The sequence below is a fragment of the Leptidea sinapis genome, chromosome 8 (genome assembly GCF_905404315.1).
Source record: "Leptidea sinapis chromosome 8, ilLepSina1.1, whole genome shotgun sequence".
NCBI lineage: Eukaryota > Metazoa > Arthropoda > Insecta > Lepidoptera > Pieridae > Leptidea > Leptidea sinapis.
In genome coordinates, this window is record NC_066272.1 from 9,143,439 (window position 1) to 9,287,617 (window position 144,179).

The 144,179-nt window shown below is 34.0% G+C and overlaps 2 protein-coding genes across 3 annotated transcripts; one reads left to right on the forward strand and one right to left on the reverse strand.

Moving 5' to 3' along the window:
• Positions 1-4,816: 4,816 nt before the first annotated feature.
• Positions 4,817-45,987, forward strand: LOC126965613 (tachykinin-like peptides receptor 86C). Its single transcript, XM_050809281.1, has 10 exons — positions 4,817-5,200; positions 16,185-16,327; positions 18,740-18,953; positions 25,998-26,132; positions 27,865-27,942; positions 30,807-30,954; positions 34,227-34,423; positions 35,949-36,052; positions 40,992-41,084; positions 45,590-45,987. The coding sequence occupies exons 1-9, from the start codon at positions 5,061-5,063 to the stop codon at positions 41,036-41,038; spliced, it is 1,206 nt and encodes a 401-aa protein (XP_050665238.1). The 5' UTR covers positions 4,817-5,060; the 3' UTR covers positions 41,039-41,084; positions 45,590-45,987.
• Positions 45,988-49,515: 3,528 nt separating this feature from the next.
• Positions 49,516-119,471, reverse strand: LOC126965609 (peroxidase). 2 transcript variants are annotated; one of them, XM_050809272.1, is made up of 14 exons: positions 119,324-119,471; positions 79,339-79,513; positions 73,312-73,359; positions 70,215-70,405; positions 67,631-67,807; positions 66,939-67,135; positions 63,472-63,670; positions 60,881-61,078; positions 59,366-59,516; positions 58,116-58,292; positions 55,837-55,987; positions 54,449-54,647; positions 53,925-54,033; positions 49,516-52,547 (listed from the first exon to the last, which is right to left on the reverse strand). In XM_050809272.1, exons 1-14 carry the CDS (start codon positions 119,331-119,333, stop codon positions 52,469-52,471), a joined length of 2,061 nt encoding a protein of 686 aa, XP_050665229.1. In that variant the 5' UTR covers positions 119,334-119,471; the 3' UTR covers positions 49,516-52,468. The 2 variants fall into 2 exon arrangements, with proteins under 2 accessions (XP_050665229.1, XP_050665230.1); XM_050809273.1 differs by lacking the exon at positions 119,324-119,471 and adding an exon at positions 96,121-96,138.
• Positions 119,472-144,179: the final 24,708 nt, after the last annotated feature.

Here is a 144,179-nt window from a genome sequence, read left to right on the forward strand (position 1 = left end):
TGGCCTAAAGAAGCAGTAATCATTAAAATGATTTATTCTTCGTGCTATTCTACGTTTTAAAAGAACAATTTTGTAAAAATCTTGCAAAGATGGCTTTGACAATTAAATATTAAATAATGAATGCGGCTTTATGGGTTTGACCCTTTGCCTGTTCTAATAATCGACGAAAACACCAAAAATAAAAAGATAACGAATGACGCAAACGTCAGAAAATTTAAGAAACCAATTTCACCCTGTTACTTTTCTGTTCCAGTGATGCGCGCGCATCTTAAAATTTCTCTCATTCGCCTTAAGAAGTATAACTTTTAAAAACTTGTACGAGTACATTTTTTTTTAATAATCAACATCACAACTAGAAATGGCAACATTAACTTGTGGAAAATGGCCTGTTTAGTAATAGCGTAAACGTTTATAGCGATCTGTGTAATAAAACGACTGTTATTCGTCTTTATAACGTTGCTTACTATAAATGTAAATACTGTCAGAAAATTAATTATTTATTGCTATAATTAAGGAGTTAATATTTTTATTTCAATTTCTACACCTAACTGAATAAGTAGTACGTATTTTTAAACTACTGCTAATATAAACCTGATATTATAATTATTATACAAAGTTAAAAAATAATTGTACAAATGATTTAAGTTTTATTTAGTGTTAATTCTGCCAATATTTGTTTTTAAACAATTCGACACGTGTTTCGCCTCTACACGAGGCATCCTCAGGACGTGTTGTCTCGCCAAAATCTGGCACGAGACTGCTTGCAGAGTTTGGCGAGACAACACGTCCTGAGGATGCCACGTGCGCAGATTTTGTGCGAGACAACACGTCCTGAGGATGCCTCGTGTAAAGGCGAAACTAGTGTCGAATTGTTTAAAAACAAATATTGGCGGAATTAACACTAAAGAAAACTTAAATCATTTGTATAATTAAGGATTTCCGCAAAGTAACGCCTACTTCAATAAATTTTCAAAAATAATTGTATTAAGCGGAGCAATTTGTGTTTCATCTACATACATACATATTATGTCCTGAAAGCATCGGTTCAATAGATACAACCGTTGACTCTCACAACGGAGACCCCGGTTCGATCCTCGCCCGCCACTTACCAATGTGATTTCGGTGTTCGATTTAATATGTACATTTATTCGATGCTCTACATGGTCGGCACCATTCCATAAAAAAACTTGGCATGAGATACCAAGGTAACATAAACGAGAAACACTAATTACCGCAATAGTGCCGGTAAAAGTAAAGAAAAAGGGAAAAACATAAATATGCATAGATAAAATAAATGGTGCATCCTTAAATTTTCCATAGTTGTAATTCTATAATAATAATACAATAAATAACTTGATTATACTGTCAGCTGATTACACTATTAATTTATAAATACCGGAAAATCTACAACTTGAAACCATTTGTCAATTTTTCGTCAGTAACGGCAAAGATAACCCTTAAAATGGCGGTAGTGGTAGTGGTAAAAAGGTGGTATCAGCTATATTTCATAATTGAAAACACCATTTTAAGGTTCAAAATTTTAAACAATTAAAAATATTCCATATCCGTTGATAGTAGAATAAATAATCATAGTGTTTAGTATTGTTGTAAGAAGGTTAAATTGTAGATTAAATTTATAAGTGATATATTTAACTTTGATAAAACTGATATTAAAGAAAACATATTCGAGGTTGTTCAGCATTAGATTTTAAGTTATTCATTTAAAAGTGTTCATATGTGTTCATATGGTTAGCATATTGCCTGAATTATTGTATAGTAAGATAGTCTTGGCTTATCTATGAGATTATTATACTTCCTAACATTTCCTCACATTATTTTTGTTTCAAGCCAAAAAAACCTATTCCTTTGTTTTGTATTTGATCTAGTTAAATGTTTGATAGCCTGCCAGGGACTGTGGAATCTTTGAACAATATAAAATAATGGTACATATAAAGTTAACGAGCTTGAGGGCTACCCGTTGGTTGCTGATTACCACCCCTCAAAGAAGTTACGGTCTCACAGGAATATAGCGCTTTAAATTCTGAGGTACGTAGCCATGTCATAATGAAATTGAAGAATTTCATTTCATTACATTTACTATTATATATCGACGACCCCTATAGCCCAGTGATGCCTGCTGTCCTAGAGGTCCCGGTAGGTGCAATCATTTATATGATGAATATGAAAGTGTGTTTCCGAGTCATATGATATGTTTATGGATGTTTAAGTAAGTATATTTATTGTATTAAATATATAGTTGTCTTGTACCCATAGCACAGGCTATACCTAGTTTGGGGCAAGATAATTTGTGTATAAGTGTGTTAATATTATTATTATTATTACTAGCTGACCCAACAAAACGTTCTATTCCTATACAAATCAATAAAAAAATTTTTGGGCAATAAACAATAGATGTTGGCCGATTCACAAACCTACCACTTATGCACACAAAATACCATTCAAATCGGTTCAGCCTTGTCGGAGGAGTTACGCAACAAACACTGCGAGACTAGATTTTATATTATATTAGATTATCATACTTGTCGTCTTATGTCAGACATTACCTAATATTTTACTTAAATAAAAATGTTTATAAGCCCTAACTAACACAGGGCCATCTTTTATATAGTAGAAATAAACCAGCCCGCCCCACACATGAAACTTTATGTAGCTGAAGGCAAACTTCATTAGAAAGTTTTAAAAACTCGCGGTTTTCCACTTATTAGCTTTGATACGCAATATACTCACGCGATTTCAATTTAGCTTTGTCAAAACCACATTTGTGCGATATCTTGCTTGAAACGCTTTTTTATTCAAATTACAGTTTATATTAAATTAAAAGATTATTGTATTCAGTAAAAAATGCTGGGATATGCGCTGTTAGCTATTATATCATTTTATTGCTCATATCATCATCATCATCAGCCGGAAGACATCCACTGCTGGACAAAGGCCTCCCACAAAGATTTCCACGACGATCGGTCCTGCGCTGCCCTCATCCAACGTATTCCGGCGATCTTGAATAGATCTTCGGTCAATCTTGTGGGGGCCTACCAACACTGCGTCTTCCAGTACGTGATCGCCATTCCAGGACTTTACTGCCCCAACGGCTAGCTGTTTCGCAATCATTTGGGCTATGTCCGGTAGCTTTGGTACTCCTATGATTCTCCTCATTTCTGTTTCGATCTCGCTGGGAAACTCCGAGCCACTCCCTTTCCATTGCCCTCTGAACGCCCATGAGCTTTCTAATAAGGCCCATAGTTAGCGACCACGTCTGTGGACCGTAAGTTATCCTTGTCCATGTAAAATATCTCAATCATGTCAGCCGAAAGACGTCTACTGTTTCATAAAGGATTCTCCGAAGGATCTCCACTATGATTATGGGGGGGTTTTGCCATAAAAGCCATGCATGGCTGGTGGGTTCGCGATCCCAGTAGGTAGATGGTGATACTCTGACGAAAAAATGCTGCTGCCCATCCATCGTTCCTTGTATCCCTTAGTATGACACCCACGGGAGGAGACGGGGTGGTGCTATTCTGGGACTAGACTACACTCATAAAATTAAATATATCCGTAAGTAATAACTCAGAGTGATTTTGATAAGATATAATTTTACGGCCTTACAAATAATCTTGGTATAAATTTATAACTGTGAATATAACTAAGAATATGCAAAATGTTTACAAATTTTGCTTATGATTGGCTTATAACGTTTCCCGAGTTTATTTGCAAGGCTGCTTGACAATCGGAAAACTTCAGAATTATCATTGTATTGACAGTGTTGTCAGCGATATAGTCAACATTTTGTATATTTTCGGTTTATTTTCAGTTACAACTTTTTATCGATTTTATTTGTATGGCTGTTATTTTTATTGAATTTATATAACGCAATAAAAGATTTTACTGATGAAAAGTGATGTACTTTGTGTTCTATGTAAAAAAACTTTTCAGTCTATATCTCCTTTTAAATTTCACGTTTTTCTTTTTTTTTCACACTCAAAACAATTGAAAAACATATATCACGTGACTTATTAAGCATTGATCAAATTATTTATTTTATATTTATATTTCTTTTAAATAGATTTCAAACACTTTTCATAAATAAGTATTTTTCGTTTTATAACTAAGAAAGATAGCAGGCAAGACATGGTCTAGATAGCCAAAGATAGAAAAGAAAGGAAGAACCTCACCAATGGCACCAATACTATTTTTAATATTAAATTTTTTGTGATTTTTTTTACTATATTATCTCTTAACATTACATTAATTATTGTATTTGTTTTGCAGGTTTTTATAGGTATAACCTTACGTTGGTCAAATAAAATGTAGCAGTAATAATTAACTGTGTTAGCTTATAATATTATAAAATGAAACCACTAAAATATTTGTATGTCTGTCAAGACGAAACATATGCCTACTCTTAAATTTGTAACAACTTTACTTGTGAATGTTTCCGGCAAATAAAGAACTTTGACTTTTGACATTGAGAAGTTGGAAGAGGCCTTTGTCAATAGACAAACAGATAGAGATATTTTGTTAAAGATATTATGCGAATATATATTATGTCAACTTTAGTCCTTGAGAAAGGGCTTATGTTAATTTTTATGTGAATAATTGTTTTATATGTCTCAGTAGATTTAGGCTGTTAGTATATTCTATCCAAATTAATAATAATGAAAATATTTCATTATTTAATTAATCTATCACAGAACATCAATAGACATACATCTTCAGACAAATGAGCGATAATTTTAGCGAGTTCCGTTCACTGTGAATTGAGTTGAGGATTCAGTATTCAGTTCAGTTCTTCCCGGCCCGCAGAGCGGTCATGAAATGTTGAGCAGGTTGTGAACGTTACTTCACTAATACGCTGTGTTTCGAAAATATAAGTCGCGCGTATTATTAAACTTTGTGGTTCTTTAATAATAGAAGAATTTTAAATTATTAATAAATAGATGTTAAACTAGTAATGTTAGTTATAAATTTTAATTCGTTTGTTTCTATTTCGTGATGTGTATTTTAGAGATTTTATTTATTAAGTGTTTGTGAATATATTAGCAATGGATTCCGATGAGCACATTCAGGCATTTTTGAACTGTACCCAGAAAATACTGGGTCAGTATCAGCTCTGGGAAAACTTAAATGTGACGCAAATTTTGGATGCTCTTCCTGAACAGTTACGTGAAGATATGTCACTCAAGTAAGTATATTTTACCCGAGTGTGCGAGCTAAAGTGAAGGTGCTAGTTATGTGATTATCAGTATATTTATGTATGTACCAGTGGGAGGCTCCTTTGCCTATTTCTGCCGTGAAGCAGTAATGTGTAAGCATTACTGAGTTTCGGTCTGAAGGGCGCTAGTGAAATTACTGGGCAGATGAGACTTAACATCTTATGTCTAAAGGCGACGAGCGCAATTGTAGTGCCGCTCAGAATTTTTGGGTTTTTCAAGAATCCTGAGCAACACTGCATTATAATGGGTAGGGCGTATCAATTACCATCAGCTGAACCTCCTGCTCGTCTCGACCCTTATTTTAATTTAAAAAAAATATGTTTGTTTATGTGTGGCGCTCTATCTGTAGAATTGTAAAGAGTGGGCAGATTTTTTTTAATTCTTACGTCAATCCGTCGTTTTTCTTTGAAAAAGGAGATTGAATAGAAATGGAGAAAAACTCACTTATATATACTTATATTTATGTTATTGTTTATAGAATAGTGTTAACCATTAGAAGCCCTCTAAAATTATTTAGATTTTTATGTTGAGAGATACTAATAGATAAAATATTACATATACATCTTTGAAAATTTTCTTAAAAGGCAGATTCCGCGAGTATACATCTTTTGTGTGATAGGTAAGAACGATAGCAGGCAAGACATGGTCTTGGATAGCCAAAGATAGAAAAGAAAGGAAGAAGTTTAAAGAGGCCTTATTTAAAAGCAATTTTTCATCACATTACACAAAGAAAAGTTCTTTAGTTTAGGCAACAAACAGTAAAAGTATAGATATTGTCTTTTTATACTTTTCGGAAAATTAACAGCTAGGTTATTAACAAGTAGGTAAGTATATAATTAAGTACTGAAGGCTACTTACAAATTTTCACTTAAATTTATAAAAATAAGATTAAAACTATAAATATTATTATTGAATAGAGAAACTCCTTCTGGTTGAAGATGGTTGAAAAATCTAAATTAAATGAATTATTTTTGAAAATAGTATTTAAAATTATGTGGGACATATTTAAAACTAATAAAAGTCAAGTAATTGTAACTAGTATTTTGATTCTAGGAAACGTAGCATTCAAACAAATGTGTGTGTTACCTTACCTACAACAAAATTTTGTTAATTTTTTCTCTGCACTTCATGACTTGGTTTGCTGACAGGTCTGGTCTTCCGATCTTTAATTTTTTACTTTATTATTTTATTGTTTATTTTAACCGTTTATATAACTGCATATCGCAATATTCAAAGTTAAAATTTAGGTTTGTAGACTCGCACTGTACCTTACCCCAAACTAGACAATTATTTCACTCAGAAGATTGGTATTATGACATAATATTGAAAATGTATATCGCTTTTTTTATAACAATAAGGTAGGTTCAGCCGATGGTAATTGATACGCCCTGCCCATTACAATGCAGTGACGCACAGGATTCTTGAAAAATACAAAAATTCTGAGTTGCACTACAATTGCGCTCATCTCCTTGAGACATAAGGTGTTTAGTCTCGTTTTCCCAGTAATTTCACTAGCTTTCAGGCGCCTTTCAGACTGAAACACAGTAATGTTTACACATTACTGCTTTACAGCAGAAACAGTCGTCGTTGTGATACCCATAATCTAGCCGGCATCCTGTGGAAAGGAGTCTCCCACTGGTCAATAAATAGTCTATATTATAAATTTTTTAGTTATTAACTCATTTTCAATTAATAGAATAGATAATTAATAAATAGCGACTGGAATATTGTAAATAATCAATTTCTTTTTATCTTTCATAATTTTGTCTCTATATTATTTTACACTATTTCTATGTATGTGAACTAAAAGTACTCTTAGTAAGTACAGAATAAAGCAATATTTTACTTACATAAATCAAAATAATCCCTGTCAAAGTCACCTTACTAGACCTTGGATTATATATACCTTGGCCGGCTTCTTGATATCAGAAAGGATGAGGGGCAAGAAATACCCTTGGCCCCTTTTATTGTCTCTTTCTTCTTATATCGTATTGAAATCTTTAATTTAATCTTGATTTAAATAAAAATATTTTAAGCTTAGCTTAAGGATTGGTCTCCGCTGTGCTCCAACTAGATACCGCACTACCTAAGAACAATAGATGTTTTATTACGGCAACTATTAGATGCTTGTGTCTGTGTGATACTCAATGGCATCTTTGAAATTTTGTAACATACGGATCGTGTTATGTTACATTGAAATTAATAAAATACAAAATACTCACTGATGATATGCGATCCCAGTGTCTTTCTTATTTCTTGTGGTGTTATTTTTACAAAGTTTTACTACGCAAGTCGGCATTTTAGTTTCAATTATTAGCAAAGTTTAACAGAATATGTGGCAGGTCAACGTCACACATGGTTGGAGACTGGCACTTTGCGATTATCCCTGTGGTATCTAGTTGGAGCGCAGCGGAGACCAATCCTTAATGTAAGAGTATACAGATGTTTATTTAGCCTGCAATGGTCAGAGTTCCTTCTGTTTAGTACTTTTAACTGGTTTCTATTTTGAAAGAACCTAAAATAGGATTAGAGTGATTCTGACAATGTTCAACCTAAACTATTCATGATATTAAAAAAAAACATTACTTAACTTAACTCCTTTGCACCGGATGCCGGCTAGAATATAGATACCATAACGGAGCCTATTTCTGCCGTGAAGCAGTATTGTGTAAGCATTACTGTGTTTCGGTCTGAAGGGCGCCGTAGCTTGTTAAAGTAATGGGCAAATAAGACTTGACAACATAAGTCTCAACTTGACGAGCGCAGTTGTAGTGCCGCTCAGAATGTTTGGGTTTTTCAATAATCCTGAGCGGCACTGCATTGTAATGGGAACGGCGTATCAATTACCAACAGCTGAACGTCATGCTCGTCTCGTCCCTTATTGTCATAAAAAAAAGAAAAAAAAACTTAATGTTTTCTTAGATTCAGTTCAGTAACAAAATAAAACATTACACGGATCTCTCGGACAAGAGATAGGTATATTTTTTCGAGCTTTTCAATCGGAAGTCAACTTTTCAAGCGAAATATTTTCCGAACTGTATTGCTTTGATTTTGTGTTATTTTTTTTTAATTTATATTTTTCTATGAAGTACGAACATTTGGGGCAGTGTAGGACTCTTTGAATAGTATCTATGTACATATATGGAAGCTTTGCGTAAATAATAGAATCGTAAGGCTTCTATGTATGTACAATCAATAACACTTTCTCAAAAAAAATATACTTACACTTTTTACGTTAGCGCTTAGAAATACTTTTTAGCAGACATTAAAAAAAATCTCTCAGATTCTCAATTTGATTGTTTTTTTTTTGGAAGTACCTCCACTGATTACTGATTCTTTAGTTTGATGCAGAATGTTTGCCATTTGGTCCCATAAAAATTTTACATAGTTTGGCCAAGTAGTTTTCATTTTATAGATATTTTTATAAATATTTTTATTTATGTGGACGATGAATCATTGAGAGCAAAATTTAAAGAAATTAACATCTTGACTGTTGCTTCTCAATATATTCTCGATAATGTAATGTATGTTCATAGTAAGTAAACTGTCATAACCATAATGTTAACAACAGGAACAGACAAATACTTATAATGCCTACTACTCGGCTAAGTCGAGTTAGTAAGTCTTTTGTGGGGCGATGTATATGCTTTTACAACAAGATCCCAGAAAATTTTCAAAACAAAAGTATTGCGTTATTCAAAAGAATTGTTAAAAAACGTTTGTGTGGTAAAGGTTACTATAACATAAATGACTTTCTTAATGATACCACAGATTGGGAATGGAGTGACCGCCCTCAGGCTATTAAATAATAAGTTTAATTGTACAATATTACTTTGTAAACATATTTATTCGATGAAAAAAAAAGCCCGCTGAGTTTGTTGCGCCCGTTTTCTCAGGTGTGACGCATTCATTTTGGAATCTACATTGTTTAAGACACGCGGCCTCTCGTAGGCCTACCCATAGCTAAAATTACTTTTTAACATATGACAACAAAAAGCAACGAAATGTTATAGTTTACCGAATGTAATCTAGAAAAATCCTACTGTAGTTTACAGCACAACCTGTTACAGACAATAAAAAGAAAAAAAACTACAACTTCAAAAACTAAGATGTATAAAATAACTTAACAAATATTTTATTTAATCGTCTGGAACTATTTTGAAGGCATTACATACACAAACGCTCATAGCAGAGCAATGTGTGAACTAAAATGAATCGCCAGTCTAGATTCGAAAATCGATTAAATATATTATAATAAGAATTGATTCTGTTTGGCGCTTATAGCATTTTGAATGTGGAAACTATGGTATTTTTTAACCGACTTCAAAAAAGGAGGAAGTTCTCAATTTTGTTCGACTGGGTGAACCAATTCTGCTTCCATTGTGGTCCCATTGCAATTTGAAAAAATTTTAGAAAACAATAAAAGTCTTAAATTTGCTATACATACGTAAAGCAAAGTGGATGATAAATTTACGAATAACTCAATATCGAGCCACCGATTTCGATGATTATTTTTTTATTGGAAAGGATATACTTCAAAGATAGTTTGGTGAGAGTTTGGTTAGGTTCTGATTACGTAATCCATGTCAAAGCAACGGAACTCTTCAAATCTTTGGAGCAAATTAACGATACTCGGCCGAGTATTTTTTATGCTATCCGGATATTTAAGTCATCTACCATAACATAGATATGGTCAAGTAATTGTCGTAGTCGAATATGATGATCAATGGGACTCCTGAACGGCTTACAGTAAGGGTGCGATCTGTGACAGAATTTCTGTCTGTACCTAATCAAATTGCAAAGCACTTACGTTCATTGCTGCGTTGAAAAATCGAAAACAAATTGTTAGTTAGTGTACTTCAAATTAAAAAAAAATAATAATAACAAAAAAACAACCGACTTCAAAAACACTTTTTCAAAACAATATAATATATAATATGCACTAAAAAGTATAAAAATAATTGCGTATTTTCATACAATCTAATTAATTTATCTAATTCTAGTTACGATTATTGTAATTTTTGGAGTCACATGCATATGTAGTTACAAACCTGTCTTGGATGTCACCGACCTATAACTATATAGTTATAGGTGAGATGTGCTTGAGTCGTGAGGAGAGGAGAGGCGAGAGCTTGTCGCGGCGGAAGGACACCGATTCCAAAAATAACAATAATCGTGACTAGAATTAGATTAATTAATTCAAATTACGTATTTTTATACAGTCAACTGTATAAAAATACGTAATTATTTCATACTTTTTAGTGCATATTATATCTATTGTTTTGGAATAGTGTGTCTGAAGTCGGTTGTTTTTTTGTTAAAATATTTTTTATATACAATTAATTTAATACGTACCAAAATTTTTGTACGATGCGGGATTTGAACCTGCGCCTTTCGGGTTACGTCCCAGCGCTCTTACCAACTAAGCCAACCGTCCGTATGACGCATGATTCGTAAATATTGGTATGTTTGCTTAACTCTTGGGTTGTGGCTTAATTTTGTTAGATAAAAAATATGTATATTTTATCCCAGAAGTTGAGGGATATCACTTATAAATAACAAATTGTAAATATTTTTATATTTTAATATGAAATATAAGTACTTATATATTAAATAAAGATTTGAAGTTGGTTAGTATATTATTAACATTAGTTTTATTTTACGCTTTTAAGATGCGAATATGGGTAGTGCCTTTCATTAAAAGCCCAAACACCAGATAATTTCAATTTTATTTGCCATTTGTACCTATACGTAATATACACGTTGAACGCTCTTTATATATCTGTCAACAAATAGTTTTTATATAAACTGTTAGATATAAATAATGCCCAGTTAGACAAATAAAATTTGAAAAACAAAATTTTTTGAACGATGCGGGATTTTTGATAACAATTTCCTAATATGCAAATATTGGGGTTGAGCAGGTTATCAACTGTAAAGTAGATCCTGTAGATGAAGCCACAACCTGAGAGTTGAACAAAGCAAACAGAATTTTATAACGAACTACTCGAACGGTTATCTCAGTTGGTTAGAGCACCGGCACGGAACGCCGGAGGTCGTGGGTTCGTAACCCGCATCGTTCATAAAATTTTGTTTTTCAAATTTTATTTGTGTATTAATCCTAGAATTGAGGGTTATCACTTTAAAAAACATAACATATTGTTTATGCCCAGGTAGAAGAAAATCTAAACACGGTATATAAAAGTTGAATAGTTAATATTTTTTTTATAAGAGGGAGCAAATGGGTAAGAGGCTCATGGGGAGTGGTGAGGCGACCGTCCATGGACATCTGCAACACCAGGGGTCAAGCGATGCGTTGGCGGCCTTTAAGAAATGATGCTCTTTTCTTGAAGGTCCCTAAGTCATATCGGTTCGGGAAAAGAGAAGCCGGTTATTGATTCCAAGTGGCTGTGCGCACCAAGACATTTCTTGCAAAACGCGCGGTTGTGGAATACCAGACGTCAACGCGATGCGGGTGGTATTTTGCATTTTCACGTAATGTCCGGTGGTGGAATTCGTATCCATCCGAACAGCTCCTCTGAGGACTCTACATGATAAATATAAATTGAGGGCTGGAAATTACAAAGGTGTTAACTATTCAAAATTTAATTTTGTGTTTTTTAGTTAGAAAGGTGCTTGATGTATACGCCAAAAACAATTACAAAGGTGCTAAGCCATTACTTTCGTGTATTAGTTCCTAACCTTTAATAAAGATGGCATTGGCGTCAATGAACGAAGAAGTTTTTCTTACAATGGTGTCATCTGTCAAATGTTAATATTTTTTTATTGTGCTATCTGTGGTCATATGTTTCGTATTTCTTGCGTGGAAAAACACCACAATGGATAAAAATCATCGAAAAAGGCGTAGAAATGGTGAAGGAACACATAAAACAGAGCAAAATAAGAAGAAAATAAGGGGTGAAAGCTACTTGACGTGTAAAAATGACATTATCCCACCAAAATTACCTCCATCATCTGAGGTATGTAAATGATGTTTTGCACATTAGTAAAATCATATTTAGACACGATATACCATTATTATTCTCGTTTTTTTCATTACAGGTGACATGCAATTGTTTTTATGACTGCATATAACCGGTTTTTAACCCTATTTCCCTATACACTATTTAGTATCCGGGGTACAGGTGTGGTTCACTAAGTAGGGATAGTTAAACTTTGTATAATTTATCGGTCTAAGCTTCCATGTTACGAATTGTTTTCCTCATGGCAAAGACAGTATATAATACAATATAAACATATAATTATTATTCAAATTGATTGATTCAGCACCCTACTAAATTTATTATTAGAGGGTCATTTCAAAATCTAATATATAAAATTCTCGTGTACTCATTCTCTTTGCACTCATTCTCATCTTTGATTCTCATGAAATTTTGAGTGCATATTGGGTAGGTCTGAGAATCGGACAACATCTATTTTTCATCCCCCTAAATGTTAAGGGTGGTCCACGGCAAATTTTTATTTTTTTGAGATTTTTTTTAGATTTGTTTGATTATGAGTCAGCATTAAAAATACATACAGCTTCAAATTTTCATCCATCTACGATCAACAGTTACTTTTGTATCGCGATTTTAATATCGGCAATACAACGTTTGCTGGGTCAGCTAGTAATAATTATATAAAATTGAAATAAAACTTTACAATTTTATTCATTTTAATAGTCTGAGAAAAACAATTTTCTATAATAAGCATCTTCAAATTCAAATTTCAAATTCAAAAAAACTTTAAGTCGAAAGACTTTAAGTCAGGATGAAGTAACAAAAATGTTTCTTATAAAATAGTATTCGAATGAGTATAACAATAAATTTAGAAACACTGTTCATATCTTTACCATTAAAATATTTTTTTAATTATTTTTTACGATACATTTAATTTTTTTTTTGGTAATATTTTATTATCATTTAGCAATTTTACGGAGCCTAGTAGTTGGAATTGCGAGTTTATTTTTGTTTTTTAAATTGGCTAATAAACTGTTTATCACCGTACAAGAGGTTCTCGTATATGGCTCTCGTACTGGCAGTGTACTGTTATAATATTAATTTCACTAAACTTTATAATTGCCCGGATCGTTGACTTCCAGCCAAGCTTGGAAATTTTGTGCCTTGTTACCAGGTAGCATCTTAATAGAGAGTCAAAATACCAGGTTTTTACAAAACGACTTATGACGACAGTCTCATGTTACCAGTGGGAGGCTCCTTTGCACAGGAAGCTGGCTAGATTATGGGTACCACAACGGCGCCTATTTCTGCAGTGAAGCAGTAATGTGTAAACATTACTGTGTTTCGGTCTGAAGGGTACCGTAGCTATTGAAATTACTGGGCAAATGAGAATTAATGTCTTATGTCTCCAGGTGACGAGCGCAGTTGTGGTGGCTCAGAATTTTTGGGTTTTTCAAGAATCCTGAGCGGCACTGCATTGTAATAGGTAGGGCGTATCAATTGCCATCAGCTGAACGTCCTGCTCGCCTCATCCCTTATTTTCATTTAGAAAAAGAAAGAAAATATAAAATACACTTTGGCTGAAGTCTTCAGTCCTTTTTTATGGAAAAGGAGGACATACGAGAGTATGGGTCACCTGATGTTAAGTGATGACCGCCGCCCACATTCTCTCAACACCAGAGGAATCACAGGAGCGTTACCAGTCTTTTAGGAATGTGTAAGCCTTTTAAACAAAAATGGAACCTTTGTGACGTAATTAGACACCCCCCTCTCTCCCCCTTCAATCAAACTATGACATTTACTTAAGATATTAGAATTGATGATGAGCTTCTTGTAATGTCAGTGATGAAAAATAATTATAATATTAAAATAACTGCTACACAGTACTTTTAAATTAAGATAATCACTATAATATTATGCATACATTTTTTTATCATTTGTATATTTTTATGCTATAAGATTTAATTATTTTTTTTACCTCTAAGTCTTTTTTAGTTGTATTATTCTGTGTGGTTTGTGTTTGTTATAAATAACATTTTCAATCATTCATTCATTCAAAATTAATAAGAGTGATGCATCCACTGTAGGCAGTTTATAACTGCTGAGGTTTTTTTGTACTTTCCTATTTTTGTTATTTACATAAGTTTTTGAAACTTTTTATTATTTTATTGCATTACTTTTCACAGTCGTAGATTGGATATATATAAAAATTTGTTAAATATATAAATATCGATTTAAATTAGTTGCAGTTTCTTGCCACTTCTGAAAAGCTGAGCTTTAATGACAACTTAAGCTCAACTTTTCCGAGATTGTGGTAAATCATCAAAATAAAAAAAAGTAAAAAAAAAGTAAGTAAATAACTTTGGGGTTTGAATTAAAATATAACCGTTGGAGATGAAAATTGAGAGATTTACCGAAAAAATTCGTAACAGCACGTTTTAATGCGATACATAAAACTCTAGTCATTACTATACTTTGAAAAATATTGCAGGCACATATTGCTGTAAAAGTTACGGCCGTTAAAGGCATAAAAGGCATTTATTTTCTTAATGATGATCCCTTTAGATATCTTTTTAATGTTCCTTATAACAACACTACCGCTAACGCTTCGGAAACAAATGGCGTTCCGATTGAGAAGAAACGGCGCAAGAAACTCTCCCAGCATTCTTTTTTTTGCGCTCTTTTTAATAAAATGTACAATTTGGTAGTGTCATTGTAATCGCTATAAAATAATCATAATCTAGTCAGGGGCTATGCGATCACTAAGATATTTAGTTGTAGAGTAGTAGGATTTACGATAGAGCCATTTTTTAATAAAACATTTAAATTTATTAATAGATAATGCCTGAACAGTGGCTAGCATTTTATTATAAAAGTGTCTTAGTTTTTTTTTGATGGAATAGGAGGACAAACGAGCGTACGGGTGTACGCGCTTTTTTTGAAGGTACCCATGTCGTATCGTCCCGGGAACACCGCACAAGGAAGCTCATTCCACAGCTTTGTAGTATGTGGAAGAAAGCTCCTTAAAAACCGCACTGTGGCGGACCAGTTACAAGCAATCCCTTATTTCTAGTGTTATAATAATGAAAATCAATATTTAGAGCAAAACGGAGTCAATTTTTGTGAACGTATATTACATTTTAATAAATGTACTGACAATGAACAGTCATAATATTAATTTCTTTAAATTTTTCTTTGAGAGACTGTCTATAACCAAGCTGATATATAGCACGAACAGCTCTCTATTACAGAGCAAACACTATTCCAATGTCAGCAGCATGATCCCACAGCAAAATACCGTACGTCATGATGCTTTGCCAATATTTATACCTTCTTTGTGCTACAGAAGAGGTCTATTCGCGCTATATACAATCCAGGTCCTAGACAATCATTAAGAGAAAAATTTAAAGAAATAAATATTCTGAATGTTGCTTTTCAACATTATATTCTTGATAATGTTCTATATGTTCATAAGCACATGGAGGAATTTGCTAGAAGCTGTGACAATCATAATGTTAACACGAGGAACAGACATAAACTTGTTATGCCTACTACTCGGTTAAGTTGTGTTAGTAAGTCTTTTATTGGGCGATGTATATGCTTTTACAATATTATGATCCTAGAAAATATACAAAACAAATGTGTTACGAAATTTAAAAGAATTGTTAAAAAATGTTTGTGTGATAAATTTTATTATAACATAAACGATTTTCTTAATGATACCACAGACTGAATGAAGCGGACACCATCAGGCTATTTAATTATAAATGTTTATTGTACGATATTTCATTGTAATCTATATTTTATATTATAAAGCCCGCTGCGTTTCTTACGCCCGTTGTTCTCAGGTCTGAGGCAGTTTATTTTGAATGGGTGGTAGTTTTTGACATTCAATAAGTGATTTTGAATATAAATATTTGAATTTGAATTAGTGAAAATAAGATAATTGAAGCCTCTTTTATTTTATACATTAAATATATGTAATTTGTTTCAGAGTAACTCTCAGTAACTGCATGGGTTTGGGCAAGAGGCCGTATGTTCCCCCGTGGTGGGGTCAGCTTTGCTGGTTCATCATATTTGCCGTGATGTTACTACTGGCTGTTGTTGGAAATACATTAGTCATTTGGATTGTTCTAGGTAATAACCAAATTCAGATTATAAAACCCATAAAACCATTTATTTATGCCATTGAAAAGTAGGTAATGTGAGCTGGTGTAACATAAGTTAATAAAATTTATACAATACTTTTTCTACGACCATCAGATAGATCGACGACCCCAGTGGTTAGTCACCTTACCTACTGAGCTTGAGGTCCCGGGTTCGAATCCCGGTATGTGCAATCATTTATATCATAAATTTGAATGTTTGTTTATGTATGTTTAGTTTAGTATATCGCATTAAATACATCGTTGTCTTGCACCGATAGTACAGGCTATGCCTAGTTTGAAGCAAGATAATTTGTGTAAGACTCTGTCAATAAAAAAAAATCTGTCAATAATAAATATAATATATATATATATATATATATATATATATATATATATATATATATATATATATATATACATAAAAATAATTTATTATATCGTGTCTACCGCGCATGCGCAATGTCAGCCATCGTGAGCTTTTTTAAAGTGAAGTTTACAGCTTTTATCTTATACAAAAATATCTATATATATTTGTAGCTATTATAATATAGAAGATGAGTTCCTTGCTTTAAATTATGCAATAACAATAATAATATTGACACACTATACGTAATAATGAAATTTTGGTATATCAAAAGTTATACACGAAACATTATCATAGAAACTATACATTTACACTCGTTATAATCCTGAGAAAAGTGTTTTATTTAAATAGAGTTACAACAATACTAACAAAATAATTTTATTTGAAATAGTAAAATATTAACACATACTCATAATTTTACCAGTGGGAGGCTCCTTAGGCACAACGGCGCCTATTTCTGCCGTGAAGCATTACTGTGTTTCGGTCTGAAGGGCGCCGTAGCTAGTGAAATTACTGGACAAATGAGAATTAACATGACTCAAGGTGACGAGCGCAGTTGTAGTGCTGCTCGGAATTTTTGGGTATATCAAGAATCCTGAGCGGTACTGCATTGTAATAGGCAGGGCGTATCAATTACCATCAACTGAACGTCCTGCTCGTCTCGTCCCTTATTTTCATTAAAAAAAAATTATTAGTTCATACGTATAGATAGGATAAGCTCTAAGTAAATAAATAAAATAAAATATGAAAATACAGATAGTTAATGTAGAGATTTAAAACCTTAAGTTACTATTTGAATTAAAGAAGTAAAGTATGTAAAGTAACAGTTTTAAGCCCTGTTGTAAGTTTACTTGGATTGATTCTAGTAAAGTATAGTAGAGTTCTCAAAGACGAAAATGAGGCTCAACTGATGGTGGACAGTCACGATCAGTCCTTGCTTCAAACACCGGAAGATATGTAAACTGAGGACTTAACGTGCTTTAAACACTTCACATAATAATGATCTTTGCTCCTCTTCTCTAAATTATCAATCAAATATTCCTTCTTCTCAAAATATATTCCAATAACACCACAAATCCAATCGAGACAAATAAACTCGGCATTTTAAAATAAAATTACCTGGTTTTTCCTTAACAACAAAACACTTTGACTCCATATTCTGATCAAATTTAACGTAGTACTGAGAATGTTCCCGATGTTGCAAATATTTTGTTGATTAATAATAAATGAAAAATTTAATTGTCATAAGTCAGGCCGCACACCAAACTACACACAAGCGATAAATTATTTCGCCACAATATTTGTACGACATTTACTTCGGAGTAAACGTATCGTGCAAATTCACCACACATTTTGGAAAAAAACATTTTTGTAGTATATAAAAAAAATCCATCAAAATTTTTTTAATTTAAAACTTTTTCAAAGTCAGAATAGACTTGGTTCAGATAAATTCAGTTACACGATTGTTGCTAGAATCATTGTGTATAATCAAAGGGTTTAACCTCTACATAAATTATATGCAAAATTAAATGTTTTAATTATTTTTGTAACCCGCGTGGTCTTGTGGCGTACTACAACTAACGCTCTTGTTTGATCTTGTATACGTCGAGCCCCATCCCAAGCTGCTGCCCGCCATATACATATCAGATAAACGGGCGCATGTGCTTAAGGCCCGGTATCCACCAAAGCGGAGAGGAGATCTGAACTGTGCTTATAACAACATTTTCGGGTGTACGATGCGCGGGGAGAAGGCAGCGAGAAAAGGGGCACGCGAGCGCAGGCCGTCTAGCCGTCTGCCTACACGCATCTCCGCTCCACCGCACCGTTTGATTGCTAGACGCGACACAAAATTGTATAGACAAATGAGACATCACCTCGTCACTTGATCCATTTCCACCGTAGCTAAGTGGCGAGGAGATGTGGAAATAACGAAATCTGTTTGGTAATCTATATACATCTCCTCTCCTCTCCGCTTCGGTTGATACCTAACACAAGTGTATGCCTGGTGTGCGGCCTGACTAATTGTATTGTCAACAGCTCACCGTCGTATGCGGACTGTAACAAACTGCTTCCTAGTCAACTTGGCAGTGGCAGATCTCCTGATGGCGACATTGAACGGAGCACCCAACTTTGTATTCCTGGTCACCGCACACTGGCCCTTCGGATCGATTACTTGTACTGCCAGTAACTTCACAGCCAACCTTACAGTGTCGGCTGGAGTTTTCACTCTTGTTGCTATCACTGTTGACAGGTAACAATCATTTACATTATTCGTTGAAGAGTGAAAATATATTTAAAGAAATCGAAATATATGTAATTGTACTTAAAAAAAATGTAACTATTCTTTCCGTGTATCTATTTTATCCAAGCGGAAAGAATTTCGATTTTAATTCAAATTCAAAGTTTTATTCAAAATAGGTTTCAAAATCACTTATTGAACGTCAAAAACTACTACCCATTCAAAATAGACTGCCTCAGACCTGAGAAGAACGGGCGCAATTAATTCAGCGCGCTTTTTTTTAATAAAAATATGGATTAGAATGTAATATCGTACAATAAACATTTATAATTAAAGAGCCTGAGGATGTTCGCTTCAGTCCCAGTCCACATATCAATAAAAAAATCGTTTATGCTATAAGTACTAACCTTTCCCACACAAATGTTTTTTTAATAATTCCTTTAATTTTCGAAATACATATTTTATTTTGTACATTTTCTGGGATCATATTGTTGATAATACATTCACTGTTTTTTTAAGTTTGATGAGGTGCTTCGACTGGGTCAACATAAGCATTCATGTATGAAAGGGTTTTATGGAGCGTAGCCGTATTGACGGAGAAACGTAAAGTACATGTGATCAAGGGTACATTTCATTGAGTGATATAGGTATGGCAGCTCCATAAAGAGCAGTATTAAAATTTGTTCGGTTGAACGAAGATGTCAAACTACGTCTATTCCTTTTGTGGAATGTCAATAGATCATATTTCTGACATGACTATATTGTCGATATTAAAGAGGGTCGAAATTGAAGATTTTAGTAGCTACCTTATCAAAGAGGATGTAAATACTACGTAATAAGAGGCTGGACTGCCTAAGTAAAAATTGAAATTTAGTTAAGTATGAAACGTGCAGTGATTTGACATAAGTTTGAAATAGTCATTATAATATTATGGCGACGAAGTATAATCCGGCTAATTTTGAACGCGAAGAGCTGCATAAAATGTAGTGAATTGCGGCTATCACCGGTTTTACAAGATTATAGCCATCTGTCAATCAATCAACGACTGGACGTTTCATAAAATCGCTTTTTTCTTAGAGTTTTGTTAGGCTGCACTTTATCTTACTACTACGGCTACCTATCATAAGCATTATAAATTATTATTAAGTATTAAACATTACTAACCCGTTTCAACTTCGCACGGACAGTAGAACACCAGAGTCGCATCAGACAATTGCACAGTGCATGTGGAGTAGATTTAAACGAAATACACAGCCAGACAGACATAATACAGAAACCTTTCTCATATATCACGCTGTGTTTTAGTGAAAACTGCATTTAAATTATTTCAGTAGTTTTTGAGTTTATCGCAATGAAATTGTCAGATACAGATTGGGAATACGAATAAGAGTATTTATTGATTAATTTTAGACCTAAAACAATGAATGCTTTCATTTTGCTAAAATGGTGGTTGCATTCATTCACATTCATAAGACATTCTAGTTTTCGGTGATCTTAAAATTCAAACAGACATCCTTTCTTTATAGTTCCATTCATAATTGCTCTTTAAATTTGTTTTTTTCTCAATATTCTCCTAAATGAATATATGTGTATTACTGGGTCTATCTTATTAACAATGAAACACTGTGCTTACGAATGTTTGCGAAGTAACAATTCTTCTGTTTTAATTTTCGTCGAAATCGCTAAAAGCTTCTTCGACTCAATTGTACTTGTAAATTAATTTGTCGCATGGAAAATTCTTCAGAAACACGGTAAAACAAATTAAAGCATGAGTGCCAAATTACATGTTAATAACTGCAGTAGAACTATGAAATCTTTTAAGGTCGTTTAGATGCTGGATTTGATTGCATGAATTTATCGAAATAAAGAACACGTCACCCTGTCATGTTGGCCGTGAGAATTGGGCGAGCTGGAGTTTCGTCTTTAGTAATCTAATAAAACAAGTACCTATTGAGTCCTTTCAAGTATTTTTATTTATTTAATCCTTCAGATTTGGTATCACAAAACACTTGGACTGTAATCTCTCAATTACTAATCACTTGCGTCGACTTCGTTCAGCCTGAGTACGAATTACGTACGTAGTAAACAATGCATTCTGGTTTTCCGGGTGAGCGTGTTAAGGTGCGTACAAAATACAAATTACGCACGGCAAACTATCGAACATAAGCGTGGCCATGTTGACGAAATCACTGCGCGCGACGTGAGCACTGCCGCTCTCGAACGTGTTCAAAGGAGCTTCTGCCGTTCACTCGCACGCAATTTGGATGGTTGTAGTTTTGGTGAATTGGCTCGCGGGGCGAATACGTAAAGATGGACAATGATCAATGAAATGAACCGTTTGGATACTCGAAAAAGGCTAGTCTTAAAAAAGTCTCCCTTAGTCGTATCCCCTAGATTCGAGATTTCTCCCCTAACTGCCACAAACAGCTTGTATGGATATATTATACTTGGCGTCGATATATCGAGCAACATTCAGTTCCGTGGTCACTTGGAACAGAATGCCAAACTGTCCTCTAAAAAGCTTGGTGTACTCGGTAAGGCGAGGCAATACTTCACTATGAGCCACCGCCTGTAAATATATTAGGTGCAAATTCGGCCTCATATGGAGTACTGTTCTTTGGGTGGGCGCTCCCCCATACCAGCTTCTTCCATTTGACCGCATACAACGAAGAGCGGCTCGAATCATCGACTAATGTCACCCTGTCACCCAGCTGTCAGAAACTCAAGTGTCACTCACTACACTACGCTCTGTCAATATATTCCCGCTAAAAAATCCCGCTCTGTATGTCTCCGTCTCTGTTATAGTAATCTAATAAAACAAGTACCTATTGAGTCTTTTCAAGTATTTTTATTTATTTAATCCTTCAGATTTGGTATCACAAAACACTTGGACTGTAATCTATCAATTACTAATCACTTGCGTCGACTTCGTTCAGCCTGAGTACGAATTACGTACGTAGTAAACAATGCATTCTGGTTTTCCGGGTGAGCGTGTTAAGGTGCGTACAAAATACAAATTACGCACGGCAAACTATCGAACATAAGCGTGGCCATGTTGACGAAATCACTGCGCGCGACGTGAGCACTGCCGCTCTCGAACGTGTTCAAAGGAGCTTCTGCCGTTCACTCGCACGCAATTTGGATGGTTGTAGTTTTGGTGAATTGGCTCGCGGGGCGAATACGTAAAGATGGACAATGATCAATGAAATGAACCGTTTGGATACTCGAAAAAGGCTAGTCTTAAAAAAGTCTCCCTTAGTCGTATCCCCTAGATTCGAGATTTCTCCCCTAACTGCCACAAACAGCTTGTATGGATATATTATACTTGGCGTCGATATATCGAGCAACATTCAGTTCCGTGGTCACTTGGAACAGAATGCCAAACTGTCCTCTAAAAAGCTTGGTGTACTCGGTAAGGCGAGGCAATACTTCACTATGAGCCACCGCCTGTAAATATATTAGGTGCAAATTCGGCCTCATATGGAGTACTGTTCTTTGGGTGGGCGCTCCCCCATACCAGCTTCTTCCATTTGACCGCATACAACGAAGAGCGGCTCGAATCATCGACTAATGTCACCCTGTCACCCAGCTGTCAGAAACTCAAGTGTCTCTCACTACACTACGCTCTGTCAATATATTCCCGCTAAAAAATCCCGCTCTGTATGTCTCCGTCTCTGTTATAGTAATCTAATAAAACAAGTACCTATTGAGTCTTTTCAAGTATTTTTATTTATTTAATCCTTCAGATTTGGTATCACAAAACACTTGGACTGTAATCTATCAATTACTAATCACTTGCGTCGACTTCGTTCAGCCTGAGTACGAATTACGTACGTAGTAAACAATGCATTCTGGTTTTCCGGGTGAGCGTGTTAAGGTGCGTACAAAATACAAATTACGCACGGCAAACTATCGAACATAAGCGTGGCCATGTTGACGAAATCACTGCGCGCGACGTGAGCACTGCCACTCTCGAACGTGTGCAAAGGAGCTTCTGCCGTTCACTCGCACGCAATTGGGATGGTTGTCGTTTTGGTGAATTGGCTCGCGCGGCGAATACGTAAAGATGGACAATGATCAATGAAATGGACCGTTTGGATACTCGAAAAAGGTATTGCAGGCTAGTTTAAAAAAAGTCTCCCTTAGTCGTATCCAATCGATTCGAGATATCTGCCGTAACTGCCACACACAGCTTGTATGGATATACTTGGCGTCGATATATCGAGCAACGTTCAGTTCCGCGGTCACTTGGAACAGAATGCCAAACTGGCCTCTAAAAAGCTTGGTGTACTCGGTAAGGCGAGGCAATATTTCATTATGAGCCACCGCCTGTAACTATATAAGGTGCAAATTCGGCCTCATATGGAGTACTGTTCTCTGGTGCTCCCCCGTACCAGCTTCTTCCATTTGACCGCATACAACAAAGAGCGGCTCGAATCATCGACGATCAAGTAATCCCTAATCGGCTTGACTCTTTGGCATTGCGTAGAGATGTGGGTTCTTTCTGCATCTTCCACCGCATTTATCACGGGGAGTGCTAACAGGAGCTGTTTGGGTTGATTCCAACGGTCGAATTCCGCTACCGGACTTTACGTCAAAATGCAAAATACCACCGCATAACGTTGCCGTCTGGTATTCTACAAACGCGCGTTTTCAAGAAATGTCTTGCCACGCATAGCCACTTTGTGAAATCAATTACCGGCTGCTGTTTTCTCGAACCGATACGAGTTAGGTATCTTTAAGAAAACAGCATACTCCCACCATAAAAGGCATAAAAAGGCATTTATTTTCTCAAAATTGATTCCTTTAGAATTCTTTTTGATGTCATTTCTTATACTACTACCGCTTCGGAAACAAATGGCGCTCTGAGAGAGAAGAAGCGGCGCAAGAAACTCTCCCAGCAATCTTTTTTTTTTTGCGCTCTTTTCAATAAAAATATACAATATTGTACAGTCATTTCTATCGCTATAAAATAATCACAATCTAGAATCTAGTCCCAGGCTGTCCAATCATTTAGATATTCAGCAGTGGAGTAATAGGATTTACGACAGAGCCATTTTTTTGTAAAATATTTAAATTTATTTATAGTTAATGCCTGAAAAGTGGCTGGGACTTTATTGTAGAAGTGTATACATTTACCCTTAAAGCTATTATGTATCTAAAGGCCGGCAACGCATCTCTTGAAACCTATTGTTGCGGATGTCCATGGGCGGTTGCCTCACCACTCTATCCCGTGAGCCTCTTGCCCGTTTGCCACCTCTTATAAAAAAAAAGTGTAGGAGTCTCCATGTGCCAGAAATTTTAAGGTTATTGCGAATTTGGTTTACAAGAACGAACTGTTCTGTGTGATTGCCGCGGGCTATTCAAGTTGGATCGGCTACCGCGCGCATTCTACTAAATTAATCACTCGCGCGACAAATGAAGCTCAACTCGGATCACGCGGGTGCCGCGCTTAAATTGTACGCACCCTTACGAATTCGGCAGTATTTGTCCTTTCACGCTGTCGCGTTCGTAGTGAATCAGACGGAAGGGTGATTATCCCAAATTAGTACACCTCTAAATCAGCTTAGAATTCCTCTAGATTCATACAAGCCTAGTATTAATTTAAATATATTCAGATCACTAATTAAGTGAAATTGAATTGAAACTATGACAAACACTGCTACCTTAATTTGCCACGCGAATTATAAACTAGTAAGTACATAAATTATAATCTACGTACTTAAATTACTTCAAATGTCGCCGTGACTTTCATGTAGTGGTTGGATGATTCTTTCATCAGGAACTCTGTTTGATATTGTTAAAATTTTGAGCTATTTTTGTACATTTATAGTTATATATTACATTATTATAATAATAATTGTTAACATAATGTTCTACAAATGATTTGAGTATTGTTTAGTGTTAATTCCGCCAATATTTGTCTTTAAACAATTCGACACGTGTTTCGCCTCTACACGAGGCATCCACAGGACTCAAATGAGCCGGAAGCCGCTCTTTTATACCCTCGTCCCATGAAATGACGCGCTGTGATTGGTCGGCTGTTATGACGTATTACCCGCGGAAGGGATACGTAACAAAGGTGATGGGACTAAATTTGTTCGTTCATTCAACAATGTAAACATGTTATTTTTGTGTTTTATTATTTCGAATGGCTCTAACACATTTAAGCGAATAACATAATTATTTATTTTTAATAATGATATACTTTAATATAATAATACTTTATTTATTTATACTATGTGTAAATGCGTCTAATAAACTCAACAACCCTTATTTTACATTTATTTTTTAATTTATTTGTGTAAATTATTACATTTGGGTTTTTATTATTGCATCACTTTACATATTGTAAAACCCTATACTTAGAATATAGCATATAGTCGAGCTGACTAATGCGTGATCAATTTTGAATTGGCAATAATATAATATATACGTTTTTAACAACAACACAATGATTAATTATTCATAATGTATACTATAACATAAATTACTTTCTTAATGATACTACAAATGGAGCGACCGCCACCAGGCTATTAAATAATAAGTTTAATTGTACGATATTACTTTACAACCATATTTTTTTATGAAAAAAAAGAAGCGTACTGAATTTGTTGCGCGGGTTCTTCTCATGTCTAAGGCGTAAGTTTTGGAATGGGTGGTAGTTTTTTGACTTGCAATAAGTGATAACACATCCTATTTTGAATGAAAATATTTGAATTTGAATCTACTGTAAATTACAAGTACTACTGTAAAAAGGTGAAAGTATGGTATTACTACTTGGTGCTTACTGTACCAGGAGTACTGTCAAAATTTCGGCACTATATAGCAATGAGGAGAGCAAGATTTTAATTCTTATTTAAAAATAATTTAATAATAACGTATTAAATATACATACTCTACTTTTACCAACTTACCAAGATTTATGAACCATGCGTCATTCGGACGTTAGCGTAGTAGTAAAAGCATTGGAGCATAAAGGTCGATTAATTTCTGTTACGAACTAACTTTTTAACTAAATTTATTTTTTAAATAAAATTCAATCATTTTGTTAAGGTATGTAGCGATTGTAAAGCCTCTCCAACACCGGCTCAGTCGTCGCATGGCGCGAACAGTCTTGTTCACAGTTTGGTGTGCGAGTGCTTTACTGGCTCTTCCAAGTCTCATTTACTCCGACACATATACTAAAAAGTAAGTTGGCTTACCATTGTTTACATGATGTAAGTTGAAATTTGTTTTTCCTTTGATGTTGCTGTTATCGAGAAAGGAACGTTTAAGTTCTTTGAAATGTTCATTTTGATGTAAGTAGAAGTTTTTTTATGACATCAAAGGACGAGACGAGCAGGAAATTCAACTTATGGTAATTGATACGCCCTGCCCATTACAATGCAGTGCCGCCCAGGATTCTTGAAAAATCCAAAAATTCGTAGAGAGTAATAATAATTCTTACACATTACTAGTTCACGGCAGAAATAGGCGCCGTTCTGGTACCCATAGTCTAGCCAGAATTCTGTGCAAATAAACTTAAATCCAAGAATCCTTAAATGCTTAGAAAAGTTTAAATCCAAGTATACGTTAATAGTATTTTGTTCGAATGACGTGAGTTTGAATAAATGCTTATTACATTAATAATTAGAGTTTACACCAAAATTTAAACTTTAATTACTTCTACTATTGCTTGAACTATGCTTATTTCTGTCAATTGCAAATTACATAATTGGAACTTCCATTTGTATTTTGACTGACGACTGACTAATGCTAAAGATTTTCAGATACATTTATAAGAAATTAAATTACTAATTACAAAGCTCTTTGTCAATTCACATTATAATTATACTAGTAGCACTAACTAATGAACAGCTTCTAACATAGCTGATCTGACCAGTTAATCATCAAAAAAAAAAATCAAAAATAACCAGAGAAAATCTACCCTACATTTAGCAGTTTGAATGGGGCGTGCGAAATTATTCTCTCGCTTTTTTCTCGACGCTCCCGATTCAATGTATATAATTGGCAGTACAAAAGCTCGCACAGTATTCCTTATATTATTTTTTGAATAATGGTTTTATGTGATGGAGTGCCGGATATCCGCCAACATAGGGTCACAATTACTCGGAAGTTCCTTTAAGAATTATATTTGATATATAAATCTTTTGCAATGTTGAAATATCATCCAGCAGTTAGTCCATATCTTTTTAATTGATGCATCTAGGTTATAATTTTTTCTTCGATAACAATTATTTTTATTAGAAGGTGTAAACACTACTCTGAACTATATACAATACATTACAGTACAATACAATGCAGTACGATCCTATTAAAACTTACTACCAGATTACTGTGTCTAGAAATTTCGAGTGATTGCTAAGAAACTATGGTTTGAAGGAACTGGGGTCATCTATAGGAAGAGACAATAGTTAAGGCCCCCGATTTTTGCGGTCTATAAAGCGCTAGTCCAGCCACCTATAGAGTATTACTTATATGTCTAGTCTGGTGTATCACAGTATAATAATAACTAAGTAATAACACAGTAATACTACCATATTTATCAAGGGGAGTGTTCCAAGGAGCTGTTTAACATGATTCATTCCGCTGAATTCAACAAACTAAAATATCATCCTTACCATCTCGATGTGAAGCGTTCCTCCACAACTGGGTTTTCAAGGAACTTTCGAACTGATAGTCCATCTTATTCATATAAAGTCACTACTTTTTTGTTTAATAGGTACATGTTAAAATTACTTATTCCTCACATTGGTTTTCTGAATTTGAAAGATATTCAAGAATGCGGAAGCTATTTTTTACCACAGTCTTTCAGTGGTTTCAATCTCTTAACCCTCAAATAATTACACAAGTATCTTATTGTCTATCTGTATACTCTATACCTGTGAAGCAAAGAATTAATATACATACATATTTATAGGTACATAAATGACGAGAGAGAAATATGTTTCGTGAAGTGGCCAGATGGAAGCTATCCTACATCCAGAATTGATTACAGGTATAATACTTTAGGCATTTCTAAGATGTGTTTTTTAATGTTTGAGTTATTTATACTTAGAATATTGTAATTTTACGAATAATAAAATGCTTATATTAAAACTTAATAAATTAAAAAGGTATTAATTAGTCTACAGGTTAACTATATAAGTAAACAATGTCTTCAATGTAATGACAATTAAATAATACAAATAAAATATAGATAATGTTTTTTTAACACTATTAGTAATAAAATTAAAAATTTCGCGCGGTCTCACTACAATTCGTATATATGTGAAAATTAACTTTTCGAGTGAACAACATAAAGCTGTTTTCACAATGTACGTTAAAGATAAGTATTTAGATATTAGCATAATAATTCTATAGTAACTATTGAATAAGCCAACTAAACAGTAAAACATATTTTAAAATTGCTAGAGGTAAGATGAATACCCATTTTTCTATGAGCTATGTAACGAGTTTTGTATGTTAGCAAGACTAAGCAACACACTACCTTAGAATAGAGAGGATACAAATGCATTTTCTCTACCATCTGGCTTTCTCTCAAATAAAAGCTAAAGAACTTTCTTCGTACAAAGAAAGACTAACATATTTTAATATACATAGCTTGAGCCAAAGAAGAGATTTGTTTGATTTAATGTGTCAATGTTAAAGTCTTAACAACATCTATGATAATCCAGATTTAGTATTTAAGATTAAATTTAATGATCCTTATCGATATCCCCGCCAAAACTATAACACTTCCTCAAAGACCTTTTCGGAAAACTGTTCTCGGATATAACTCACCAATTTCCAAGATGTCTAAAATACTAAATGATAGTTGCAAACTCTTGGAACCTTTTGGGGACTCACCCAAAACATTCCGTAGTAAAATTTTATTAAGTGATATATAAAAGTATTTGTAATATTAACAAAATGTATTTAACTGATTTCATTATAGCGAACTACCTGTGACCTAGAACTATTTCATTGTGATTATTTTTCGGTAATAACTTTATACGTTTTTAAATTATGTATAAGTACTTCATTTGATTATACCATATAAATATTTGTTAGCTTCACAATAATTGCATGATGCATCTGCCTTAAAAGATAATGCAGTCAGAATTAACTTAAGATAAAATATTGTACTGTTGCTTAAATTAATGTATTTAACACTGGTGAATTGATTAAATAATAAAATAAGCCTGAGATCTATAAAGTGTACGTAGACTTTGCGTAGACTTTACTTACATAAAACTTTGCTGAGTGTGATAAACCACGAACTTAAGGCGAAGAGGAAACAGAAAACACGCAAACATGGTGTTTTTAGACAAGTATTGTGGTGAAAGTATAGCATTTCGAGCTATGAACAATACTTAATCCTGTTACACATACCCATAAGTCTTATTTGTAGGTTGCTAATGCTTGCTGTTGGTTATAGTTAACACTGCCGAGCCTTTTTGAACTACCACTTTTCTTTGAAGTTAAACAAGTTTTTTGGCATGGCGTGACGCATTTTTTTGGTACTTCTCTCAGAAAAGTTATTCTTATAGCTTGTACTTTTTTGTGAAGGTTCATTTATTCAGATTAGTAGTTAATAACGAGGATTTTAAGCATATAAACTGTTTTCCACCCAAGAATTTTGAAAATATTGGCTTTGTTACATAGATGGTGGGCTGGCAGCCTTGAACTCATATCGCTCAAGGTCGCTGGCATTTAGTGTCGCCTTAACTTCAGCATTTAGCTGTCTCAGCATAGTGTCAGCTGTAACATGACTATAACCACGATACATGTGACTATCACTCGCTTTCACCACACCACCAAGGCCTCCGACATTGTTCAGTACTTGGTGGAGAAGACAAGGTTCCGGTTGGGTGTCGAAAAGTTGGTGACGCGTCACGCAGTAGACTTCAACTCTTTTGTTGTTCGCGTCCCGACAAAACATATTTCAACCTTCCTGGACGTGCAGCTGTGGCCGAAGGGGGTCGTGTTCCGCAAGTATCGCGGACGTCGCCGACCGCCGGAAGCTACCGAACCCGCGCCTCACACCGCCGCGAAAATGTGACGTAGATTTAAGTTATATATCATATGTATGTTAGACTATAAGGTATTTATTTTATGGGCCATGTAGCCTGAAATAAAGGAATATTATTATTATTATGCTTAGCTTACACTCAGCTAAGTTTTTGAGTTAAGTTTAAGTAAGCTCTATAGATCTCAACCTAAGTTTTAAAAGAGAATCATTGCAACAATTAGATATCAATGATTTTGAGACAAACAATATAGCTTATAATAAGTAGATATACAACGAAAATATTGAGCAAAAACGTTTCAAATCTTAGATAATTAATACGTCTAGATAGTCTCTTGCTGTTCGACAACCGATAAAAACAGTCCAGCATCAATAATACTTTAGTGTGCGTGACAAGGTACGTCTTACTCTCGAGATTGGTATGACAGTTTGTGTAACACAGTGTGTCACAGCGTGCCTTGCTTCAAAATAGAGGCTAACTCTAAACTCCATTTTGTTGACGTTTTCACAGCTGTCAAACTCTATCTAGCCGTATAACAGCCGTTTTCAATAACCTATCTATCCTTAGTTTAACTTACTAGAGCTATACAAATCTATCTTTTTACGCTTACTTACATTTCAATAAGCTTTTGACAGATATCATTGGACTATAACTGATAATATAACTATATTCGACATAACTATGGGTAGATTCTGATCTTGACATTAAACGGATTGATAGCAATATATCCGTAAGTAGAGATAAGTTATTGCAAACGGCCGTAAATGATCTAAGTTTCAAATCTTACCTATCGCTGACATGACTGACACGATTTGCCTGAATGCCCGCGTAACAATTTCTCTTGTTTCAGTTATAATCTAGTATTTTTAAGTGTGACCTACGTGGTTCCGATGTCTGTTATGGTGTGGGCTTACTTACGCATGAGTGCTGCATTACGAGGCAGAGCTATAGGCGAGTGCACACACCATCAGATGCAAGTTGTGAGGGCCAAGAGAAAGGTAATCTCCAGCAAAGCTAGATATTTATTTATTTATATATAAGGATTAAATATTGATAAAAATATGGCAGACTAATAATTGAATACAAATTACTTTTAAATTTAGCTAAAGAATCAGAAAAAAATATCTATAATAGTAGTGAGACAGTTGTTGTGTCCGCGACACATCCTGGACAGCAAACCGTTTTGACCCAAATTGGTCATGCTATTCACAACATAGGAGGGCCTATAATTACTTAATCTACAATTAGGTCTGGAGACAACCAAGGATATCTGTGCAAGCAAGCAAATCGATGTAGCTTCTTAGAATTTTAAACAACAGGGTTTGATCCGACACATAACGGCGTTCCTCAAGAGATGAAAATTTAAAGTATTGTTATCGAGTAGACAATTTAAATTTTACCTTACGATCAAACAATACGCCTAGACCTTTTATCCTGTCCACTTCCTCGAGGACTGTGTGTTGTAGTTGATACGAAGAACCAATCACTGATAGTTTCTTGATAAATTTATGTTTGCATTTTTTGATATTAAGAGGTAAATGGTTGTTAATCGACCATGTACCAATCCAATTTAAGTCTTCCTGCAGTAAGGTCACATCGGTAGGACAGTTGACCACACGAAACAGTTTCAAGTCGTCAGCAAAAAGTGAGTAATGAGTATGTAATAAAACCTCAGAGAGAGATATGTCGTTATCAGTTTAAAAAAAGATAAACATATTTTTTATTTATTCATGTATAGTAAACAAACAGTGTTACAATAATAAATATTAACAGAACTTAAAACTCACACATTCACCAGTGAAGTTTCCAAAAATTATTCTACACTTTTAGTTTATAAGGTACGATAAAAACCACAAATCAAAAATAATACAAATTAAACAAATAATCACTAAGCTAAATGCTAAAACACAATGCTATATACTCCTATTATACAATACCATAACTAACTAGTTTTTTTTAATGATAATAAGAGACGAGATGAGCAGGACGTTCAGGTGATGGTAATTGATCCGCCCCCTGCCCATTACAATGCAGTGCCGCTCAGGATTCTTGAAAAACCCAAAAATTCTGAGTGGGACTACAATTGCGCTCGTCACATTGAGACATAAAATGTTAAGTCTCTTTTGCCTAGTAATTTCACAAGCTACGGCGCCCTTCAGACCGAAACACAGTAATGTTTAAACATTACTGCTACTCATAATCGGTACCCATAATCTAGCCGGCATCTTGTGCAAAGGAGCCTCCCACTGGTGCAGGTTACAATGAGTTAAGGTTTCAGAATAAAAACATGGTAGTCTCATCTAGATTACGTATGTTTTATAATCAACCTAAAGGGGGTTTTTCTTGTAACTGAGTACTTTAAAATAGATTTAAATATTTTTGTCTTATTGTATTTTGAGCTGATGGGCTTTGCTAATACACTAAATAAAGAAATAAACTGATAAAGTGTGGAGTTTATATTTGCTTCTGTTTTCGTTTGATACCTGTCATGTTTATTTTTTATTCCGAACGAATACCGGCGTAACCCTGTGCATGAGCTGTTTGTTTTTTGTTCCGAACAAATACCTGCGTGACCCTGTGCATGAGCTGTTTGTTTTTTGTTCCGAAGAAATACCTCCGTGACCCTGTGCATGAGCTGTTTGTTTTTTGTTCCGAACAAATACCTGCGTGACCCTGTGCATGAGCTGTTTGTTTTTTGTTCCGAACAAATACCTTCATGACCGTGCACATGAGTGTTTTGTTTATTGTTCCGAACAAATACCTCCGTGACCGTGGTTAATAACGATAATTCAAAATTCCAAGTTTTTTTAACTATGCATAAAATTACTTTTAATGCGCCTAATCGTAGGACATTGAAAAGTATCTTACCTTTAGCTTATTTAAATGATTTGATATTCAACGGACAAAATATGATTAATAACATAATAAGGCAATTGTATTCAAAATGCACGCATTAATAATTTAAATCCAATGGAGAACAAAATGTTGCGAGAAAGTCTATAGTAAAATTTTCTCTAATTTATTAATCATTATCTAACTTGTTCGAAGAAAGTTCATGATAATTATATTTAACAAGATCTGAGGACACGGCAGTGATCCCGCTAAGTCGAGCAAAAACAAGCGGCATGGTCGTACCATCCTTTTCTCAAAGAAGTTCAGGCCATTTTCCACCCATTATAACTTCGTTGACAAACGGAAAACTAAAGTTTTTCATCTTCAATTAAGTTAATCTCACATCTTTTAACGGTAGAATAACTGAGTTGCGAGACTTGATTTTTTACAAGTTATGCTTTTGATGGCATACAGTTTTACGGCCGTTCCCAATATACTATCTACAGATACAGATAAATTATTACCTTCTACTGTCAGTAAGTCATTCTTATCGCCTTATATTGGGACGCGTGAATTCCCATTTCCATCCAAACTTCTATCGCTGGTAAGCTATATGTCCTCCCATTGACAGACAGCGTGTACGGATAAGGTGAGTTACCATCGATAAGTTTATTGAGACAGAAAAATTCAACGATAGTTACGATTTTTATCTCAAGGCCACAACCGGAGATAGACTGAATATTGCGAACGGCCGTTAGAGAACAGGTTACATGCACTAGAAGTGACGCCTTCGGAAAATAAATACGTCGAAAATTATTTAGATTAATTTACAAATAAATAATTACAGCTTTATTTCAGAAATCTCGTAAATGAATTAGTACCTACGGATGTGGCTATTTAGTAAAAAAAAAAATAATTCATATTTTGCGACAAACCAAGAAATTTAGGATTATAACATTAGTACTCAAGAATATGAAGCAAGCATTCGTGATCTCCTTTATGAGAGCAACGGGCGAGACGAGCAGGACCGTCAGCTGGCATGGTAATTGTTAGGCCCTACCCATTACAACGCAGTGCCGCTCAGGATTCTTGAAAAACCCAAATATTCTGAGTGGCACTAAAATTGCGTTCGTCACCTTCAGGCATAAGATGTTAAGTTTCATTTGCCCTGTAATTTTGAAGCTACGGCGCCTTCCAGACCAAAACACAGTAATGTTTACACATTATTGCTTCACGGCAGAAATAGGCGCCGTTGTGATGCACATAATCTAGCCGGCTTCCTGTGCAAAGGAGCCTCCCGACTTCTAACCTGAATATACTTTATTGGATTCTTCATTTATGTTCATCCGATGACACTTAATAATTGTCTCTTATTACATTGGTACTTATATAGGAACCGTTTACATCTCGTTTGAAATTAGTTTCATTCACACTATAGGTGGTTCGTATGTTCGTGTTAGTGGTGATGGTATTCGCTCTGTGCTGGCTGCCGTACCACGCCTACTTCATCCTTGTATACCACCACCAGTCGCTGGCTTCCGCACCGTTCGCTCAACACATCTACCTGGCATTCTACTGGCTCGCTATGGCCAACTCCATGTTTAATCCACTGATTTATTACTGGATGAGTAACAAGTAAGTACATTAATTATTTTATTTACATTTATTTTATATCTTTAAACGAGCAATCCTTGTTTATTATATATATAATCTGAATCTCGGAAACAGCTCCAACGATTTTCATAAAATTTAGTATACAATGGATTTCTGGGGCGATAAATCGATCTAGCTAGGTTTCAATTTAAAAAAATGTAGTTTTATCCGTATTTTAATGAGAAACAGCTACAATAATATTCGAATACAAAAATAAATTTCGCCACTCTATACAAGATTATAATAGCTCAGATGGGACATTGGGTGATCCGGGAAGCAGAGGACCCTGGTTCGAATCCAGATGACGTAGTTTTTTTTTTGTTCAAGTTTTGTACATTATTAAAAATCCGAGCAAGGCTCGGTCGTCCGGATATTTTATGTTTAAGTAAGTATATTGTATTAAATATATCATTGTCTTGTACCCATAGTACAGGCTATGCCTAGTTTGGGACAAGATATTTTGTGTAAAAGTGGGTCAGTATTATTATTATTATTATTAATATCAAAACTATCGTATTGTATGAGACCGTGAGTTTATTATCACGCAGGCTCCATACAGCTAGGTGTCAATTGCTCCACTTTCAACATCGCAGTTTTCAGATTTCCCTTGTGACCTTGCGACGAGACAATCCGAACAATATTAATAACAATACCTTTGAATCAGACAAATGCTCATACTCCCAAGGTAGCTAAAAGAAATAAAATACAATATTTCTGTTAAATTTACCAAAAGCAAAAAGCCATCATCGCTGTATTTTTATTTACACCAGAACCCATTCTCTATCTACTAACCCATCTTTTGTTAATCTAATGAAAAAATTGTAATTACTAGCTGGCCTGGCAGACGTTTTGCTGTCCATAATAAATAAAATACAATTTTTATGAATTTGTCAGTAATAATATATCATAACCTCAAGAATTATTTCGTAAAACATGCTCCCTGTTGTTATAATGAAATTGTTTCACATCAGAGCTGTCAAACCGGGCATCAATAAATTCTATCATAGAAAATATGTCCATATATAAAACAAATATTGGAAATAAAAATAAATATGTGTCCCAAATCGAAATAAAAACTATCCTATCACCCAAGTTGGACTAAACTACACTCCATGAAGTAATCCCCATTAAAATCTGTTCATTAGTTTAGGAGTTCACTGGAAACAAACATCACGACACTGGACTTATATATATATATATTAAGAAGATGAAAGATGTTTTGTCGACTGACTATTCTCATTGTAATCGATCTCTCTGTATTTTCCGGTCCTTCAGTTTTGAACAGTGGTTTTTTGCCTCATAAAAATACAATAATAATTGAAAAATTATTGTGAAATCATTTTAAACTTGTACCTACCACTCTTTGTGGTCACTCTATAGTTATTTAAATGTTATATATTATGTACATTTGGTATTCACTTCCAATTTACCAATTAGTTCGGATTCCTATAACATATGAGACTTAAAATTTAATTACTAAGTTCTAATGTTAAGTATTTTTCAACAGATTCCGAATATATTTTCGCTTAGTGCTGTGTTGGTGTCGGACTGTCAAGTCTGCGACACCGAACGACTTGAAGAAGCAGCTTGATATGCAGAAATCATTTTCTGGTAAGAAATACTCGTAAAGAGATTCAATGTTTTGTTTGCAATTAAACACTTTATCAATTTTTGAAGAAAAATAACAAAAAATAAATAATAATCAATAAACAAAAATTAAACTATTTAATATAATTTAACAGGCGAATAGATAAAATATTCAGTAAAAGTGATTTTCCGATCGTTTTTTTATTAGTAATATTGCAATGACTCAATTACTACGTAATTTGCACTGTTTCAATATTATAGACAGCGATAGAATGTACTTTTGTGTAATAAATTCAATTATTAAAATAGAACAATTTATGTTTAATTTGCACGAAGAACGGGAACAATATGGGATTGTGTTTGTGTGAACTTTAATCTCCGGAAACACTGCTCTTTGATAAATTGTTTTAATTTGCTCTCCTTAATGAACTTCACTTATCCTATCACCAGCAGTAGTGTCTACAGTCAGCAACATCGCTTAACTAACTTGAATGTTTACTTGGTGCTCGTTGCAACACAAATCGTCAGAAATCTAATTTGCCAGGAAACTAGTTGACAGTTGTTTGAGTTTTGAATAGGAGTAAAATAAGAGAGGACCTATATTGTATATATTATATATATAGATCCTCTCTTATTTTATATATATATAATTTATTATTATTTTATATTATACATGGGGCACACTAAAAGTTTTGCACTTTTAGCTAATCGGAACTATTTGAATTTCGAATGTTATATTTTTTGAAACGTTGCAACCTTCTTAGGAAAAAAGAAAACAATTGGCGGGAAATCATTTGTCAATTGTTTTTTATCACACATCAAAGTTCTACGTACGCAACGAAAATGGAATTAAGTCGAAAATGCTTTTAGGAGAGAAGCACCTTGCTTGAGCACCGTGAGACGATGGGTTGCTGAAATTGAGAGAGGTCGGGTTTTTTTACATGACGTATTTCCTGAATTCCCTTCAACTTCCGTCAACGAAAATAATTTCAAGCCAAATTTAGAAAATTTTACACGAAGAATTGAAAGTTCGGAAACTTTGGACAGAAGAAGTGTATCAGGGCGGTTTGTGGAGCCGGCCCCCTAGATTCTTGTCAACCGCTATTTAAAAAATTGAAAATTCTATCGCTGCCATGCCTATACATTTATGAGATAAGCCTATTTGTTCAAAAACATATGTGTGATTTCTATACAAAATAAATCCAGAAGGTTTTAAACACAAGGTATCCAAATAAACTTATAATGCCCTTCTGTAGAACTGCATCTTTTAGTAGAAATTGTTACAGCATGTCTGTGAAAATATATAATAAATTGCCCAATGAATTTAAAGATTTACCTTTCAAAGTTTTTAAAAGAAGACTGCATCAGTGGTTAATAAATAAGTGCTTCTATAGTTAAAATGAATTTTTCAATACAAAATGAATTAGTCTATTTGATAATAATATATGTAAATTAATATACTTTTATGACATTGAATTTGTTAATATTATACATAGGTACTAAATGAATTATTAAGTTATTTACGTCTCATATTATAATATCTTAAAATTTTAATTTTATAAATGTTAATGATAGCATTGTGAAATCCGACATGTTTCGGCATAAAAGTAGTGTTTAGACAATTTTGTAATATATTTTGCATGTCATTTGACGAAACATATTGGATTTTCAATAATATTATGTTAACATCTTAAGTACAATGTTTCCTGCAAATAAAATTTCATTTCAATTTCATTTGTTGTCGTTGGATCCCTCATGAACTGACAGCGGAGCAGAAGCGGGCTCACGTGGAATGGTGCTCACAAATGCAAATGAAGTAAGACCACGGACATTCTGCTGTTTATGACATTGTCACGGGAGACGAAACGTGGATTTAATGTTTTGAACCCGAAAAAAAACAGCAACTCTTGTGAATGGGTGTTTGAAAATGAGAACCGGCCAAGTGAGGCAGGCGAGAAACTTTGGTTAAAAAATGATCGCATTTTTTTTCTCAGCTAAAGGTTAAAGCTTAAAGATCAATAGAGTGTAAATGCCGAGTGGTATTCTACGATTTCTTTACCCAGGGTGTTAAAAAAGTTCGCGAAAGACGACCACAAAGCCGCGTTCTCCTACATCATGACAACGCTTCTTCACACACATTCAACAAAACTAAGTCTTATTTTTAGCTTCCAAAAAAGTACAACTCGTCACCCAACCTGCATATAGCCCCCCTGTGATTTCTGTATTTCCAAAATCAAAGATTGGATGAGAGGTTTCTGAATCTTGAAAACGGCTGCAACGATTTTCATAAAATTTAGTATACAGGGGATTTCGGGGGTGATAAATCGATCTAGCCTGGTTTCAATTTAAAAAATGTAGTTTTATCCGTGTTTTAATCAGAAACATCTACAATAACATTAGAATACAAAGGTAAATTTCGTCACTATACACAATACTATAATAGCTCAAATGGGACATTGGGTGATCCGGAAAGCAGAGGTCCCCGGCTCGAATCAAGATGTCCTATTAGTTTTTTTGTTCAAGTTTTGTACATTCTTAAAAATCCGAGCAAGGCTCCGTCGTCCGGATATTATTATTATATCTGCATAACACGTTAACTGTCGCGGTGGTCATTATGACCGGCAGTATCAATCACAGTTTGACAGACTCTCAAAGTCCAAAGGTCACATAGGTATTTAATAATATTAGCGATTCATATTGACCGGCGTGTCCCTGAACTATATACAGTGTTTATGGCCTTTAAGTCTTACTAACAGTTTAACATTATATTTGTCAAGAATGTTAGTTATTACAAAGTAAAAATGTTTTGAGATAAATAACATAATATTTTAAAACAATTTGTTATGTTTTTAAAGGGATAACCCTCACTTTTAGGAATAATACACAAATATAATTTGAAAACAAAATTTTATGAACGATGCGGCACTCGAACCCACGACGTTCGAATGATGTCTCATCATAAAATCTTGTATGCTTTGTTCAACTCTCAGGTCGTGGCTTCATCAACTGTAAAGTAGATCCTGTAGATAACTAAAAAATATTTTAAAGCATTATTTGGATCAAGCTATTCATATACGAACTCTTTATTGGTCAACATTACAGATACAAAATTTATTGTTTGCATTTAATATTGTAATCCGGTTCTATTTATCACCATATCATGGGTCATATGATCAAAGTTGGCTCGTTAGGGTTAATATTACAGATAATATTTAAAATGTCCACCGTGACATGGGTTCAAATGAATTGGTTTAATAAAAGTAATATAAATACAAATTAATATTTTTTTGAAAGCTAGCATCGCAAATTGACAAAGGAGAAAGGGGTTACAAAGTTAATATCTGTTGTTGAATTTTTTGAAATTTTGAAATAAAATTTCATTTTTAAGTGTTAAAATAATTAGAATTTTAGATTTTTTTTTTTTTTATTAGAATTAAAATAATTAGAGTGTGCTTAAATAATTAGAATATATAACAGATACTATGATCGTTGGAAGGTGACTGCACAGAAGAAAATCTTTTCAATTTAATTACTTTTTCTATGATTTTCTTCTGTGCGGTCACTTTACAACGCTCATAGTAACTTTTATATATTCTAATTATTTAAGTTTTTATTTATGTTTATATATTATTATACATATTATAAATTTTGACACACTTTTATACAAATTATCTTGGCCCAAACTAGGCATAGCCTTTACTATGGGTACAAGACAAATATATTTAATACAATATACTTACTTAATATACATAAATACATCCATGACTCGGAAACAAACATCCATATTCATCATCTAAGATATAAAATTCTCGTGTCATGGTGTTAAACATTGAACTCCTCCGAAACGGCTTGACCGATTCTCATGAAATTTTGGGTGCATATTGGGTAGGTCTAAGAATCGGACAACATTTTTTTTTATTTTTTTTTTAAATTTATTTGATTATGCAGTCAACATAAAAAAATACATACAACTTAAAATTATATTATTAATGGGTGAAACCCATCTACGATCAACAGTTACTTTTGTATCGCGATTTTAATATCGACAATACAACGTTTGCTGGGTCAGCTAGTATTATATATGTTTGCACCCACCGGGCTTCGAACCCGGGAACTCTAGCCCAGTAGGCAGGGTCACTAATCACTGGGCTAAATAGGTCATCGATTAAAGAACAGCTATTAAAAAAAAATAAAGTTATATTTGTTTACTTGTGCTGTGAGACAATATTTGACAAATATGATGATTAAATATATTTGGGAAGTTCAGTACAGATTTTAATTTACCTGCAAATAAATAAATATCAGAACGAATGGTTTATTTATAGTTTTAAAACAAGATTATATAGCTAACAGAGAAGAGTGGTTTCTTATTAATTCTTAAGAAGTACGAAATGATGTTAATAATTAAACAACATTATGTAATATACTAGCTGATCCAGCAAACGTTGTATTGCCATATAAAGTAATAAAATATTCAAAAATTAAAATATTTAAGGTATAAAAATAGATGAGGACCGATTCTCAGACCTACCAAATATATCAAAAATAAAAGTTATCGTACTACAATAATCATTACATTCGATTGCCATATTGCAACTCCATTGCGTGCCTGGGGATGGATTAGAATAATATTAAAATCGCGATAGAAATGCCAGTGTTGATTGTAGATAGGTGAAAATTTGAAGTTGTGTGTATCTTTTAATGTTGAATCATAGTTAAATAAATTTAAAAAACAATGTTAAAAAAGTTCAAATAACAATTTTGGGGTGGACCATCCATAGCATTTAGGGTGATGAAAAATAGATGTTGTCCGATTCTCCACCCTAGCCGATATGCACGCTAAGATTCACGAAAATCGGTCGAGCTCTTTCGGAGGAGTTCAATTAAGTACACCGTGACACGAGAATTTTATATATTAGATATATATATTATTTTTATGTTATAAATTGAATGCTTATTGCAGTGAGTCACAGACATTTTCAAGATGGCTCGTCATACAGCAAGAGGTGACATTCGCGACGGCGGAGCAACCAATCCGGCTCCCTTACTCAAAATGGTAAGACCCGTTTAAATGATTAAGAATAGATCAATGAAAACCTTTGATGCGTGTCATTCAATAGTACAACAGCACAAGAAAATCTTTGCGTAGCCACTTTGGAAGGGGATTAAGACTACTACAGTATTCCTGGAACTGATACGAGGGACTAGGAGATTAGGAACCTTCAAGCTTAGCACATACTCTCATTTCAATGGCCGACATCGCTTCTCTTGTCCTCTGGTATTTTAGTTGTCCATTGGAGTGGTTATTACTCCCTATCAGGTATTCCCCCCTCTAGTTTAAAAAAAACATATTCAATAATAACATCAGAAAACATCGAATACTTGTGGTAATTATTATCAGTAACACATTTTATTTTCATTACATAATAATATATGAAACTACTTGAGTTTTTTTTTTGATTAATGGTGGTATTTAAATATATACAACGTATGTTTTTCTGTGCCATTTAAACAATATTTAATTATACTAAAAGGTAGTTAAACATCGGATTAATTAAAATGTTGGATTGCAATAATATATTGATAACTGTCATAAAGTAATACTCCATATCATTGGGAATTAAATGTATACACGAAAATTTTGTCGTTTGAATATAATTGAACATGCGATGGACGCTGATCTTTGTATAGATAGATACTTGGCACTCCCATATTATAATGATAAGAAATACTAGCTCCTATATATATACTACTTGGCGTTGCGTAGAGACGTAACTTCATTGTGTGTCTTCTACCGCATTAGCACGGGGAGTGTTCCGAAGAGCTGTTTAACCTGATTCCTGCCGCCGAATTCCACCTTCGCACGACACGCCACAAGTTAGGATATCATCCTCACCATCTGGATGTGTGGCGGTCCTCCACAGTGCGGTTTTCAAGGAGCTTTCTTCCACGTGTTACAAAGCTGTGGAATGAGCTTCTCTGTGCGGTGTTTCCGGGACGATATGACATGGGTCCTTCAAAAGAAAGCGCGCACACCTTCCTTAAAGGCCGGCAACGCTTCTGTGATTCCTCTGGTGTTGCAAGAGATTGTGGGCGGCGGTGATCACTTAACAACAGGTGACCCGTACGCTCGTTTGTCCTCCATAAAAAAAATTAAAAAAAAATCGGTAAAGGTACCTTCTCAGTGTCTCGCATAGCCTTTTCAATAACAGAGCTAATGCATAAATAGTTATCAAATATGAAGGTAAAATTGTATTATTGCGAAACTGAAGTGGCAGTGGGCAGAGCACATAGTTCGACGGACGGATGGCCGTTGGGGCAGTAAAGTCCTCGAATGGTGACCACGTACCGGAAGACGCAGTGTTGGTAGGCCCCCCACAAGATGGACCGACGATCTGGTCAATATCGCCGGAATACGTTGGACGAGTGCAGCGCAGGACCGATCGTCGTGGAAATCTTTGGGGGAGGTGTTTGTCCAGCCGTGGACGTTTTCCGGCTGATGATGATGATGATGAAAGTAAAACAGCTTGAAGGTTGCATTGGTTGGTATAATCACAGCCTATGCATTTTCAACACCTTAAGCAATACAGGGAATATCAAAGAATAGTTGCTAATCGCCATTCGTAGGATTTTTATTTATTTATTTTATTTATTTAGAGCTTTATTTCCTTACGTCTATACATTTAGGTATTCACTAATAAATTATATTTATTAGGATGTGCCAAAATACTTTTATTTATAACTAGCTACCCCGACAGACGTTGTTCTGTTTATAATAAAAAAAACTCTTGCGGGTAGAATTTCGTAAATTCCGTTCTTAGCTGACCTTCACTCGGCGAAAGGAATATTCCTACCAAATTTCAAGTCTCTACGCCTTATGGTTCCAGAGATATCGTGATGAGTGACCATATACGTGGAAATCTCTTATAGATAGCGATATATCTATTATAAATAAAAGTATTTTGTTTGTACTGTTATTTATTATTATTTCTGGTAAAAGGCCTGCCTTTAGCGATAAAAGCCTCCTCCATTAATTTCTACTCCTTCCTGTCTCTTGCAATTCTTGTCCACATCTTTCCTACTGTTTCTAATATGTCATCACTCCATCTCTTATTCTCTCGAATTCGTTTCCTATTCATAGGGTACCAGTTCATTACTACTTTGGACCATCTTTCGTCTTTTGTTATACGTCCAGCCCATTTCCATTTTAAACGTAGAACAGGTAAGACTACATCTTTTGCTTTGGTTTTCTTTCTTAATGTGATATTACTAATTGTGTCTCTTATTCTTAGCCCCATATAACTTCTCTCAATTCCTCTCTGACAAACTTTATTTTTATCTAAGCTTCTTTTTGTAGGATTAAAGTATTCAAATAATAGCAGCTAAACTCGCCAACTTTGTTTATATTCGAATACGCAAAATAAAGCCCCGTGAAGGCCTTTCGTTAAGTTTCCGTGCTACTTTTCCTCAATAAATCAGAGATACTGTTAGAGTTTCATTCAATATGCTTGTTGTTTACCAGCTTGCCATCCGAGGTTTATTTTAATTTATATAAGAAGTCGGCCTCAATCGTAATTTGACCATTGTTCTTTAGGATATAAAATTAATGAGGTTTTTGAAGTGAAAACTTAAGTTATTATCAGTCTCCATTGCATATGATGGCTAGGTTATGGGCCAGGGAGACTATTTCTGCCGTAAAGCAGTAATGTGTAAGAATTATTCTGTTTCGGTCTGAAGGGCGTCGTAGTTACTGAAATTACTGGGCAAATGAGACTTAACATCTTATTTCTTCAAGATGACGAGCGCAATTGTAGTTTCTCTCAGAATTTTTGGGTTTTTTAAGAATCCTGAGCGGCACTGCATTGCTTGTATAATCATAAAAAATGCCTTGAGCGATTATTGGTCGACATTTTGACTCTTGTCTTGAAAGAACGTAAAACTGTATTGCCTTTGATTTTTTCATTTATTGATTGCTTTTACTTCACAATCATCATGAAATTTTGCACGCACGTTGCCAGGGTTACAGAAGAGATGCGAATTTTCAAGTTCACATTTAACCAATTTTCATCAAGGCTATTTAATCTGTACCTAATCAGTCGCATAAACTATGTACAAATAAGTGCTTTAATTATTTTGTATATCTTCAACAGAGCATTTGAACACCAGTTCAATTTTGCTAGACGAAGGCAGTATTCACAGGAAGCCTTTGGAAGCTGTACCGGGAACAAGCCGATTTTATTGTGATGATCAATTGTGAATTCCTACCAAATTTCAAGTCTCTACGCCTTATGGTTCCAGAGATATCGTGATGAGTGACCATATACGTGGAAATCTCTTATAGATAGCGAAATATCTATTATAAATAAAAGTATTTTGTTTGTACTGTTATTTATTATTATTTCTGGTAAAAGGCCTGCCTTTAGCGATAAAAGCCTCCTCCATTAATTTCTACTCCTTCCTGTCTCTTGCAATTCTTGTCCACATCTTTCCTACTGTTTCTAATATGTCATCACTCCATCTCTAATTCTCTCGAATTCGTTTCCTATTCATAGGGTACCAGTTCATTACTACTTTGGACCATCTTCCGTCTTTTGTTATACGTCCAGCCCATTTCCATTTTAAACGTAGAACAGGTAAGACTACATCTTTTGCTTTGGTTTTCTTTCTTAATGTGATATTACTAATTGTGTCTCTTATTCTTAGCCCCATATAACTTCTCTCAATTCCTCTCTGACAAACTTTATTTTTATCTCAGCTTCTTTTTGTAGGATTAAAGTATTCAAATAATAGCAGCTAAACTCGCCAACTTTGTTTATATTCGAATACGCAAAATAAATCCCCGTGAAGGCCTTTCGTTAAGTTTCCGTGCTACTTTTCCTCAATAAATCAGAGATACTGTTAGAGTTTCATTCAATATGCTTGTTGTTTACCAGCTTGCCATCCGAGGTTTATTTTAATTTATATAAGAAGTCGGCCTCAATCGTAATTTGACCATTGTTCTTTAGGATATAAAATTAATGAGGTTTTTGAAGTGAAAACTTAAGTTATTATCAGTCTCCATTGCATATGATGGCTAGGTTATGGGCCAGGGAGACTATTTCTGCCGTAAAGCAGTAATGTGTAAGAATTATTCTGTTTCGGTCTGAAGGGCGTCGTAGTTACTGAAATTACTGGGCAAATGAGACTTAACATCTTATTTCTTCAAGATGACGAGCGCAATTGTAGTTTCTCTCAGAATTTTTGGGTTTTTTAAGAATCCTGAGCGGCACTGCATTGCTTGTATAATCATAAAAAATGCCTTGAGCGATTATTGGTCGACATTTTGACTCTTGTCTTGAAAGAACGTAAAACTGTATTGCCTTTGATTTTTTCATTTATTGATTGCTTTTACTTAACAATCATCATGAAATTTTGCACGCACGTTGCCAGGGTTACAGAAGAGATGCGAATTTTCAAGTTCACATTTAACCAATTTTCATCAAGGCTAATTAATCTGTACCTAATCAGTCGCATAAACTATGTACAAATAAGTGCTTTAATTATTTTGTATATCTTCAACAGAGCATTTGAACACCAGTTCAATTTTGCTACACGAAGGCAGTATTCACAGGAAGCCTTTGGAAGCTGTACCGGGAACAAGCCGATTTTATTGTGATGATCAATTGTGAATTAACTGTGAATAGTGTATATATTTTTAATTGCTTAATAAGCGATATATGTATACGAAACCCCAAATATCGTACATTAACGATTAAATTCATTTATAATTAATTACGTCATACAAAAGCATAATAGCTATATTCTGTTAACAGAGACATTAAAATGATACAAGATTATATTTTGTTTATGTAAAAAAACATAATTATGACTATCCATTACATAGAATGTACTATAATATAGATTATTGTAAATTATTAGTAATATGCTTCGCAAAAAAATAAAGTGTTTAAGTACCGCAATGTTTGTTTTATTTTATAATTAAGAATAAAACACTGAGTTTCATAGGAAAATAAAAAGGCATAAAAGGCATTTATTTTCTCAAAATTGATTCCTTTAGAATTCTTTTTGCTGTCATTTCTTATACTACTAGATACTACTACCGCTTCGGAAACAAATGGCGCTCTGAGAGATCAGAAGCGGCGCATGAAACTCTCCCAGCATTCTTTTTTTTGCGCTCTTTTCAATAAAAATATACAATATTGTACAGTCATTTCTATCGCTATAAAATAATCACAATCTAGTCCCAGTAAAATAAATGAATACTAAATGCATATAAAACATGTGTTCACTGTATGACAACTAAAAATGAATCATGATTAACTTATATTAAAAGTATTTAGATCGAGATTTCCGTCGTCCATCAATCGATTTGAATCTGTATTACAGTATGTCAGTCTTAATCACAGGATTATGTGGATTTGCAAATTGGAATACAGATTCCAATTTGCAAATCCACATACGGCCGTTTTCAATAACGTATCTCGAGTTAGTCTAGTTTAATGACAAGATCTTATCTATCCATAGTTATGTCCAATATATTTATAGTCCAATGCTGTTTGTCGATAGGTTCTAGGAATATGAATTCAAATTACCACTTAAATTACACCAAAAATTCAAATATGACATCATCAAAACGTCCACGGATTCTTGAGAAAAACTAATTTGACAGACAGTCGCTAATGAGGTACTTTTTATTCTTTGAGAGCTAGGGAACACTTTTATTGGTAAGTAATCTGCTGACTATGCTTTCTTGCAAAACTGCCTTATTTACAAATAGACAAATCTTGCACAGTTAGTATAAGAAATCATGCCATGAGACTACAAAAAACACCAAACGTAACACATAAATAAAATTGGAGTGTATGTTCGTCTGTCTGTCTGTCTGTTTGATCCGGCTAATCTCTGAAATGGCTGGACTGATTTTGACGGGAGTTTTAGTGGCGTGTAGCTGATGTAATAAGGAGTAACTTAGGTTACATTTATTTTAGAAAAATAGAGTAATGTTGCAATGTCCAAAAAACGGTCTGAGTCTAAAAATAATTTATAATATGGTAAACCAAAGTTTGGTTGCTGGGTGGTCAAGCTGGGTCAGCTTGTAATATAATATAATAATCTTTATTTGATCCCACGATACAGTCTCCGACTTGTGTGGCGATTTATTGACAATTACATTATAGTAATAAGTGTACTAAGCATAATCTAATGAAAAAATCAATCTTATATCTAAATTCTAATGATAATAAGATTAAAATAAATTATTCATACCACACATTGGCTTATTATGTAACGTTTCGCCACTACCCTTCAGACAAATACGTCCATGGCTATGCCAAAAACCTTCACAATGTCCGATGGGTAAAATTGGCAGGCCATAGACACTCCCACTAATACTCACCATATGATATACGGTTTTGGTTTGCAATCAAAATAGGATTTAAAATCACTTATTGAACGTCAAAAAACTAAAAACTACCACTCATTCGAAATGATATGCCTCAGACCTAAGGAGAACGGGCGCAAGAAACTAAGCGGGTTTTTTGTATATATATTATGTGGTATCGTACACTAAAATTTATAATTAAATAGGCTTCCCAGACTGTGGTATCATTAAGAAAATCATTTATGTTACAGTAACCTTTACAAACCAAACGTTTTTTAACAATTCTTTTGATTTTGGTAGCACCTTTGTTTTGTAAATTTTCTTGGAATCATCTTGTAAAAGATCGCCCAATAAACTTACTTACTGATGACTTAACAGGACGCTACATGCATATCCTTTTCACAATTGACGTAACAGACAGCCCTAAATGTAAAGGCTGTCTGAGTTGGCCTGTGAGGAATGACCAGCCAGTACATGCTGTCAAATTTTTAATTTGGTGTGGTTAATGTTGAATTGTGAGAAGACAATGGAGAGGGCTATGCTCGGAGTTTCCATGCGAGATCGAATCAGAAATGAGGAGATCCGTAGGAGATCAAAAGTTACCGACATAGCCCATATGATTGCGACACTGAAGTGCCTGAGGGTAGGGTACATAGTTCGTCGGACAAATGGCCGGTGGGGCAGAAAAGTCCTCGAATGGCGTCCACATACCGGAAGACGCAGTGTTGGTAGGCCCCCACAAGATGGACCGACGATCTGGTCAAGGTTGCCGGAATACGTTGGATGAGAGCAGCGCAGGACCGATCAACGTGGAGATCTTTACGGGAGGTTTTTGTCCAGCAGTGGATGACTTTCGGGTGATGATGAAGATTAATGTTGAATTGTTGGTAATAATATTTGATCTTAAGATCGAACATTTTTTAACAAAATCTTTCAGGTCTCTCTTGAAATTTGACTTATAGACGTTTTACTGTAATTAATGTCTTGATGGTGCTACAAAACGCTTACAATAACACGTTGAAACAATAATGTACTGAAGTCATAACCTTAAAGCAATTAATTATACATTTTATTCTCGGACAATTGTGTTAAATGGAATGAAATGAACCAAATTTGATTAAACAGTGAAAAGGTTAGCAGAAATTTAATTTGATTTTCCCGATAAGATTGAAGGTTAATTGTCTATGAATTCTTTGAAATTAAGCTTTGAACTTAAACGATATTCTGTGAAGAATGATATGGTAAGGAGATAACATAGTCACACCAGCTACACTATTCTTTTTCTTTTATCATTCAATCTTTGATTCTAGAGCTACAGGAAAGCTTTGATGAGAAAGCTCATTGTCGCTCAGAGGGCAATGGAGTGGGAGGCTCTTTTACGCAGGATGCCGGCTAGATTATGGGTTCCACAACGGCGCCTAATTCTACCATGAAGCAGTAATTTGTAAACATTACCGTGTTTCGTTCTTAGCTAGTGAAATTACTGGGCAATAGAGACTTAACATCTTATGACTTAAGGTTACGAGCGCAATTGCAGTGCCGCTCAAAATATTTGGGATTTTCAAGAATCCTGAGCGGCAATGCATTGTAATGGGCAGAGGTATCAATTACCATCAGCAGAACATCCTGCTCGTGTCGTCTAGTATTTTCATTAAAAAAAAGGAGCGGGCTATGCTCGGAGTTTTCCTTCAAGATCGAATCAGAAATGTGGAGATCCGTAGGAGAAGTAAAGTCACCGGGTTAGCCCAAATGGACTGGGCAGGGCATATAGCACGACGGACAGATGGTCTTTGGGATGGTAAAGTCCTCGAATGGCGACCACGTACCGGAAGACGCAATATTGGAAGGCCCCCCACAAGATGGACCGACGATCTGGTAAAGATCGCCGGAATAGATTGGATGAGGGCAGCGTAGGACCGATCGTCTGAATGAAGTATTTAACTCTCATTTTGTAAGTACAGAATACTACTTCATTAATCTTTGAGTTTGTTTCGAGTCTGCTAACTAAAGCTAGCTATAGCTATAAAATACATTTTGAGTTCATGTTTAGAATTTTTGAGTACTGAAGTATTTTTAAAGAATTAATTGGTATTAAATGATACAAAAATTGTATTGAAATTATTTATTTATAATTTAACACTATAGTCGTATTAATAAATCACAGCTAAATATAAAATGTTTCTACTGATACTAAACAATATATATTATAAAATTTTGCAATGAACATAATGACAGTTATCATATTTTGATTCATACATGATGAAAGTGACCCAGTAGTGAAAGAATGTGAAAAATTCTAAAAAGTGCCCCAGTTTTAATATAAATATAGATATTAGGAAGGTAATATTCGATTAAATAAAAATATAAAAGAATCGGCCATATTAACTGAAACAAATGACGTCACGGCTCAATTACCAACCCCGCGTCTCTTGGAGTTTTGGTCGTTACATTACGCCCAAGCATCAATTTCTGAGGCTGACGTAATCGGCAACCATGACACTAACGAGCGTTTTCGCGCCTAATTCAGAGTATATTAATATTTTATAACTACAGCTTAATGGAGTGAAAACTTATTTAGCATCGTTGTTATTTAAAAGTCGATGAAACGAAAAAGCGAGACAGTAAAAAGAGAGAGACACATAAATTAATAAGATTTAACGTGGAAGAAGATGAGATACTCGTAGGAAGCATTATACAGTGGTTTGGTACCAGGCGATCATAGTTGAAGAAGAGATTGTCTTGTGTATGACGCGAGTATTCCATAATATATTCTGACATCATGTGCACGATGACATAGACACCAGGAGAACAAAAATATGGTAGCGGTGATAGTAATGTCTTTCATAGCAGGTTTCACTTATGACATGTGTACTTTGTACGCAAGTAATCGATAATCGACATAATGGAAGTGTACCAACATTAAAGATGAATAATCCAAAAACTGTTATCATTCCAATTTCAATTTATTAATTACAGAACAACTCAAAAAACAGTCTGCTAAGTCCCAAATATTGCTATTGAAATTATTTTATAAAATCACGTTATGTAATTTCAAAGTAATAATCTTTTTTTTGTACGTGCAAATACATGGTATATTATCTTGTATTACTGATTTAGTCATGTGTCATGTTTAAGAATATGATCAGGTATAAACAATAGATCCCAGAGGCGTAAATAGAGAGAGAGCAATAGAGATTTTATATTAAGACATTTAAATTATGCATTCCTTTCAGTAAATTTCTAATAATATATCAGATTTTACAACATTTATATACCGAACTAATTATACAACAAACTGCCAATAATAATGAAGACACACAAAATGTACATAACGACAGTGATAAATACCAATAAAATTATATTTTTGTACAATTATGTTGAATATAGTTATACAGGCTGTCCCAAAGTAATGGGTCATGAAGGGAAAGTACCTTAAATATCGTAGATAGGGTATTTTACTGAAAGAAGACTTTATGTTATTTTTAAAAGTTAGTAATTCTGCATTCAAAGATTTTCTAAAAAAGACAAACATAATAAAAACGACAACTACGATATTTAAGGTACTTTCCCTTCATGTCCCATAACTTTGGGTCAGTGATTTTTTTTCGCAATGTCTATTAAAGATAGAAATGTAAAGAAAAAATGATTTTTCTTCTCATATTCTGTACACAAATAATTATTTTTTGTCAGAATATAAGCTTCATATGAAGCGTTGAAACATGGTTTAAATTTTTCGCTATTTTGGCGATTTCTTGGGATAGCCTTAAGAGTAGATAGGAAATAAATAGAATTTATTATTCTTATATACTAAACTATAATAACATAAAAGTAGGTATAACATAGTAATGGGTAGTATTATAATATATAAAATATTGTTGTATTTTATCCTATCGCCAACTATCTGTTAATATACAATTTAACCATTCCTTTATAAATAGTAATAAAATTTAAAAGACTTTAATTTACTTAAAATAGCACTTCGAGGCTGATGGCAATATTTTTCTTAAATCTCTACTACACGCAATTTGAAATACCGCAGTTGGATAGATACTATTATAACCACCAAGATAATATTTTTTATAGAAATGGAGGACAAGCGTCACCTAACGACAGGTGATCACCGCCGCCCACACTCATCTGCAACATCATTTATGTAGGTGCGAGCTATTGGACACGCGTGTTGGTTTCAGCGTTGGCAATGCAAGCTCGGGTCAAAGATCACGAAACATAAAAAACTAATGTCAGGCCAGAGTTTTACTCTTCTTATAATTTTTTTTTACTAACAATGTATATCGGCCTTAAAAATAAACTTGGTATAAAGTTATAAGTACCTGAGAATAAACCAACAATCGACATTTTGTTTATGATTGGTTTATTCGGTCGTATAACGTTTCCCGCGTTTATTTGCAAGGTTACCTGACATTCGGAAAACTTCAGAACTATCATTGTATTGACAGTGTTGTCAGCGATATAGTGAAAATTTTGCATATTATTGGTTTATTATCAGGTATAACTTAATACCAAGTTTATTTGTAAGACAATACGGTTTTAATCTTAATATATACAAATTACGTGACACGTTGTTTGTCCGCGATGGACTCCTAAACTAATGAACGGATTTTAATGGGGATTACTCCATGGAGTGCAGTTTAGTCCAACTTGAGAGATAGGATAGTATTTATTTCGATTTGGGACCCGTAATAATTTTTATATCCAATATTTTGTTTTGTATGGACATATTTTCTATGAGAGAATTTATTGACGCACGGTTTGACAGTTCTGCTGAGAAACAATTTCATTATAACAACTTATATACGCATATTTTACGAATTAATTCTTGGTGTTATGAAATATTATTGACAAATTCATAAAAAAAGTATTTTATTTATTATGTCCGATTATGTAAGAACAACGTGTGTCGGGCCTGCTAGTTAATTATAATTCTCGACAGTTTTACTAACGCTATTTCGTTCAAGAAAATTAGTTTTACAATATTCCATTGTGATGTTCAATCCCCTTGAATGCGTGCTGTTGACTCCGGACTATGACAGTTAAAAACATCAAACATATGCTCCTCCGTGGTCTTGCCATAAATTCAAATCGATAGCGGGCAGCTGATCACAAAGTACGGGCCTATTCCTGTGAAAAATGAATACATTTGTCATTGAGTGATTGATTCGTTATTGTTGTCATACGAACGTTCATACATATATGTAATATGTATATTCTGATAATACTTTGATAGGACTTTGTTTCGAATACAACAATTTGTCATGAATTTAGCTCATTAATATCATAGAATTAAATTCTCAACCAAACAAATGGTCTTAATTAATTATTTGTCTCACATTGCCTGAAAACAATAGATTCAATAAAAAAATTATATAATAAACACCACGGACGAGTAAAAAAAGAAGGACTCCGCGCCGTGATATTAGCAAGTGAAGCACCTTTATGCTTGTGTATGTTCAGTTACGGGGGATACTAGTTACACAATTTTTTCTCCCTTAAATAATCATATATGCCACAAATAGTTACATAGTATCGTTTTTACACTTTTTCACAACGCACGACGGCATTTTTAAAATATTTTATTGAGACGCAAACTGATTTGTTACAGACAATGACAATTCTCATAATGGCCGCCTATCGGCCTGTAGTAGTGTAAGTGTGTGCGTGGGGCTATGTATTTACACGTTAATCGGCTTGTTTTGGTGCTACACTGTTATGTTAGGTGACACGGAGTCCTTACTTTTTTATTAGTCCTTGATAAATACACGAAAAAAGTCACCTGTACCTAGAAAATCAAACACGTCAAATTATGACAGGTAAGCTTGAGTTTCCGCTAAAGAAGATTGCCGTTCTATCTGACATAAGATTACTTTTTCGAAAGCAGGCATTTTAACATTTTTTCTTGGTTGACAAGTTTCACAATACTAAATCACTAGACAGACATAGAAAGACTCTCATCTCTTATGTATTAAAGTATGTCATGGCACCTCATTCTCCTTCACCGGAACAGACATAAGCTTAAAATGCCAACTACTCGACTAAGTCGAGTTAGCAAGTCTTTTGTGGGGCGATGTATATGCTTTTACAACAGGATCCCCGAAAATGTTCAAAGCAAAAGTATTACGTTTTTCAAAAGAATTGTTAAAAAACGTTTGTGTGGTAAAGGTTACTATAACATTAATGACTTTCTTAATGATACCACAGATTGGGAATGCAGCGACCGCCCTCAGTTTCAGTAAGTTTAATTGTACAATGTTACTTTGTAAATGTTACTTTAATTGTAAAACATATTTTTGATGAAAAATAAAAGCCCGCTGAGTTTGTTGCGCCCATTCTTCTCAGGCCTGAGGCATTCATTTTGGAATGGGTGGTAGTGTTTTGACTTTCAATAAGTGATTTCACATCCTATTTTGAACAAAAATATTTGAATTTGAATTGAATTAGTTAGTCATTACACAACTTAGGTCTTTTAATATTTTAGTATAAATATTACTTTATTCTTACCCAGTAGAAATAAGTTCAAAGGCTCTAGGCTGCATATAGCGTATGTTATCGGCATTATCACATAAAATCCGAGCCATCGACGCACCATGTCGGATTGACTGCAGCTGACCTAAGTCACAAAAAAGTTATAAGTTTAAGTTGAAGAGTAATTTGAATATTCTCTGAGAAAAGCTGTGGCAGATATTTTCTGTAACCGAATTCGAAAGAATAGCAATATATCTTTTTATTTCTAAAGATTGATAAAATAACGCCTACGAAAAACAGTTGTGCTATTAGACCTGGTCTAGCAAAATTGAAAAAAGATAATTATTTTAATACAATTTACTATTTATTTATTTACCATTTCCATTAAAACTTTAAGCACGTATTTTAAAGCTAGCATCACATTTTTAATCTCGCTAAGCAAAAGCTTTATCCAAAAAAATTTTTACTTTAACTAAACGTAAAAATATGATAAGTGAATAAATAATAATTATTTAACTGCCAACACAGTTGTCGTATGTGTCCTAAAAAAGATAACTTACTTGGAGTGAAAGCTATATCTGGATCACCAGTCTCATAAAAGTATCTATCCCCAACTCTGGTTCTATAGAACTGCTCGGTCAGAATACAAAGGAATGTGGGTCCAGCTTGAGCCCCGATCACATTCACTTCTAAGGAACCGCCAACAACGAGATCAACGTCTTCAACGTGTTCGTATAAAGTTGCGAGGAGATCGACGTTCTGTGAAGCAATGTGAACTTAAAATAATCATATCTGTTACGAATACGAAATTTTGTGAAACTTCATCTATAACGTAAAACAAAATGGTCAAGAAAGTAAGAAAGAAAGAAAAATGTTTATTCGTGGCGATATAATACAGTACATCTTATTTTTTTTCATGACAATTAGGGACGAGACGAACAGCACGTTCAGCTGATGGTAATTGATACGCCCTGCCCATTACAATGCAGTGCCGCTCAGGATTCTTGAAAAACCCAAACATTCTGAGTGGTACTACAATTACGCTCGTCCGAAACACAATAATGCTTACACATTATTGTTTCACGGCAGAAATAGGCGCCGTTGTGGTACCCATAATCTAGCCGGCATCCTGTGCTTAGAAACCTCCTACTGGTGAGAAAGAATAGAAACACAAAAGGCTTAAAATTTAAACCTAAAAATTTATCGTAAACAAAATTGAGGAATATTATTATCTACGTCTCACAAAGTGGACCCAACTCAGCATGTTTGCTGGTTTGAACACCAGCGCTGGTCTTCTGTTGGGCCATTTGGTGACGTCGCGTCGCCTTAAAGATATACGATTAAAGACAATTTCAAATCATAACTAGGTTTAAAGGGTAACTATTCAAAAACAAAAACAAAACAGTGAAATAATAAAACAAATCAAATGAAACGTACACGCAAAGGAGAAAATATGTTAAAATTACCCTAAAACACTTTCATTGCGAAATATTAGTAAGAACAAAGTTAATCTGCTTTATGCTTATAAGTTTAACCGTAGTCGGCGTGCAAGAGACACAGATTTTTTATGATGTATGCAGTGCAATGTAATCATCATTTGCTTTCATTAAAATAACAGAACTAATATACTAATTATTGTATGAAAAATTAGGTTTCTAAGGTTGGTTATGTAAAAAATAACAGTGATATTTGCTAACTTGTGGTTATGAATAGTCCAATCGCCATAAAATCATTTATAGGATTAAACTTTGAGGATTTTTGAAAAAATATATTTTCTTAAAAAAGGAGTATTTTTTTTTATGATTTTATCTTTTTCTCAGTAGTCGTACTAATGTGGAAACTTATCGTTAAATTTTGGAACATGATCAAAAACCAAAATAAATATTCTGTTGAAGCGATCGCTACCAAAGTTCAAAGGCCTTATTTAGGCTAGGAGAGTGATATCTACCTCTTTAGCTATAAAGTCCGTCATTTCATAGAATGTTTTCGGCACGGGTAACCCACAGGCTGCTCTTGTGGCAACATAGCTTCCGAGACCATGATCCCGCCCACGTTGTATGTCTGTCGCTCGAAGATCACCACCAAATGTATTGTTACGTCTGAAACAAATTGAAAAATGTTTTGTTTATAGAAGAGGTGATATGAAACTATATGTAACCAAGTCATACTCCTGAACCACCAAAAAAATCACATGAGCATTGTCAGCCTATTTACGTGGTTGGAGTTTATTAAAGGTTGCCGTTTGACCCGGAAACACCACGGATCCCAAATTTTGATTGAACGTTGAAGACAGTTCTCAGACAAGAAAACTCTGGAAGATTTTTTCAAATTCAAATATTTTTATTCGAAATAGGATTCAAAATCACTTATTGAACGTCAAAAACTACCACCCATTCAAAACAGACTGCCTCGAACATGAGAAGAACGGGCGCAAGAAACTCAGCGGGCTTTTTTTTAATAAAAATATGGATTACAATGTAATATCGTACAACAAACATTTATAATTAAAGAGCCTGAGTGTGTCCGCTTCATTTCCAGTCTGTATGTGTAACATTAAGAAAATCATTTAAATACCGTTACCACACAAACGCTTTTCAACAATTCTTTTAAATTTCGTAACACATTTGTTTTGTACATTTTAGGAGTACATTCCACGATCTTGTCGGTATAAAAAAATGGGCCAGGTGAAAAGAACCAAATATCAGAGCACTTATGAAAAGTTTTGTGTTAGTGTAAAACCCACACAAGTACTTCAGGCCCGCGGCAAATGGAAGGCCGTAATATCTGCCTACCCAAGAGACTGACGTGATTGTATGATTGATTGATAACAGTATCGACATGCTCGGAGTCGTAACGCAGTGCAAAACAACATGTAAGACCAGATGTACAGCTACAATTATCAAGTCACATCCAATCAGCACAAATTTTTATTATTGAAAATAAGGGACGAGACGAGCAGAACCTTCAGATGATTGTAACTGATACGCACATGACAATGCAATGCCGCTCCAGATTATTGAAAAAACCAAAAATTCTGAGCGATACCACACCTTGAAACATAAGAAGTCAAGTCAAATTTGCCCAGTAATTGCACTAGCTACGGCGCCCTTCAGACCGAAACACAGTAATGCATTACTGCTTCACGGCAGAAATAGGCGCCGTGGTGGTACCCATAATCTAGCCGGCATCCGGTGCAAAGGAGCCTCCCACTGGTAAAACACAAGTGCACTGAATATTTCCACTGAAATAGGTGTGGTGGTAAACGTAATAATAGATTCTCACATTTAATAACAATTGTTCAAATACGTGAGGCAAATTTAATTAAAGAAAAAAAATACACTGTCCATTAAACTGCCGCTTTCGGTAAAGGAAAGGAATTTTATAGAAATTTTAATTAAATGAATATACCTAAGATTTAAGAAAGTTATAAAATGAAATAGTCTTAGATTAAGGATTGGTTTCTGCTGCGCTCATACTAGATACCACACTACGTAAGAGCAATAGCTTTTTTATTACGGCAACTTTGAGATGCTTGGGTACGTGGGACTCACTCATGATCGATTAATATTATTTATTAAAATTATTTTGTAGTTGGTGACTATTTATCTCAAGTACACTTTTTACATTCTAATCAACTTTATTCTAGTACACAAATAGCAAAGAACAGCAGCAGGTAACATACAGACAAGATATACATATTATGAAGACTATAATATTATAATACGATGAAATCGTCCACGGATCGCTTTAGTTCCAATAGGTCACTATTCTATATACGAGCGTGGATTCTACCTGGGTGAATTGCATTTTTTTAATGAAAATATGGGACGAGACGAGCAGGACGTTGAGCTGATGGTAATTGATACGCCTTGCCCATTACAATGCAGTGCCGCTCAGGATTCTTGAAAAAACCCAAAAAATTCTGAGCGGCAATTGCGCTCCTTGACCCATAAGATGTTTGCCCATTAATTTCACTAGCTACGGCACCCTTCAGACCGTAACACAGTAATGTTTACACATTATTGCTTCACGGCGGAAATACGCGCCGTTGTGGTACCTACAATCTAGCTGGCATCCTGTGCAAAACCTCCCACTGGTAACATACAGACAAGAAAAAGACATGAAGATCGCTTCAGTAAAAGGTTGCATCCCATTCTCTAAGACCGTGGATTTTACCTCCGTGGATATATATAAACTTGTAAAATAATGAAGTATATTAGTACTTACCTGAAGAGGAATTGTGTTATTTCACTATCCCAGAATTGGTCACTGAATCCCTGCGCCTGGGTGGTCAATCCTCTAGTCAACTTGTCAAAAATATTATCAACTTCAATTAACAAAGGCCGGTTGAACCAATCGCTCATTCGGGCAAAACCAGCGACAGTTCGATCTTCTGTTATTAAACTGTACATAAAAATGATAATTTTCACATTAATAATTCATGTTACTTTAAGGACATTCACAAAAGTGAAACTATTTATGAAGAAACGTCAGTTTGAGGAGACGAGGACTATACTTGTAAATTGTGAAGGTCTTATATGAAATGTGGATCTGATGTGTGGCGGTCTTCTACAGTGCGGTTTTCAAGGAGCTTTCTTTCACGTACTACAAAGCTGTGGAATGAGCTTCCTTGTGCAGTGTTTCCGGGACGATACGACATGGGTACCTTCAAAAAAAGCGCGTACACCTTCGTTAAAGGCCGGCAACGCTCCTGTGATTCCTCTGTTGTTGCAAGAGATTGTGGGCGGCGGTGATCACTTAACAACAGGTGACCCGTTCGCTCGTTTGTCCTCCTATTCCATAAAAAAGTCGTTATTTTTGAAGAGAAACTTCATTAGAATCGTTGTGATTTCAAACCGGATGCAACGGAAAAAACGACAGGTAAGAGACACAAATATAAAAATGTGTAGGATGAAGCCGGCAAAGAATGAGACAGAAATATGCATACTATTTTATTTTTATGTATGACGCGAGTAGGTATACCTTAATATATTCTTATGTCATACGCACGACTTATAACTGCATAGACACCAGGAGAACATAAATATGGTAGCGGTGTTAGTAATGTCTTTCATAGCGGTTGAAATCATGTGTCATCCTAGCAACATGTACCAGGACTTCATATGTAGTTTAGAGGTTCATGCACAATGCAGGTTTCACTTCTGACATGTGTACTTTGTATACACGCAATTTTTTTTTTGTGAGAGTAATAAGAAATCCAGTGACTTGAAACTATGACGTATAAAAACAGGGCATTGATTTTGAAAAATATTAAGCTTTAGCCTTACATTCAGCATTGAAACCATCTTTATTATAATAATAATATCTTAGTTACAACACGTACACCGAAATTACTTATAATCAATAGAATATAGGTATCAAATTTCGCTCAACATATTATAATGTAGGTAAATAATAGTAATTTCTGAAATAATATGCTTTCCAAAGGTTTGTATTCATGTCAAATTAGTGCTTACTCTAAGAAACCACGTATAAGAGTGTGAAAGTGTCTGAATGCGGCTGTGGCGTGTTCATCCAAAACGGACGGATCCACCTCAGGATTGTAGTCAGTAATGTAACCTTGTGCGCCAGGGTATATCAACCTGTTCTTCACCATGTTCTCAACTCCTGTTAAACATACAAAATATATTATGATGAATAAAGCTTTATCTTTGCATAATTTAAAAGTTATACATCTTTAGGCGCGTTATGAAAAAATGATGTAAATGAAATTTTTAGATGCGCGCGCATCATTGTAACACAAAAGTAACACGGTGATGTTGGTTCCTAAAATTTTCTGACGTTTACGACATTCGTTATTTTTTTTTTTGGTTTCTTCGTCCAATTTTAGGGTAGGCAAATGGTTTTAAAAAAAGCCCGTACAGCCGTATTCGTTATTTAATAATTAATTGTCAACGCCGTCGTTGCAAGTTTTTTACAATATTGTACTTTCTACAGACGTAGAATAGCACGAGGAATAAAATAATTTTAATGATTTTTGCTTGGATAGGCCAAAGAAATATAACTTATTGCGTGCAAAGATAATGTGATAATGTGAATGATGTGGCTGTAAATAAAAATAGAGGCAGCTATAACTATTCTTAACTAGAAATATTTTTTCAATCACAGAAAAACAAGCCGCATGCCTTAGATTAAGGATTGGTTGGCAGGCGTAGTCGCAAAGTGCGGCAATTAATACAACGCCCATGTGGGCGTACTCGAGCCAGACTTGAACAATGTGTGATGTTAACGAGCCACATGTTCTGTTAAACTTTGCTAATAATTGAAGCTAAAATGCTGGGTTGCATAGTAAAATTTTGTAAAAATAATACTACAAAAAATAAGAAAGACACTGGGATCACATAACATCAGTAAGTATTTTGTATTTTATTAATATCAATGTAAAATAACACGAAGCGTATGTTACAAAATTTTAAAGATGCCATTGAGTGTCAAGATGCCAAGCATACAAGCATCAAATCTATTGTAAATAGTAATAAAAAGCTATTGTTCTTAGGTAGTGCGGTATCTAGATATAGTGTAGCGGAGACCAATCCTTCATAAGCCACAAGCGTTTGATAGATTATGTTAACAGCCAATTATAAATACTATTGAGCTGATAATAAACACATTCAGTAGAATATATTAGGATGTGATCCAGTGGGAGGCTCTTTTGTACAGGATGCCGGCTAGATTATGGGTACCACAACGGCGCCTATTTCTGCCGTGAAGCAGTATTGTGTAAACATTACTGTGTTTCGGTCTGAAGGGCGCCGTAGCTAGTGAAATTGCTGGGCAAATGAGACTTAACATCTTAAATCTCAGGGTGATAAGCGCAATTGTAGTGACGCTCGAAATTTTTGGGTTTTTCAATAATCCTGAGCGACACTGCATTGTTTTGGGCTGGGAGTATCAATTACCATCAGCTGAACGTCCTGCTCGTCTTGTCCCTTATTATCATAAAAAAAATGTTTATAAAAGTATTATCTTACCAAGGAAGATAGGAAGATACTCATAATAATTGATATGTTGTATTTCAGCTATATGGATTCGCCTCGCCTCCTGGAATATTGTCTCATCGCTCCACCAGGAATTCATTTCGGCGAGCTTAGCTGCTATGCGATTGTGTTCCCGAAGGAGGATTACTTGTAATATTGTTAACTGAGGATTCTGGTTCACTCGGGGATCACCTGAGGCAGGATAATGTTCTGGCTTAGGAGAGCTTGGCTTTGTATAAAGTACACAAGGTTGAGTAACATGCGTCAATGTATTCTATCCTAAATAATTCTAGTAGCTAACATTTATGTGTGTTTTTAAAATAATCTGTGAAATAGTTTTTCTGTACTAATATTCAAAATGCCTAAATATTTTTAAACGCATTTCACCGGACTTATAATTGAATCGAAAAATTTATAAATATTTCTCTGCCCGTATGAATCTTAAGATGTGTTATCGAATGCGTTGAAGTAAAAGTAAAAATAACAGCATTTTCACTGTTAATTAATAATTAATTTCAAAAACCTGCAATTCATACACATGTATTGATGATTTTTATAATGAAAATTAAATTATATTGACAATTTCTAGTAAATATATTAGTAGTGAAATAAATTAATTATTTCTAAAAGTATTTTTATATTATGAAGAATATATATTACACATAATAATCTGAATCGTTGACTCTCCTACCCCCGCCACGTACCAAAGTGTATTCGGTTTTTTGATTCATATAAACATTTATTAGGCGCTAAATAGGTAGGCAAAACATTAGTTTTGGCAAACTTTTAACCTAGCAATTTGTACTATGATTTGGTAATTAAAAATAAAAAGAATTGTCATGTAAGTGTAAGTCTAAATATAAGTGACGTCATATCTTACAACATTAATAAAAATTAAATGAAACTTGATTTTTTTTTATTTTACACCAACCGTATTCAATTTTCAACTCATAATGTGCATTTTCAAACGATATATTTGGTCATTTTGAATAATAATTATATTTATTTATAAATGTTAAAATAATTACAATTATACTAGATATAATAAGAATTTCATCGACTTTAATGTTACATAAAAATAATTTGCTCGCAATTCTGAAGCAATTCAATACCTGCATCGCTGCAATTTTAATGTTACCCAAGTCATATTCGAAATACGTTATTATATTGCACTCTGAGGGCGTAGTACGTTTTCGAGTATACTTGGTCCACACACTACACCTGTATGATGACGAACAAATAGCTTTAAATACAGTACAGAAAACAGCGTGCAATCTTATCAACATGTACGCTCGCACAAATCTCCCTTCTCTCTCTATAATATCTAAAATCACACATCAATATGTGACAGAGATATTTAATTGATTCCTGCCGCCGAATTCCACCCAAGCACGATACGCCACAAGTTGGGATATCATCCCCACTATCTGGATGTGTGGCGGTCCTCCACAGTGCGGTTTTCAAGGAGCTTTTATTCCACGTACAACAAAGATGTGGAATGAGCTTCCTTGTGCGGTGTTTCCGGGCGATACGACATCAAAAAAAGCGCGTACACCTTCCTTAAAGGCCAGCAACGCTCCTGTAATTCCTCTGGTGTTGCAAGAGAGTGTGGGCGGCGGTTATCATTTAAGACCTGGTGACCCGTACGCTCGTTTGTCCTCCTTTTCCAAAAAAAAATTTCATAATGCCCTCTTAATACCATGGTCCATAACATATGAGCCACCTTGTGCGTGCAAACTTTTATAAACGGCCGGCAATGCTCCTGTGACTCCTCCGTACACTAATTTATCCTCCCCTTCCATACAAAAAAATATATACGTTGTTATATAGTTTCATAGGACTCGACAACTACATACAAATGCTATTTCGTATTCAAATTCAAATATTTTTATTCAAAATAGGAAGTGACATCACTTATTGAAAGGCAAAAACTACCACCCATTCCAAAACGAATGCCTCAGACCTGAGAAGAATGGGCGCAACAAACTCAGCGGACTTTTTTTTTCATCACAAAAATATATTTACAAAGTAGTATTGTACAATTAAACTTATTATTTAATAGCCTGGGGGCGGTCGCTCCATTCCCAATCTGTGGTATCATTAAGAAAGTCATTTATGTTATAGTAACCTTCACCACACAAACGTTTTTTTAACAATTCTTTTGAATATCGTAATACTATTGTGTTGATCATTTTCTGGGATCTTGTTGTAAAAGCATATACATCGCCCCACAAACGACTTACTAACTCGACTTACGGCCGTTCCCAATATTCAGTCTATCTCTTACTTGAGGTAAAAATCGTAACTATCGTTGACTTTTCTGTCCCAATAAACTTTTCGACGGTAACTCACCTTATCCGTACATGCTGTCTGTCAATGGGACGACGTATGGGACGCTTACCAGCGATAGAACTTTGTATGGAAATTGCAATTCACGCGTCCCAATATAAGGCGATAAGAATGACATATCGGGTATATTGGGACAGCTTCAGATTATTCACATCTAATTACTGACAGTAGACGTTACATATTTATCTCTATCTGTAGATAGTATATTGGGAATGGCCGTTAGCCGAGTAACTAACCTGTCAGATAGCAGGGTTCGTTGGGCGACTGTGCGGATTCACAAGTCAGCGTGACATTCTGGTCTTGCGGCGGCCATTCGCGACCGTTCCTCAGCACTGTGATCAGGCGACCTCCTTGGAACGCACGGATTTGTTGCAACTGGCTCTCACTGTTGCCGTATACTAGAGATAAATCCATATACGCTGTTACTGTAGACAACTTGAAACAAAAACAGACTAATTAGATAATTTAATTATATTAATATCTGGACTACCGAACCTTACACGGATTTTTAAGAATGTATAAACATTGAACAAAAAAAAACTAATAGGACATCTGGATTCGAACCAGGGTCTTCTGCTTTCCTGATCACCCAATGTCCCATCTGAGCTATTATAGTCTTGTATATAGTAGCGAAATTTACCTTTGTATTCTCATGTTATTGTAGCTGTTTCTGATTAAAACACGGATAAAACTACATTTTTTTAAATTGAAACCTAGCTAGATAGATTTCTCGCCCCCGAAACCACCTGTCTACGAAATTTAGTGAAATTTTATTAAAATCGTTGGAGCCGTTTCCGAGATTCAGATTATATATACACAAATTGCTCGTTTAAAGGTTTAAGATAATAGAGACATTACCAACGAAATATACTTAACTAGACAAAATCACTCGCTGGACTAACCAACTGACAATTTTATCAATATCTGTCCACGAGATTTGCAGCATAACTATTTTTATATAACTTCCATATCCCTAGTAATATTATAAATGTAAATGTAAGTTTATTTGTTACGCTTTCACACCTAAAACACCGAACCGATTTTGATGAAATACAGTACCGAGACGGACTAGAGCTTGGGAAAGGACATTATCGCCTTTTATATATTTATCGCGTAAAAAAGGCTTGTAGGGGTTGAAATAGGGGATAAAGGTTCGTATGGATTTTCAAACAAGTCAGGCTTTCGTGCCTAGCTGCGAATACAATTTTGATTTTATTATGTTACAAAAATAGAACGCTTTAAATTAACAGGAGTACTTTAAGAATCTATTTGTTTTTCCCACGGGAAACTTTATGTGGCGTGCTCACTAGTGTAATATCCGCAATAACTATATATTTTAGCAAAGAATAAAAACATAATAAAGCAGTTTATAAAATTGTATTTAAAAAAAAATATAGTTAGCCGCAGCAGTTTGTATGTGTGTTATTTGTAAGGTATTCTAAAATATAAAAAATGCTTCTCAAAGTAACTATTGTAAGTAACTATATACCACGTGGACGAAGTCGCCAGTAAAAATACTAGAAGACCACGCAACTTGAGACGGGTTGAATCTATATGCTATACATAAAATTTAATAAAATTAAAGTTTCTGTATGAAATAACAACATAATAGTTGTATATTAAATTAATGTAAATGTTTACGTTGTCTGTACTTTTATCATAAAACCATTTAAAAAATGTCTGTTTCAGCCAACCCGTAAAAGATTTTCACCTACACTGCCATTACATAAGGAGTCAATAAGGCTTCTTTTGCATGGCATCGTTCCTTGACCTTGCAGCTTAGTGGATATTTGGCTAACAAACCCTGCAAGCTACCTTTATTTCCAGTGAAGTATTTAAGACTATATTAATAAAAAAAAACAGATTAATTAAGAGCATAAAAGTACCAGCATATCCAAGGAGTTTAATACTGAGCGTTCATGAGAACTTCTACAATCCATGTATGACGCGGTGAATATCACGACGAAAACCCGTGTGTGGAAAAGAGGATTAAGTCTGTTTCTGTTTAAATATGAAAATAAATTAGTATTCCGCGCAAAATATAAAACCAATTTAATCAATACAAATTATAAAACAAAGTCCTTCGACGCGTCTGTCTGTTTGTCTGTTCGCAGTAAACTCAATAACTACTGTATCTTCACGCTCTTTCACAATTGGATAGTGTGGTTCTCGAGGAAGGTTTCAGTATATAATTTGTTAAGTTTTTGTATAAATTTTTGTATATATTATCGAATTTTGTTGAAGATGTCGGAAAAAATAAGCCGTCTAGGAGCTTTGAACGAAAACCCTGTCCCCTTTGAGATATAACAAAATAATGTATTGTGGAATTGTGTGTCTTATATAGGTCTACAGAAAAGTCCACAATAGTATATGTCTATCTCTGGAAGATAACATACTATATCCATTTTAATATTTTATTAAAATTTGCAATTATAAAGGGGTAATGAAAAAGCCGTTTGCACAAATACGATATTAATCCTTATCATTTTCTTATAGTAGAACAAAGTCTGTCGGATCAGCTAGTTGTAAATAAAATGCGTCGACGGTTTAATTGTCACGTAAACGGTATTTTCAACTCAGGCAAAATAGTGAGCAGCCATAAATAAAAAGCCAAACAGAACGCCTTACGCTGAACAAACAGCAAACCTTCGCTCAGTCATAACTCGACGCGTTCTAAGGTTCTATAAAAGGTTCTTGTCAGACAGAGCTGACAGACAGATAACAAATTGTGTTCCTTTTCTCTTTTTGACGAATGAAATGCTAAGGTTACATTTTAATTATATAAAATCACTAGCTGACCCAGCAATAGTTGTATTGCCGTATAAAGTAATAAAAAAAAATCAATAAATAAATTTTTGAGGTAATAAATAGATGACGACTGATTCTCAGATCTACACAATATCTTGTACATAAAATCTTGCAACCCTATTGCGTATCTGTGGATGGAATACAATAGTATTAAAATCGCGATACAAAAATAGGTGTTGATTAAAAAAATTCTAAAAAAAATATATGTAGGGATCTTGAAATCTTATCATTTAGGGATATGAAAAATAGATGTTGGCTGATTCTCCGACCTACCCAAAATACACACAAATTTTCAAACAAATTCGCTTAGCCGTTTCCGAGGAGTTTCGTAACAAACAGCGGGACACGAGAATTTTATATATAAGATTATTAAAACAAATTACAAGAACATTTAACGTAATAAACGTAAAGTAAACGACATAATGCCTTGCAAAGAATGGAAATGGTGTGTGTTTTAAATTAAAATATATATTATTCTAAAATATATTTACGAATCTTATTTTAGGTGACATCAATGTAAATGCTAGATTATCTATTATTGTATTCAGAGATTATTATGTGCTAGCTAGTCTTACTAAACTAGATATTAACGTAAAATGTTGTTTAAAAATTACCGCAAGCCAAGTTAAAATAAAAAAGAAATTTCGACGGCGGGAATTATAACAAAAACAACCGCAAAAGTTTGGCGTAGCACTGGCCTGTGTAAATACTCAGTCCTGACCTCACATATTTTTCACGTAACCGTTTAAAAATAAATAAGAAACAGTACGTAATTTAATTACATCAAAATATTATTTTTAATATTGTTACATACATATGTTTGAATTTGTTTATTTTTATGTTTGTTATACGACCGACGCAGTCACAGCTGACTTTTCAATAAACAGAAACTTACCGGTTGAGCAGGAGTATCCTGAGGGGTACATCCTCTATCCCTCGTGGATGCCGTCCTCACAAAGTTCATACATTGAGTTCCTCGCGGAGCATTCACTCTGTCAGTAGGAGGTATTATGATGGGAGCACATTGAGGGTTGGAGTACGCATCTGCTGCTAGTTGACCGCTGTCATCACAGCAAACCAGCGGATCTTTGTCTGACAAAGAAGAATTAAAACACGTTACTTGGCATGAACTTTGATATTCGTAATACTTAACAATATGGTTTAAAAAAGCTCTCGATTCGCTTTTTTTTATGGAATAGGAGGACAAACGAGCGTACGGGTCACCTGGTGTTAAGTGATCATCGCCGCCCACACTCTCCTGCAACACCAGAGGAATCACAGGAGCGTTGCCGGCCTTTAAGGAAGGTGTACGCGCTTTTCTTGAAGGTACCCATGTCGTATCGTCCCGGAAACACCACATAAGGAAGCTCATTCCACAGCTTCGTAGTGCGAGGAAGAAAGCTCCTTGAAAACCGCACCATGGAGGACCGCCAAACATCCAGATGGTAGGGATGATATCGTAACTTGTGGCGTGTCGTGGGAAGGTGGAATTCGGCGGCAGGAATCAGGTGAAACAGCTCTTCGGAAGAAGCGAGCTTCCCTTTTGATTTATAATCTAGTCTCATTCCTTATAATACTTATACTTACGACTTTGAGCAACTCCAGCAGTCAGCGACATATCATGGGTTATTATTTGACCCCACTGTTGGGCATTCAGATTCCATTTAGGGTCTACCAAAGGCTTGTCGGGAAACGCAACAAGACTAATTTCTCGAACGTTTGGTAAAGGACCGCCTTTGACTGATCTTGCGAACTGACTCACACCTGTAGAAAAACATTTGTTTAAAAAAATTAACATGTTTACATCTATCACCTCCCAGATGTTTCATTTACTTTTGACTTAGAGCGCTTTCGCACCTCGTCCGATCAGAGTGCGATCCGTATCTGTGAAAACAGAGTCTGAAGTAGTCCTACAACTATTTCTACCACTGGCGGAAAAAAATTGTATAACCGAAGCCGGATCTAGTGTGTAAACTACCATAGTAATAGTTCCACGACTACTTCGGACCGTGTCTTCACGGATACTGATCGGACGTAGTGCGAAAGAGCTCTTACGGCCATTACCAATATTCAGTCTGTCTCTTACTTGAGATAAAAATCGTAGCTATCGTTGACTTTTCTGTCCCAAAAAACTTATCGACGGTAACTCACCTTATCCGCACACGCTCTCTGTCAATGGGACGACGTATAGATTACCAAATAGAAGTTTGTATGGATTTTGCAATTCACGCGTCCCAATATAAGGCGATAATAATGACTTATCGGGTATATTGGGACAGCTTCAGATTATTGACAGTTAATTACTGACAGTAGAAGGTAGTAATATATATCTATTTGTAGATAGTATATTGGGAACGGCCGCAAAAAATTACAAGTGATTTAAAAAAAATAAACCTGCCAGTCATGTTAAGAAAAGGCAACTCGATTCGAAAAGCGTCTCAGATATATATATGATACGAATAAACAAAGACTGATAAATATGTTACAGTCGACTTACAAGAAATATATATATACTTTTAAAAAATACTGCTAAGAAACGTCTTTCAAAACGGTGGTATTTTGTTACTTACATTATTAAAGATGGTTCATATATTGTACAGCAAGCAAAATGGAACGAATTTATGAGTTTAATTTCGGAAAACGGATCACACCGTACCATCACATATTGTATAATAGATTATATTAAAATTTATGTGAATATAGTTTACTATAAAAATAGTTGAGTTCTATCATTTCATTTTCGCTTTATGTCCTTCAGAATAAAAAACATCAAGCGCTCTCGCACTCCCTTATGTTACGCGCAAATCGGCAGAATTTTCTAGCTGGTAATTTACTCGTACTATTGACGATCGTTTTACTAATTTTATTGGCTATCCTTGACGCACGAACCCATACAAAGGACTCATACAGGTTGTCCCAAAGTTATGGGACATGAAGGGAAAGTACCTTACATATCGTAGATAGGGTATTTTACTGAAAGAAATACTTACTTTGTTATTTTTAAAAGTTAGTAATTCTGCATTCAAAGATTTTCGAAAAATTACTTGCCTTGTCTGGGACTCGACCACCCTATAAAAAAAACACCCCTACTTTTATGATGCCAATCGAAAGAATGGCTAAAAACTAATAACTCTTCTTAAGTAACATTGTATTTTAAAAGAAAGGAGCAACGTAAAATGTTTGAGTCAAATTTCAAGAAAGTTATTTATTGCCGACGACGACGTTCGAAAATTAGAGATATTATCATTCCATAGATAGCATTGATTATTCGTAAATAAGTACCCACTTCATAATTAAAATACTTTATAGCATAGTTTTTTTTAGTTTAAAAACGATACGAGAATGTGGGCAGTTATTAACAGAATTGTGCCATATCATATCGAGTATTCACCATAAAATGATAAGAAAATCAAAATGCAGCGGACTCATTAGAAGATTGGCGATTTGCGTAAGACAGGAGGGATCACATTTTGAGCATTTAATTAATTAATTTACAAAAAATACTCACTTAATTGACTACTTTCTCATATGTTATATCTATATGGATATCATAAGAGCAGGGGTGTTTTTTTTTTTACATTTAAGTCGGTTCGGTTCCCAGACGAGGCAAGTAAATTTAAGAAAATCTATGAATACAGAATTACTAACATTTAAAAATAACATAAAGTCTTCTTTCAGTAAAATACCCTATCTACGATATTTAAGGTACTTTCCCTTCATGTCCCATAACTTTGGGACAGCCCGTATATTGGTAGAGGTACTTACTTACGGTACTACTTTACTGCTTCACAAACACTACAACTACTAAAACTTTTCCAGTGGGAGGCTCCTTTGCACAGGATGCCGATATATATAAATGGTGCCACAACGGCGCCTATTTATGCCGTGAAGCAATAATGTGTAAACATTACTATGTTTCAGCCAGAAGGGCGCCGCAGTTAGTTAAATTAATGGGCAAACGAGACTTATCATCTTATGTCTCAAGGTTACGAGCGCAATTGTAGTGCCACTCAGAATTTTTGGGTTTTTCATGAATCTTGAGCGGCATTGGTTTGTTATGGGCAGGGCGTATTAATTACCATCAGCTGAACGTTCTGCTCGTCTCGTCTCCTACTGTCATAAAAAAAAACTACAAATCGTATTAAATTAGTTTCAACAAAGTAAGACTTACCGTCCCCATACTTAAACGGTACTAGACGTTTATAAGGCGTCTGTGGAATACCAAGACCGGGGTTTTCCAGGTGGTTACAAGTACCATCTAACGATCGGTACCGGGACTTGGTACAGAATGACGGAGCAATACCACAGGTTCTTGTTGCGGGATCTTGAGCTGATCCAACTGGCGGCGGAGGATTGCTAAAGCTATAAACATATATATTTTTTAATAATACACAATAACAGTATTAAGATATTCAAAAGAATTGTTAAGAAACGTTTGAGTGGTAAAGGTTACTATAGCATAAATGACTTTCTTGATGATGCCACATATTGAGAATGGAGTGACCGCGACTCAGGCTATTAAATAATAAGTTTAATTGTACAATATTACTTTGTAAACATATTTTTTTATGAAAAAAAGCCAGTTGAGTTTGTTACGCCCATTCTTCTCAGGTCTGTGGCATTCTTTTTGGAACGGGTGGTAGTTTTTGAGTTTCAATAAGTGATATCACATCCTATTTTGATTTAAAATATTTGAATTTGAATTTGAATAAAGCTAAGTAGGTATTTCCTCTGTACTTTGATTTGAAAAACATCTTTTTATGAGAGCCAAATTATTAAGACTTACGACATAAAAGTGTATTTGTTTTATAATTCGTTAAACAAATCACCCAAGCTATTATAACCCCATGCGATGTCTATGCGAGCTATCGACTCATATATATAATTGCTATGTACTACATAAATATAGGCTTCAATTGAATCTAAAAAAAACAGGCTAGGAATATTAGTAAAGTGTGCGTGACAAGCTACGTCTTAAACTCGCGATTTGTATGTGTGCGTGAATTACTTAAAATAGAGGTTAGTACTAAACTCGATTTTTTCGACGTTTTCACAGCTGTCATAATCTAGACGTATAAAGGCCGTTCCCAATATTCAATCTATCTCGTACTGGAGATAAAAATCGTAACTATCGCTGACTTTTCTGTCCCAATAAACTTATTGACGGTAACTCACCTTATCCGTATACGCTGACTGTCAATGGGACGACGTATAACTTACCAGCGATAGAAGTTTGTATGGAAATTGCAATTCACGCGACCCAATGCAAGCAGATAAGAATGACTTATCGGGTATATTGGGACAGCATCAGATTATTGACAGCTAATTACTGACAGTAGAAATAAGTAATTTATCTCTATCTGTAGATAGTACATTGGGAACGGCCGTAAATGGTCTAAGGCGATACCATATATCTATCTTTTACAAAAAATACATGTTTACACAAATAAATTAAAATAAAAAGCATTTATATGTTTTTTGTACTGCTTTTCATAACTAATCTTATTTTCTATTGGTGGATCCAGCGGTTGTATTCCTAAAACCAAATTGGCTCCCTGTTATTTGCGTCAATATATTTCAATATATAATAGAATTCCACCTACATAGACTCATCATGATGATGAGAAAGAAAGAAAGAAAAATATTTATTTATTAAACACCCACACACAAATAACAAAAATGAAACAATTTAAAAATATAAAAAAATAATAATATAAAAACGTGTGATGTTTAAAAAAGGAGCCACTCAGCATGTGTTACAACACAAACGTGTTGCAACGCTGATATTCAGTGGCCCCCGCGTTACATATGACTTCGGGGACACCTCGCCTGAATAAAATTGACTGATATCTGTGGAACTATAAGGCGTAGGGCCATGAACTTTGCTATAAATGTCAAATGTCAAATGGCCACATGTCACATACACAAAGAAATTGTGACCAATTTTTTTTTTACAATTTACAATATTTAAAGAAAAATTCGATTTGCAATAATATTATATACGAGAAATATTATATCTCTTCCATGGAAACCCGTAAATACGTGTGATATTTAGAATTTTGTGCATTATGGTTGGACGAAAACTGGGTGACTTCCTTTTTTTTATGAAAGTAAGGGACGAGACGAGCAGGCCGTTCAGCAGATGGTAATTGATACGCCCTGCATTACAACGCAGTGCCGATCAGAATTTTTAAAGACCCAACAATTCTGTGCGGCACTACAACTGCGCTCGTCACCTTGAGACATTAGATGCTAAGTCTCATTTGCCCAGTAATTTCACTAGCTACGGCGCCCTTCAGACCGAAACACAATAACACATTACTGCTTCACGGCAGAAATAGGCGCCGTTGTGGTACCATTTATATATACCGTAGGTATATATATACCATAGTTTGAAACTAGCTGACTCGACAGAACGCTGTTCCGTCATTAGAAAGAAAAATATGATGTAAGAATTCGGGAATAATGTAGTCTAAAGGCCATCGGATTTATAATTGCCAATTTTTTAAAAGTATTATATGGGGTATAGTATGTTATCTTTAAGAGAGAGACATATGCCCTCGCGGACTTTTCTGTAGACCTTTAAAAGAAAGAAAATTCTATACATTATTTTATTTTAACTCACAGGGTTTTGACAAAGGTAAAGACAGCATTATTGTTTAAATGTCCCAGAGGGCTTATTTTTTCCGATACCTCTAGCAAATTTCGTTAATGTATGTACAAAAATGTATATAAAAACCTAGCAAATGAAATACTAAAAACTTCCTCAACAATCACGCTATCAATTAATGAAAACAGAATGGAGTTCGGTGCAGTAGTTTTTAAGTTTATCGCGAACAGACAGACAGACGCGGCGGAGGACTTTGTTTTATTTTATTATGTAGTGATTATAGTTATTCAAACGTAATAGTTAGTGATTGTATCCGTGCAAATATCATCACTGGCACATAAAGAACTTATTAACGGTTCTTAAAAAAATAAATTCTGTGGTCTGATGCTAAAAGGGTCAAGGACTTAAGTTATTGTTATAACACTAGAAAATAAGGAATTGCTTATTACGGTCTTCATTAGATACAAGCTTACTCCAAGGGTACATATATTTATAATAAAGTCCCAGTAACAATTAAGATGTTATCTATAATATAAACAAAATTATATATTTAATGTCATATTAAGAGCAAAAATTTATATTGGCTGTTTTAGCACTAGACCACAGAATTGTATGTACAATAATTAGGTTAAATAATGTTATACCATTTCATACTAACCTTGTGACATCTTCTGTGTGAAGAACAGGAATAGAACCCCTTACGTCTCTGTTAACAGATCGGTGCAAGTAGGGTCAGTGCAACATATAGTTATTAACACAATCATATTATTATGATACACACAGAGGGACGCAAACGATGCCTGAAAGTGCTCTTAGCAAATCAAATCAAATCAAAATCAGTTTATTCACGTAGGTCACGGAAATGACACTTATGAATGTCAAAAAAAAATTCTTATTGAATCTACCGCTACTTTCAAAAGGGTTGAGCTAATGAGAAGAAGTAGCAAGAAACTCATTTCCACTCTTTTATAATATCAACATTGACATTTACACCGATTTAAAAATCATTTAAATTACAATATAATATGTAATATATAAAATCATCATAGCATCATTAACACCCTTGTAAATGTTGTATTAGTATTCTGATGATAATTAGATTTACATAATATTTAAATAAAACACTTTAACGGCCGTTCCCAATATACTATCCACAGATAAAGATAAATTACTCCCTTCTACTGTCAGAAATTAGCTGTCAATAATCTGAAGCTGTCCCAATATACCCGATAAGTCATTCTTATTGCCCTATATTGGGATGTGTGAAATGCAACCTCCATACAAACTCGAATTGACAGACAGCGTGTACGGATAAGGTGAGGTACCGTCGATAATTTTGTAGAGACAGAAAGGTAAACGATAGATACGATTTTTATCTCAAGTAGGCCACAACCGGAGATAGACTGAATATTGGGAACGGCCGTTAAAGGGTTAAAGCGCGTGTGTTACTGTGTTTTTAAATTAAATTTGGTATTTACTGTAGACAGATGGTTTTTGGCACAATCTGTCTATAGCAAGTACCACTTCCGAGCCAATAAATGGCGCTAAACTTCATAATGACAACTATGACAAATACTATCTTTGACTCATTTCATCTGCAGTCCCCCTGAAAACGAGATCTGGGAAGGCTTTGAAACGTCGGGTTAAATAAAAAAGTAATAAAAATGTAATGTAGGAGCACAGTTACAATTACACGAGTTTTATTCCTTTAAAAAGTTTTTTATTTAAATCTCGCGCTAATCAAAGAAAATACTACATTTACATAATTAACGAGACATTTTTAAATAACGTTATTTAACTCATTATTAGTCAGAGCATAGACAGACATCGTTTCTGTAAATTTTAATTTTTGCTTTATTATTGACTTAAACCTACATTTTCACCAGTTATCACAATATGTTACGGTTAGAGAATCATGATATAAATACAAGATTGTGTCATTTCAGAGCAAACACACATTTTTAGGGCCTCACAAATAAACTTGGTTTAAAGTTAGACTTGAGAATAAACCAAGAATATGTAAAATGTTTACAAATTGACGTTTGGCATATGATTAGACTATTTCGACATTTACGGTCTTACAAATAATAATGGTATAAAGTTATAACTGGGAATAAACCAAGAATATGCAAAATGTTGACAATATCACTGACAAAAATGTTAACATAATGATAATTCTGAAGATTTCCAAATGTCAAGCAGTTTTGCAAATAAACGCGGGAAACTAAATGAGTCTGAAAAACCAAACATATGCAAAATGTATATTTGTAAACATTTTGCATATTCTTTGTTTATTCTTAGGTATAACTTTATACCAAGTCTATTTGTAAGGCCGATACCGTCTACTGTGTTTATTTATAGGGCTGCCTGACATTTTGAAAACTTCAGAAATCATTGTATTGACGGTGTTTTCAGCAATATAGTCAAAATTTTGCATATTATTGGTTTGTTCTCTGGTATATCCATATCCCAAGATAATTTGAAAGGACGTTAATATATTAATGTTTTACTGTTTCTGAACAAATCCAAATTAAACCTCTTGGTTACGTTATGTTATGAATATTGTATAAAGACCAATCTGTACTAATATAATTTTGTTTTTTATATTTATTTGTTGCTTTCGAAGTCGAAATGGCATTATGACTTCACGTAGTTTTCAAACATAGCGTATTTAGCCTTTCCAATAATACAGGTATACCTCTATAAGGATTGTCTTTAAATTGGCAATGGGCTGCAAGAGAGGTCTGGTTGCAACAGAACATGGACAGCTCTGATAAGTTACCACCACCTGACCCACGGGCTTATTTTCTCCTATGAAACTTTAAGAATTATGTGCCTTTAACGTTGGAGCAGAGACGCATTTTACTTGATATGAGCCTACTATTTGATATTGTGAACAGCTTTGTCGACTGTGATAAATTGATCTCTAAAATATCATACTGTACACCGTCAACACGCACGAGGCACACGAATCTACTATATGAACCACTACACTATACAAACTACTTACAACACAACCTTCAGTCACGTAGATCTTTTAACCATAAATAAATCTAAATTCAAATCAGAACTCATAGCTACTTTCAATGATACATCTAAGTAACTGATGCACTAACATATGTTAATGTGTTTATTTACTTTACCACATATAGTATACATATCTATGTATTACCAATTATGTATATATTTAGTAGCAGTTTTTTTTATGTAATGAAACGACCTACATAATTTCAAAATAAATCTCATTTTTATTTAGTAGGTATCGCACCATGTTGAAATTTTTCGGAAACCGTAATTTAATCTAATATAATACAAGGGAAACCTGTTATTGGCATTATTATTGTAAAATATTATTAGTTATTTATCTAATTTGTAATATGCTGTTGGTTTTCTTAATAAAATAAAATAAAATAAATAAAAATTAAAAAGAAATGTTTTAATCAAATTTCCACATCATCTCCACGAGCGAATGTTATTATATTTATACTACTTTTCTTTAAACTCTTATGCTGAATACGTCAAAAATATATAACGTATCATCGAGCGTGTTAGATTATTAAGCTTTTAGGCTTTCATGTTATTATTTAATAACCGTAAAGAAGTAAATAACACTGTATAAAACCTAATGTAAATAATTCAAAGTTAAAAGAGTAAAGTTTTGACATCTGAAAACTATAAAGTAGCTTATTTGTATTTTAAAGCTAATACAACCAATAGGAGCTTTTTCCTGATTGGCTGTTCGAGCTAGGACTGCCAACCTGAGTCTACTAAGGTTTCGGTTGGGACAGCATAGGAAAGCAAGCAAGGCTAATGGTAAGGATGGAAACGTAATTGTTAAGTACCAAACTATTATAATAATAATAGTTATTCATTAATTTCTACTATTCAGTTATTTTTATCCTTTAGAGTATCTATTAATAATCTATGTCACCCCTTGTAATAATTAAATGAGGCTAGTAAGTGTTATTTTGTTATTTTAATATAAGTAAAATTTATTAAAGATTCCACAAATTGTTGGATGTATGTTGTACATAGATTATTCTATATAAAATGTTGTTATATAATTTAAAAGATGGACTGAGAGTTTCTTGTCAGTTCTTTACGAACTGATGTAGCTTCAAGACGTAATAAATATATTCCTAAAATTTTGATGATTTACTTGAATATAAAGTTTATATCTTAAGATTATTTTCATATTCGCTTTACTTGTTATTTCTATTGTCTACACTCTATTTCTGGTAGTTATTCTAACACGCGCGAAACGAGAGCGCTGTTATCGCACTGTCAATTGAACTATTTTAAACAAAGCAATTGCAGAACGGATCGTTGCAGTCCCGCGGATATTTCGTAGCGAATTGTGTCAATAAACTGAGGGGATAATTGTCGGTTCGTTGAGATTATCCACTAATAGTGATCCTCGCTCGTGGAGGTAGCGCCTCTCGATAAAGAGCTCGTTCCAGACAAAATTATTTACAATTCAGTAAGAACATAGTTAGTAACATGACTCATGCAAAGTTATTTACTAAGTAGATTTGTATTCAACAAAACAAATTATATCAAGTATAAGACTTTCACAATAGTCTGCCTATTCGTTTTGCGCAAATGTTGCCATATTTATAGAGAATACGTGACTTAATTTTGTATTATTCGGCCAGTCGTTCTAGATACTAAACTATACTAAATATCTATTAAACTGGAATCATATTAATATAATTTATTAAGTAAACTAGGGCGCATGACTCTTAAATGAAAATGATCTGTCACTTAGATAATTTATACGCCTAGATAGAGTCTCCTGCTGTGAACTGATAAAAACAGGCCAGGTATATTAGTTTAGTATGCGTGATAAGCTACGTCTAACACTCGCGTATAATTGTATGACACTTTGTGCTAGTGTGAGTGAATTGCTCAAAATAGAGGTTAGTTCAAAAGTCTATGTTTTTCGACGTTTTCACAGCTGTCATAGTCTATCTAGACGTATAAATGATCTTAGATCTGTCATTAATTACTCTAGCAAATATTATAATTAATATTGGTACCTTTACTAAAAACTTACCATTGTAGTCATACGGGTCCGATAGTCTAAATAAAATTCATAAAGTAGAGATCCAGAAGAACATAATAGTTCTTAGTCAAATGTTTATAAATGAACATACTTGACCTTCTATTATATTTTGACTTTCCTTTTAAAAAGAGGCTCACGCGATGGGCAACTCGGCACCAGAAGTCAAGAGGTGCGTTGCCAGCCTTTAAGATTGAAGTTATCTAAGTCGTATCGAGTCGAGAATACTGCAGCCGGTAATAGATTCCACAAAAAATTTCGATAGAGTCTTGGTTGCAAAATGCCAGGCGTCATATTAGGGATGGAATTTCTAATTATGACATAATTTTCGGTAATGAAATATTAATAATAATAACTCCTCTGAGAACTCCTCTTGATAAATGCGGTAAAAGATGCAGAGAGAACCCACATCTATACAAACGCCACAGAATCAAGCCGATCTAGATGACTTCATTGTCGATAATTCGATCCGCTCGTCGTTGCATAAATTTAATTTGAAAAACTTTTATTTATATTTCAATTTCAATTCAATTTTATAATATCTGTTGTTAGTTGAATAGTTAAGATATTCACTCTCAATCTATGTAGTTTGAGTGACATAAATAGCTCGGAAATGTCATAAATTTTATCTATCGAAAGACAATATAAAAAACCTACTTTTATATACTTATCCTTACGTTATTAAATAACTTTCTTATATTAAGAATTGCTCTAAGCTGCTTTCCTACTAGAAACCGCAGGCGTAGTCGCAAAGTGCGGCAACTAATACTACGCCCAAGCGGGCGTACTCGAGCTAGTCTCGAACAATGTGTGACGTTGACGTGTTCTTTTTAACTTTGCTAATCATTGAAACTAAAATGCCGGGTTGCGTAGCAAAATGTTGTATAAATAATACTACAAGAAATAAGAAAGACACAGGGATCACACATCATCAGTAAGTATTTTGTATTTTATTAATTTCAATGTAAAATAGCACGAAGTATGTTACAAAATTTGAATGATGCCATTGAGTGTCAAGATGCTACGCACACAAGCATCTAATAGTTGCCGTAATAAAAAAGCTATTGTCTTAGGTTGTGCGGTATTTTAAGCGTAGCGGAGACCAATCCTTAATCTAAGACAATTTTATTATATACTAGCTGACCCGACAGACGTTGTTCTGTATATAATAAATAAAATAATGTTTTTATATGAATTTGTCAATAATATATCATAAAATCAAAAAATACTTCGTAAAATATGCACCCTGCTGTCGTAATGAAATTGTTTCACAGCAGAACTGTCAAACCGTGCGTCAGTAAATTCTCTCATAGAAATTATGTATGGTCACATCAAAGGAAAAACAAATTTGTTGTTTTTATTTAATTTAGCAGTATTTTCCTATTTATTCACCTTTTAGACCTTCCCTGGACTTCCACAAATAATTCAAGACCAAAATTAGCCAAATCGGTCCAGCCGTTCACGAGTATTAGCGAGACTAACGAACAGCAATTCATTTTTATATATATAGATAATCAAAGGGTAACAGATATGTTATTTTTAATACTATACTATAAAACTGTTAAAAAACTATAAATATATAAATCATTTGACATACTGTAGATAAATCTGGTGCATTCTTACCCAAATCCATTTACAGGCAATCTTTGTGCCGGTACGCCATTTTGTACATTTGCTCTATTTTGAAGCGAAAGATCTTGATAGAATGTTCCGGTTGGATTCGTGAATAAATCATTGTAATCACCTTGCACAGACAAGCAAGTTGCTAAAACAAGTATTAGGTGCTTCGACATTGTATCTGTAACAAAGAATATAATGAAATGAACATAAAATACAATTATACATAATAAATAAATTTAATAAAAAGAGGTAGATATGTCACTGGCGCGCCGAAGATGAATCGCCTCAATGGAGGCAATTGGCCCCTTTGGTCTTAGTTTGGTATGCACGCGTTTGTTGTTGACAGAATTTTAATTGTAATTTGGTCCAGATCTGACAATGGCATCCATGAGAAAACCATAAAAGTGGAAGATAAATTTCCGAATAACTCAATATGGCGCCAACTGATTTCGATGATTATTTTTTATTGGAAAGGAGTAAAAGTTTGGTGAGAGTTTGGTTAGGTTCTGATTACGGAATCGATGACAAAGTAACGGAACTCTTCAATTCATAAGAGCAAATTAACGATACTTGGCCGAATATTTTTTATGCTATCCGGATATTAAGTCATCTACCATAACATAGTTATGGTTAACTAATTGTCGTAGTCGAATATGATGATCAATCGGATTCCTTAACGACTTACAGTAAGACGATCTGTGGCAGAATTTCTTACTTTCTTTTATCAAATTGCAAAGCACTTACGTTCATTGCTGCATTGAACAAATTTGTATATCTACACATATTTAGACAAATTGTTATTTAGTGTACTTCAAATTCACTAAAAATCAAAAAATTAAAAATATTTTAACAAAAAAACAACCGACTTCAAAAACACTATTCCACAACATAGCAAACGTGTCATCCAAGATTTGTAACTACAAACATAGTTATAGGTGAGATGTGCTTGAGTTGTGAGGAGGCGGAAGCGAGAGCGGGTCGCGGCGGAAGGACACCGATTCCAAAAATAACAATAATCGTAACTAGAATTATATTGTATAAAAATACGCAATTATTTTTATACTTTTAGTGCATATTATATCCATTGATTTGGATTTTTTTTTTAAGTCGGTTGTTCTTTTTTAATATTTTTTTAGGCATAAACCACGGTGTATGGTAAAAACTTATATCTGATGAATTATTCTGTGTTTCCCCTATTCAAACGACAAAGCAATTAGCAAGTTAGAGTTACCTCTTTTTCGCTTGCGATAATTGCATTTTCGCTTGCGATATTTGCATATTTTCTTTGACGTGTAATCGTAGTGAAGTGTGTTATTGCAATGTTAAATTATTCGTGTGTGCGTTAGTGTCTCATTTATTAACATCGAATGGTGTCTAGGTAACCTATCTATACTTTTAAACATTGTCTTTTTGTTATCAATAACACGTCTGAAGTGAAGAACCAATTTCACACTAAAAACAACCTACTTAGTATGAAGTGTCTGACTTCTAGTGGCGTGGAAATAATAACATTTATCTATTTTCAAAATGTCTGATGATATCTTTTCTAAAAGGAAAACTTTACACAAAAATAATTATTAAAAATCTCAGTGTTGAGGTACAGTCACAGATTGCTAGATTTTTTTTAATTTATTTATTTTAAATGTAAAAAGTACTTTCTTAACTTATTGATATATCTTGCCAAACTTTAATAACTTGTTGGCAAGTTATTGCTCTTAAAAACATTTAATGTTGTGTACATACTTAACTACTACTTACTTTTAATTTATTAGAACTTTTATTTAAACTTATTACTATGAGAAAAAAGAAACTATTTACATAAGCTATCCTAAATTAGCATGCAGCAATCCTAATTAGCATTTTGAGTTCTATTGAACAACAGTTAGTGAGAGTTATTCAATGCTATTCAACAGCGCATTTTTAATTTAAAATTTATTTGCATTTTTTTTAGTTTGGGAACACTCTATCTCGCTAGCCACGCTATCTCGTTGTATATGACTGGCACCACATATTCATTTAATCATTTGCCTCATGAAATATACTATCCAAAATGTACTTGGCGATTTAACTGAATCTAAGAGATGATATTCAAAATCAAATTCGCAAATCATTTATTTGTGTTATCTCATAAATTTAATTTTTGACCACCACTTAGAAAAGGTTTAATGTGAAGAAGTGGTAAGAAACTCGATGCCACTCACTTTAAATCAGCTGAGGTTTTTTGGTGAAAAACTAATGAAACTTCCCAAATCGGCACTAGATTTTTCAGATACACCAAAACCGAGTGTGCCGTACGGAACCCAATCCTTCATCAAGCTCTAACCCTTATTTCGTTTATAAGATGGTTTATTTTGCACGTTCTTATAACTTGGTTCAATAGCTTTCTGATACATTCACTCAAATCATCCTAATTATAACCAATCTATTGTTATACGTAAAATAATATGCATTGACAGAACAGTGCGCGAACGCCAAAATCGCGCCGATCTACACCGTACTGGGTCAGAGATTCCGCCGATTCGCTTAGGTCATAGGTTCTCAACGTGGGCGATAACGCCCCCTTGTGGGCGTTTCAGACTTTCGGGGGGGCAGTAGAAGACCCAGAGAAAATTAGGGGGCATTGAAATGGCGCAGATGGGGCGTAGGTAGATTAAAAAAAATTGTCTAAAAAGGCAAAAAAATACACGAAAATACTCTAGAAAAAAACATATTCTCAACGTGGGCGGTGAGCAAAATAAGGTTGAGAAACTATGGCGTAGGTGAATAGGCCTTCTATTGAAGTGTTACCACAATACCGACCTGGTGATGAAGCCAGAAGGTAGCCATTCGAACTTAATACAATAATTTATCCTAGCCGTATTTTTATTTGCTTACTAGCTTTATCTATCGGCTTCGACCGTATTGAACAGTTACTTTGGGCAGCATTTTTAATTTTTTTACAGCGACTTATACTTTACTGTGCAAATTATACACATGCATACTGCTGCGGCTACTAATAAATTGCTTATTTTATTACATTTTTACGACGTTTCTTAGTTATTCCATCCTTTGCTAAGATATTAAAGATTTTGCGGGTTGGATACTCGGGAACGACATGAAGTTCCACAAAGGTAACCTTTTAAGCTTCTACGCTTGAGCTTGGTTTATTGTCATTGCAAATTCTGCATTCAGGGGAGACTCAGGGGCCTCATTTCTGCCGTGAAGCAGTAATGTATGAGCATTACTGTGTTTCGGTCTGTTTATTATTGTACGTATATATATTTTTTTATGAAAATAAGGGACGAGACGAGCAGGACGTTCAGCTGATTTTAATTAATACGCCCTGCCCATTACAATGCCGTGCCGCTCAGGATCCTTAATAAACCCCAAAAATGCTGAGCGGCACTACAATTGCGCTCGTCACCTAGAGACATAAGGGGTTGAGTCTCATTTGCCCAGTAATTTCACTAGCTACGGCGCTCTTCAGACCGAACACAGTAATGCTTACACATTACTGCTTCACGGCAGAAAAAGGCACAGTTGCGGTACCCATAATTTAGCCGGCATCCAGTGCAAAGGAGCCTCCCACTGGTAATACGTATAATGCAACCTAAAAGCATTACGATAAGAAAGTTCAATAATTTCATTACCTTTGTTTTATTATTGGCGTATTAAAACTTTATCAAAGCTCTGAATTAATATCAAATATTGAAATACCCTTAGATATGCTCTTGATAACAATTTGTTCTTAAGTAAACATATAAAGAAAACCAAAAATGTTTTGGTTGAAATAGAATCCGAAGTGAAATGCCTCTAGGCTTCAACAAATCCTTTCCATTGTGAGGCTTAACTCGGAGGTTCTATGTCGCAACGTGTTTACTGCCCACATATCACGTAGTTTATGTGTGGTGGCACATTACTGCCACAATAGTTTCAGTTTTAGTATAGAATGTTTTTGAATTATAAACTTCTGTTATTTAAACAATTTGTTGTTTTATTTAAAAGTACCCTCACTAATTCTCCAGGATTAATTACACAAATTTATGAACAATGTGGGACTCGACCAGCGACCTATCGCGTACCGTGCGAGCGCTCTTCCACTGAGCCAACTGTTCGAGTTACGTCACGTTCATAAATATTGATATGTCTTGTTCAACTCTCAGGTTGTGGCTTTATTTATTGTATAGATTTGAAACAGCGACATCACAAGTCAATTTCCTAATATGTAAATATTTTTGTTGAGCAGGTTATCAACTGTAACGTAGATCCTGTAGATGAAGCCACAATCTGAGAGTTGAACAAGCATCGAGATTTATGATAGTGATGTCACTCGAATGGTTGGCTTAGTGGAAGAGAGTACGCACGGAACGCGAGAGGTCGCGGCTTCGAGTCACACATCGTTCATAAATTTTGTTATCCAATATAATTTGTGTATCTTCTGTTATAGTATTTAAATCTGATACTGTCCCTGATCTGATCTGATAATGTCCCTAAAACCTCCAGAAGTTTCCATGTAATTGGTTAGTGTCTATTAGCTTTTCTACATTTGTAAGGCTTATCCATTCACTTTTTATCCTAAACTCTTTTAAATTTCCCTTTTAAGTACACCCCAACATTTAAAAAACGACTGTATCGTCAGCAATTCTGAAAGATGACATAAAATGTCCCCTTTCTATCATTATATAATTTTTTTGCTTGCTTTAGGTTTCTTATCAGCCAGATATTTTTATTTTGGACACCTTGAGCCGGCAGTTGTTGCCATATAGAGTTGTACTGAATTGAGTTAAAAACCTTACTAAAATCCACAAAAGCTAACCCGTCATTTGCAGCCCAGCGAAATTCTCTAAGAAAGAAGCGATTCACTCGATTGTATGAAACGTGCAGTCATGATAGATTGACAGGTGACGGTTATAATCTTGTAAAAAACGGAGATAGCCGAAATCCACTACGCTTTAAGCAATTGTTCGCTTTCAAACTTAGCCAGATTATACGTCGTCGCCAATCTTAATACTGTAATTACTACTATCCCAAACTTATATCAAATCACTGCACATTTCATACTTAACTACACGGACTAGTAAAAAAATAAGGACACCGTGTCACCTTACATAACAGTGTAGCACCAAAAAAAGCCGATTAACGGCGGCCATTATGAAAATTGTCATCGTCTGTGACAGATCAGTTTGCGTCTCAATAAAATATTTTAAAAATGCCGTCGTGCGTTGTGAAAAGTGTAAAAACGATACTATATAAGTATTGTGGCCATATATGATTATTTAAGGGAGAAAAAAATGTGTAACTAGTATCCCCCGTAACCGCACACACACTAGCATAACGGTGCTTCATTTGCTAATATCACGGCGCGGAGTCCTTCTTTTTTTACTGACCCGTGACTTAACTAAATTTCAATTTTTACTTAGAGAGTCCCACCTCTTGTTACGTAGTATTTACATCCACTTTGGTAACTTGTTTGACCACACCGGTGTGATAAACTACTGAGCAAACTTGCAAACTTACATTCTTCAGCATGCAAGGTACAAATAGAACTATAATAAATTTATCAGCTTGGACTTAATTATAAGATCAATGCTTCAAAATTGCTACGAATATTTGAACAGGCGAGTATAACGGTTATTTAGTAAAGATAGGAACTTTTAGTAAGTCAATACAAATTGCTGATACATTTATATTGAAGTTTGTTATAACTGAATTGGAAATTCTGTTGTGATCTCATCAAATACGTAAAGGGCAAATTTCAGTCAAATTTATTCAAAGGTTATAATATTTTTCTTCTTTTATTTATAAATTTAATAATTAAAAAGAGCTCATTAATAAATGCTGGGACATTTAATTCCGAAGCGGTAGTAGTATCTAGTATATTAGAAATGACATCAAAAGGAATTCTAAGATAAGATAAGATAAGATCACTTATTTGTAGTCATGGGTATACATAGATGTTACAAATCACAATAAAAGTTCTTCATTCCTTGCCCTCATGCTGTGCAAATTGTAATTACTAACAAGTCAAACAAATATTATTGAAAATTTTGAAATAACATATAATAATTGAAATTGGTAAAAAGTAATTAAATTAAGTAAAATGATATTTAAAAAAAATGTTAATTGAGTGCTGTATCTGAAAAGAAGTCTTTTATGGAATAGTACGATTTTATCAATAGAAGATTAAATAGTTTCTTTTTAAAACACGTCAACTTAAGTTCTGTTATATGTGATTCAATTTTGAGAAAATAATAGCCTTTTATGCCAAATAGATTAAAATAGAAAATTAATTACTAAATAATTCCTGAATTAAAACACCCTCAAAGGGTAACTTATAATTTAAGTTCAACGTTTTCGACGTAAATTGTGTTTAACTTTAACTGGTAAAATGTCTTAAAGTTCCTTGTGGTCTCCTCCAAACATAAACAACCCGTGTGTGTGTGTCAATTTCTTAGGTACCTCTACAAACATATGTAAGAGTAGTACCCCTATATGTATCCTACGAAATTCTTCTTCTGGGTACATTAGTGTACTACTCCCTCGAGATCTTCGAGCGAAAGCCGCAGCAGATCACAGTTACGCACAAAGTTATCATAGGTTTGCATGCTGAGCTGTGAAGATTATATTATCTTCTGGATAAATATACTTTGACTTGCACCAAAATAACTATATTGCAATCTCTCTCCGCTCTTAAGGCTGTCCCAAGACATCACCAAAATTGCACAAAATAGAAACCATTTCTCAAGGGTTAATATATAATGCTCTTAAGTTTACAAAAAATAACTATGTGTCTACAGAATAGGAGAAGAACATTGTTTTTTTCTTTAAATTTCTATCATTAATTGACATTGCAATCAATCACCAAAGTACTTCTTACAGTTGGAGCCATGCTAATCATTAAATCTAGATAAAAATTGAATGAAAAATTATTAACTGTTTACCAATACTATACTATTTAACATGACATATTTTTATGTACAGAAAAATGTATTGTTTGTAATAAATTAAAAATGCTTCTAATTCTGAATTGAAACTATGGCGATCTTGTGCGAGAGAGATAACCTAGCTCCGCTCGATTTTTCAAGGCCGTTGGCTCGGTCCCACGCCTTAATGCTCTTCTCGAAGTCAACCCCGATTATATGTTTGCAGATGGTGTTTTGTGAGAGGGATAGATAAATGGTGTTTCGATATTTATGTATTATGTATTTCCTTATTCACTATTGTTTAAGTGATATTAATTGTTCCAATTAATAACTTGCTTTAGTATTGTAATTGGATCACACCCTTAACTACAAGTGTTTTTTTATGATAATAAGGGACAAGACGAGCAGGACTTTCAACTGATAGTAATTGATACGCCCTGCCCATTACTATTCCCATCAATATTCTTTCATTGTCAAACCTACATTAGGCATGGCATGGCATTACTACAAGGCATGCATGTTAGCATGCCTCGGATGACCACGTGATAGTCAAACCTACTTAGAATAGGAAATAAATAGGTATAATCATAAATGGTAATTTCATTATAATTACTTTAAATAAGATTGATTCAGAGTCTTTAAAAATAATTTTCTATCGCAATGACTTTTTATAGGCCTTGTTTTTTATGTTTCTCCTTTTTTTAAGTGATCAGTCGGAGGGGTGAATAAAGTGACGTGACGTGACACGTGTGCTTCACTACTTGCTCGTGAGCCCTTACTGAAGAGCCTCTCTGTAGAGGCCGCCGTGCTTACTTACGATTTCGATACCTAAACAGGGACTGAGACAGGCCTGTGTGGCAATATCTACAAAATTAGGCTTTATTTTATTTTCATAATCAAAGCCCGTGGGCGGGTCATTTGACAGGCATAATCTCAACACAGTTATACTTTTGAGACATCTGTTGATGTGCACCAGTGGGAGGCACCTTTGCAACAGGATGCCGGATAGATCATTGACATACTTTTTTTACGCAAATTATCTTGCCCCAAGTTAAGCATATATAGCCTGTGTTATGGGTTACAAGACAATGATATATTTAATACAATATACTTACTTAAACATACATAAATTCATATAAACATACATAAATACATTTAAACATCTATGACTCGGAAACAAACATCCATATTCATCATATAAATGCTTGCACCTACCGGGATTCGAACCCGGGACCTCTAGCTTAGTAGGTAGGTTCGCTAACCACTCGGCTATACAGGTCGTCAAATTATGGATACCACAACGGTGCCTATTTCATTATTGTATTTCGGTCTGAAGAGCGCCGTAGCTAGTGAAATTACTGTCTGAAGGTGACGAGCGCAATTATTTTAGTATCGCCCAGAATTTTTAGGTTTTTCCTGAGCGGCATTGCATTAGAATGGGCAGGGCGGATCAATTACCATCGGCTGAACGTCCTGCTCGTCTCGTCCCTTATCATCATAATAGTATACTCGTATTATGAGTAAACAACCGATATTAATAAAATAAACAGCCTGTGGCTATGATAATAAGAACTTATGAATAAAATCGATTACAATATTAAGATTAACATTGTTGTTTTAGGCAAACTATCTGAAATCATTGCGCAAGGAGACAGACACGGTCGCTGAGACCTTGATACACAGGAAGTTCAATAGAATTGTATTACCATTCATTAGGTTCTGGCAATTAATAGTTATAAAAGACAGCTGAATACTATACAGTACTTGAACATAATCTTTTATAATGTAAGGAAAACCATTAAGCTGTTTCGCGAAACATCTTGGACAAGTCCTATTAATATTATAAATGTGAAAGTTTGTATGTCTGGATGTATGTTTGTACTTCTTTAACGCAAAAACTACCGAATGGATTTTGATAAAACTTTACAATAATATAGCTTACACACCTGAATAACACATAGGCTATTATTTATAAAACAATCGCGTGAATTATACTTTATATGGCAAAAAAACGTTTGCCGGGTCAGCTAGTATTACATAAAGTATAAAGTATCAATGTGTTTTGAGGTTAGAATTTATTGGAACGTTTATTGAAAATACTTTGCTCTTAATAGTGATTTTCATTTTTGTAACACTAGAAATAAGGGATTGCTTGTAACTAATTCTAGTAGGCTTCATAAGATACATAATAGCTTTAAGGGTAAATGTATACACTTCTATAATAAAGTCCCAGCCACTGTTCAGGCATTATCTATAAATAAATTTAAATGTTTTATAAAAAAATGGCTCTGTCGTAAATCCTATTACTCCACTGCTGAATATCTAAGTGATCGGACAGCCTGCGACTAGATTGTGATTATTTTATAGCGATAGAAATGACTGTACAATATTGTATATTTTTATTGAAAAGAGCGCAAAAAAAGAATGCTGGGAGAGTTTCTTGCGCCACTTCTTCTCTCTCAGAGCGCCATTTGTTTCCGAAGCGGTAGTAGTATCTAGTAGTTATTAGAAATGACATCAAAAAGAATTCTAAAGGAATCAAATTTGAGAAAATAAATGCCATTTATGCCTTTACAATACGATTGACAATTATTAATATTGATAAGCGATTGAGTACGTGTCATCTATATTTTATTAAAAAGAGCGCATAAAAAGAATGCTGGAGAGTTTTGGCACCGCTTCTTCTCTCTCATTTGTTTCCGAAGCGGTGGTAGTGTTAGGAATGACATCAAAAATAATTCTAAAGGAATCAATTTTGAGAAAATAGCTGCATTTTATGCCTTCCATCATCAGCCGGAAGTCGTCCACTGCTGGACAAAGGCCTCTCACAAAGATCTCCATGACGATCGCCATTCTATGACTTTTAGTCCCACCGGCCATCTGTCCGTCGAGCTATGTGCCGTGTCCACAGCCACTTCAGTTTCGCAATCATTTGGGCTATTTCGATGACTTTGTTTCTCCAACGGATCTCCTCTATATAAGTTGAAACGAATAAAATGAAATACATTTTTTTACACATTTACCTCACAAGAATAAGTACATGACTATGTATCTATGGAAATTTTTAAATTTGCATTCTAGATCTGGGTCTTGTTTATATTCTCATTAATAATATCAAAATTAAATGCAAATTCAGCATAAACCTACAACTTACAACTTCACGAAACCCGTTTTGTAATTTATTTTTAAATTTATAATTTATTCGTAGTAGGACTTGGGTCAAAAGTAATTTAAATAAAGGGGAGTTTGTGTTAAAGAAATCATTATCCAACTAAGAGACAAAATGAACTGATTTATAAAAACCTTACAAAAAAGTAAATAGTTTGTCAATGACATAAAATAATCCTAATAGGCAATAATAATTATAAAGTAAAACAAAAAATATAATAATAATAATAATAATAAAGCCATTTTATTCCGTACTAAAAACAATTAACATTGGAAAAACCAAGAATGTTAAACTATAAACTATAAAATGTCTCTTAGTTCGGCGTGCCGATTGGCAAAGGCCTCCTCCAACGATTTTTACTCTTTTCTGTTTTGGGCAACTCTTCTCCAGTTAGTTGGCAACGGCCTCCTATAACGATTTCCATTCTTTTCTGTTTTGGGCAAGTCTTTTCCAGTTACGTCCTGCTTAATAGGTCCATTTCAGGTAGGTCAATTTTATTTCATCTTCTCACCTTTTATGCTGTCTTCCTCGTTTCATTTGCCATCTCTTGGGTACCATTCTGTAAGTCTTTTGCTCCATTTCCCCACTTTATCTCGCATCATGTGCCCAGCCCATCTCCACTTTTGTTTAAACAAAAATCAAGAACGAGTCACTAAAGAAGATAGAACATAATAACATTAGGGAATTATCGTTTTAATTAAAAAGAGTTTTTATTTACCAACCTTCATAATGTTGATAACAGACTGCTGTTAAAATATCAGATAACATTACTTACATCACACAAACATCTTTACTTATTGTTATTGTTAAATGTATGCAAAGCTTCTATCCACACTGACAAAACCTGGTGAAAAACAGTTTTTAACTACCACTTCGTATTTATAAATGCTTTTTTCTAGGTTGTACTAAAAATTGTTTTGTAGGCAAATATCAGGAAACATGTAAAAACGAGAAGAAGAATTTTTTTTCTTACGAAATGTCTTACAATAATTAATAATTACAAATATTATTAACTTCTTGTGTAAAAGCATTTTAGCACACGGTGATTTGTTATTTGATTAAGTATTTATAAATACAGCCACATTGATGCCTCTCAGGCCTTCAGTCTCGTGCCAGATTTTGGCGAATCAACATGTCCTGAGGATGCCTCGTGTAGAGGCGAAACACGTCGAATTTTGCGGAACGTTTCACGTGCGGAATTAACATTAAAGAAAACTCAAAACATTTGGATAATTATAAATATATTAAGACGAATCTATTACTTAAGTTATAATAAGAGCAAAATAGGTGATTATAGAAACATAAATTCATCGATATACGATGGACACGAAGTAAAATTATTGTGAGTTTCAATAGCACTTACTAAAAAGAACATGTATGTTATTTTTTTATATGTAACAACAATGCCTCGCTTACATTGTTCTAAGCAACAAACGAAATAACTAAGTTACTGGCAACTATACATTTCATTACTTTCACACGCTGTTAAGCAAGTTATAAAACGTAATCAGAATTATTTTTACTCGTAAAGTTTTACGACAAACTTTCATTGTTGCATAGAAAAAACAATGTGGGCCTATCACCAGAGTTAACTACAGATACATTGTTGTTAGGTATATGAAATTCTACTGACATTAAAATCCCAAGTATAATGTTTATATTATAATAGATAGATAGAGACATTGTTCTGTACATAATAATTCAAATACTATTTTATTATGAATTTGTCAATAATATTTCATAATATAAAGAATTATTTCGTAAAATATGCTCCCTGTTGTTATAACGAAATTGTTTCACAGCAGAACTGTCAAACCGCGCGTAGTAAATTCTCTCATAGAATATATGCACTCACAAAAGAACTATTGGTTATAATAATAATTATGGGTCCCAGATCGAAATAAAAATTATCCTATCTCTCAAGTTGGACTAAGCTGCACTCCATTACAAACCTATCTTTGATGACACCGATTCTAAAAATAACAATAATCGTAACAAGAATTAGATTAATTAATTAGATTGTATAAAAATACGCAATTATTTTTCTACCTTTTAGTGCATATTATATCTATTGTTTTGGAATAGTGTTTTTGAAGTCGGTTTGTTTTTTATTAAAATATTTTTTTATAATTATTTGAGAATATTGCTGCCACAACTATGAAGTGTTGTATTGCATAAAAAAGTTTATTTCAAATTCAAATTTAAGACATAGTCGGACTTAACTAAAATTGCAGTTTGCTTTAGAAGATGTAAATACTACACAATAAGAGGTGGGACTGCCTAAGAAAAAATTTAAATTTAGTTTAGTATGAAACATGCAGTCATTTGACATAAGTTTGAAATATTAGGAATTACAGTATCGCGATTGGCGACGAAGTATAATCCGGCTTAGTTTGAAAGTGAACAGTTGCTTAAAACGTGGTGGATTTCAGCATTTTCGATCTCCTTTTTATACGCTTTATATTAGCTTCACCTGTATGTTTGTAACCGACTTCTTTGGGCGCGATTTTGACCCACTTTAAACGGCTAGATATCGTTTAAACTTTGTAGATTTATCGAGGACCGATGACATTACACTAATTTGACTACAAAATGAAAAATAAATAATAGTTAAAAAAAACTAAAAAGCACACTTTATATAAAATTCAACTAAAAAATAGAAAATAAATTTATATTGAAAATAGTGTAAAAACAAATCATTTTATTGTAAAAAAAGCGTGGGGTGCTTTTTATATAATTTAGAATTTTATATAAAGCGTGCTTTTTAGTTTTTTTTAACTATTATTTATTTTTGCAAGATTATAGCCGTCATCTGTCTATGACTGCACGTTTCATACAATCGAGATAATAGCTTTTTTCTTAGAGAGTTTCCCTAGGCTGGCAGTTTGCAGTTAATTGCGAATCGTTGCGGGAATCGTTGATAGTTCGTATTAACTCTAAATCATTTTTAGATTGTCGGATTGTCCTATTTCCTTGATATTTTTAAGTCTTGATATCATTATTTAGCAGTCGCTAAAATGGTTGATAGAACAAAAACAGCGCTCAAAATTATAGCGCTACTTGAGAAAGGTTGTAGTCAATGTTATGTGTCCCAGAGGCTAAATAATGTGAGTTGTTCGACTGTCAATAGGACTTGGCAACGATATCAAGAGACTGGTTCCGTCAGTGGATAGCCTGGGTTTGAAAGAAAAGCATGACCGCTTCCTGGGGCCTAACATTGAGAAATCGAAAATCTTCTTATGTCGTCCGGTACATCATCAAAAGTCCTAATTCCTTACGAACAATTTTGGATTGGATAACGTACACTTTTTTGATGTTCTACAACGAAGAGTAGGTAAGATCGGTGCAGTCCGCTCCGCAACGAGAGGGAGGTAGAGTATGTAATTACTGCGCAGTGGGAGCGTATTCCACAAGAAACAAGGCGAAGAGTAAGCAGAAAACACGCAAACATGGTGTTTTTAGACAATTTTTGTGGTGAAAGTATAGCATTTGGAGCTATGAACAGTACTTAATCCTGTTACACATATCCTTAAGTCTTATTTGTAGGTTGCTAATGCTTGCTGTTACTACCACTTTTCTTTGAAGTTAAACAAGTTTTTGGCATGGCGTGACGCATTTTTTTGGTACTTCTCTCAGAAAAGTTATTCTAATAACTTGTACTTTTTTGTGTAGGTTCATTTATTCAGATTAGTAGTGAATAACGAGGATTGTAAGCATATAAATTGTTTTACCACCCAAGAGTTTAGAAAATATTGGCTTTGTTACATAGAGGGCGGGCCGGCAGCCGTGAACTCATATCGCTCAAGGTCGCAGGCATTTAGTGTCGCCTTAAGAATAGCATCGATATCATGCGCGGACGAATACAAGCTGTCATCCTAGCAAGAGGGGGCCACACTCAATATTAAACTTTTACGTCTTATTTTAATACTTAAGTTTTTAGCCTGTTTTTTTTTAATGTAGAGAGACGCAACTAGCTACTTAGACTCTGGGCTCTTTTTCATCAATTTCATCGAAATGTAATAACGAAATTGACAGAAACTACAAGCTATATAGAATTATGAAATAATCTGAAGATGCCAGTGAAACAGGTTATTTACCTAGGTGCCTATTTTTTGCAAAAGAGTCGATTTCATTTCATACCTCTTGCTAACCTTTTTTACACACTTTTTATTAGCTTCACCTGTATGTATGTTTGTTTGTAACCGACTCATTTGGGCGCGATATTGACCCACTTTAAACGGCCAGATTTCGTTCAAACTTCGGAGATTTATCGAAGGCCGAGGACAATCCATTAATTTGATAAAATTATTCCATTTTTCAATTTAGGTTTTTGTTAATTTATATAATATTTTTTTCATCTATCGGCAATAAGGCACAAATCGATGTTCATTTTAAATTTCATCTATTACATTTTCAACAAAAGCGTGTTTTTTTAAACTATATTTATTTTAAAGTAAATATTGGACAATTTAGCACTCACATGTTTGTCTGCATTTAAGCAATATACAACAGATCTTAATATAAGTATGTATATGTATTCTGACAAGGCCTTATTTCGTCTTAAATTGACGAATTGCGGTCGGAACTTCACTCCAAATAACGCAACATCGATAAATTACGCAATAATTACTAACAAGGTCCCCCTCAACACGTGAGAGAGAAAAGCCTCCGGGCTTTAGATAGTAGGCCTTCAACTTAAAAAGTAACATTTACATAATCGTAGGCACATCGTATCTTGGGGGTACTATCTATGAAGATTATATAATCTGTTTTCAAGAACTTTACTTAATAATATCAGACGATACATTTGGGTCTCGTTACTACTACACTCGTCTTAAGAATATATGTTTTTAGTGAACATTTAATTGGAAACCCTAAATTTAGATTATTATTGTATATTATCTTTATATACATATAATATTGTAATATATAATACTAGCCGACAGACGTTGTTCTGTACATAAGAATTATTTCGTAACATATGCTCCTTGTTGTTATAATGAAATTGTTTCACAACAGAACGGTCAAACCGTGCGTCAATAAATTCTCTCAGAGAAAATAATATGTCCACACAAAAGAAACATTGGAAATAAAAATAAAATTATACGTTCCAAATCGAAATAAAAACTATCCTATCTCTCAAGTTGGACTTAACTGCACTCCATGAAGTAATACCCATTTAAATCCGTTCATTAGTTTAGGAATCCATTGCGGACAAACAACGTGTCACGTAATTTATATATATTAAGACTTAGAAGTAGTTGTGTACTACGCTATATAAATAAGTATAGGTTTTTAACTGTCAAACGAGAAATCTTTAATTATCTTACTTCTCATAAGTATAGTATACCAATACATTGTTTAACCGGCAATATAAGGTATCAATTTGACAAATTTTACTAAATTAGGTGTGCATAAGTTGTTGTTCACTAAGGTATATAAGAAACTCTAGTTTTTATATTTCCTACCGGAACTCGTTAATATTCTAGGATTAAAGTTATCAAAGATGTTGACCGGCAATATATATGCCAATTTTTATTAAATTATGTCCATTTGTTGTTGTGTACTACGCTATATAAGTAACTATAGGTTTTTAACTGTCCCACGGGAACTTTTTAATTTTCCGGGATGAAAAGTATCTAAGATGTTGTCCGAGGATTTAAATTGGTGCAATAGTTTCATAGATAAAACAGACAGAGAAACAAAAAGTTTCAAAAAATCGGGACTATCTATTTCTCTTCTTACATCCCATTGACTCGCTTTAGTGCATTTATTTGAACATAAATTTGATCTCTACAGATTTATTATAAGTATAGAAAATTTAAATGAATAGATACTCGTATATAAATCGAATACTTTTTAAGATGCTTGTACTAACAATGAAATAACAATGAAATGTAATAGAATAATAGTTAATGTTAATATTCATTCATTTCAGTACATCACAAATCCTTCATCTATCTTTTTCGTAATATTTCCTTTCACGCCCTGTGTTAGAGTAGCCACGAAACTATTTTAGGTTGAATAATTTCGCAAAATAGTATTAAAGTTCACTTAAATTTAATGTATAATATACTTCAAGTAAAGCTTTTGAAAAATATTAGAAAGAAATTGGATGAATCGCTTCGAATTTCGCAATGTCACGTTTTCTATTATATCAGCTATTATATTCTTTGATAGAAGAAGAAATGTTATGTGAAAGACTTTTATTATAACAATAATATTGTTATGTATATTGTACTTTTCGACAATAGGTGAATTAAGTACCTATGCTTGGAATAATCAGGTTTTATGTCTCGTTTTTGTTATATTTTGTCTGAATAATAATAATATAATATTGACACACTCTTACACAAATTATCTTGCCCCAAACTAGGCATAGCCTGTACTATGGGTACAAGACAACGATAAATTTATAACAATATACATACTTAAACATACATAAATACATATAAACATCTATGACTCGGAAACAAACATTTATATTCATCATAATTTAATTGTCTGCACCTACCGGGATTCGAACCCGGGATCTCTAGCTCAGTAGGCAGGGTCACTAACCACTGGGCTGTATGGGTCGTCGTGTAATATAATTTTTGTATTGATTTTACTATTTAATCTAATCGGTGGTTTTAAATTGTATTCTAGTAAGAAATTAGAACAGCGAACGGTTCAGGACTTTGTGCCATGATGTTAAGGTGCACTTTTGCTTACTTTGCGAGTAGAATTAGCACCAGGTGTCGGGTTTAACTGAAGAAACTCATGATGTGAGTACCAATCAAAGTAATGATCCCATTAAGGTCCCGAAAAATGGTTTTGTTAACTTAGTTGAATGGTTGTTCCAGATATTGACCCTTGAATACGCTGTTCTGGAAAGATCAATTCGAGATAAAATTAAAAGTGTTTATAATAACCAAAATAATATTAAACATCAATTATATATACAAACTTAGATTATGAATTGGTCTCCGCTGTGCTCCTACCACTAACTAATACCACGGCCAAGTGGGCGTACTCGAGCCAGTCTTGAACAAATTGTGACGTTGACATACCACATGTTCTGTTAATCTTTCTTAGTAATTGAAACTTGAATGCCGGCTTGCGTAGTAAAACTTTATAAAAAATACTAGAAGAAATAAGAAAGACACTGGCATCACATATCATCAGTAAGTATTTTGTATTTTATTAATTTCAATGTAAATTAACACGAAGCCTATCTTACAATATATGAAAGATGCAATATAGAGTCAAGATGCCACGCACACAATAGCCAATACAAACTACATTATTATAAAGTTGCCGTACTAAAACAGCTATTGTTCTTAAGTAGTGCGGTATCTAGTTGGAGACCAATCCTGAATCTAAGCATAATATAAGTAAAATCCTTTCCAGTATTCCACCTTCGCACGACACGCCACAAGTTAGGATATCATCCCCACCATCTGGATGTGTGGCGGTCCTACACAGTGCGGTTTTCAAGGAGCTTTGGAACGAAGCTACAACGCTGTCGAATGAGCTTCCTTGTGCGGTGTTTCCGGGACGATACGACATGGGTACCCTTTCAATAATTAATTATTTTAATTAATTTCACTAAATTAGGTGCATAAGTTGTTGTGCGCTAAGCGCGAACTGATAATATGATAATATGAGGAACTCTAGTTTTTTATATTTCCTACCGGAACACGTTAATTTTCTAGGATTAAAGTTATATAAGATGTTGACCGGCAATATTTATGCCAATTTTTATTAAATTATGTGCATTTGTTGTTACTACGCTATATAAGTAACTATAGGTTTTTAAATGTCCCACGGGAACTTTTTAATTTTTGGGGATGAAAAGTATCTATGATGTTGTCCGAGGATTTAAGGTATCATCATGCAAAATTTCAATTAAATCGGTGCGATAGTTTCAGAGATTAGCCTGTAAAAACAGACAGAGAAACAAAAAATTTGTCTTCTTACATCCCACTGACTAGTTTAGTGCATTTTTTTGTACATAAATTTGATCTCTACAGATTTATTAGCTGTCATCCTAGCAAGAGGGGGCCACACTCAATACTAAACTTTTACGTTTTATTTTAATATAAAAACTTAAGTTTTTAGCCTGTTTTTTTTAATGTAGAGAGCTTCCTTGTGCGGTGTTTCCGGGACGATACGACATGGGTACCCAAAAAAAAAGCGCGTACACCTTCCTTAAAGGCCGGCAACGCTCTTGTGATTCCTCTGGTGTTGCAAGAGAATGTGGGCGGCGGTGATCACTTAACACCAGGTGACCCGTACGCTCGTTTGTCCTCCTATTCCATAAAAAAAATTAAAGTGAAATCAAAGATAATAGTTATTAATTTCAGTTTTATAGCATACAAAAATACACCACTGGATTCCCTTCGTTAATAAATACATTTAGACGACGCTTTTACGACTCTTATTCTGAATATAATGTCAATGAATAAATGTTATCTATTCTAACTGTTTTGTATCGAAGCGTATTAGGAGTAAGGAGAACAGATAGAATTCAAATAAATAAGATAAAAGGGATAAATAAGTTCAAAAAAGTTCAAACAGCATACAGAAAATTGAAATCTGAAGGCTCTGGACAGGACATATGTTGAGAGAAATGGACAAAAATTATAACCGAATGGTACCTTAGAGAAAGCACCCGAAGTAGAGGAAGAGATGGTAAAATGATTTCAAGAAAGCAACGGGCCCAGAATGGTGACGTATAGCAAAAGATAGATAAATAGACACTTTATTGCATACCATACAGACTTTAAAAAAAAATATATAATAAAAAAAGATCTTAAGCTAATTACAGTCATAGACCGTACGCAATGGGCGGTCTTATCGCTTGAAGCGATCTCTTCCAGACAACCCAAAATACAATACAGGATACAAGAAGTAATTATAACAGGTATCTTGACAATAACGTCTGTGAATATTCCTTTACTTAATCAAAGTTATTTATTAATCACAATAATATAACATACATTCTTATGTTTAATGTAAAAAAAAGAGTTAATTTACATACCTATACTAATACAAAAATAAATACAAAATAATACTACTAAATCTATATATATAAAAATGAATTGCTGTTCGTTAGTCTCGCTAAAACTCGAGAACGGCTTGACCGATTTGGCTAATTTTGGTCTTGAATTATTTGTGGAAGTCCAGGGAAGGTTTAAAAGGTGAATAAATATGAAAGTGTTCGGAATTAAATAAAAACAACAAATTTGTTATTCCTTTGATGTGTCCATACATAATTTCAATGAGAGAATTTATTGACGCACGGTTTGACAGTTCTGCTATGAAACAATTTCAATACGACAGCAGGGTGCATATTTTACGAAGTAATTGTTGATGTTATGATATATTATTGACAAATTCATATAAAAACATTATTTTATTTATTATATACAGAACAACGTCTGTCGGGTCAACTACTACTATATAAATACAATAACTTCCAATTGATAATATTATACGCACTGGCAGTTACATAACATCTAATATGCTTGTGAAATTGTGTTTGGAAAGCATTAATTTGAATGAATTTAAGTTTTGAGCACGCTTAATATAGAGTGGTAAACTATTCCACAACTTCACTGCAGTTACAGCAAAAGACTTCTCGTAAAATGAAGTATTTTAGAAGATAGGAGACAAGTGGAAAGCCTTAGTGGAGGCCTTTGTCAAAAGACATGCTGTTGCAAGGGGAGAACAACCTAATGCTAACGATAGCACCTAGTTAGTTTAAGCTAATGATATTTTGTTACCCATATTAAACTTTTAATATGTTTTGTTAATTAAGTTAAAAATAACAGCTATAAAGGTTTATTTTATTCGTACTATTTGCTACTAGAACTAAATATAAAACATCATTTCATTAAAAACTATTGACTAACTTAAACTGTTCTTGTGATAGCAGAACAGTTTAAAATTTTACATTTAAATTCGCAAACGGAATTATTCAAGGCCAATCTATTTCCTTAATGTAGGTCGATATTATACTGTCTACAGTCTATTACATTCATCTGATTACAGGAAATATATTAAATAAAAAACAAAATCAACATTATTTTTTTTTAAACTATTACACTTACTATTATAATAATTTTAGATATTTATTTGTATTTTAATCATCATCATCAGCTCCAAGACGTCTACTGCTGGACGCTGTCCACAGCACTGCCCTCATCCAACGTATTCCGGCGATCTTGACCAGATCGTCTGACAATCTTGTAGGGGACCAACACTACGTCTTCCGGTACTTGGTCGCCTTTCGAGAACTTTATTGCCCCAACGGCCATCTGTCGGTCGAACTATGTGCCCTGCCCACTGCCACTTCATCGTTTGGGCTATGTCGGTGATTTTGGTTCACCTACAGATCTCCTAATTTCTGATTCGATCTCGCAGGGATACTCCGAGAATTGTTATTATAATCCTTTAAATAATTTTAATACTTCTTAGCAAAATAATCAATATTCAATTTATTTTATATTATTTATTTATTTCAGATAAATGCATTACTCCATAATTTGTTCTCAGTTCCTTATAGAACACTAAAATATTTGCTGGGTTGAAAGTTTTTTTCGGCCTGTTGGCCAAGTAAGGTAAGTTGGCCTTTTATCTAGTTAAGTTTGGCTTTCTCTTTGATGGCTGTGGGATTGGCAATAGTTGGAAAATCCAGTATTCCGATACTAGGGGGTGGAGAAGGCATTAAGGATTGTTCCTTTAGTCTTCTGGAGTTATTCTGAACAAACCATTCTGCGGCCTGCAGAGTGGATTCGAACGAGATTTTTCCAGCTTAATGGCCCAAGTTAATATACGTTATAAGTACTAAGATCTTATAGAATAGGCTACATAATATACAATAACACTTTATTATTTAGATTTATATATGAGTGGTAAGTAACTTACCACAGGCTATGTTTAGTTTGAGTGTAGATAGTTTATGTGAAAGTGCGTCAAATATTATAAATAGCAGGAAATCGTTGTATTCCAACAGTTTATAGTGTCGACTTATGTTTTAGCACTTACAACGTGTACGGCGAACGAACTGCCGATTAGTTAATACCTCAATTACTAACAGCCGTTCCCAATACACAATCTAAAGATAGAGATATATTACTACCTTCTACTGTCAGTAATTAGCCGTCAATAATCTGAAGATGTCCCAATTTACCCGATATGTCATTCTTATCGCCTTATATTGGGACGCGTGAATTGCAATTTCCATAAAAACTTCTATCGCTGGTAAGCTATACGTCCTCCCATTGAGTGACCGTCTATAAGTTTAGTGGGACAGAAAAGTCAACGATACTTACGGTTTTTATCTCAAGTAGGCCACAATCGGAGATAGGATGAATATTGGGAAAGGCCGTAAATGAACTGCTTCATTCAGCGGCAAAATTTAAATTTTTGCAAATGCAAAAAGCAAAATGAAGTAAAAAGATGTTAACATCTCAAAACATTAATTACACAAATAAACTGAAAACAAAATTTTATGAACGACGAAAGAGCGCTCGCACGGAACGGGAGAGGCCGCGTGTTCGAGTCCCGCATCGTTCATAAAATTTTCTTTTCAGTTTTATTTGAGTAATTAATCCCAGAAGTAAGGGTTATCACTTTATAAACATAACAAATCGTTCAAAAACATTAAATATAGATTTAAGGATTAACTATTAAAAATTTATAGCAGCTAAGATAATATTAATGAACCTGCTAGTTATATTTTTTTTTTGTCTTACAAAATTTTCACTGTTTTTATTTTAATTACTTAACTAGCGACGTATTATTCTAATTATTAGTTTTTAAATTTAAATTGTAACCAATATAGTTTTTTCGATGATAAGTTGACCTAGTTTTGTATGTAAATAAATTGTTATATGATAAATAAATAAAAAAATAAAAATAGATATGCTTAGTATCTACACTAGAAAATCCATTAAAAAGTCATTTCGTAGAAGCAAATACGTTTCCCAACAAGCGACTTACTGGCTCGACTTATCTGAGTAGTACGCATAACAAGTTTAAATTTTTTGTCTGAATTTAAGTTATTTATTTATGACCAGTAAATTGTATTGTCAATCAAACTCATAACTATTTCAATGCTAAATATCTTAATTTCGATCGAATTTAATACACTATGCGTTCATAATAATTCTTTACACAATTCTTTGTCATTCACTATATGGAACGTGACAATAGATAATTGGACAGTTCCAGCGTTACTTACGTGTCGAAATAAGCGTTAGTTATAGTGGTGAATAGGTAATAGCACCTTAACTTACGTTACTGTGAATTCTAAGTTAATTTTACATTCAGGTATTCGAGTAGACTCTTGAAAATTATTGGTTAAATTATTAGGTTATATGTAGTTAAGATCATCATCAGCCGGAAAACCTCCACTGATGGACAAAGGCCTCCCCCAAAGATTTCCACGACGATCGGTCCTGCGCTGCCTCATCCAACGTATTCCGGCGATCTTGACCAGATCTTCAGTCCATCTTGAGGGGGGCCTACCAACACTGCGTCTTCCGGTACGTGGTCGCCATTCGAGGACTTTACTGCCCCAACGGCCACCTGTACGTTGTAATATATGCCCTGCAAACTTCAGTTTCGCAATCATTTCGGCTATGTCGGTAACTTTGGTTCTCCTACGGATCTCCTCATTTCTGATTCGATCTCGCAGGGAAACTCCGAGCATCGTAAGAACCCCAAAGATCGTAATTTGAAAAAGTTAGGTAAATTATACTCGAATAAATAAAACATGCAGTTTCTAAGGCACCGATGATTACTAGTTGCAATAATTTGCTATATCGGATTCAAGGCTACATGTCAGGGCTAGCCCTAGATGGCCCTCCTGATGACAATGTTACTGCTCATGCCAGGGAAAGTTCAATAGCGTCACAAAACGAGCTGAAGCGTAGTGGATATATGCTGAATGATAAATTATTATGAGCTTAGAATTACACCATATTTGTGTAGAATTTGCAATAATTTGTAAAATACCACCAGAGTGATTATGGGTACCACAACGACGCCTATTTCTACCGTGAAACAGTCATTTGTAAGCATTACTGTGTTTCGGTCAGAAAGGCGCCGTAGCTAGTCAAATTACTGGGCAAATACGACTTAACATCTGATATCTCAAGGTAATGAGTGCAGTTGTAGTGCCGCTCAGAATTTTTGGTTTTTCAATTTTTTATCAATTATAATAAGCTGAACGTCCTGCTCGTTTTGTCCCTTATTGTGATTTAAAAAAAGATTGTTCTATTTCATTTTAATACCTACTGTATTCTGTAACACGCTAACACTTCCCAGACTAACGCAATACTTGTCAATGTTACCGTGTGACAACCACTTAAGACAACTGAGAAAGGAAAAGTGATATTGATTGATAAAACGATGGCCTTCATATTAAGACATGTCATGTTATTATTAACATATGACCTGGTTTTACTTGTAACGAAATAATAGGTCGCGGGAAAACTCATTTCGCTTACAGTATGTATTAACTCGTACTATAGGGCACATTTATACTGTAGTTAAATGTAAGTAAACTTTGCATAAAAATTGTCTTGAGTTTTCAAATAAAATTCTAAGAAACTGTTTTACCAACATATAACTTTTCTGCTTTTTATAATTTTTTGACGATCGCAACTTTGAGTTAACTTTATACAAGTTGAACTCGTTACACGGTAATATTCAAGCTCTTTTTTTGTTAATTAAAAAAAAACCTACAACAAATTCAATATTATATTAAACGTAGCATCGTGCGTTCACTGTGTCATTCCAATAGTTTATTCAATATAAAAAGGTTCAATTTAATCTAGTAAATTTTGAGGTCTTCGCACTTATAAAAAACCCTTTTACTCAGGAACAGATTAAAATTTGAAACTAATCTTATGTATACTTATGTCTGCAGTCCCTTAAAATATTAAAAATCAATCTTCCAAGACAATATATAAGGACATTCTAGCTGACAATATTTTATTAAACCCTATTCATTTCGATTAGTAATAATGAAAAATGTTAAATTAATTTAAACGTGAAAATAGCTTTTTTGTTATTCTTGTTAATTTTATTTTTGCTATTTATGATTATTACTTTAATTTCCACGTCTGTAAGCAATGGTCCATCACAATTGTATCTTATACTCACACACATAATATATACTTCTCTCCCTGTTTTAGTACATATAACCTTAACTACACCCAATTCTGATTGCTAATTAACAAAATAAATTGAAATTCTAATCAAAATAGAGTGTCATAACCCGTTGCGGCTAAGTCCGGATATTACAACCTACATAGGCCATTCTCAGTTCACTTAACATATTATCTAATAGCATTAACATGGACAAAAACCTACATTATAGCTAGATTAATGTATTAAATAATAAGGTTCTATATAGCGAGCAGAAGACCTTTCCCCAATTGAAATATAATACAACGCTAAAGTTTCGTACACTTGATCTTATAATAATATGCTTTCCATTAGTTTTGGTTAAGCGTTGAGTAAGTAAATTTCAGAGTGAATCGAAATTAAGATCAACGATTATTAATGCTTTATCATTAGAGTTACTTTAGTATTCTAGATTCATTAGGTTGTGCCAATTCGAATTTTGTTTGCAGATTAGAAATAAATACAGACGGATTTTTTTTTATGTCGTACTAGTATCGTGTTAACATTCGTTCGCAATATTAAAAAATAAAGAAACGTGTGTGCAATTAACACGTGGTAGAAGTGAAACCTTTTAAAATGATGAAGAATTTTAATATAAAAATGATGAAAAATCTCTACAAACGTGTAATACGTACACTTATACAAAACACCACGGTTGTTGTGATGCCTTTTCTCAAGCTTTGTACTACCCATGCGCGCACAATCACTTATTAACACACGTACAACGCTGACGCCCAAGCAAACTGTGGGAGTTTGCCTTGGTAAACACGAGTGGATGAAGCAGAGCACAAAGAGAACCACAAACACCAAGGAACAACAACAGTAACAGGTCTCAGCACTTATATAATATTTTTTTAAGATGTGCATTGTGAAAGAACTTCTAAGCTGATATGATCTCCTGGTACATATTGCTAGGATGACAAATGATTTCAACCGCTATGAAAGACATTACTATCACCACTACCATATTTATGTTCTCCTGGTGTCTATATACTAATATGTCAATCGCAGGATGTCAGAATATATACAGGTATACTCGTGTCATACATAAGACAATCTCTTCTTCAATTATGATCGCCTGGTACCAAAGCACTGTATAATGCTTCCTACCTCATTTTCTCCCACGTTAAATCTTATGAATTTATGTGTCTGTCTTATTCTATACATTTACCTATTTGTGTCTATATCGTCTCGCTTTTTCGTTTCATCAAGTTTCAAATCACAACGATTCTAAAGAAGTTTCACTTTAATAGTCTAATGGCTTACAAAAAACCAAGTGTGAGTCAATAATTACTTACTAATAAGGCATAAAAGGCAAATCTGTGCAAATCACAATTTAAATTTGTAAAAGGCAATGGAATACTATAATTTTAGTTAGATAATTTTTTTAAACCCCAAAAAATTTCAATGATTGAAATTCTTATTTTACTTTATATGGCAATACAAAGTTTGCTGGGTCAGCTAGTATTCCCATATTTTCTCGGTCCATTTTTGTATAACAATAAGAATTAATTGCTGTTTGTTAAAAACAAGTCCAGCTTTGTTTTGAAGAAATGTATCGACCAGTTTTGGAGTAGGGATAGATTATAATGACAATGTAGCATTTATCATTATCATTTCAGCTGGAAGACGTCCACTACTGGACAAAGGCCTCCCCCAAAGATCGCCATGATGATCGGTCCTGCGCTGCTCTCAGCCAATGTGTTCGGGCGATCTTGACCAGATCGTCGGTCCATCTTGTGGGCCTACTAACACTATGTCTGAAGCATTACCTACTAACTATATTATATATTATTATTTATATAATGAAAATATTATATTGTTTATATACGATTCAACAAAGTTGTGAAGGGTTCCTTTTTATTTTTAACCGACTTCAAAAAAGAGCAGGTTCTCAATTCAATCGGTATTTTTTTTGTGTATGTACACCGATTACTCTGAGATTTATGATCCGATTTACGTAATTCTTCTATAGTTCGATGCAGAATAGATGCCATTTGGTCCCATAAAAATTTTAAATAGTTTGGCCCAATAGTATAAAATGAAATTTTATGAAATTTTTTGTCTACGTGGATATATTTGTAAATATACTAGACTTGGCTTGGCACCGTCTTCAAAACTATCAATATGTAGCACATACAAAATATAATAGTATTTCATTTGATACTTTTCAGTTTTTGATGACGCTTTTTTAAACGTAGCACTTTTTATTTATTCCCTTTGAGTTTTATTTATTTTAATTATTCTGATATTTTTTTAACTCTAAGCATAATTTAATGTAATTTACCGTCAGTTCACTCTATACTACCTATTACCTACCTATACCTACTATCTGTGAGTCCGGTAACAGGTCATAGCCGCGTGAAATCTTGCCGTAACACAGTTTTATAACTAGCACGGGAGATACAGATTTATCACGTATACCCTCGATATAATTATTTTAATTTTATGCTTGTTATGCATGTAATTTAATCTTTGTTGTTACTTAAAACACAATTTCATTCTATTTCATTTCAAAAGCGTATGAAATCATAACATAAAAATATAATATACTCGAATATAACATGTTCGAACTTATTTGGCTGCAGTATATATATGAACGTTCCTGAAATTTCCTGAAACACGTTCCAAGCCACAAACATCACATTTTAGGGAATTTATGTTTAGTTTTATAAATATATATAGGACTGTCACTATATAAATAGTGACAGTAGGTCGACGATTTTTTGTCAGTCTGTTAATATGAATCACGTGACCAGTTTTTATGTTCTTAACTAAATTTCGACATGATTGTGGTTTGGAACGTTTTTTCTGGAATTACGTCCATATATGTTTGTTATTGTTTAACGGAAAACAAGTTATTCTGCTTTTTTCAACAAATCTTATAACTATATTAACAAAACTTTGATTCCATGAAGTTTTGTTTATGTGAATTTATGAGGCTTTTGTTTCTGAAAAATACAGCTAGCCAAGAACTTATAATTATGTGAATGATGTAACCTGATACCTGCCGAAATACCAACAATAGTTTTATTACAAATTTATTACCATAATAAACATATTGGGAATGGAGAAGTTTTATTGAAATAAAAACTATGATAGGTACGATCTGTTTGTAGTATGCCGAATAAATGCAAGAAGTTGGACTTAGAATCAGTTTCTATTACACTTACTATCTATATCAATCGCACAATATTATTGTATTCTTAACAATAGACTTTACGTTGAGGAAGTAGGAAGTTAATTTATATTACGTTATATATTAAAATTACTTTCGCTTGTGACGATAAACCGAATAGAAATACAATTATCCCAGAAATCTAATATATATGCGTAAGGAAATATAATATATACAAATAAAATTTGATATCAAAATTTTATGAACGATGCGGGACTCAAACCCACGACCACTCGCGTTCCGATCGAGTGCTCACCCAACTCAGCTAACCGTTCGAGTGACGTATTGTCATAAAATCTTGTATGCTTTGTTCAACTCTCAGGTTGTGGCTTCATCTACAGCATCTATTTTATAGTTGATAACCTGCTCAACCCCAATGTTTGCATATTAGGAAATTGACTTGAGATGTCGCTCTTGCTAATCTAAGCACTCAACAACAACTAGTCAACTTAGTTGGGAAAGCACTCGTACGGAACGCGAGAGGGCGTGGGTTCGAGTCCCGCATCGTTCATAAAATTTTGTTTTCAAAATTTATTTGTGTTTTTCTCCCCGAAGTGAGAATTATCACTTTAAAAACATAACAAATTGTATATAATATATATAAATATAAGCAATATTTTCCTTAAATATCAACAAAGTGTAAAGTTTAAGAAGCGTTATGTGTACGATACTTCAGAAAAAACAAACCGTTTGCGTCTGTTTCTTGTTAATAAGTCGGTCGAGAGGTCTTGTAATAATTGTGCGTGATATACAGATGAAGGTGATTTTAAATATACAAATATAAAATTTATCAAATTATGATTTATAATATGCTTACAAAAGAGAATAATTCAATTTCTTAAACGAGCCTCAAATCATACAGGGTAATATTTCATATAAGCGAATTACAAGTGAATATTACGACACACAGTTCTAATTGACCATATTATGTACAGTCGCAGACAAAAACCAATATTGTTGTTCCTACACACTCAATGGTATTGCCTATATTTATCATCGGTCTCAAAATTAATGTTGTACAAATTATTACTTTCTAAAGTAATGAGATAAATAATTAAAGATGTGATCCCAGCGGATATTCCCAAGGGAGTACCGCTTGCGTCTTTCTCTCCCCAAGAGAAGGTCGCCTTCGATGAAGGCTTAGGGAGCACTTGCTCAAAGCTGACTTCAGGTGGTGTTTAGTGGGTAGGCACTTAGGTTTTTACGTGAGTCCCACATAACCTACGCAGACATACGCTGCATAGCAAGGCATGCTATGCAATGCTCATGCATACCAATGAGCACTCACTACCTCCCTCCCATTGTTATCCCGGAGTTTAGCCCTTTTTCTTTGTCTGGGCGCAAAAACTTTATTATTCGAAATATATGTTTCTATGATTTTCTGAGGTTGTACTCGTCGAGGATGTTATTTATATTAGTTATTAATGCAAATGTTGTGTAATAAGGGTTATTAAAACACGAAGGTGGGTGATATTAGTATCACATGAGTTTTCTAAGACTTAATTATCAACAGTTGCATACAAGTCTTTATCTTCACCCTTAATATGAATCCTCTATAATAGATTCTGAAACAGTTAGCTTACTGCTAACATTAAAAAAGCCAGTCCTAGTAACCATAACATCATCCAAAGGAGTGTTGTTATGAAAGCGGATGATATAATATTGTACTGAAATTTCATTACTAACACTCGTTTGGATGATGTAATGGTTATTAGGACATTGGGTGTTTTAATGGTGGCAATAAGCTAACTGTTTTAGAATCTTTAATAGAGGATTTAAAGCATGGGTGTAGATAAAATAATAAATATATGGAAGAGGGTAAGAATATAACTTATTGTAAAGGGATTCACTGTAAAACATTAAATACGTAAACTTCTCATTCTACCTATTATTTATGGCTTTGTATTACATTATTAACATATTTATTTCTGTTGACAGAACAGCGTCTATCGGGTCAGCTAGTGTTTTAATATACAAAAAAATATAATGTCGAAGATAACCTTTATTGCCTTGTGTGCATGAGTGTACTATCTCACCGCCTCATTTTCTTGATTGCCAAACGAATCATTTTTTGCTCCTATAGTAAATTATATCAACATCAGTGCCAGATTATGGTATTAATATAACAATATATAACGTGGTTTTGAAATGTCGTGATCTGTAAATGCAGCATTGAAGAGGTAGAATTTGTGATTGCAATAATTTGTAAAGTTTTATGTATATTTAGTGTAAGTAGTGCTTCTATTCTGTAACTGATGAATTCGTAGACAAGTTAGTTTTATTATATTTGAATTGAATTATTAATATTGTTTCGATAAAACTCTTAGATTTAGGATTGGTCTCCGCTGCGCTCCAATTAGATACCGCAGGCGTAATCGCAAAGTGCGGCAACTGATACTACGCCAAAGTGGACGTACTCAAGCCAGTCTCGAACAATTTGTGTTGACGTTGACGTACCATATGTTCTATTAAGCTATGCTAATAGTTGAAACTAAAATGCCGGATAGCGTAGTAAAACTTTGTAAAAATAATACTACAAGAAATAAAAAAGACACTGGGATCACATATCATCAGTAAGTATTTTGTATTTCATTAATTTCAATGTAAAATAACACGAAGCGTATGTTACAAGTATTTGAAAGATGCCATTGAGTGTCAATGGTTAATAGTTGCCGAAAAAAAAATCTATTGTTCTTAGGTAGTGCGGTATCTGGTAGGAGCACAGCGGAGACCAATCATTAATCTAACTTTCACTGTTATTTAGTGTTGCAAGTGTCATTACGTCAAATCAAGGATCTGACAATTTTGGGTTGCCAGCTCTCAAAGTCAATGACAAATACAAGGTCGCGAAATAATTGTCACAAATACAAGAATTTGTCATGATTTTATTATTTAGTTTTTGTTCCGTTTCTAAATACGTACAACGTTGTCTCGACAGTTGTCGCCTAGTCCCAAAAAATGTGCAGGGGTTGTCATCAGAGATAAGAGCGCTTTCACACTACGTCCGATACGAATCCGATCCGTATCCGTGAAGACACGGTCCGAGGTAGTCGTAGAACTATTTCTATGGTAGTTTACGCATTAGATCCGGCTTCCGTCATCCGATTTCTTTACGTCAACCGTTAGAAATAGTTCTACGACTTACAGCCGTTTTCAATATCGTACCTCTAGTTACGGATACATTGCTATCACCGTTTACGGCCGTCCCCAATACTCAGTCTATCTCTTACTTGAGATAAAAATCGTAACTATCGTTCACCTTTCTGTCCCAATAAACTTATCGAAGGTAACTCACCTTATCCGTACACGCTATCTGTCAATGGGACGACGTATAGCTTACTAGCGATAGAATTTTTATGGGAATTGCAATTCACGCGTCTCAATATAAGGCGATAGGAATGACTGATCGGGTATATTGGGACAGCTTCAGATTATTGACAGCTAATTACTGACAGTAGAAGGTAGTAATTTATATCTATCTGTACATGGTATATTGGGAACGGCCGTTAATGACAAGATCTTATCTATCCATAGTTATGTCCAATTTAGTTATAGTCAAATGCTATCTGTCGATGGGTTGTTGAAATGTAAGTAAGCGTAAAATAATAGATTTTTCTACCTCTAGTAAGTTAAACTAAGGATAGTTAGGTTATTGAAAAATAATTATCAACTCTTTCCTCAATCTAAATCAAAAAATACTAAACAATTTGGTATTTTTTTTAAAGTATTAACCCTCACTTATTTGATTAATTCCCCAAATTAAATTTGACAACAGAATTTATGAACATTGCGGTCCTCAAACCCGCAACCTCTCGCGATCCGTGCGACCGCTCTTCTACTGAGCCAACCGTTCGCGTGACGTGACGTTTATAAATCTTGATATGTCTTGTTCAATCTCAGGTTGTGGCTTCATCTACAGGATCTACTTTACCTGCTCAACCCCAATATTTTCATATTAGGAAACTGACTTGAGATGTCGATCTTTCAAATCAAAACAATAAACGAAGCCACAATAAACGAGTTCAACATGACATATCAAGATTTATCAACGTGACGTCACTCGAACGTTTGGATCAGTGGAAGAGCGCTCGCACAAAACACGAGAGGTCATACCAAATGTAATTTGTCAAAAAATACTGATTCAGGTCGGTTTAAAACTTACGTTATGTATGTTTATGATATAAATTTAATCGTTTACCACCACTTTGGAAAGGTTGGACTCAAAATATGAGCTGATATAAACATAATAACGGCGTCAGCATTTCACAATTATTTTATACAATCTGTGCAGGTGATGTAACGGAAGAACTCACATGTTTCGACTTGAGCCAAATTGTAAATGAATATCTCAAAAGGTATGAATACCTACAGTAGTTGCGCATCAACCCAAATACACCGAAAATAAATTAAATAAATATTTATTCATAATTTCGTTTACGAGGTAATATGCACTTAAAGAAAAAGACATATGGTTAGCCAGAAAAAAAGGAAATAGAGATATTGTGGTTCAAATTGCGATATTGTAGTATTTTTTTATGAAAAGGGACGAGACGAGCAGAACGTTCAGCTGATGGTAATTGATACGACCTGCTCATTACAATGCAGTGCCCAAAAACCCAATAATTCTGAGTCACCTTGAGACATAAGTTGGCAAGTCTCATTTGCCCAGTAATTTCACTAGCTACGGCGCCCTTCAGACCGAAACACCAGTTGTGGTACCCATAATCTAGCCGGCATCCGGTGCAAGCCTCCCTTTTTTTTGAAGGTACCCATGACGTATTTCCTATTTGCACAGCTTTGTCTTACGTGGTAGAAAGCTCCTTGAAAACCGTACTGTGGAGGAAAGCCACACATTCAGATGGTGGGGGTGATGTCCTTATTTGTGGCGTGTCGTGCGAAGGTGGAATTCGGTGAAAGGCGAAGGTGAGACAGCTCTTCGGAACGTTCCCCGTGATATATGCTATAGAAGACACACAATGAAGCGACGTCTCTACGCAACGCCAAGTGATCCAGCCGTTTACAGAGCACTGGGTCCCCGATAATTCGAGCTGCTCTACGTTGCACGCGGTCAAATGGATCGAGTTGATACTGGGGTGCGCCAGACCAGAGATGACAGCAATACTCCATGTGTGGCCGGACCTGCGCTTTGTACAGCGCTAGTATGTGGCCGGCTTGAAGCTCTGCCGTGCTCTATTAATGACGCCCTATTTATAGTTTATGATCTATAAAAGGATTTTAGGCAAAAATTACTTCGCATGCACCCTCATATATATTTATAAATTAATTTAATTTGAAAATAGTGCAAACAAAATATATTTCATTATAAAAAAAACGTGGGGTGTAGAAGAATTATTATTTTCAATTTAAATTTATTTTCTATTTTTTTAGTTGAATTTTATATAAAGTGTATTTTATAAGAAGAAAGAAGCAGAAGAAGCATAAAAGCAGAATTAACGCAGTTGAGATGCGATCACTGCGTAGTATGTGTGGGGTAAGACTGACTGATAGAATTCCGAATGCGGTAATACGAGCGCGCTGTGGTTTGAAAGAGGATGTTGTGACAAGGACTGAAAAAGGAATGCTTAAATGGTTTGGACATGTGGAGCGAATGAGTGAAGAAAGAATGACGCATCAAATATATAAGGCAAGTGTGTGTGGGCAAGCCGGTCGCGGGAGACCTCGTAGAACATTCGTCGATCAAATTGGGGACGTTTTGAGAAAAGGAGAGGTCCGAAGCACCCGCAACCGGCGAGCATGTATGAAAAGAGTAATGAATGTAGAGGAAGCGCGTGAGGTGTGTAAGGATAGAAGCAAATGGCATTCTATTGTCTCTGCCTACCCCGACGGGAACAAGGCGTGAGTATGTGTGTGTGTGTGTGTGTATTTTATAAACTTTTATTTATTTTTAATTTTTTAGTTAAATTTCCTATAAAAGCGTATTTTTATAACTATTAAGTACTTTAACATCAATTCCTGCCTTATCGACTATAGATAAAAATTGACAATAATTTTAGCTTGCAAATTGAATAATGGAATAATCTTATCAAATTAGTGAAGTAATCTACAAAGTTTGAATGAAATCTGGCCGTTTAAAGTGGGTCAAAATCGCGTCTAAAGGAGTCAGTTACAAACATACAAGTGAAGCTAATATAAAGCGTATAAAAATATTATTACAATTTTGTGATCAATAACTAATATAATCATCTCGCGTGTTTATCTCTCATTTACATTGATCTGAACCTAGAGGTTAGTATTTAATCAAGATCTTTCACAACAATTGACTTATTTCCTATGAGGCGTAACCGTGTCGAGGAAAAACGTGCGAACTGTTATAATAATAAGGCATTGTTCGGTGTTCAACCAGCGGCAGTCCTTATTGTATTACAAGTAAATCACTGATTACTTGATACCTATTAATTTAGTAAGGCTACATTCAATGAGATCACTTCGGATTATTGTTAAAGTGAAACTTTTATTACATCGTCTCAAACTTTTTCGTCTGTGTTGCCTGTCGCCTATAGTTCGCTTATTGGATGCAATTGCGTTCGGGTGGAAGAGTAGGTTCGAACCCCACTTGATAAAGGTTTTTATTTTGTTTTATGAAAATGTAAAGCATAATATATAAATTTGATTTTTTTTTCTATGATGATATTAATACCTATGTTATTTTGTGAACAAAAAATTTCACTTGCATCGTGGTTTCATAAAACCACACAATTGCTTTTTTATTATATTGAAAGCCTATATTGCACAGTTATTAATTTTCCAAATCCAAGAAGCGCTTACTTAAATGAATTTTAGCGCTCGCGGCCCAACCCGTATGTAGGTATTATTCAAACATACATGCGTTTGGAATGAAACATACATATTTACACATACATCAAAATAAAGTAAATGTTATTTGTGTATTCATCCCAGAAGTGAGGGTAATCACTTTAAAAACATAACAAATTGCTTAGATTGGATGAGCAGGTTATCAACTGTAAAGTAGATCCTGTAGATGAAGCCACAACCTGAGAGTTGAACAAAGCATACAAGATTTTATGACGATACGTCACTCGAACGGTTAGCTTAGTTGGAAGAGCACTCGCATGGAACGCGAAAGGTCGTGAGTTCCAGCCCCGCATCATGAAATTTTGTTTTCAAATTTTATTTGTGTATAAAATAAATGTATCTGTAATTGAGATTGGCGTGCACAAATGCCTAGACAAACAGACAACAGATATAAAAACTATTTTTTGCCTCGGTGACATAGCTTCGCTTCGAATTCGGGTTTTCCCTTATATATATTGGCAAGTTCCTCCTTAAATCAAGTGTTTATTTTATTCAGATTGGTTCACAAAGAAGTCACTAAAATTATTTGAAATAATACGCACTATTCAATTGCTTTGGTCCAATCAGGAGTGCCTTTAGTAATTTTAGTTTTTAAAAGCATGCTTTGAAGTTAATTTAATATTTACGATATGTTTTACAGAAAGACACAGAAATATAAGTAGAAAATGAGGCGAGGTGAATCTAATCACAATTGTCAAATTGAAACGAAAACCATCTACGCTGCCGTAGTCGGGGGCGTATGGCTTACACCAAAATTACCAAGCTGTGTTTTGATCGCAAATAGGTGTAAATAACCAAATAAAGTCGTATTTGTTACTATAATATCCCTTTTAAACAAAAATAAAATCACTTTCAAAATCTTGTGAATTTTCAAAATAATTTAGTGACATAATTTAACTCAAAATATCTTGCCCCAAACCAGGCATCTCCTGTACAAAGCCTTTAGATAACAAATGTTCGAATTTAACCCATAAATTATATTTCCATTTTAATTAAACATAGCTGTTACCCGTATTAGTTTGAGTTCAAATGTTGCTGCATACATATAATATACAAAACAATCATATCTTCTTACATATAAAATTCTCATGTCGCAGTGTTTGTAGTTAAACTCCTTCGAAACGGCTTGACCGATGACTGAAATGTTGAGTGCATATTGGGTAGGTCTGAGAATCGGACAACATCTTTTTCATCCCCTAAATATTTAGGGTGGTCACGCCAAACTTTTTTTTTTATTTTTTTTGACATTTTTTTAAATTTATTTAATTATAAAAGTCAGCGTAAAAAAAATACATACAACTTAAAATTTTCACCCATCTACGATCAACAGTTACTTTTGTATCGCGATTTTAATATCGGCATTACAACGTTTATATCATCGTTATGATAGCGTAGTAAGAAGGTTTTCGTTCAACCGTTTTCTCTCCGACTTACTTTGCATATCCAACTACCATGAAAAAGTTTTTTCATGTTTCAGGTTAATATATAACCTCACACTCACCAAAAATGTGGCTTTCTATTGGTAACAGAATTTTCAGAATTGGTTCAGTAAATCCAGAGATAATCACAAACAACCTCACAAACTCTCAACTACCTGATAATAATATATGCTAAATAAATAAAATAAAAATGAATCCTGTTTGATCTAATCTGTAAGCTGACATTTGACGACACCGAAAGCTGATATTGAGAGATTTGTAATTTATTCAAAAGAATTACCGCGAATAGACTCATCGGATTTTTTCCAATAATAATTCTTTGATTGTCCTTGCGAAACGGTAAACAGTTATGCGTTGCAGTTTTCCCGAATCCATACGAATTAGGGTCCTTTAAGCAATACAGTGGTTTTACCAGTGGAAGGCCCCTTTCCACAGGATGCCGGCTAGATTATGGTTACCACAACGGCACCTATTTATGCCGTGAAGCAGTAATGTATAAAGATTACAATGTTTCAGTCTGAAGGGCGTCGTAGCTAGTGAAATTACTGGGCAAATAAGACTTCACACCTTATGTCGCAAGGTGACGAGCGGAATTGTAGTGCCGCTCAGAATTTTGGGTTTCTTAAGAATCCTGATCGGCACTGCATTGTAATGGGTAGGACGTATCAATTACCATCAGCTGAACGTCCTGCTCGTCTTGTCCCTTATTTTCATAAAAGAACAGGCCCGAATTGCTGTATAACTTCAAGCTTTCATCATTTATACGTCTAGATAGAGTCTCTTGTTGTTAGACAACGGATATCAAACAGGCCAAGAATATTAGTTTAGTGTGCGTGACGTCTTACACTCGCGATTTGTATGACACTTTGTGTTAGTGTGCGGGAATTGCTCAAAATATTTCTAAACTCAATTTTTTTTCAACGTTTGCACAGCTGTCATAGTTTATCTAGTCGTATAAAATGATCTCAGACTTCAAGTTCAAGCACACTCTCAACCAGCGCATCTCTTGCCCCCTGGTGCTGCAGATGTCCATGGACACCTCACCACTTCACTCAACGTTTGCACAGCTGTCATAGTTTATCTAGACGTATAAAATGATCTCAGACTTCAAGTTCAAGCACACTCTCAACCAGCGCATCTCTTGCCCCCTGGTGCTGCAGATGTCCATGGACACCTCACCACTTCAGTCATTACGTCAGCCTCTTGCCCGTTGATATAAAAGAAACTTTGATCGTATTTTATTGTCTTATACTGGCTAAAGGGTATCGCAAAGTCTCACTTACTCGAAGGCCCAATATTACATTTCAAATGTTTCAATTTTATAACAACGAAACAGTGTCATCCAGTGTCAGTCCTACTCACTGACCTGTATAAATACCACTGGACAGGCTGTTCCATATGTTTGTCAGTAAATTTTTCGTGCCTATGCGATGCTGAAGTATTTTTGCATTTTAAATTAATTTTGTTAGTTTTCCGTGTTATTTATGCTTCAAGAATCAACGTAATAAAGTATACAATTTTTTTTTTGTAAATAGTTTCTCACCATCTATCGATGTTTTCTGAGGTTGTCATCACTAGATTTAGTATCGCAGACTCTCTCTACATGGCCAACAGCGCCAAAATGGCGAATAACAAACAGGTTTTGTGCCTGTTTGTTGTTTGTGTTTGTGCACTTAGACAGCCGCCAGTCCAATGGTTTATAGTAGAGGTCAGTGGTCCTACTCCTACCAGTACTACCAACGTCTCTTATTTCTTTTTAAAGCACGGAACCCTATAAATTGTGTTTTTATTAAAGATTACCATCAGGAACCCTATTACTAACACAGAAGACTTCATTGTTCACTTGTCTGTCCGTATGACTGAGAGACTGATCTCATAAACTGTTGTATTTTATAAAACAGCAAAAATTTTGACACAGTATAACGTTATATCTAAACTAATACTATAAAGCGGAAACATTTGTGTTTTTTTTATGTATGTTTGTTATGTTTTCACACAAAAACACTAGACCAATTTCAAAAATTCATTCACCATTAGAAATCTGCATCTTCACTGAGTAACATATGCTATATTTTATGCTAGTAACATTTAAAAGGTGTGAAAAACTTGAAAGTCATAAAAAATCTGTCAACGCGTGCGCTGCGGAAACTTGATGAGAGAAGATATTATTATACTATGCCACTATAACTACTTTTACATTTTAAAAGTTGATATAAGTGCCGACATTATTCAAACCATATTATTCATACCTCTTTATTAATTTCAATACCTGTTAAATTACCGACTTAGTAGACTTTCCACTACCACGAGATCGGTATCTAAGCGAGTGAACCCGCGGGGCATTGCTAGTATTATTATAAAATAAAACAAAAATGGATATTTCCAAGATGGCTGCCATGTAAATTTAAAATTCCTTTCAAAAGTATTTATGAAGTACATAGTGTTACACCGAGTCTAGTACGCAATTTAATGGTTTTTTCAATTAATAAGAGTTTTATAAGACTTTATTGTTTAACCATTCATTAATTTACGCGTTAAGCCGAACTAAGTCGACACAGATTTCGATCGACAATTGAACGCTGGCTGAAGGACGCGGGGCCTATTTTAATAATAAATTCTAGTACCTTCAAGTAAAGATTAGATAGTTTGATTCTACATGACAAACACTTTGATTAACTACACCTATTCTTAGTTTTTAAATCCCTACTAATATTATAAATGTGAATGTAAGTTTGTTTGTGACGCTTTTACGCCTTAGCTACTGAACAGATTTTGATGAAATTTTGTACAGCGATAGACTAGAGCTTGGGAAAGGATATAGGCTACATTTTATCCCGGAAAAATCCATGGTTCCCGCGGGATTTGTGAAAAACTGAAATTAACGTCGATGAGATATAACTATAACAATAGTAGGTTTAGTTTGTCATAGCAATCTTCCCCGAACTAAGATTAATATAATATGTTGGGATCGGGAGCGAAAACAGGAACCGGAGCTGGAATAGGACATGAGATAATCTTCAATTCCAAACTTGCTTAATATTTTTAAAAATCTACACGGACGAAGTCGCGGGCATCAGCTAGTAATCTATAAAGAGTGAGGCCTTAATAATTTAATATATAAAACGTAAGTAATTAATTAATTAAATTTTCAAACATATCAACTCATTTAGCAGCTTTCTTTTTAGTAAAATATGATAACAATGCAAATATTGTAAATTCATTATACACATTAATTAGGGTATTACGATATATTAATGACTTGAGTTGTGTTGGAAGTTGCTAATAATTGAAGACTTAACACATTTTTTTTTTTAATTAAAATCTCCTTCGAAGCTAAAACTCTGAATCTCAAATCAAATCAAAATCACTTAATTCATGTTGGTCAAGAAAATGACAGTTATGAGTGTCAAAAGTTCTTCTTTTTTTTTAAATATTTACCGCCACTTCAGAAACGTTTAAGTCTTAATGAGAAGAAGCGGCAAGAAACTGATTGCCACTCATTTAAATCAACATTTACAGCTTTATCGTTTTTCAATTCATTTCAATAACAATATATGCAAAGTGATGTAACAAAAACACTTAAACGTCAAAAACTGAATGGCTTACACTAGTAAGTGAAAAATAAGTAATATACCAGACAGACGTTGTTCTGTACATAATAAAAAAAATACTGTTTTATAGGAATTTGCCAATAATATTTAAATATAACATCAAGAATTATTTCGGAAAAAATGCTCCCTGTTGTTATAATGAAATTGTTCCACAGCGGAACTGTCAAACCGTGGGTCAGTAAATTCTCTCACAGAAAATATGTTCATACAAAACAAATATTGGAAATAAAAATAATTATCGGTCCCAAATCGAAATAAAAACTATCCTGTCTCTCAAGTTGGACCAAACTGCACTCCATGAAGTAATCCCCATTAAAATTCGTTCATTAGTTTAGGAGTCCATCGCGGACAAACAACGTGTCAAAATTATTTTTTAATTTAAAAAATAAATAACATAATTTCTGCATAATTAATATTTGTGTGTAGTTTTAAGTTGTTTCCTTTTTCTTTTATAATTAATTAAATATTACACTTCAAATTTGAATAATATTATGTATTCCAACGATCTTTTGTACACGGTAAAACTCGAATGAGTTTATTTACGTACAACAATTTTGATATTTATAATATGTAATTTGTTAATAAGAAATAAATAATAATAATATAATTTGAAATACAGGATAATTTAAAATAAAATATTTAATAAACTTGATTAAATTTAAATAACTTACCTCGAAACATTTATACACCATTTGCACTCACTCAAGTCTTGCAGCGCTAAATTATCGCTCAAAGTGACAATGCTATCAAGCAGGCGTTCGCAATACGAACTAACCCATGAGATTGGTATTATTTACAATGGTATGCAAAGAAAGGGGGGGTAAAACCCAAATAATATACGTCATATGCGTTTCACATACTAAATACAGATGATTTAAGACAGGTTACACAATAAATTATGTTTTAATACAAATGATATTAAGTTTTCTTTAGTGATAATTCCGCCAATATTTGTTTTTAAAACAATTCGACAGGTGTTTCGCCTCTACACGAGGCATCCTCAGGAGGTGTTGTCTCGCCAAAAACTGGCACGAGACGATTTTGGCGAGACAACACGTCCTGAGGATGCCTCGTGTAGAGGCGAAACACGTGTCGAATTGTTTTAAGAACAAATATTGGCGGAATTAACACTAAAGAAAACTTAAATCATTTGTATAATTATGGATTTCCGCAAAGTAACGCCTAATTCAATACATTTTCAAATTATGTTTTGTTATTCAATAAGGTCTGAAGGGCGCCGTAGATAGTGAAATTACTGGACAAATGAGACTTGACATCTGATGTCTCAAGGCGACGAGCACAATTGTAGTGCCGCTCAGAATTTTTGTATTTTTCTATAATCTGGATCGTCCCTGCATTGTAATGGGCAGGGCGTATCAATTATCATCAGCTGACCGTCCTGCTCAACTCTCCCCTTATTTTCATACAAAAAAAATGCAATAAGCTAAATTTATAGTAGATTTAATTTTGGAAAATATATAAAATAATATTAATAATATTGGCATACTCTTACACAAATTATCTTGCCCCAAACTAGGCATAGCCTGTACTATGGATACAAGACAACTATATATTTAATACAATATACTTACTTAAACATACATAAATACAAATAAACATCCATGACTCGGAAACAAACATGTTTAGCATATAAATGTTTGCATCTACCGGGATTTTAACCCGGGTCTCAGTTGGCAGCATACTAACCACTGGGCTATAGGTTTCGTCGATTGTTCTAGTGTTGCAGGATTGTGGGCGGCGGTGATCACTTAGCATCAGGTGTCCGTAAGAACGTTTGAAATATGAAAATATGATTTAAGATTAATAAAATCCGAGGAATTCTTCGCATGGTGATGATATAATGGTATAAATATCAGGACGACCGAGCCTTGCTCTAATTGGACTAATAGGACATCTGGATTCGTATTGGCGTCTTCTGCTTTCCGGATCATCCAATGTCCCATCTGAGCTATTATAGTCTTGTATGTAGAAGCGAAATTTACCATTGTATTCTAATGTTATTGTAGCTGTTTCACATTTAAACACGGATAAACCTACATTTTTTTAAATTGAAACCTAGCTAGATCGATTTCTCTAAATTTCATTCAAATCGTTGGAGCCGTTTTCGAGGTTCAGAATTATATACACAAGAATTGCTCTTTTAAAGATATGAGATATCACTCAGATCAGAGCTGTTAGACAACCGATTTATACAGGCCAGGAATATGAGTTTAGTGTGCGTGACAAGCTACGTCTTACACTCGCGATTTTTATGACACTTTGTGATAGTGTGCGTGAATGACTCAAAATAGAGGTTAGTTCTAAACACAATTTTTTTCGACGTTTTCACAGCTGTCATCTATATGTCAGTCTATCAAGACGTATAAATGATGTAAGGGTATACGAGTTTTCTCGAGTCAATTCCATTATCTCAACGACTAAACAAGTTTGAAAAGACCTTGTGACAAGACCGAGAATCTTTTTTTAAATGCATAAATGGTATTCGATTTTTTAAACCAAGGAGTTTTCAATTAAAAAGATTTTAATATGACAGGAACAGTGGAAATATTCCATTCCCGATACTTTTAGTGCAGCCTATATACATTCGCATAGTGAATATTAGTGCCATTTGTCACAATGAAATTTCCTGTACTTTGACACATTATCCAAAAAAAATACTACTAAACACATTTTGTATACTTAAAACTGAATTTGTACATCAATTATTTGGTAAAAAATTATGGATGACATTGGTTCAAGGACGCTATTCGGAACTTTTTTTTATGAGCAAAAGGGACGACACGATCAGGACGTTCAGCTGATGGTAATTGAAACGCCCTGCCCATTACAATGCAGTGCCGCTCAGTATTCTTGAAAAACCCCAAAAAATCCGAGCGGCACTACAACCTGAGACATAAGATAGTCTCATTTGCCCAGTAATTTCACTAGCTACGGCGCCCTTAAGACCGAAACATTGTAATGTTTAAACATTACTGCTTCACGGCAGAAATAGGCGCCGTTGTAGTACCTATAATCTAGCTGGCATCCTGTGCAAAGGAGCCTCCCACTGGTGAACTTATTCCAAGTATGGGCAAGCATATTATTATGAAACATTACCAATCTGCACTTGATGTCATTTCGTCTTTAATTTACACTGTTGTGTAAGACCTTAATGTGCCGAAGAAATAAGAAACCATTACGGTATCCAGTAGTACATAATTAAATTTTATGCAGACCTAAAGGGCCTAAATACAGTTACAAAAGAATTAATGTTCATAAGTGACTAGTGACAACAAGTCAGTATAGCTAAAACAATTTGAATTAACTAAACAAATAAATAAAATAACCTTAGATTATATATACGTCTAGATAGACTATCGGCCGTTCGCAACATACTATCTACAGAAAGAGATAAATTACTTCCTTCAACTGTCAGTAATTAGCTGTCAATAATCTGAAGCTGTCCCAATATACCCGTAAGTCATTCTTATCACCTTATATTGGGACGCATTTGAATTGCAAATTCAATATAAACTTTATATCACTGGTAAGCTATACGTCGTCCCATTGACAGACAGCGTGCACGGATAAGGTGAGTTACCGTCGATAAGTTTATTGGGACAGAAAAAATCAACCATAGTCACGATTTTTATCTCAAGTACATAGACTGAAGATAGGGAACGGCCGTATGACAGTTGTGAAAACGTCGAAAAAAATATGAGTTTAGAACTAAGCTGTATTTCGAGCAATTCACGCACACTAACACAAAGTGTCATACAAATGTGTTTGTGTGTGTGCGAGTGTAAGACGTAGCTCGTCACGCACACTAAAGTAATATTCCTGGCCTGTTTTTATCGGTTGTCTAACAGTAGAAGACTCTACGTAGAATTATTTAAGAAAATAACTAAACAAATATTTTTGTGTATTTTGTGTTTTTATTAGGATTGCACCAACCTTTAAAATATTGATAAAAAATATGATAATGGTATTGCGTACTTATCCTGCAAATAAAATATTCATTTTCAAAAAATGTCATAATATATTCTTATTTAGCTTCAAACAGCAACATTTTAACATCGTGTTTTGAAATGCCTTATTAAATTTAATCAAAATTAATCAGTTCACAAGTCGTGTGAATTATCGCGGGAAATTGTACGCATTATAATAAGATGACATATCAAAGATGTGCGCGAACAGAATTAGCAAAGGGCTCTGTGGCGTAACAATTAAATGTTAAAGAATTTTGAAACAATCTTGTTTCCCACACAGATATTATTGAGTTTAGCTACACCCTGTGGTTTCAAAATGCAGTTGATGTGTAGTCATTAATCAACCAGTCATTTATTTTAATTATTTTTTATATAATAATTGAAAAGGGATGCACTTATGGTAAAAATATTTATTTACTTAAGGTACTAAATTAATCTATGACACTTGTTAAATAACTATAATTAATGGTTCTACTTGTGAGTGCGTGGATTGGTTAAAATGGTTACTCGGACCGTTCCTGTATGGTTATAGAAGATAGTTAATGGTAACTGGGACCGGCCCGATCAATGGTTAAACACGTATTGCATCTCTACTGTGTATTGGTAATAATTGTTAAAATGGTTACTCGGACTGGTCCTGTAATGGTTATAGACGAATGGTTAATGGTAACTAGGACCGGCCCGATCAATGGTTACACGCGTACCGCCTTACTAAAGGCAACACATGGTTATAAGAAATTAATTTTATCTACTAAGCAGTATTTGTAATATAATGCTGTTGCATTGCGGACGCGTCAGCGACTTTGTATATACTCAGAATATTTTATAGTTTCTAAGGACAGAGAATTTATGTTTGACAAACTATTAAGTTGGTCATACCTAATCGACATATTAGTATTATTAGATAACAACAACATCAAATTCAAATATTTTTATTCAAAATAGGATGTGACATCACTTATTGAAAGTCAAAAACTACCACCCATTCTAAAAAGAATGCCTCTGAGCTGAGTAGAACGGGCGCAACAAACTCAGCGGGATTTTTTTCTCATAAAAAAAAATTATGGTTACAAAGTAATATCGTACAATTGAACTTATTATTTAATAGCCTGAGGATGGTCGCTACATTCCCAATCTGTAGTAGCATTCAGAAAGTCATTTATGTTATAGTAACCTTTACCACACAAACGTTTTTTTACAATTCTTTTGAATATCGTAATACTTTTGTTTTGAACACTTTTTAATAATTTTGAAATACATATATCAACTATTAGGTCGTAACATCTTTGCACAAACTTCTACTCTAGTTCAAGTTTGTTTTATCTGATTAATATTCAAAAAGTGTTCAATTTATGTTCAGTAAAAATCTTTAATATAAGTATGTTTGTTGCTATTGGCGCCAGCGTTATAACAGAAAGCAGAAAGTGAAACTCAGCTTAAAACCACTTACAATGTTATAATGATAGTAAAAATTAATAATTATTGTTTGTAGTGGAGATACCTGGTGTAAAGTTCCATGTAATCCAATTGTTGACACTGACTTGAGGCTGGGGACTGAGCCAACGGCCATGAAGAATCGAGCGGAGCTAGGTTACCTTCCCTATCCTTTACCGCAAAAGATCACCATAGTTTTAATATAGAATTAGAAACATTTTAAATTTAGTACAAACATAATACAATTTCTTTACAAAAATAACAAAATTTTGTTCATGTTAAATAGTATTGGTGTACAATTAATACATTTTCGTGCAATTTTTATCTACATTGAATGATTAGCATGGCTTCAACTGTAAAAGTAAGGGGGATTTTGGTGATTTTTTTTCGCTCTGTCTTTAAAAAATAGAAATGTAAAGAAAAAAATAATTTTCTTCTCATATTCTGTAGATATACAATTACTCTTTGAAAAAATATAAGCTTTATATACCGTTAAGTCAAGAACTGGTTTCTTACTGGTTGGCGATTTCTTGGGATAGAGACCTTAATAAGCTAGGGATTAGGCCCAGCGTTTTATTCCTGGTATTTGTAAGCATTTGTATGAGTGATGTGAATGTTTGTTTCCAAGTCAGGGATGTTAATAGGTATTTATGCATGTTTAAGTATGTATATTCTATTAAATATATCGTTTTGTGCCACCCTCAGTACAGTCTTATTTGGGGCTAGCTAAATAGCTTGTGCGAAAGTGTCTGAAAACTCAGTTTCATCAACACATAGTCTACTGTGGCTTCTAGAAATTTTGTGAAGATACTTATACTACTCAAATGAGCTATAAGATGATAATTTTGCTAAATTTGATCTCTAAGGGAATAAAATAAGGGATGAATGGTGTACGGAAGTCCGTTTGTTACGAATGTACGAAATTTTAATAAATTTATATTATTTTTCTTTCTCGAAACTAACCTGGAAATCTAGTTTAGGAGAAAGGCCAAAATATGAAAATATTATATTATTGATATCAGTATTTATCAGTCAGGAACTAAATTGAATGTGCTGGAGGTGGTGAAAATATGGATGAAAGATCGTGATATTTAGATACAGGTGAAGCTTATATGAAATGATAGAGGTGAACTACTTAATTATCATTCCATTGATTGAGTGCGTGTGTGTAGAAGCGGACTACTATAGCGGCAGTAGGAGAAACTTCGAATAGTTTTGTCACATTAAAAAATAATTAAAAATTGTATCTGAATGTGATAAGGTCTTTTGAATGATTGTTGCCTGACTTATTAGTTTTCCTTCAGTTAAAATTGCTGTAATACTCTTCCTTCCGACCAGAGTCGGTCTAAAATACAAATTCCAAGAATACATCAGATTGTTATGATTGCCTGAGGGAGGTTCCTTTGCACAGGAAGCCGGCTCGATTATGGGTATCGCAACGGAGCTTGTTTCTGCCGTGAAGCAGTAATATGTAAACATTACTGTGAACTAGTGAAATTACTGGGCAAATGAGACTTAACATCTTATGTCTCAAGGTGACGAGTAGTGACGCTCAGAATTTTTGGGTATTTCAACAAAACTGAGCGGCACTGCATTGTAATGGGTAAGGCGTATCAATAGCCATCAGCTGAACGTCCTGCTCGTCTCATCCCTTATTTAAAAAAAAAATTAGTTGTAGTAACAATTTATGTGATGGCAGTCACTTAACCATACGCTACTTTGATAAGATAAATAACCATTTGCAATAAATCAATTGCCTGCACCATATCAGATAACCATACTAAAGATCTACACTACTAAACTATAGTTAGTAAATCATTGTATTTGTTGGATCCAATTACCAATTATGACAGTTATAACGATCATCATGTTCACGAAGCATCTTTACACAAACAATGAATTCAAGCTCTAAAGGTTGATGCATCCAATATACGATAATTTATATTTTTACAGTTTATTCTTTATTTCTTTTAATGAAATAATTTATATTTTTTAAACACGATTCATATATTGGACGTAGGACCTTACACACTCGTTTGTTTTGTAAATCACAGCCATTGTAAAATACTCTATTTGATTGAAAAGATCGTTGAGTTTCTTGATTGTGTTCTTCTCACGAGCTCAACTTTTTTTAGAACATATGGTAGATTCAGTAATTTTAAAGATATACATATTTACAGTGACGATTCATATAGCATTAAATTCAAGATTAATTTAATAAAGTCTATTTGACTTTGACTTTGAAACCTATAAATTTCATGGTTCTACATATTATGATGACCGCTGACCTGTCTATCAGAATGTCAAACACTCGATTCCCGCCGATTTTCGCAATTTCAATATAAACTACTATTTTGAATTTATCAATATTTCAAACTGTTTTTACCGGATAACCGCTTACATATTATACAGAAAACCGGTTCTTTCCAAATTCAGTGCCAACCCACGCTCTTCGAGCACTTCAAATTTTCGTTATTGGCTAATTCACTTTGAGTTTGATAGGGGAAAGGAAGTTGTAATGTGTCAGAAACTCGACTCACGACTTACGATTGCCATATTCACCATGTTGTGAGATAAACATCGTTGCAAAATTTAGCTGGTTTAAGTAATGGAATATTTATAAATTAATAAAATGATACTATGTACAATATTACTTGATTCAATGATTTTAATGATATTCATTTTTCGATAGGCTTACATCTTTTGTCTTTTTGACCGCAGTGAAATCTATCCGGGAGTGCCGTCAGAACTGAAAACTTCAACGTTGTGCATTTTTGAATATTTTGGAATGGTTCGGGAATAATTTCGCACGAATTACTAACATTTATGTGGTTAAATACAACATTCATTTAATGCGCTATCGTACACAAAAATGACAATTTATATTATATAAAAAAAATAACACTTCAGAACTATTTCAATTATTTTACATTAAGAACTTTATCTCTCAAAAAAATGAACTTTCATCCATAATTTCAACGACTGCCTTACGCATTTCAGATTAGGTCAGGAGTCCTGACGCGAGTTTAACATTTTATACCCATCCCAAGAAAAGTTCTCAACACCGCTAAAGAAGTTTACACTTCAAAAAAATACATATCTATATAAAGTTTTAAAGTTAAATCTTCCTTAGAGCTGAGCATTTTATTTTTTGATTATTAAATGACGCTGAGCTGTCACGCTCAGCTAAGTAGCCTTTCTATAAATTTTATTCCTTTATCGTGGGGCATTAAGCATTAAGTGCAGTCACCAATTAATGGAAACAAATTAAAATAGTCTTTCATAACTTCAATATGTTATATCTAAACTGCTTACGATTAAAATTTCGTTTATGTGGAACCAATCTAGTTCGTCCATATAAAATTGTTATCCAAACCAAAATGCATGTAAAAAGTTTTGTTCTGCATGAATCAGCAAGGTTATATATAGCAAAGAATATGTAATAGTTCAATTTGTAATAGGTAGAGATTAACAGGTTCAAAAGTGTAATTTTAAAATTGGGCAAGTTAAATTTCAATATCAAATTCTTGTGCTCAAAATTAATCATTTACTTATTTATTTTTCGAATCTTTTGTCAAACATAGATCTAACAGTAAAAAAGAGAATGTAAGTTGCAATGAAATGAATTGGCAATTTCAGTGACTGACATGTAAGTCCCGTATTGACGTTAAAGTCAATGTCATTGTCGCATGTCATACACAGATATTACTTTTTATTCAGAAGAATTTTAGTTACTTCTATCAATTTTAAGTTTATTTTCCTAGAGCCCTATCTAAACAGACCTAGTCCAACGTTCATTGTTACATGGGATAACTGATCTTTGATGCATCATTTGACCCTCACACACTAAAGAACTAAGTAGTAAATAAAATAAGAGTTTTTATAAAAATTGAGATTATCAATTCTTGTGTATTCGCAGAACTCTGAGAGAGCAGTTTCTTAAGAATGAATTTGGGTTTTTTTATCATTTTTAAATGTAAAACAAGACGTCCAAAATTGATTTATTGTATCTTAATAAATAAATAAATATTATACTATTAATAATTATGTTATTTTAACATCGTTATTGAGCGAACTACATATTAAAAAAAAATCGAGTTTTGAAAGCGTGTTTTTATTTGTGTCATAATTTTCATGTTTAATTTGGCATCAACTCGAATAGACTGTATTCACTTATCATACACCTTCTTATAAATATGTCTATTATTAGTCGATAGTTTTTCGTTAAACCTCTTCTATTTTTTATAGGAATAGTGTACAAGGAGCACATGAAGGTCCAAAGGTGACACTTATAAAAGTAAAATCCTGCTTCACAGTCGTCCACGGTCCACTATTTGATTCTTACGGTGACAGTTGACACACGACTAATGAGAAAAATGTGCTTACATTGTCTTTAAGCACACTTTTGCCGTTCCGTTATCAGACTGCGAATGATATGTCCTTAAATATAAAATATAGCATAAATTCGTTTACGACGAAAACCATTTATTCATAGTATTTACTTGCCTTGGAGTACTGACTGTCTATTGTTCGTATACATTTTTGTTATAAATGACATCCATGATATGAGGCTGTTAGCGCAAACCCAGTTAGCGTAACCCACAGTGTTTTGCTTATTAATATAAATATAATACAAACTATTTAATAATTGATAATTTTTAAATCAACACTGACCTATCTTTGGTGTCTAAGTCTTTTTGAATCTATCATTATATTATCAGGTTATAACCTTTTTTTTATAAAACAAAATAATATTGGTTAGGTCACTTTTACGCTGATGGCAATAAATATAAATATACCAGCTGACCCGACAGACGTTCTGTACATAATAAATAAATTACTGTTTTTTATGAATCTGTCAATAATTTTTCATAACATCAAGAATTATTTCGTAATGTATGCCCTGTTGTTACAAAATGAAATTGTTTCACAGAAGAACTGTCAAAACGTCAATAAATTCTCTCACAGAATATATACCTATGCAAAACAAATATTGTTAATAACAATAATTATGGGTCCCAAATCGAAATAAAAAGTATCCTATCTCTCAAGTTGGACCAAACTGCACTCCATGAAGTAATCCCCATTAATATCCGTTCATTAGTTTAGGAGTCCATCGCGGACAAACAACGTGTAAACGTAACTAATGGTAACAGAAAGCCTCAAGTAGGTTATTTGTATATTACCGGAAAAATAAATATACTTTACACCTGGTTAGTCTTAGAATAATTGTTAATTATTCGTATTTAAAGACAGGAACATAAAACCAACGCGTTTTGCAGTAAAATGTTCATGTTTGTCTAAAATCTAAATAATTAGGTCCATTGTTATTATAAACAAAAGTAAAATATATTTTAAGAAAGTACAGAAATGAGATTTCTTAAAATTATAATAAGACTGTAGAATTATATCACTTTAATAAAAATAATTTGTATACTTTAGAATGTTTTCTAGACTTTACCAGTGGGTGGCTCCTATGCACAGGATGCCGGCTAATTTATGGGTACCACAATGGAGCCTATTTCTGCCGTGAAGCAGTAATGTGTAAGCATTATTGAGTTTCGGTCTGAAGGGCGCCGTAGCTAATGAAATTAGTGGGCAAATGAGACTGAACATCTTATGTGTCAAGGTGACGAGCGCAATTGTATTGCCGCTCAGAATGTTTATGTTTTTCAAGAATCCTGAACGGCACTACATTGTGGGCAGGGCGTATCAATTACCATCAACTGAATGTCCTGCTCGTCTCGTCCCTTATTTAAATTAAAAAAAAAAGACTTTTCTATGTTTATTTTATTACTTTTTGTCTCAATACTTAATTTAAATAAAAACATGATTTATTCTTATATCGTATGTGTGTCTCAATATTTTTCTATTTTCCTGTTGATCTCGGTTACAATACAAAGGCAAAGTAATGAAATATTGTTTTGTCAATGTTTCTTGATACGTGTGCTGGATTTCGTATAAGTTATAAAGTGTAACTCGACGGCTGATAGATAGGCTTCGACGGTATATCACTGTGTGGTTCAACTCCAATTATTGTTCGCATGTTAATAGATACATATGTATATTATATAATAATAATATTGACACACTTTTTACACAAATTGTCTTGCCCCAAGTTAAGCATATATAGCCTGTGTTATGGGTTACAAGACAATGATATATTTAATACAATATACTTACTTAAACATACTTAAATTCATATAAACATACATAAATACATTTAAACATTTTATATAATTATATTTACACATTATATTATAGTTTAAAATTTCACTTTTTTCAAAGTTCCAGCTCTTTGAGCTAAAAAATATGCTTTTTCTTTTATTAATAGCTCGAAAAGGTCATAAGTCTAATGAAAGTTTATTAAAACACTATTTTGTGAAATTTCAAACTGCAATAACTTTTGAATGGATGAACCGAGGATTTAGCCGAGCCCTTTCAAATGGCACTACCCGCGATGAATTCGGTCAAATCGGTCAAAAGCCATTGCAAGTTCACACTTGGAATGCGTTTCGGACTAATGTTTCGATATTGGAAGAACTCAAGGTGAAGGTGAGATTATCGTCGTCTGTGTAAATATAAGCTCCAAGTACTTTGGGCACGTCACACGAAACCAAAACTTCATGGAACGACTCGTCGTCCAAGGACGAGTGGAAGGCAAGCGGTCACGAGATCTGTCACCTATGCGTTGGATAGACCTGATAAAGGCTGCGACACAAACTAACATAGTCCAGTGTTCCCCTAACGCTGAAGACCGTGGTAAGTGAAGGCGCATTGCAAGGGCTACATTATCTACCATAGATACGTCTTGTGTGTACCTACAGTCTCATCATGCAACCACAACCACTCTGTCAAGAGTGAACGACTAAGGAGGGAAAACTACCCGATCTTTGAAAGTTATCAATTTTTTTTTGCGGGCAGTTTAAATAAATTATGACTAATTCTTTAATACGTTTATCTTGACTTATTTAGTAGATTTTGTTAATTTCTTAATTTCATTACATTATAGAATGGTTGTTTTATAACTTATATTTATTTTATGTAACTATTTCACACAATATAATTTAGCATGCGGTATTACACCTTAAAAGGTAATGCATTTAGTAATAAGACCCTTGTAAATAAGCATAATAATAATAATTATAAATGTATTATTGTAATTACCACTGGTGAATCTAAATAAATAAAATAAAAAAATAAAATATATATATATTTGTTTGTTCGATGTGCCGATAGAAGGACCATTTAGCAGTTTGATTAGTGGCGTTATTTTTGTACGCAATAAGTTTTAGATTGGATAATAAATAAAGCTTTACTGTGTCCTACAGAATTGATTTGGGCTTATAGAACTCATAAATATTGTCTGCTTTTGTATTAAGTAGTAAGATCTTGAAGATTATTTACTTTTACAGATAAAATATGGAGTTGATATTGGCAGGAGTATATCTACAGGGTCTTTTTTGTGAAGGGCGGTGATGGCCAAGTCGGCAACTACGAGACTTTTTGCAAAGATTGATCCTTATCAGCAAAAGAGTTCTGTATTCAGAAAGTAATTTTTTTGAAAAATCATTCCGGTCAATTTCCGCCAAAAGTTCAAGAAATTTTAGTAACTATATATGAAGTTATTTGTTTTTTACAAATCGAGTGCATGACGACGACGTTTCCTTAAGTCTTGTATTTTCTGTCTTGGCATTCACCACTCTGTATATACCTATGAATCTTTTGATTTATAATTTATAGTTTCAATGTTTCTCTGATCGCCCAAGTTAAAAGGGCGTCTTGAACTTGGTGAAAATTATGTTAAAGGAATCTGTCACATAGATAGCTACGGGCAAAGTGTACCTTTACATTCACACAAAATTACTTTATCCATCTAGGTCAAGGAAATGACACTTATAAATGTCTAAAAATTATTTTTATACATTCATCACCATTGCAAAACAGGTTGAGCTTAAATGAGAAGAAGTGGGAAGAAATTCTCTGCCACTCTTTTAAATACATCATTTTACAAATTATTATCCTATACATTTACACAACACCTACATCTAATAAATTTGTAAACAATACTGTGTTTCGGTCTGAAGGTAGTGAAATTATTGGGCAAATGAGACTTAACAACTTATGTCTCAAGGTGACGAACGCAATTGTAGTGCCGCTCAGAATTTTTGCGTTTTTCAATAATACTGAGCGACACTGCATTGTTATGGGTAGGGCGTATCAATTACCATCTGAGCTAAACGTCCTGCTCTCTCGTCCCTTATTTTCATAAAAAAAAATACATAAAATTCTCGTGTCCCGTTTCTGAGAAGTTTGGTAACAATCACCGCGACATGAGAATTTTATATATTAGACTAGCTGACCCAGCAAACGTTGTACTGCCATATAAAGAACAAAAAATATATCGTACTACAATTCTTGTATTCGATTTTCATCTTGCAACCCTATAGCGGTTTTGTGGATGGAACAGAATAAAATTAAAATCGCGATACAAAAATAGTTGTTGATTGTAGAAGGGTGAAAATTTGAATTTGTATGTATTTTTAAATGCTGAATCGTAATAAAAAAAAAATAAAAAAAAATAAAAAAATTAAACTTAGGGGTGGGTTCCCCTTATCATTTAGGGATATGAAAAATATATGTAGTCTGATTCTCAGACCTATCCGACACGCACACAAAATTTAATATAAATCGAATCAGCCCTTTCGGAGGAGTTTGGTTACAAACACCACGACACGAGAACTTTATATATTAGATTATGAATTTTTATTATTTGGTACTAAACATAATAATATTATAAAATTCAAACAAATTGACTTTATTTGATAATTTTAAGTAAAATAAAGAGTCCCTTTAGCAGCCTGTTAGACATAGCTAAACTTTAGCCTTTTGCCTAGTTATTCAAAGGAATTAAATCCACATAGTTTAATTCAAATAAGTTATTAAACACAACAGTACCCTTGATAAATTGTACTTTTACTTAGAATGTCTGTAAGTAAGAGCAGATCACGTTGGATGTCTGCCTCGCGAGACTTCTAATAAAATGCACATCCTTTTAGCAGCAATAAAAACTGTATGTTATCTCGTGATGTATCAAGAGTATACGATAAACTAACCACAGAACATGAATCTTCCTTCGATTTTCAACTGAAATAGTAGTAAGTATTGACTTACTCGTGTAAGGCATTGACTATTTGACGTTTGAGTATGTTTGTTGCATCATTTTACATATTATATTGTAATTGAAATGATTTGTAAATCGATGGAAATGTAAATCTTGACATAAAAGAGTGGAAATGAGTTTCTTGCTACTACTTCTCATTAGCTCAACCCTTTACGAAGTAGCGGTAGATTCAATAAGAAAAATTCATAAGTGTCATTTCCGTGACCTACGTGAATAAAGTGATTTTGACTTTTTTGATTTTATATTAAAATATAATAAAATCGCAAGAAAATAAAAAAACTGTACTTTTTTTGAAGAATGAAGAATTTTGCTGTGTGTTCTACAAACAACATCGAATCCAAAAAAGTACTTAATAGAATTTTCATCTATTATCTGTAAGTATGTCCGTTCAAAACAAAACTAATGAACGTATTGAATTAAATATAATACCATCCACGCAGACGACGTCACGGGCAGTAGCTAATAGGTAATTTAAGATAATCAAACAATTTACTATGTTTTTAAGGTGATTACCCTTACTTCTGGCATTAATTACACAAATAAAACTGAAAACAATTTTTTTTAATGATGCGGGACTCGAACCCGCGACCTCTCGCGTTCCTTGCGAGCGCTCTTTCCAACTTAGCCAATCGTTCGAGTGAGGTATCGTTTATAAATTGTATGCTATGCCCAAAACTTGCATATTAGGAAATCGACTTTAGATGTCACTCTTGCAAATCTAAACAATTTGTTATATTTTTAAAGGTCGCAGGTTCGAGTCCCGTTATGTCACAAAATTTTGTTTTTAGTTTTATTTGTGTTTATAATCAAACAAATCTAAGGTTCACAGTAATTATTAAATCAAACACCAATAATGAATAAAAATATTGTGGGTTTGATATAATAATATTAAAAACATTAACACGAAGTCAAGTATTGTAAAAAGTATAATCATTTATTAGAATTACTGACTTTTTTTGAATTAGGTAACTCGTAACTTTCTAACGTCGTGTTGCTGGACAAAGGCGGGAGCCCAAAGATCTCCACGATGATCGCTCCGGCGCTGCCCTCATCCAACGTATTCCGGCGATCTTGACCAGATTGTAGGTCCAACTTGTGGCCTACCAATACTGCGTTTCCGATACGTGGTCACCATTCGAGGACTTTTCTGCCCCACTGGCCATCTAAGGGATACAGGAACTTAAATGAATGAAATGAATGTAATATTAATGAAACATAAATGTTATTATTTATCATGTCCCAGCAATAAGTAAAAAATAATTCTATCCGAAATGACTAACTATGATTTTAATTGTGGCTTTTAATGTCTAGCCACGAATCTATGGATATATGCACTGTTTCCACAGGAAATTTTGTCACTGCTTGTTCTAGAGATTTCTAAAACGATTCGATGGCGGCATGTCGTTTAGAGCAGGTCAGGTCTTCTAAAAATGAGCATTATTTGTAGTTTTAAGGGTTCTGATAGACGAGGGCCAGTCTTCAGCTCTTAAATAGTCCAGAACATTAACTTCCAGCCAAGCTTGGGTAGTTCGCGCACTGTACCAGGTACAGTCTTGCTGAAAAGTTAAAAGTACCTACGTTTATACAAAGAAAACTGCTTTTATTATTTTTTATTGTAGTTCTTTAATTAGAATTAATGATTACCTTAAATATTATACAGATCATACAAGAAGCTGTATTTCTTACTACTTAGGCTAACTTGATGATCTTTTAACTTCTGTCTTGCGTTTAAACATAGCTCACGCCGTTTTTAGCGTTCCGTAGCCAAATGACAAAAACGAAACCCTTATAGATTCATCATGTCTGTATGTCTGTCCGTCCACCACAGCCACTTTTGTTCGAAATTAGCACTATATTGTTGAAACTTGGTAGGATGTCGTATTCTGTGAACTGCATTAAGATTTTCACACCAATTAGAATAAGACAATAAATTTGGGGGGTTGGGCACACCGAAAATTGGTTTGAAGGAGATCTATTAAGTAGTTTTTTTAAATACGTCATAAATCGTTTAATATGTTACTTGCTGCTACGGAACCTTTCATGGGCGAGTCCGACTCACACTTGGCCGCTTTATTTAAAAAGTGGTGAGTTAAACTTGTATTGACTTAGTTGTGAGCAGAATGTGAGCCAGACACTATTTCTTACATGTTACCTATACGTAACAGTATCTACTGTTTACCAATGTAAACTTACTATTTTGGTATTAAATATATATTTCCTAGTGCTAGAAAGGATAAAGCTAAGTTCGGAACCTTCTTTTCTAAAAACATTATAAATTAGTCTTATTCAACTTTCAAGGGAACTTGTCGTTGGGTATTTGGTATATATTTAAGTATTTTAATATTAATAAATGGTCTAGGTTGTTTAAGTTTAAAATATTGTAGTATAAGAAGTTTTATATTTTTTTCTTTTTTCTATTATAGTGATAGTTTATATTATGTAGATAGTTTTGCATAAAATTTTAATTTTAAGCACATTAAATTAGTAATATTGTCATTCAGGCTGAGTTTGGCGGTTCGGGGCGTTCTGAAAACCAGTTATAAACTGCTGATGAAGGGTCCTATTCGCTATAACACAATATACTCCATAGTTAAGTCCAATATTGTATCTTATTTGTGATATGTCGAATAAAGAGTGTGGTGGATTTGATAGTGAAATTAATTTTGTAAAGTTTACCATTCTCGAATCTCGAAAATTGTTTTAATTAAATATTATTTAATTGTATAGAACTATTATATATACAGCAATTAAATGGATAATATCCGATGCTGTTCGTAACCTTTGCCAATCCTTTGAGGCTCCTTTGAACAGGATGCCGGCTAGATTATGGGTAGGTACCACAACGGCGCCTATTTCTGCCGTGAAGCAGTTATGTGTAAACATTACTGTGTTTCGGTCTGGAGGGCGCCGTAGCTAGTGAAATTACTGGGCAAACGAGACTTAACAACTTATGTCTCAAGGTGATGAACGCAATTGTAGTGTCTCTCAGAATTTTTGGGCTTTTCAAGAATCCTGAGCGGCACCGCATTGTAATGGGCAGGGCGTATCAATTACCATCTGAACGTCCTGTTTGTTTCGTCCCGTATTTTCGTAAAAAAAAACCTGGTTGAAATAAACACTCAGCATAATCTCAAATAACATACAAAACCAAAGTTTAATCAATCACACCTTCTTCAATGGCGAGGATCACACCTGCTGATCAAAAGCTGACCACTAGTCATATACTTTTAAAATATAATATGTTTTACTTACTTTGACTTTTACACTTTTTTATGAAAATAAGGGATGAGACGAGCAGTACGTTCAGCTGATGGTAATTGATACGCCCTACCTATAACAATACAGTTACAATCCACTCAGGATTCTTGAAAATCCCCAAAAATTCTGAGTGGCATTACAACTGCGCTCTTCACCTTGAGACATAAGATGTTAAGTCTCATTTGCCCAGTGATTTCACTTGCTACAGCGCCCTTCAGACCGAAACACAGTAATTCTTACACATTACTGCTTCATGAAATAGGCGCCGTTGTGGTACCTATACTATAGCCGGCATCCTGTGGAAAGGAGCCTCCCAATGGAAATATAAACTTAGAAATATACACAACGTACTTAAGTCCAAACTTAACTAAATAACTTAGATAGCTTAACTTAATTAATGTAACGGAAAGAAAACAGAATAATTCCATGTTACAATACGATTAACTTAGTCTAGACTTTCATAATAACTGGTTTTAACGTTTATAAGACTACAGACACTACAAATATTACTTACTAACATTATTTAGCAGTAACATTACTATCGCAATGCAGTGTGACTTGCAACAAATTAGTTTCCTCTTCAGATAAAAATGTATATAGTTGACTCGAAGTAAGAGGATGTCATTAAATTTACTCAATGTTATCTTTAGCGTCTAACACATCATGTTGCAATGCTGGAAATGTAACAGCTTTATTATGGACGAGTCATTTAATGAAATAATTAAATATATCTTTATTGCACACCATAAAAAAATAACAAAAATCGAGAATACATAACAAGCAATAGGCGGCCTTACCGCTTAAGAGTGATTTCTTTCGACTGAGACGACCCATATAGCCGAATGGTTAGAGACACTGACTACTAAGCTACAAAGTCCTGGCTTTGAATCCCGGTATGTGAAATCATTTATATGATGAATATGGATGTTTGTTTCCAAGTCATGGATGTTTATATGTATTTATGTATGATTAAGTAGGTATATTTTATTAAATACTAGCTGACCCGACAGACGTTGTTCTGTATACAAAATTAAGTTTATTTTTTACCTACTGAGAAAGTTAGAAAGATATAAATTCCAGTAAGTTATTCATTTTAAACTATTCTTTCAATTTGATTTCTGAACGACGGGGGACTCATCAAAGGAAAAACAAAATTGTTGTTTTTATTTAATTCCGAGTATTTTCATTTTTATTCACCGTTTAACCTTCTCTGGACTTCCACGAATAATTCAAGACCAAAATTAGCCAAATCGGTCCAGCCGTTCTCGAGTTTTAGCGAGACTAACGAACAGCAATTCATTTTTATTTATATAGATATCGTTGTCTTGTACCCTTAGTACGTGGTAGGCTATGTCTAGTTTGGGGCAAGATAATTTGTGTAAAAGTGTGTCAATATAATTTATTATTATTTCTTCCAAACAACATGTACTGAAATAGTTATAGTTGATGAGATAACAGTAGGTGGTGTTATCGATATACATATAAACATACACATACAGTCAATAATACCAAGAAAAGAACTAACGAAATTGTCACAGTGATAAATAATAATTAAGGAGCATTGTTTTGAAACATTGGAGAGTTTGAGCCTTTCTGATTTCAGTAGGAAGAGAATTCCATAGATTAACAGATATGCAATCACAGTAAGTTATTTATTAATTAAGGAAGTTTTATGAACAGTTGAACAAGCAAAATATTATGGATAGACTCAAGATTCAGATTTGTAACTAATTTTAAATCTAGATGAGTCGAAGTTATGAGATGTGGTAGTCTTTTTTTCCAAAAGAGAATTATAACCTTCAAAGGATCTATGTGCTGGTCGGTCTAGTCATCTATCGGTAAAGGCCTTTGATATTTTCCTACTACGCAGTTAAATCAAATCAATTAATACGAAAAAAAAATTTGAAAAACAATATTTTATGACGATACATAACTCGAACGGTTAGCTTAGTTGGTTAAAGCACTGGCACGGAACGCCAGAGGTCGTGGGTTCGAGTCCTGTATCGTTTATAAAATTTTGTTTTTAAAATTTTATTTGTTTACAAGTGAGGGTTATCACTTAAAAAACATGACAAATTGTTTAGACAACTTAACAAGAGCGACATCTCTAGTCAATTTCCTAATATGCAAATATTGGGGTTGAGCAGGTATAGTGGATCCTGTAGATGAAGCCACAACCTGAGAGTTGAACAAAGCATACAAGATTTTATGACGATACGTCACTCGAACGGTTAGCTCAGTTGGTTAAAGCACTGGCACGGAACGCCAGAGATCGTGGATTCGAGTCTTGTATCGTTTATAAAATTTTGTTCTTCAAATTTTATTTGTTTATTAATACTATATAATTGAGGGTTATCACTTTAAAAACATAACAAATTGATCTATTAAAAAATAATTCCCATTGACTTATTTTAAAATTCAACGAGTTGTGTAGTCTCATACCAAAATTAAAGGGCAAAATTAATTACAAAAAATAATATACTAAATATTTATATACACCAAAAACCGAGTGTGCCGTACGGCACACAGTAGTGAGGGAGTACCCTCATCACGTTCTGGCCCTTATTTTGTATAAAGGATGGTTTATTTTGCATTGTCTTATAACTTTCAATAGCTTTCTGATACATTCACTCAAATCATCCTAATTATTAGTAATCTATTGCTACATGTAAAATAATACGCATTGACAGAACGCTGCGCGAGCATCAAAATCGCGCCGATCTACACCTAGCACCGATTCCTTTAGGTAAAGCTACCATTACCTAAAACAGGCGCACAATAGTCGTCGGAAAACAGCCCGTAAATCTTGATATTTCTAAACCTCATTTGATATAACGATACCCTAGGTGAGTATTAACTCTTTAATGACCTAAAAGCATTTTTCGAACAACACAAATGAAAATACAGAAATAAATTCGGCTTATCATAATTAAGTTTCCCTTACAGTTATTTCATATAAATTTATATATTTTTATTAATGTAAGTCTAGCAATAAAATTTTTTTAAACACGAAACAGCACTTAGGTAGGATTATCTAATAATTCTCTTTTTTTTATGTAAAAGCAGGAACAAACGAGCGTACGGGTCACCTGGTGTGTTAGTGATCACCGCCGCCTACATTCTCTTGCAACACCAGAGGAATCACAGGAGCGTTGCCGGCCTTTAAGGAAGGTGTACGCGCATTTTTTGAAGGTACTGTCGTATTGTCCCGAAACACCGCACAACGAAGCTCATTCCACAGCTTTGTAGTACGTGGAAGAAAGCTCTCTCACTTTTAACTCAGTCGACATGGTTCAAATCAATATTATCTGTAATTGTATCATTTCAGTCCTGTTTATACTCGAGTATGATAATTATAACATACACTGTTAAGTTTCTGTATTTCTCAGTGGATTCATTTATAGTTAGTTGTGTTCTATCAAAATCCTTCGTTATTTAAAACCTTTATGAACGTTCTTAAAATTTTGTTTTCAAATCCCAGAAGTCAGGTTTATTACTTTAAAAACATAACAAATTGTTTAGATTTGCAAAAGCGCCATCTCTAGTAAATTTCCTAATATGCAAATATCGGGGTTGAGCAGGTTATCAACTGTAAAGTTGATCCTGTAGGTGAAGCCACAACCTGAGAGTTAAACAAAGCATACAAGATTTTATGACGATACGTCACTCGAACGTTTGGCTCAGTTGGGAGAGCACTCGCACGCGAGAGGTCGTGGGTTCAAGTCCCACATTGTTCATAAAATTTTGTTTTCAAATCCCAGAATTGAGGGTTATCAATTTAAAAACATAACAAAGTATAAAAAACTTAATAAATATAATTCCTAAGTATATATCTTAAATCCTAAACTAAAACTATGTTATATAAGGCTTTTTATTGTAATGCCTGGGTTGAAATTTATTAATAATTAATTGATTTATATATCTTGTTTCCTGTAAATAACCTTCCCAATTAATTTGCTTAACTTGAGCCTTGTCAAGCAAGATAAATACTAATTCATAGCGCTGTTATATGACACTATTCAATGAATAAAAAATATATAAAATGAGTTTTAAAGCAATAATATGGTGATGCTTGGAATTGTTGAACCCTCTTTGAAACCATTTCTCTAAACTTTTAATATCACAAGTTCATACAAAAAAGAAAGTCTTAGGATTACGTGAAAGTATTGAATTTCTGTTCTTTACTTAAAGATATGAAAAAGTATCAGTTCAATGACTTTTTCTCTAAGAAGATTGAGCGAATAGAAGATTTAGAATATTAAAATGATATCCATTACAAGCATTTATATATTTTTAATGATTGACGTGCATTCAAATAAAAAATTTAGAAAATAATATTCTTAACATTCAGTAGTATAAATTAACTTTCATATTTAACATACAAACTTGTGCACGAACCAAGAAAAATATTTTTTTCTAAAGGCATTTAAGACAAAGAGTAAGCAGAAAACACGCAAACATGATGTTTTTAGACAAGTTTTGTGGTGAAAGTATAGCATTTCGAGCTATGAACACTACTTAATCCTGTTACACATATCCTTAAGTCTTATTTGTAGGTTGCTAATGCTTGCTGTTGGTTATAGTTAACACTGCCGAGCCTTTTTGAACTACCACTTTTCTTTGAAGTTAAACAAGTTTTTTGGCATGGCGTGACGCATTTTTGGTACTTCTCTCAGAAAAGTTATTCTTATAGCTTGTACTTTTTTGTGTAGGTTCATTTATTCAAATTAGTAGTGAATAACAAGGATTGTAAGCATATAAACTGTTTTCCACGCAAGAATTTTGAAAATATTGGCTTTGTTACATAGATGGCGGGCCGGCAGCCGTGAACTCATATCGCTCAAGGTCGCTGGCATTTAGTGTCGCCTTAAGTAAGTAATTAAGTAGATCTTTATTAAGAAAAACATTACAAATAGAGGTGAACATTTACAAAATATGATAACAAATAATATAAACAAATTTTGAAAAACTTATCTAAATAATTACGAATATTACATGCCTAATCTAATTATAACTAGCTAATAACATCAAGAACTAAAGAAAACACTAAAATAACAAAATAAATAATCAACATAATAAGGTGGTATATTACCCACAATTTAACCTACTTAACATACTATTCTAAGAAAGGATATATATGTACATATATTGCTGAAGCTCGTAACAGAAGGGATTTCTAGGGTAAACAATTTGAGTCACTCAAGCAATCTCTTAAAACTTTGCTAAACGTGGAGATTTAAAACATTGAAGAATTGGAAAATACATTTTTGTGGAAACTTATTCGCGATTAATTTAAACAAGTGTTCATGCTTTTGTAGAATTATTTATAGCTATATTGATATTGTTATAGTATAATATTAATTTTACAAATATTTAATTTATTTTTGTAATGAAACAAATTATTCAAAATGCATTGTTTAAACAGCGTGAATATTTGTTCAAATATACATTACTATATTTTTTGCACCTACGCAAATATTTCGGAACAATCATTCTATGTTCATTATTATCGTCAACGTGTTCTGGGATCCATAAGAAAATTTTAAAATCTCAAAATATACTAGAGATTAAAAATTATAATCAAATTATTAATTTACGTCATTCAAAAAAGAAATAAGATAGATGGTATTTAAATTGAAAAACAATGTTTTGGGTAAAATATGAATTGTTTCTTGATTTTTATTCTGAATTTTAAAGTTAGTTAAAGTTCAGCAGGGTAGGTTATATTTTAAATATCGGTTTCACCAGCGGATAATATGTTTATCACAAATACCTATTATGACCTTCCCAATATATAGTTAAGTAAAAGGAATCAAAATAGAATTATTTATTATTCACACAGAACAAATCTTATAACTATATTTACAATACTATGACTACATAAAATTAAATCTATCATTACGTGGAAGCGTACCAAGAATACTGGCAGCATTACCGCGTTGGATAGCAAGGCTGATCCGTTGACCGAAATAGCTGCCAGCGCTTGGGCTTCCAGTAGCCATATTGAGGCGCGAAGATAGTATTTTGAACATTATCCGCGCCTCTGGGCCCCACGGGCCAAGAGTCTCGACACCAAACGGCACAAAGATGTATGACTCACTGAGACCAACATATTTGCGACGCTTGCTGTCTTCGGCAGTCGAAGCAGCAGCCCCAGTACCAACTGACGTAACTTGGACAAGAGAAGGAGCCAGAGTGTCGACGCAAGTAGTATCCTGCACCAGCGCCCTTCCCCGTGCCCAAGCCACCAGCGTCATTCCATCAAGACGCTTGCCATCGCGGCGGGTAATACCATTTGGCTCTAAAACAGCTGGTATATTAAGAGCGGCAAATGCCCTGCGGATGATTTCATTAATGCTGGCGTGACGACTGCTACGGCCTGACGATTTTAGGCATAACCCGTGACGCCCAAGAGCATCTACCTGACCACTATTTTAATAGTTAAAGGTATATGGTATCGTGAGCTCATTTTTTGATTATTCAACTAATGGTAAATATTTATAAAGACACTGCTATTTTTTAGAAGAATACTCACAACAGCAATCCTAGGCGATTGTACCGTACTTGGCTGCCTTGTCTTGCCTTCCGTAGCCAAATGGCAAAAAACAATAAAAATAAGTAACATACTTAAAACTGAAACTCGAAATTTTTTTTTTCATCAAACCCAAACGTGTGGGGTATCGCTGGATACTTCTTCAAATTTTATTGAGGTTTCTAATATAATTTTTATCTAAACTGAATAGTTTGCGCATGAGACACTTCCAGAGTGGTAAAATGTGTCCTTCTTATGATAATTATAATGAATGATAAAACTAAAAAAATGATATGATGAGATGTGATGTGATGTACATTACTATGCAAACTTCCACCGAAAATTGGTTTGAACGAGATCTATTGAGTGGTTTTTTCTAGTACGTCATAAATCGTATTATCAATAACATTATTGAAAAAAAATACACTTTCATTAAAACATCGTTGCAAGAGAATGAGGGCGGCGGTGATCACTTAACACCAGGTGACCTGTACGCTCGTTTGTCCTCCTATGCCATAAAAAAAAACATCGCTCAAAGTTACACCGAACTACAAGAACTTCTTTATTATGTTACTTGCTAGTCCGACTCGCACTTGGCCGCTTTTTTTATTTTGCGTCGTGATATAGTAATTTGCGACTTTCATTTTACTTGGCGATCACCTTGATATATCCCATGAGTACCTCAGTAACTCGCGTTCACTCACAAAAACGAACTTGAAAACAAATGAAAGGTAACTAATTAACATCAATTGGTCACGCCGTCGTTAATGGTCTTTTATAGTCGGTGGGTTTTAAACTACAGCAGTTGGAGGTACAGTTTTATGATTTTTTTTTTTTGACAATTAGGCACCAGACTAGCAGGACGTTCAGCTGATGATAATTGATACGCCCTGCCGATGACAGTGCAGTGCTGTTCAGGATTCTTGAGAAACCCAAAAGTTTTGAGTGGCACTATAATTGCGCTCGTCACCTTGAGACATAAGATGTTAAGTCTCATTTGCCCAGTAATTTCACTAGCTATGGCTCCCTACAGACCCAAACACAATAATGCTTATACATTACTGCTTCACGGCAGAAATAGGCGCCGTTTTGGTACCCATTATCTAGCCGGCAACCTGTGCAAAGAAGTA

Bases quoted from the DNA above. Each gene is read 5' to 3' on its own strand.
- LOC126965609 (XM_050809272.1), bottom strand. The intron at 59,517-60,880 runs GTAAGATAATAC...TATGTTTAACAG, and splicing joins GTATCTTCCTATCTTCCTTG to GAGTTGAGAACATGGTGAAG. The intron at 58,293-59,365 runs GTAAGCACTAAT...TTTTATGTACAG, and splicing joins CTTATACGTGGTTTCTTAGA to TTTAATAACAGAAGATCGAA.
- LOC126965613 (XM_050809281.1), top strand. From the start codon at position 5,061: ATGGATTCCGATGAGCACATTCAGGCATTTTTGAACTGTACCCAGAAA. The intron at 26,133-27,864 runs GTAAGTTGGCTT...ACATATTTATAG, and splicing joins TCCGACACATATACTAAAAA to GTACATAAATGACGAGAGAG. The intron at 30,955-34,226 runs GTAATCTCCAGC...TTCACACTATAG, and splicing joins TTGTGAGGGCCAAGAGAAAG to GTGGTTCGTATGTTCGTGTT.